Source organism: Panthera tigris, chromosome B3 (assembly GCF_018350195.1).
Source record: "Panthera tigris isolate Pti1 chromosome B3, P.tigris_Pti1_mat1.1, whole genome shotgun sequence".
In the NCBI taxonomy this organism is placed as follows: domain Eukaryota; kingdom Metazoa; phylum Chordata; class Mammalia; order Carnivora; family Felidae; genus Panthera; species Panthera tigris.
In genome coordinates this window covers 138163175-138307353 of record NC_056665.1, presented here as the reverse complement: position 1 = coordinate 138307353, position 144179 = coordinate 138163175, and the positions used below count along the sequence as shown (strand labels likewise).

The following is a 144179-nucleotide window of genomic DNA, read 5'->3' as shown; positions in this document are numbered from 1 at the left end:
ACAGGAATAGGATTTGCAGGGAGAGCAGGGATATCAGAAAGGTCTGTACTGGATGTTTTCTGAGAACGAAAGCAAAGAACACAACATTGTTCAAAGCACTGTAACTTAAAAACGAGATTTACTTTCCACTGCTTTACTTTCTAAGAAATGGATGGGACCTTACCATAGACGTATTAAAAATTTTAAGAAAAACAAAAATGAGGTGCAAATAAACACGACTATTACTGTGAAATGATTTGCTCCACACTTGTAGAAATTTTCAAATAATAAAGGAGGCATATTTTAGCAACACACAGAAAACTCCTAAGTAATTTAAAACACAGATTTATAAACACGCTGCTCTAAGGATGACCTGTCATATAGTTATTCAATTCACGTTGCACTATATTTACTCGAAACAGCACTAAGAGCTGTAGCATTAACTGGTATTGGAGCACCCCCATGTGGGAGAACACTTAAAATTCACCTTCTACACAGGAGCAGCAGTTACCGGTCAATTTATCATTTTCTGACCGTACAAATTGTAAAAATCGATACAGCTGAGCCAGAATTTAATTCCTCTAAATTTTAGCAAAGTTCCATGTCAAAAAAGGACTAAATCACAAGCCTCTGTTAACATTCAAAAACAGAGATAAATTTTTAAGTGTTTTATTATGGGAAATTCCAGGCATCCACACAAGCAGAGCACGTTGGCTGATGAATCCCCACTTGGCCGTTACCTTCGCCGGCGGCCCAACGACAGCCAACCACCCCTCTCTCACCTTCACCCCCAGCTTACTTGGAAGCAGATCCCAGAGATCCTAACATGTTGTCTGTATTTCAAGTTTATCTCAAAGCAGTAAGGACTCTTTGTTACACACAGCTACGACATTATAATCCTCTCCCCAGAAACACAGACACCGCTGCTATTACCAAATAAAGGGATGTACTTCCTTGTCATCTACATAATCACTCTTTTTATAACTGGGTGTTTTCTCTCTCAATGGCTCTAGGAATGCTTACATTAGAATATAAGTTTTACTCCCTCATAAATATACCCAAAAAGGCAAACACCCACGAGTACTGACCACAATAGGGATGAACTTATTAGTAAGGCAAAAGTATGAGAACCGTTCTCCAGAGTAGTGCGGCAGAGGCCAAAAGCCATGCAATCGCATCCCAGGAATTCACGACTGCTGAACAGCTTTGTCCACGTATCAATACCGGGCACATTTCCTAATGCTGTTTTAGTTACTTCCTCCACCCCGAATTTTTATTAGATAAAAGTTATGGAAATAAAAGACATTCCAGAAAGTGAACACGACGGTTCTCTCTTTAGAGGCTATGAGGGCTGATGGTCAGCAAAAACACATTTTAACATTATCACGTTAAAATAACCCTGAACCTTACAAAGCAGCGAAATACCACTGCCTCAGCTCAGCAGCTTTGCTGTGAGCAACACCGACCTCCCGAGGGTCACCAGCTCAATGTGCACGTAAAGAAAATATTTACTTCGTGTCAGAGTGTGACCTAGACGTTGAAGTAGAATCAATCTGAACAATTGTTTCACAAACAAATGAAGGTTCCCAAATCACTATTTAAAAAAAGATTCCAGGTGCCTACTGTATGCAAGGGACTGCCACAGAGAGAATTTCTAGGACAAATGAAAAAATAATTTTAAAGAATTATGGGTTACATTAAATTAATAATTGAAAATCAGAAGTAAAATGTGAGACAGAAACACATTTTAAAAATAAAAAAAAATTAAAAAAAAAAACTTATCAACCTCACAAAAAGATCCACAAAGAATGGTTTTTGGTTCTACCATAATTTAAAATTCACTCTGACCTATAAAGAAAACCTCTGTAAGAATACTGCATCTTGTGACTACTGAGGATTTAAATGATTTGCGGTATCAAATAATATACTCAGGGAGGAGTCGGCATCTGGACAGTGCAAAGAACGGTCCCCTTAAATCCAATGTTCTAGCTTTATACTACGATACAAGTAGTTACTGTCACAAAGATAATTTTAAGGGTCTTTGGCATATGCTCATTTTAGTTCATTATACCCCACTAATCTTAACAACATTTATAAAACTCTCCTTGCTTTTTGCACTTAGTACCTGAGAGGCCAACAGAGAAGCCGCTGTCTGAATAGTTTCTGATTGAGTTGTACTTGTCTCTGTATCAAGTTGTTCCTGTGAGACAAAGAGGACGGGGGAGGAAAGAGACTTAAAAAAGAATAAAAGAACATAACTGGGTTTGGTGGCTAATAAAGAAGACAAATTGGAAGACAAGAGGGTCAAGAGAAAGATGGGACTACATCACAAACTCATCTAGCAAGCCTCACCGTAGGCTCTTTCATCATCTCAGATACACATAAACTTCTACTTGCCTACTTAAATTCTATAGGCATGGTCAAAATCTCTCATGACTTTCCAACTACCTCCAACTTGGACATCTGAAGAAAATAATCACTAAAGATGCACACAGGCACATTAAGAAATGTTGCCCAGACAGTAATTAACACGATACAAACCCAAGCTCTTAGCTATGTGAAAAAAACCCAGTTACTATTATTAAATAAAATTACCCAAAAGGACAAAAACTGCTCCCACACCTTTAATTAAAAGTAAAAAAAAGTCCCTGAAACATTTCTCTCTCTCTCTCTTTTTTTTTTTTGGTTTCTCCTCCCCTCAATAATCAATGCACTGATCTACTCTGTTATCAGAAAAGACAGGGCGAACCATGTCATTCCTCTGAACTTTTTTAAAGGTGTGCACAAAGCAAAATAATACATACACACAAAGATGAAAATAAACATAAACATTTGAATTTCTACAAAACAACATATACAAAAAAACAATGAAATGGCAATTTTCTCTTACGAAACAGAAAGGGGTAAACAGGGTGTAGGTAACAGAAATGGAAGAGGTGCAGGCTTTCTGAAGGACAAACTGGCAAAATGTTATCAAGTCTTAAAAGTAAGTGTATGATCTGCCTCAGCAATTCCTTTCGTTAATTTATTCTAATAAACATAAACGGATGCCAGGTATTTGGCTACAGTCAATAGGACAATAGAAAAGAGCAACTTTTTTTTTAAAACAGAAACAATCGCTAAAAATAGGGAACTGGGGGCGCCTGGGTGGCTCAGTCGGTGAAGCGTCCGACTTCGGCTCAGGTCATGATCTCACGGTTCGTGGGTTCGAGCCCCGCGTCAGGCTCTGTGCTGACAGCTCAGAGCCTGGAGCCTGTTTCAGATTCTGTGTCTCCTTCTCTCTGTGACCCTCCCCCGTTCATGCTCTGTCTCTCTCTGTCTCAAAAATAAATAAACATTAAAAAAAAAAAAAAAAATTTAAAAATAGGGAACTGGTTGAATAAAATATAGTAATGGCCTTGAGACAGCATTCTAAATCGCCGTTAATATTTTGTGAATTATGTAATCACAGGAACAGTTTCTCCTGGTTTACAGAGTAAAGGTTGGAAGGTAGAAGGCACTGGCACGTATGCCCAAATAAATTCTATAAAGACATCAAAAGAACACACGCTAAAATATCAATTATGGGAATAATTTGGGGAAAGTATTTCCAAATTTTCTACAATGCAAGGAAAAAGTTAAAAGCCTTCAGTACATTCCAATTTCAAAAAAAAAAAGACGTTCGAAGTCTAACGTGGCTTGGCTAAACCACTCTCTCTCACCTCATCTACCTCGCCTCAAGCCCCACGCACCCCAGAAGGCTCAGGCCAAAACGTTCTGCCAAAGACATTCTCTAAACGCACACACCCCAATCGTGAAATGACCTTCTCACTTCTCGTCATGCCCCCAATCCTATATACCCTTCAAGAACCGCCTCAAACACTTCATACATGGTCCTTCTACGAAGCCTCTTGCCCAGCGTTCCTGCCCTCCTGCCCTCACCACGCCTGCAGCCTCCATTACTTTGATCTCCTCTGGTAATGTGATTAGTTGCATCTACCTCCTATCTTCTCTGCTTGATTACAAGTTCTTTTAAAGGTACCGAACATGTCTCACTCGTCCCGCCGTTCCACTCAGGGTCCACCCAGATTACTGGGCCTTCAGTAAGGAGCTCACACATTTGAGAAATTCAATTTCAGCACTATAAATTAACATTCAAAAGGGACAAACACTTCTCTAAAAACAATACTGCAAACAACCTAAAGCCTACAGAACAAAAGACAGTACAATATTCTAGAGACATTTTTAGCACATCTTCTGTACTCTTAATCGTGTATGTATTCCAAGGCTAAATTAATATACCTTTGTTTCTGTTTTATCATGTCCACTCAAAGCAAGACAGTTAGCATCTTCGCTTGTTTCATCCTGTTTTTGAAAAAAAAAGCTTTATTCTCTAAAATGAAAAATTTAGATTACTTGCCAATCAATGCTTTAATTGATAAAAAAAAATTAATTTTTTAAAATTCAAGTAAATTATAAATTATAAAATAAATTATAAAATAATTTAACCTGTAAGATCAATTATGGCCTTAAAATAGATTACTCGCTCACTTGAAAAAAAATTTTAATGTAACATATTTAATTTGGCTTCAGTATCTTCCAAACTTAAAAAGAATATGAAGAAAACTGTTACTGTTGATCAATACCACCTAAGTACATTCCCCAAAACCACGAGTTTCAGAAAATATTTTTTGTAAGGAAGAGAAAAAAAAGAGTTCTTTGATCAAATAATTTACAAACTTGAACACTATCACACCACCTCCGCCCCCTTTTTAGGAGATTCACGCATATATTGGCACATAAAAGATTCTGAGAAGTTCAAGAAGGAATACCTCTTTAGCTTTCCCAAACTTAATTAACCACACAATCCCCCTGGCTTAGTAAAACTTATTAACATCCTGAAGAAGAGTGCTCTCTTCTGATCTTAATTTTTTAATTTATTATAATTCTATTCAAAACCAACTCGTTTTTGGTAAAGGAGGGAAAGGAGGAGTCAAAAGTTACTGTACTTTCCCGTTCCTGCAGTCACTTGCAATTAATGTCACTTTCTTAAGAAAAACTATCTTTTAACACTAACTTCTCTGCTATGTATTTACTGGCCGAACTTTTAATTTTAAATGTGGCTTTAAAACAAGACATAGAAACCACGGAGTTTCTATGAGTGGGAGAGATTTAACAACAATATAAACCAATTCCAATAAGGACCTTATCTGCATCCTGCAAACATTACAAACTTAAAGAACAGTAATGTGTCACAACTGGGCAAATTTCAACACTGACTGGATATGTTAACACTTCAGAATTATTGCTAATATTGGCAACTATACTGGTGTGTGTGTGTGTGTGTGTGTGTGTGTGTGTGTGTGCGCGCGCGCGCACATACAAATACACGCACACGTGTGGTAATAATATACTGTAGTTGTGTTTTTAGAAGTCTTGACCTTTACTATACACAGAAATATTTCTGGCTGAAATGATATGCCTGGGATTTGCTTCATAACAATGGGAAAGGAATCAGATGTGTGGATGAAGAGGGCTGGCCATGAGGTGCTCAACTGCTGAAGCTAAGTGATATAAACAGGAGTGTTCACTGTAATTTTGTTCATGTTTGAAATTTTCCGTAAGTTTAAAAATACATATATAGCATCACTGAACCATATAATCTGGGTCAAACATTTTTCTATTTTTATCTTACCTTCCATTCTTACCATTTATATGTATTTGTAAAGCCTTTGCATATGATGTAAATTAAGCAGACGTAAACTCCCTGACAATTCCTGAAACCCTCCCGTCTCAATGCATGTTAGTATATTATTAAGACCTGTGGTTTCTTTCTGGTTTGCTAAAATTTCTAATATCAAGTACTCACTAACAGAGCATAAAACACCCGGTTTAGGAGAGCTTCAAAATTAGTATATTCATAACAGTCCTCTGCTTTAGCACCATGAGACTTAGCCCTGGGTTCTAATCCCAACTCTGACTTTAATTAGCTTTATAAACGGAAAAGCCACTGAAACTCAAGTTCCTCTTCCAGGAAATGAGATCAGTCTAGGAGATAACCTAAGATCTCTTTTATATTGTAAAATTGTTTTTGTTAGTCAACTCCATGGAGTTTCCATAAGCAAAACCTAGACTGTGAGAAAACCTAAGAAAACAAAACAAAAACAAAAACAAAAAACTGCAAGGAAAAAAGGGAGGGAAATCTGTATTTTAAAGAATACTTAAGGGACATCATTCAATAGCTACACAGAGATCTTACTTAGCTCCAGACTGGAACAAATAAAGACTTTTAAAGAAAAAAAAAAAAAATCAATGATGATGCAATCAGGGGCATGTGAGCACTGACTAGATATACGGTATTAATGAATTTCATTTTTCTAAGCGGGTTAGGTTTATTTTGTTTAAGCTGTTTTTTGTAATCCTTACCTTTTAGAGGACTTTAAAAATACTACTGAAATGACATGATGTCTGGGTTTTGAATCTAAATAACCCAAGTACAAAGGGAAATGGAAAAGGATGAAGAATTAAGGGTATAGGAACTGGCAGAGTCCCTTATACCTGAAGCCACATAATGGGTACACGAAATGATTCTCTTGTGTGTGTATTTAGAATTTTCCATACTAAGTGTGATAATTCTATATTCCTACTGCCTCTCTAACTAGACAGGAAACATGAGTGTTTTCTACCAAGGTGAGTGCAAACCGAGGTACAAACACTGTGCCAAGACACAGGGAGTCAGAGCTCTCAGGGAGCCATTAAAAGAATTAAGCCATTAACAGTAAGGGCACAGAATGAGCAGGCATCTAGAGTTACGCTTAATATACTTTACTAAGATAAAAAGAAATATGAATTCTGAAATGCTCTGCCAACTGCAAACAAGCACCACCAGACAGAATGTGGAGCGACCAGAACTGGCACGTTTTCAGGTTGCTGCACGACAGTCCTGGAGCACTCGGGCTTTCCTGAAAAGATTCCAGGGCCTAACCCCCGGAATCTCTGATTCGGGGTATCTGGAGGCCTCCATAAAATCTCTACCAGGAGGGGGGGGGAAACGCTGAAAAATTCTGATGTACAACCAACACTGAAAATCACTGCCTTAAGAAGTAACTACGCAGATGGGTTTTCAGAATGCGTGTTGTAAGACAGGATATAATATGTTCACTCTTCATTTAGCATCGTTAGGGTGACAAAAGTCATCACATTATTCATATTTACTTAATAACGACTATTTCAAAAAGAAAAAAAAAACAAAAACCTAAAACAAAAGGTTTCAGAGTAAGCTGGGGAATAGAACACTTACAAATTAGAGACAATCATTTTTCACTAGTACAGATTAAAACATTCCCTTGAGAAAATCCAGATTCCCCCCTCCCCCCCCACTCCTCCTTCTAAAGAAACTTCGGTGAAATGAGTAAACTCCTAAGTAACAACTTATCAGCCAAAAGTCACAATGAAATTGGGAGTTTCTGGGGTGTCACCTCTGGGGCACTGAGGACTGTCTCGCTAATAGCAAAACAACACGAGAGTGACTCCAGGGAGCAACAAAATTGTGTAACAAGGCTACTTACTTCTATTTCATATTTTCAGACCCACACCAAAACAATGTGCACTTCGATGGTTTTCCTAAACGGAGACCCTGACAAGGTAAAGTGGCCACTTATAAAAAAATGAGAGCACTGCTAGAAAATTTCCTGAAGGTTGGAGGAAGCAGTCATCCAAGGTCTCAAAGTTAATCGGACTTGGCAACTTTTGGTTACTCATTCACTAAGAATTCCCTGAAAACCTCTCAAATTTAGTAACCCTATAATCCCGAGTACAGTGTAAGAATCTCCGAAACCCATTTCAATCACAGAACTGTGTCCAAAGGCGCTATCGAAGGATCAGCGCACATAAAAGATAGAGTTACAAGAGAATAATAAATTAGGATGACTGACGTGGAAGCCCATGCTACACTGTATTATGGACGAGACAAGCTACTTGTAAATGAGAGGCACGGCTTTATGGAAGAGGCTGTCACTGGGAGGAGTAGGAAGGGTGAAGAGAGACTATGGCCCTAAAGTGCTACGTAAAGATTTTCTAAAGCATTCTTCCTTGCTGCTTCTCAATTTGGGCTCACAAAGATTTTCTTCCACTGGATTTTAAAATACGCAGGCTGGTATTCCCATGGCTAACTAATATATAGATACCTCTTCTGTTTTGGTTTTCTTGGGGCTCTCTTCTTTATGAGGTGAGGATGTCCTCTTGACTCCTACTATAGGATTAGGTATTTTTGTTGCTGCATTTCCTGAAGGTCTAGGTGGTGGGTTTACCAGACGTGTTGAGGAAACAACTCTGGAGACCGTAGGCTTTGGTGGTGGTGAAATGGCTGGCTGTGTGGCAGTTTGAGGAATGCTTTCACTCGATGTACCTAAGAAGGTCAAGTACATGAACACACAAAAATTACAATAAATCATATTAACAGCAAGTTACAAGTAAAGCTTTATTTAGGTCTCTGAATTTTACTTCACTGATTATTATACGACAGTGTCAAACAACTGAATTCAGGCAACTTAATCAACAAATAAAGCCATCTTGCAAAACGAAGGATAAAACCAAATACAGTGTAAATATTCTCAAGCCTGTCAACCCCATCACCTTACCCCCTGAGCTTTCACTGGAATTTACTTGTGGCACAGAAACTTCAGTAGCCTGTATGTTGGTCACAGATGCTGCTGTTACAGCTGGAGCAGGACTGTTTCTGCTAAAAGAAAGAAAGAAAAGAAAGAAAAGAAAGGAAAGAAAGAAAGAAAGAAAAGAAACAAAACAGTGAAATATAAAATTCCATAACAAAATTTAATATGCGAAGTTGTTTTCTAAAGGAAATGATTCTTTAGTTTTACTTCTACATATACATCAGTAACTGATTTTGATAAAATGTAGCCAACAACCAAAAGCACACAGACGTTCTAGAGCAGTGCTGTCCCACAGAACTCTTAGAGCTGTGCTGTCCATTATGGTAGTCACTGTTCACATGTAGCTACTCTGCACTTGAAATATGGCTGGCAAAACAAGGAATAATTTTATATGATTTTAATAAATTTAAATCTCTACTTGTGGCTAGTGACTAGCATATTAGATAGGACAGTTCTTTTTTTAATGTTTATTTTTGAGAGAGACAGAGAGAGAGAGCGCGAGAGCGAGAGTGGGGGAGGGGCAGAGAGAGGAGACACAGAATCTGAAGCAGGCTCCGGGCCCCAAGCTGCCAGCACAAAACCTGACACGGGCTCACACTTAGCAAACTTCGGGATCATGACCTGAGCCGAAGTCGGACCCTTAATCAACTAAGCCACCCAGGTGCCCCTAGACAGGGTAGTTTTAAACAACAACAACAACAACAACAACAACAACAACAACAACAAAAACAACCTGATTGTATCTGATTTGGGGAAACAGACTTAACTGATGTGGGGTATAAGAAAACTCTGTCAAACGCTATAAATAAGAAATAAGAAATTTCTTATTTACCTTTCTACAAAGGTAGAAACTCTGTAGTTTCTGCCTACAAAATCTAAGGGTTCATAACACCCTAAAAGACCACCCAGTGACCCAGATACACAACAAAGGCTTTCAAAGCCATCCCTCCTCTTCTAGGTTCTGGATCCCACTGCCTCCTGTCATCTCAGCAAACTCAAACCCTTCATCCTTTACTTTCCTATCTCTTCAACTTTTCTGTCTCAAATCAATCCTATCGTAGTTAAATAATCTCATTTTAATTACTTCCCCCCTCCCCACCCCCCCCGAAGAAAAACCAAAGCACAAAGTCCTCTGTAAAGACTGTCACTCTCTCTGCCAACTGTGGAACAATGACGCCAGGACAAGGCGGCAACACAAAAGGACTTTGTGTTTCAGTGCCTACATGACATTCAGGTGCAACCAGAGCAGTCAGCTCACTAAAGCTCTGGAGAGTTCACCGGTACAGGGAAGCCCAGACATCAACAAGCACAGGGGTTCCCCGTCCCCCCTCCCCCCACCGAGGAAGACGACAAGGACACAGGACTGTGGAGTGGGCACACACATCTAGTGTCTTAAACAGAAAGGGACAGCTGGCCAGAGAAGCACCACAGATGCAGGAGAAACCCAGAAATAGCTAGCAAAATGGCTAGTGTATAATAAATACTCCAAGTTTGCTAAGCAAATATACAATTATAAACTTAAAATCCAGAAGTTACTTACAGAAGATTACTATTATGTAAGAAACTAATACTAAAACTTCTGAAGTTACTTAGTATGTATGCCTATTTACATACATGTGCACAAACTCAAAGTACAAAAGCTTCTATACAAACCCCAAACCTCTTATTAAAATGTCTGCTTCTTTGTGGCAGAGGGAGGGGGGGGGGCGGGGAAGAACACTCAAACTTAAGAAAAAAAAAATCCCTGGAAATTAAGACTCTACAAATGGGGAAGTGCTTTTAAAACGACAAGATTTAGAATCCATGTTCGTGCCTGAAGTCTTCAGACTGTGCACAATTAGCCTAAAAACACAGCACGCATTCAAAGGCCAAGAGAAGAAAAGTGACCCTATCTGACTGCACGCCTACATCTCCCCTACTGCATATTTGTCCAAAGAATCATCCTAACCTCCACCTCTGCCATTGGTTCTATTTTAACTAGCAATCCGATATTTAAAACTGCTTCTTAAAATACGAAATATGAAATATAACACGCATTCACAAAACTGCTCAAGTTTTAAGTATCAACTCATTAATTAACAAAATGATCGGCACAACTAAAAATATTAGCAGCACCTGAGAAGTCTACCATAAACAGCTCACTTCGAAGATACCCTAGTTATTAAAACAAACAAAAAAAGACTCTGCAAGCATATACCGTAAGAATTTACAGAAGTAAAAATAAATATGGCTTTTTGTGTTCTAATTTTTGCCACCATAGCCATGTCTTTCTTTCGTAAGAAAAGTATTTAGGGGTGCATGGGTGGCTCAGTTGGTTGAGCACCAGACTCTTGATTTCAGCTCAGGTCATGATCTCACAGTTAGTGGGATCAAGTCCTGTGCTGGGCTCTGTGCTCACAGAGCACAGCCTGCTTGAGATTCTCTCTCTCTCTCTCTCTCTCTCTCTCTCTCTCTCTCTCTCTCTGCCCCTCTCCCACTTCTATATAAAAAAAAAGTTTCCTGTAACTAAAACCAGCCCACAGAGATCTTCACCTCCTTCAGGAGACCCCTAATATTTTCATAGATATGTTCTCCTGCTGCACATATAGAAGCAGCTCCAGGACAGAAAGGTGGTTTTCTCTCTCTTGTCCATTCTCCTTAGCACACCACACAGTTCACTGAAGGTTAGCAGATATCTCAATACAGCTCTTTCTGGATTAAGTTGGGATTACATCCCACTAAAGCCATCATAAATTGAAAATATCTTAAGTCGAAAATCTATTTAATACACATAACCAACTACCAAACGTCATAGCTTAGCCTAGCCTACCTTAAACATGCTCGGGACACTTACGTTAGCCTGTAATTGGACAAAACCACCTAACACAAAGCCTACTTTATAATAAAGTGCTGAATATCTCTTGTAATTTACTGAATACTGTACCAAAGGGAAAACGGAATGGTTGCATGGGTGCAGAATGGCTGTCTGGGTACCGGCCGTTGACCCTGTGACTCAGGGCTCTCTGCTGGTGACAGGCATCGGGGACTATCGTACACAGTATGTTGCTAGTCCCAGAAAGGGTCAAAATTCAAAACGCGACGCATGGTGTTTCCTGACTTTGTCCTGATTTTGCACCATTATAAAGTCAAAAAATGTCGAACCACGAAAGTCAGGAACTATCTGTGTCGGAAACTTGAGGGATAACGACGCTAACATTCATTCATATCTGAATGAAGACATACCTGTTCCAAAAACGGAATACAAGTACGACACAACAGGACAAAAATAATTACTTCCTCCCCAAAATAAGTTTAATTGCTGTTTTTAAAAAAGTCAGAAGATGGAGAAAAATAAACAGATGACTTTAACGAGAGAATCCATCAAATGTGTTTAGTCAACAGCCACTCCACTTCATCCCCTCGTCTGCCTTACCCCTGAGAGCTGCCAGAACTGTTCAATGGACTGGTCTTCATAGCACTAGTAGGTGAAGGCACAGACATGCTGTTGTCACTGTCCATAGACAAGTCGAGGCTGCTGTCATTGAGAGGTGTCAATCTGACACCTTCCGTCGAATGCTGCAATTAATAAAATTAAATATTTTTAATTTTACTTTAAATTAAATATTAGATAAATTAAATATTTGAAATATATTTCAAATGTATCTTTATTTTAGCCAGATCTCTGAAACACCAACATCTTTTACTCTGATAAATGATTTCTATTAGAAAGTACAAAGGAATGAGGTCCGGAAAAACCAGAAGTGTCATGCTGACTTATAAGGCAAACATTTGGGAGACGTACACTTGCTGGCTTCCAAGAGGCCTCGGACCACAAGACAGTTCCTCCACGGGAGAAAACAGGAGAAACGGTGCAAAACTAAACGTACACGCTGTCCTTAAGACACGCTGCGCACTAAAAAGCACTCTCGTGTGGAAACAGATGGACCTTAAATCAGAGGACTATGAATATACACAGACACACAGACATGTGTATTAGGAAAACAGTCTTAATGATAAACACAATACTAGCAACGAGGATCTCTGGTTATTGGGTTTATGAGCAATTTTTAAATCAATTTTTAATTATTCTGAAATGAATATAAAATCGTGTAATTTCAAAAAAGTTATCAACTAAGTACAGTGTAGCGCCACTTCTAAACATTTGTAAATAAATGAGCTTCTCTCAAAGCAAGAAGTTCTGGTGCTCTGACCGCCAACTTAGAATTTTAACATGACACATCCACTAGTATAAATTTTCCTGTGAAAATAAATTTTGTGAAAGTGAAACCTAATATCCACATGTAAATCCTAATGCTAGTCTTGCTTCTCAAAAATCAAAGCACTCAAAAAGGTTATTTAATATAGGAAAGCCCAAATAAAACTTAAACTATGAATGGTTCTATGGGATGAAAGTTGATTTCTAAACAACGTAGGTTTCTCTTTCTACAATCAATAGTATTGCAATATCAAATTGAGTTTCTTCAGCTTCTTTTTTTTTCCAGAATACTTTTTAACCTTGGTGCTCATTTACCTACAGGAACATTTTATTAAATTGTTTTTCCTTTCCTTCTTTTTTAAAAAGGTATTATTTATTTATTTTGAGAGAACACGGGCAAGCAGGACAGGGACAGAGCGAGAGACAGACAGAAAAATCTATGAGCTATTAGCACAGAGCCTGATGCAGGGCTTGAGCTCACAAACCATGAGACCATGACCTGAGCCAAACTCAACAGTCGGATGCTTAACAGACTGTGCCACCCAAGGCGCCCTCTACAGAAACATTTTAATGGAAAGGATTGCACTGTTGACAAAAACCCATACCCCATTTACGTGTATGTGCATATGTGCGTGTGCTCTCTAGTTACTGATCAAACGGGGAAGATGAGATTTGGCAGAAGGGAGAGGAAGAGAAAGTAATGCCACTTGTTCACGTAGTCAGTTGCGTTGTGAAACAAATCTTCTAGTGAACATCTTTCCTACACAAAAATGCTACCAATTTCACTCTCCACCAAAGATTTGTACAGGAAGAAAATTACACTCAATTCTACAGTTACTTGCCTGACCAGGTGATCAAAATACCTATGAGACAACAGGCCACTGCTGAGGATGATCTGTGAACGTGGAGGTTTTAACTGGTTGGTCTGAACACAAAACGGCTGCTCTGCTGCTCTGCTTTGCCTCTGTGTCTATACCAAATTTGGCAAGAGACTTCAATGCCAAGAAATCATAAAGATTCTATAGAAACTTTCCAATAAAAGATAAAGACAGAACATACTAAAGAGAGAAACCTAGGTTCAAGTCATGTTGCTAACTCTACAACCTTGGGCAAGTTTTTTAGCCACTCTGTTTCTCCTATAAAAGACATACTTGTAGACTGTTGTAGTATTCAATACAGAAAAACACTTGTACAGTGCTTTGCAAATAGCAGTTTATAAAAGGATGGTATTAATAAGAGTCTAAAAGAAACGCTTCATGGATCTAGATTTCTAGATACTTCTAAAAACAAGAAAATACTATTTTACCAGTGGCTAGAAATAATCCAAATGATGTCAAATCAAGGACAGATATAAGCATACCATAGCTATACAAAGAAATACTAAGCAGCCACATAGTATTTGTAATGTAATGTAATCTGGATACATAATAAGCACCCAAAGAGGAGGTCACAAAAGGCAAGTATCACCAAAAACCTTTTAAAAATACATATGTATAGGTTACATATGTGCACTGAAAGGTCTATATAGAAATAAAACTGAAATGCTGAAGAGTAGCTGTTACTGGGTGATAAGATTATAGTTAAGCTTTATTTGATAAATACAATGTCTGGACTAAATAATAAATTTCTGATCATTCATAAGTCTTTTCAAATTCCACATGATTATGTGTAAGTAGATAAAACTTGAAGAAGTAGAAAAAAATTTACTTAAACTATACTTTAGTTGCTCCAAATATCAATGTAGGAGGGTTTTTTGTTTTTTGTTTTTTGTTTTTAAAGTAGGCTTCATGCCCAGCCCGGAGCCCAACATGGGCCTGAACCTATTACGATACTAACAGCAAGACCTGAGCTGAGATCAAGAGTCCGACACTCAACGAACTGAGCCACCCAGGCACCCCTAGATAGGAATTTTAATTTAAAAGGTAATCTGAACCAAGGGTCCTGGAAAATCTAATTACCTCAGTTATAAATAGCTGTTTTAATGGATGTAAGTGTTAAGGAACAACAATCTATTTATATTCACATTCACTTCTGAAAATGCGTAAAATGTTTACATATTTTTACATGCAGTAAATACATATTTAAGTGCAGTTGTTTTAACTCATTAATAACACCAAGGGACAATTAGAAGACAAATGTCTGACTTGACACTTTAGTTTAAAAATAAAATTATTCACTGGTAAACTTTATGTATGCTTTATAACAATTAAACAAATAAAATGGCTTGAAATAACAGCAGTACATTTTATCACTTTCTAGATATTACTTAGTTAACTCATAAAATAGCATCAGGTTGAGAAGAGAATGACAAGCCGTATAAAGGCTTTACTGTGGTAAGCCATTTTAAAAATGGAAATGCCTTTTACACCTGCATTTTAGACCAAAATAAAAAGGCAAGTAAGTACCTCTGCCCCCAAAGTTATGATGATAACAACAGAAACAAGTATGAGCACTATGTGCCAAGCACAGAGTACCTATAATATCCTTACAAAATACCTAACGAGGTAGATAAAAATATTATCTCCATTTTAGAGAAAAAGCGAATCAAGAACATGATGTTTGTTCCAGAATTGGCCCGAGTCTCACAGCTAGGAGGCCGTGAAACCTGAAATCGAGCCAGCTGACCCACAAAGTCTCGTCCTTGGCTCAGATGCTTGTACCATAATAAACGCTATGCTCTAAGACAAAAACCTTATGATGCTGAAGCCCTTTGTGTGTTAGCTTCGTCCTCTGTCCCAGCCCCAGCCCCAGATGACCAACCATCACCCTGAAAAGTGGTGGCCATCGTTCTCTAACAGACTTTTCTTTCCTATTCTCTCAAAAAATATGTCATTTTACATTTTTAAACTTGCAAACTTTAGATAAAATTATTAAATAGTACATATTCATCTGCATCTTTCTAACTAAACATATTAATATCATACAGCTCTAGTCCAATTATTTTCACGGCAGTGTGTTAAGTATTCTGTTACAGAAATAAGCCGTCTATTTTTGAAATCATATAACGTTAAAAATCTAATTGTCATCTCTGCACTAAAATTCTAATATATTCTCTAGAAGTCCAAACGAGAAAAACACAGCTATAAGTTATTCAACAGGAAGCACGATTCCCAGAACAATAAACTACAAAACATTAATTCTGGTCAGCTCTGCTTGTGATTTTCATACTCCACAACTTAATTTTTAAGCAATATACATATATAATTCTTAACAAAATAAAGCCATTTTTATAACAAGCCACAGAATTTACTTGATCCACAATTTACCTAATTTGTCTACTTTTTAAAGGAAAAGAAATCAGGTACTGATATAGGTGGGATAGTAAATGGACAGTAGAAAATTCTGAAAAGAGAATATACGTTTATATCAAATAAGGGTAAAGAAGCATCTCCATGTCTGTGTGAGGTCTGAATCAAGTACATGCAAGAAACTTGACCGGAAGCAAGGTTTCACATAATGGAGCTGCTCCCTAGAACAGATTTTTCACCTGCTGTGATCTACTTCATGTGTGTGACTTACTGAGTCTAAACGCTGAGTAACTGATAGGCTGAATACAGTAAAAACATTATGTCAGTAACGCTTTTGTTAAGTACTTGCTAAATTTACCTTTTTCTTTTTCTGAAGAACATGATTAGGTAGTAGTTGATGGAGTTGCTTTCTTTTTACATGCATTGCAGCAATTTTCATGTCCACCTCAAACATCTTGCTGTTTATTGCTTGCCTATAAACTACACAATTAGGAAATTGTTACAAGAAATAGCAACATTTTAATAAAGGCAGTTAAACTCACCCAGCAGAAGCTATTCTAAGTAGGGATCTTCTTCTACCAATACTGTACATAAAACTTCAAAACCATCAGGCAAAAAAATGATCTGACAAATTCCATTGCCTGAGCAAACTCTATCACCACAAGGTGTATATAATGAATAAAAGCACAAAGTATACTAATTCTTCCAGTGCAATAACTCTTCAAATAATTTTATTTTTATGTTTATTTTTAAAATTTTTTTAATGTTTATTTATTTTTGAGAGAGCGAGAGAGCGAGCGAGCGCACAACAGAGTGGGAGCAGGGGAGGGGCAGAGAGAGAGGGAGACACAGAATCCAAAACAGGCTCCAGGTTCTGAGCTGTCAGCACAGCGCCCGACACGGGACTCGAACCCACGAACCACAAGATCACGACCTGAGCCAAAGTCAGATGCTTAACCGACTGAGCCACCCAGGCGCCCCTATGTTTGTTTATTTTTGAGAGAGAGTGAGTGCATGAGTGGGGGAGGGGCCGAGAGAGAGGGAGACACGGAATCCGAAGCAGGCTCCAGGCTCTGAGCTGTCAGCACAGAGCCTGATGCGGGGCTGGAACCCACGAGCCACGAGATCGTGACCTGAGCCGAAATCGGACGCTTAACAGACTGAGCCACCCAGGTGCCCCTTAAAATAGTAACTTTAAAGAGTAACTCTAAGAAACAGCAGAACTGGACAAAAGGAGTTTCTAAAACCCATACCCTTTTGTGCTACCAGTATAATTTACAACTCTAGCCCAATTATGTAACAAATGTAGCAAAAGTCAAGCTTATTAACTACACCTAAACACACCGTTTCAAGAATCTGCAGAAAAAAAGACTTTAAGTAGCAACATGTTCTGTTATAGAAATAACTGAATAGAGGTCACAGGAACAAAAACAAGATGCTACAAATAAATTAATCCACCTAAGTTCCAGAGAATCCCAAAATGGAAAAATCAATTCACTCAGTCATACAACGAGTATTTACTGAGCACCTACACTGTATCACACTGTTCTGGACATGGGGGACATAGAAAAGAGTTAAGAGACCAAAAGAACTTTATGGAGTCTACATTCTCATCGTGACAATACAATAAATAGGAAAAAAAGCAAGTAACAAATATTTCGTATCAGATGATGGTAGTGCTACAGAGGGAAACTGAGTAGAGAAGACGAGGAGAGAAGCTGGGCCTGGAAAGTGAGAGGACATGAGCCTGGAAACCTAAGTGAAAGTAAAGAAGTAACGGGCGGAACAGCATTCATTCCAGGAAGAGCTAATGTCAAGGACTCACTTTGGGAATGTCTGAGGAACCACAAAAAGGCCACTGGAGGGAAGGAAAAGTAAAGGAAAAGTGAAAGTCCTTTAACAGCAGTTCTAAAATCCCCAAAGCGCCCAACACAGAAGTTTTTCCTAAAATGGGCATCAGAAGTCACGTGGCAACAACACACCCTGATCTAAACTACCAACGGGTGGCTATTTGGTCTCTACCTTTGCTTACTTAATGCAAATACCGAACAGTTCCCTGCAGAAATGTTCCTGTCTCGGACTACCAAATACCAGGCATCGTCCAGTCCCCACTAGGAATCTTACTTACTAACTTGATTACCTTCCTGGCCCTGAGATATATGGATAAAGGATTCTGAACTTACAACAGGAAACGAGGCCAGAGACATAGTGAGAAGGCCAGATCAGGTAAAAGCTTGCAAACCACAGAAAGGAAGGCCTGAGACTTTTATTCCAAATTAGACGGGTAGCCATTATAGGTTTTAAGCTGGTGAGACATGATCTGGCTTAGTATCATTTTGGACGCTGACTGAAAATAGCTATTATTCTATTAATAGCTGGGCGAGGTCAGGCCGGGGAAACTGTAGTAACGGCAGTAATACAACAGAGCAATGACAAAGGGCCTGGACTGATGTGACGGCAACAGAGATAGCAATTAGTAGCAGGAATCTCAATGAATACTACAAGTAGAGGCAAAAGGATTTTTTAATGCATCAGTATCAAGTATGAGAAAAACAGGAGCCCAGGAGGACTTCAAGATTTCTAGCTTGCACAAATACAGGGATATAGTTGCCAATACCTGAGATTAAAAAGATCTGAAGAGAAGGTGGAAGAGACTGGAAGTTAAGAATTGGAGTACTGAACATATTAAACTTGTTTTCTGAGAAAATCTCACCAAGTATTCCATTAAAATGTTTCAAGACACAGGAAAACTAAACACTTCCTTCCCAAAATAACTACAAGTCCTTCAAAATCTTGATGGTTCATTAGCACAATCTTTGATAAACAGCTAAACTTAGATGAAATGCACAAAACCAATTTTCTAATTCAAGTGTCTCTACATGATTTGTTAGTTTATAAATAGTTTAAGTCGACATCAGAATTTTTACTTTGGAAAAAAACATTCTGCGGTGTTCAGCAAGTGAAGTTATCACCCTCCAAAGCACATGCTAAGAAATGTGTAGGAATGTTTTCGTTGTCACAGCAATTAAGGGTTACCACTGCCAGGGACACTAAATACCCTTCAATGTTCCCCACAATAAAGAAACGTGCCACATCCCACTTACATCCCTAGAAATGAAAAACTTGCTTACCAATTATTTGAACCAAGAAATCAGCTCAATTTTACATAAGAAACAGAGTGTTTTTAATCTGAACTTTTCAAGAAGGCAACTACCAGGTGTCTCATTTAGAGTTCACCTTTCAATTTACTGGAAACTTTAGCCGCTGTGTCACCAATGGCAATCCTGCCGCTGGCGGTCTCTTGGGTCACAACAGAGAGCACCTGCAGGAACTCACAGATGTCACGCTGCTGGCGACTCTACACATACGTGTAATCACCTGACTACTTGCGTCTGCCTCTAGTCACCGCACCTGAGCATTTACACACCGAAAGACACACTCTTTTCCTTTCATTTCTTCACACTTAGTGTACGATACTGACTTTTTAACAAACTGGACCGATTTCTGTCTCTCCTCTAAGGAGGTACAAAATGTTTAATGTTACAGCTGAAGGTTCTTAGGGGAAAAACTCCTTATTGGGGACAGGTGAAAATGACATACACTAAATTTTTTTTTTTTTTTTTTTTAACAGGGAGAAAAGGAGATGTGTAAGAGGAAAAAAAGAGTTAGTCCCTATTCATCACTCTCTCCATGTGTATTCACCATCCTCTTGGAAAGTTGTGCACCTATACACACACACACACACACACACACACACACACACACAGAGAACAGCCTTAGGTTCTGTGAACTACACCCACCATGTGCACTTTAGTTAAACTGGACTACCTTCTATCTCGGGGTATAGGTTAATGTGAAATGTAGCTCTAATCACCCTATTCTCTACCCATGAATCAACACTGGAGTCGATTATTTGACACAGAGAATAAAATTTCCTCAAGTTACCAGATGTCTAGCTTTGAAAATGTCTAAAGTTCAACATCACTGAGGCAGTCAGACACAGACTCAGTCCTTCACACAATCAATACTCAAGTGGCATCCAATTTTATAAGTAACTGTGAACAAATTTTAAATGGTCCTCCTTAACTTTAAATCTACAATACAAAAAAATCATTTTTATCTTAGACATGACCAAAACTAATAGCTAATCCCAAAACATTAAGATTATTTTGATAACCACTGTTCAATATTCCCAAGTAAATTAATAGTTACTGCAAATATCGCTATGGTATACATGAAGACAAATTCAAATATGCAAGTTATGGGTTTTGATCATCCAAGTAGAGATATACCTGTATCTGTGAAAGACTGAATATCATAGGTGAGATCAACACTGAGATTTTCAGAGTTTTCTGTTTTTTTAAACACTAACCCAATCACCCACATCGTGCGAAATTCTTCCCTGCAAAGTAAGAAAAGCGTTACTAGTTTATTTCATGAAAATGTTATCAATGTGGTTACAATCTGAAGTACGTGAGAAAACAGGATACAAATGTATGAGCAAACTAAGTTCTAAACCCGAACCCGATCACTACTCCAAGCCCCCCCCATGCCTGTCATTCCCACCCCTAACCCTGACCCTATATAAACAGGGTGCTGATGGCCAACGTTAACGACCCGAAAGTACCAAAGTACAAAAAAATGACCCGAAAGTACCAAAGTACAAAAACTATGTTCAAACTGAAGAGGGAAAAGGAATAATGCATTTTAGAAAAATCTGAAACAAAAAAGGTGATTCTAGATATAAAAATTTAACTAGAACTTAACATACATTCCTTAAAATGTTACAACTCAATCAAAAATGTGGCACGGACAATAATGTGACTACAGCATAACAACAGGAACAATGGGTGATTCAGCTACTTTTGAATCTCTATCAGTAGACTTAATAATCTACTGAAAATATCAGTCTTTTAGTAATTTAGATTACAGCCACAAAAAATTATAAAAAGCTCAAATATACAACTCATTTACAGGATTGCAACAGGAAATAACCTGTATAAACAAATCAGAATAACAGCTAAACCACTGCAGCATAATCTCAAATGATCAATTACTTCTATTTTTCAATCTTTCTTTAATGCTACTTTATTTTTTTAAAGCTCGCTACTCAAACTCCCTTCACGTTCCAAATGCAACAAAGTATAAAGCAAAGTAGATTTTGTATGAGTAATAATACAGCAACCACTGAACCAGAAACTGACCTATAAAAGACTCTTAAAAGAAAAACATGAGCCTTTTATTAACAGATCTTCTCAATGTTCCAGAATCCATCACAAATCGGATTTTTGCGAGGTCAAATGAAAGCATGTTCTTTTTTAAAAAATTAAGATAAACAGCAAGACATATTTAGTATAGCAGCTATTCTAACAAGCACCGCACAGTAAGGTGGGGGTGGGGGTGGGGGGGAGAAATGTAAAGAAATGCTAAAAGGCAGATCTGCATAATTTGAACTCTAATTAGTTAATAGGTACCTCATCATTAGACTATTATCAGAGAAAATTTATTTGAGCATTGATTTTTCTCAAGAAATAGTTTTTCTCTTCAAGGTTTCTGATGCGGAAAACCTAAACTATAAATCTCAAATTGGTTTTGTGCCTTATCTGATCAACGGAATAAGGACACTAGTTATTAAAAATCGACTATAAAAAGCTTCTGTGAGTAAAAGCTGAAAGGGAGAGGAGGAAACTAGATGAAGTTAGAAGACTGCTTACTTGTCAGGATTTTCTTTGGGTGCTGGAAATGACTGGGGATTCACATGAGCCAGTGTAATAAATTCATTCTTCTCCAAACTTCCAACCAGGATTCGGATTTTTGATTCCACCAAGCCCACCCTGAACAAATGTCACTTAGTATTAATGAAAATTCTGGTTAATTTAAAAAATAAAATAAAATGCACAAAGTCAAGTATGTTTATGCAAGGCAGTAATAGGAAGTTCACACTTAAACACATGTGAGAGCAGTTCAACCATCTGAACGTCCACAGATAAAACCAGTCTCATGCTCTAACCAAAAATGCTGATGCAAAAACTGAGGAAGGAGAACCAAGCCACATTTCAAACTAAGAAGGCTACAAAAGACATCCCCGCAAATATTTAAAGGATAAAAATCAGGACACTAAAACAAAGCACCTTAAATATACAGTTAATGATACGTGGATCTCCATAAGGGAAATAAAAACGGAAATGGTGTATGGATCCCCAAATTCCTCTACTTCCATTTCAAGTAGTAAAGCTCGGCTTATGAATCAAACCAAACTGGATGGGAGGACAACCTTCTCCCATCTCCTACTGTGCTCTGTAGCTATCTGATTTTTGCTTATTTTTTCTGTAAAGTCTAATCTTATACTCACCATTCTAGGCGCTGTTTTTCTGTTGGCGCACTTGCTAGAAGTACAATATAATGCCTTTGGAGATAAAGACAACATGCTATTTATTTTATTTAACTGCTTTGTGCTGGATATTAATACCATAATGTAATAGCTTTGCGACAGTTACAGATCAGCATCAATTTAGCAAGGGGGGATCGCAATCTCAGTATGTCCATAAAATCATAAAAGCTAATTTTCACAAGTTTCTAACTATTGGTGAGTTTAATTCTTCTAAAAAAAAAAAAAAAAAAGAGTGATTTTATAAATAATTACCCCAAAGCAGCTTAATTCAAGGACAATGAATAAACATGAACTGATGGGTTTGGTCCAAAGACTCCGATGGAGTACTTTCTGTCTATAAGCTGCTCACTAAAATATATTAAGACAAAATTGTTTTAATTGAAGTAACGCACCATGGCTTTGGACACAAAAACAGGATCACTAAATACACATATTCTACCAGTAAGTTCAAAACAGTTCAAACACATCATGCTTTTTAACTCAAATTAAAAGGTAGCAAAAATTAAACTGAATACTGAAGGTAGGCCTCAGGATTTTTTTCAAGGAAGAGTGTAAAACTTCTATTAAAAAAAAAAAGCAGACTTCACAAACGTGAGATCAACACAGAAATCTGATTTTTATGCGGAGTCCAATTCCATCAGAGAAAAGGCAAGTTTGCATTTCACAAAATACCATCGGAACTAAATACCTATTTTTAATCTTTTTAAATCAAACTATTTACAACTAGAGTATAATCCATATAATTTTATAATACCAAAAAACTTTCATCCAATATACTCTTCTACAGAACCCATCTCAGAGGTGCTAGAAGCCAAACTTCTCACCAGAAACTACCTCACAAAAAGCAAACTCACACCATTACCAAGGATAGTTACTAGTTTGGAAAGCTGGGGTATGATGAAAATTTTTAAATTAGTTTACTCTTTTAAAAGGCTGAACCCCTTATCGTTCACATCTGACGAATGAGGTTTTCGGGCCTGACCTAGGCCAGGAAAAAAAAACTACTAACCCCACTTCAAATTAGTCATCTGGAAAAAAAAAAAAAAAGAGAGAGCGAGAGAGAAAAAACATTTAGGCAGGGGATAGAGAAAATTTGGCAAGTTAAAAAACATTTTTTAACCATTCTTCCTTAAAATATTCCATTTGTTTGCTTATTATTTACGCTCATTAAGTATTTAAAAAGTAGTCACGATTCTTCATGGCTATGTAACCCAGGTGCGAGACTTGTGTGCGTCCTCTGAAAAATAACACCTCTTACTGGCAGGGGAACTGTGAGGTCCAAATGAATTGGCTTCAAGTACTTATAAACTTAAGGGAACACAGGCAGCATATTAAATGTGGAAACACGGAGACAGGTACGTGAATATGCAGCTCAAACCATACAGACCAGTACTTCCTTCACCACCAGTTTACTTTGTTCTGCATTATTTGGATCAAACCAAACAGGACAAACACAGACGGCCTAAGTAAATAAGTTAATAAAAGTCACATAAAAGCACTAAAAGCTCATGCATCTTACGAACACAGAAACCCACTCAGAGCCCTTAAATGCTCTTAAGTGCACTAAAATCCTAACAAGCTCAGTCACCTTATTTCCAGTCCCTGGGAGATTGGAAATGGGCAACAGTTGTTTTTTTTGGGGGGTGGGGGGGGTGGGGGTGGGGAGAGAAGATGGAGAAAGAGCTCACAGAAGTCTAACAACTTACAACAGGAGACAACAAACTATAAAAGCAGGCATGTACACAAAAACAAAAAAAGCAAAGATGTCTGCATTCACCTAGTACAGGGGACAAAACTCTCAGTCTCTAAACTACTCTTACAACACTATTAAAATGGATGTTCTTAATCACCGCCTTAGTCTTCAGTACAACAAATGTTCTCTATTTACAGAGGCAAAACATACAATCCATTGGAACATAATTTTGTTGGCAATTTAAAGTTTAAAATTTCAAAGTTTAAAGAGTTCAAACTGGTTCTTATTGCAATGCGGGGGGGGGGGGGGGCGTGGTAATCTACTCTTGTTACATCCTTCACTCAGCCACATTTAAGCAAATTTAAAGTAGAAGATATTAAATACAGTAATTACATTCAACAGAAATAACCTGCCATTAGGAATCCATTTATAAAACAAAGACTCATCCAACTAAGAAACAGAAACCAAATCCCAACCGAGTTTGTTAACAAAGTTTTAAAAACCAAAACTGGTATTCAATTCCTAAGATCTGTACCAGAGAATAGAAAAACCAAGAAGTATTTCAAAATTTAGACTACATATATCTTCTTATTGCTGTCCTAAAGAATGTGATGCCCTATTTCCAACTGCTACTATAATTTGCTTAAGATGTTCAAGTGCTTTCAGGAGACACTTTTGAAGCCTTAATGCAATGGTCATTAACTTGACCCAAACTTAAAGTATGTTTCCCCCCCTCCAAAATTTTTTTTTCACTATCAAAATGTATCCCAAATGAACTGAAACCTATTTAAAAATTCCTAAGAACAATTTAGTTGCTTTTATTACCTAATAACTATTTCCAACCAAAATATAGTATGTAAGTAGGTTTCCTGGCCTTTTCATCAGAATATTGTACTTAGTTGTAAACTACAGCTCAGATATGTGCACTGAAAAATATAATCATCTTAGAGAAAACTCCTCACAATTCCATCTTTAATTCAGAAACAGAAGTTTACAGTTTAGTATTTTAAGTTTTTAAAACATTTTAAGGCTAATTATTCTATTCACACATACAGCTTGAAATTATAATCCTACGCCCTAGAGAACATGTCGGCCCCTCCCTGTTACCCCTCCTCCTTTTTCCAATTGAAATGGAACACCTGAATGAAGTATTCACATTTCCTATGTCAACGATGATTACCTTTATTGCTATGTGTCAACCTGAATTCTCTTAAAGGAAAAACATGAGAATTATCTTCTTGTAGCTATTTAAAATTGAACAGAGCGAGGTTATCCCTTTTTCTCAAAGAACACTGAGATCATCTGGAAGATGGACTCGTCTGCTTTATAAGACAAATGAAATTTCCCCCATGGTTCCCACCCTTCCAAGAACGACAGGCAGGGGTATTACAACCTAAGATCCAATACATAACCAACGGCCCTGGTTTCAGGACACACTAAGCCAACTCTGACTCAAGAGACAACTAAGGATTTCGATTCAGTTGTACAGCCCACTTGGGGGGTATTACACGTGATCCGTTAAAAGGAAAACTTCAAACCTGTGACTACCTGCACGTTCTAATGATAGTAAGCACTAGACTATTCTAAAGAAGAACATTTGGGAGAAGATAAAAATACAAATAGGATTTGGAAGATGAAACCAGCCCATTATTGTCATGCTTTCAAATCTGTTTTCCCAGGACTCACAGCTAAAATTTAAATTTTTCTGATAGAATGCCCTCTATTTGTTGCTACTTCCTCATATCTCATCATGCTTGAAGTCATTTTTGATCACCTAAAATGATCTGTTTCAAGAGAATTCAGTAAATAATCTGTAACCTTTTAATCAGTCCATTGAAGACCTTATAGGGACCATTTGGTGTCAGTTAAAGGACAGCTCAAAACTTTTAAAAGAAAAAAGATTAAGCAAGGTTTAAAAAAAAAAAAACCTTCAAAGCTCTCGTAATGCAAATTTATTCAAATAGATGACACTATCAAGGTTTCAATTTCAACAATTAATCTTTCTTCAAGTGAAGGAAGCCATTTCAGAAATCTCATTCTACCCACCTCGAGTTCTACCAGGAAGTGATAGGAAGAATGAATCTAATTTCGTCTTTGATTCTCAGGGATTAAGAGATGCTGATACTTTTCTACAAAACCAGTTTCTTCCTTATTCTCCATACAAGTAATTAAGTACTTTGATGTTGTAGTTTTTAAAGTATCAGAATATATGTTTATTAGTTTAAATGTTCAAAAGGTACTTCCTCAACATTGGTTAAAATAAAAACAAAAACAAAGAAAAACAAAAAAAAAAATCTGCCAAATGGAAAAGCACAAACTTACGGGGAATAATAAACATGAGCATTCAATGTTATGCTATTTAAGTTTTTTACTGACAACGCAGTGCTCCCAGAACACAACAATTAAGCTGGCTCCATATTGCTTTTTCATGCAAAAGATACAGAAACAAAACACAGAGACATCATGAAGGTCATCATTCTTGTTTTTAATTGGGGAAATAGCATAAAGCAACCTTGCTTAGATTATTACAAAACACAATCCAACACAAGATCAAATGGTCAGGAAAGTTTCAAGCATTAAAGAAAAAAAAATTTTTAAGTGGGACTTTGGCAAGTTTTCAGCTCAGGGCAAATAAAAGTGCAAGTCCGTTTTTTTTGTTTTAAAAAGTAAGATTTATTATAACTTACAATTTTCATCAAAACCAACACAATCAGGCTTTTAACCTGTACTATGGTATTATCATTATATTAAAACCATTAGTAAAAAATATTACACCCACTTAGATCCCAAGAAAATTATTTGTAGCAATGTCGGAAGGGGCTTTATTAACACTAGGGGGAAACGGTAGGCCAATCGTGTGCTTTACCTACTGGAAACCCTTTCCTGACTCTATGTTGACATTTTACCAGCTCTGCCTATGTTTATATAGGATCTCAATGGTAAGTTTCCAGAGCTGGCTGGAAATAGTTTCCTAAGAGAGAACAGTAACTACAGATTTCAACTGCTCACTCCTTTGCCAAAGCATACAGATTGAGAGTTCAGGTGACGACTGAGACGCCTACAGAATGGATGTTGCTACATCCGTGGGAGTTGGGTTACACCAGGTAGCAAACGGTAGGGGCTACACTTCACCTCAACAAAGAAAAACTAAGGGGTTTACTAAAATCAGTACAACCTTTGTGACAGGAAGGAAAATTTAAACTACATTAGCCTAGCAAGAAGAGAGGTCACATATGCTACCATTAAACCATTACTTAAGAGAGTAACATGTCTGACATGCCTTAAAATACATACTTGTACTTTTGAAAGAAGTTTGGAGCTTCAAAAAGTTTGGACCACTCTGCCTTACTCAGCAAAATTTCATCTGTGATAGCAAGACCTAAATTAAAAACATATTAAAATGTTGGCATGCTTCGGTCTAACAATCTAAAATTTTAAAGATCTTAAACATACCACATGCATTCACTATAATCCTAAAATCATAACTTTAACAAATAGCAATTTTGGTCTATCGACTTTACAGCACAGAGATTCTTACATACATACACACTTCTCAAAAAGCTGGAGGATTTTTTGAGAGCCAGGTTTCTGGTAAATTACCATTACTCTAAATGCCATGCTCATAGGATGACTCTCTCCAAAAACTGAAGCACTGTCGTTAACCAAGAAAGAAAGATTTCCCCAAAGCTCTGATTCTTGCCTTTCTAAAAACAAGCTTCCTGATGTTCCTAAGCGACATCCTCCCATGAAGAGCCTCTTCAGACTACAGAAAAGAATCTTACACTTCTGAGTTTGAAGCAGGTAGTGGTACAGCTAGTTCTGTTTCCTTGACTATTATCAAGCAAATCAAACAATCCTGTTTGAGCTACTTCCCTCAAAGACCTTTTCAGGCAATGAAATTAACAGTACTGCTGCGAATGGAAGTTTAGAGGTTTTTGCAAAATAATAGGCACTTTGGCCCAATCCCGCTCAAAGCTCTTTCCAAGTATATACAGTGCCTGCTAAAAAGCATCTCTCACGTCACCCAGTGGAGACAAACCGGTAGCATTTAAAATTGTACATGGCAATGGTATGGCACTAAAGCAGCCCGTAAAGGCACAGCCAAGGAGACAGCTTTAAACTGGTTAACTTTCCAGTATATAATCAAACATAATTTGCCTCAAAGGAATTGAATGGAGCTTTTCAAGTCACTTCTCAAATATATACCGTAATCAATCAATAAACACCAAAACCCACTGCAGTGAATGCTTTCTTCAATTTCAACTGTATAACTGGGTCTACAATGGTATGCAAATCCTTCGTGTATAAAGGAGAGCATAAGGATAAACACTTACCTTGTTTAAACTCCTCAACCATGACCATCCGTGTTGAAACGGACACATTGTACGTGGAGTTCTGTTGTGGGTATGCTGGTGTAATTATAGGCATAAGATGGTACCTATCACTGGGGTTTACCTACATACAACAACAGCCAATCAGTTTCTTCAAGTACATATGCAACAGATACTTGGACTTTTTACCCCTTGTTAAACTGAACCAATGATTAAATTTTATTTCACTCATAGCTGGAGTTGAGAAAGAAAAACCATGTAAGGAGACATTGTTTTTACAGAATTTCTTTCTAGAATCAGAGATTTGGTCTAAACTAAAGGTTTGCTTCAATCATTTGGGCATGACTATTCTGGCAACCTTAAACAGTGTACCTGTCGAGCAAAAAAAGTTCTAGTTGGGCATCTACTGATGTTTAGTTTTTCTTTTTTCAACAACAGAAATGGGGATGCACACATAATTATACTTTTCGGAAACGTCCTAACAGTGTTCTGTGCAAAACAAATTTTAAACAAGATGGAAACGTAGTTTTTAATGTACCGTTAACTTAAAGGAAGTATAAACTTATTAACACATGCGGAGACTAGGTTACCCATGGTGGTACCATTTTAAGAAAAAAATGAAATGACTTAATAACTTAATCTGTATACTAATGATACGTGACATATTTCCACAAAGGAAATGGTAAACTCACATCCTTCCAGAATTAAATGCTTGGGGTTTGGAAAACTTGAAAATACATAGCTTGATGTAATTAACAGAATTTAAAACTGACATTATTTTCAATACTGCAATAAGACAGCAAATTAATGTAGAAAATCGAATCTATAGACCTTAAAGTCTTATTGAAACCTATGTTTCTTTTATCAATTAAAAAATTGCTTGTTAACATTTAAACTGAGTAAGCGATAAAGGTCGTAATTTCCCATAAAGCAGAAAGAAGCTCTTCTTTTAGCCCAACCAGGTTTTTGTAATCTGAAATATCCCAACCAATTTTTAAAATTACATCATAATAATCAGAGCGATACTGCTTAGAAGTTATCTGCCACACGTAAACATTAGACAGTTCTCCTACCACAACCCAATTTTAACATTTAGATCAAATAAAAAAATACAGGGATTTTGAGTATCTTTTATTTTTTTTTTTTTAAGCACAAATGCCCACACAACTTTGACTTACAAGGTAGTTCTATATAGAATAAATTAAAATGTTAGTGAACTTGATATTATCAACTATGTACAATTAAATGGAATTTACAGGGTACATAATTATGCTTCTCACATCAGAGGACAATTATAGTTGATGTTATCTAAAAAAAAAAAAAAAGTGTAATACGGACATGTCCACTCATACGTAAAAGGATGGGAAGTCTCCCTGAAGATTATGCAGATGATTTTTACTTGTTATTGCACAGTGCGAATTTGTAGGGGAAAAAATAATACACTAACCCTTGGGTCCCATACAGGCAAATTAAGATTGCATTCTTCAGGCTGTTTCAATAGCACTGGATTTGGCCATTCCCTGTTTAAAAAGATTGTAGCACTTGATAAGACTATTGGATATTACCATCTAAACGTATTTTGTTAAACATACAGCATTTGTGAATGTGATCCTTCTTCATTCATTTTGCCCTCTTGATATATATAATCTCTTACTCCTTTCTGTTGATGTTAACACCACTCAAAATACTTTTCCTCTATGAAATTAACTTAAACCATTTGGTAGCTTTCTTAGGCTGAAGTCAAAACATCTTCTCTGACTCTCCAAGAACTGATAAAGCGCTATTCTCTTTTTTTTAGTACTATCCCAGGACATTTGATGTGTTCACCTCAACCTTCAACAGGATCAATCCCTCTTGAAAGATAAAAATCCTCTCTTTATACTAGCTATGTCCAAAGACAAGTGAGGATGAAAAAGTTCACTCATTTAGGCAAAGGAATATGAATAATTACAGAAATTGATTTGGAAAATTTTTCTCTATCTCACGACTTAAAAGTTGTTAACATGAGTATGTGTAATGAAACCTTGTGACGCAAATACGTTGTTTTCAAGACGCATTCTATGAGTTAGCTACCTCAGTCCTTTATGGAAGTGTTTAAAAACTGGAAAACATTTGCCACCCTTAGTATCAAGCTTAGCTTTTTAGAAATATTGTTTGCTATGCATGTGTAACATTACAGAAATCCTGACATCCTGTAGTCAATCTCCTCAAAATTGATTATATGTGATTAAGTGCTATCAAATCTGTAAATAACAGAATGTGTACTGAAAAGTGTGGCATAGTTCTAAATTATATTCCCAATAACTCAAATTTTTATAAAAGTAACTAAAAAGAACTGTTTTTGCAGAGGGAGTAGGTACAGGGGTTCGTAGGTATAGAGTGGGAAGACAAATCTCTGATACCAATTTGATTAAAAATCAAGAAACTGAATCTTTTAGGCCAAAGCAACTAATATGAATTGGCAATAATTTTTTATCTTACTTTTCTAAAAGAAATAATGGTTGACAAATGTGAACATAATGAAATGAGGAAGCTTTAAGGGAAAAAAAAAAACTCTCCCGGGTCAATGACTAATCTCCGAGGGATGACAAATTGCCATTTTTTACACATTTATAGATATTCTTAAAAGCTTTTTATATACAATTACATTTTTAATGCTTTGCCAAAGATAAGTGGGCAACTGAAACAAAAAACAATTCCCAAAACTAATGACCTATAGGTTTAGAAGAATCCAAAGAGTAAAAGAAGTGGTATATATAAATTTTATCCAAAGTTCCTGAAACGGATACCATTCATTGGATTTTAGCAGACCTGACAGCTAAAATTCAGGGTTTATTTGCAAGATAAGGAAGCACAAAAAGCACCTGCCTTACTATCCTGGGAAAGCCAGGGAAAAGGAATGGAATTTAGGCTTGCCATTTTCTACACAATATGATCTCCCCAAGACTACCTAAACGGCTACATCATGAACTAAAATTTCAATCTGAAACCAGCTGCAGAAATGTCATAGAAATAAGACTAAACTTCAGTGTCTACAATCAATTTTATTTTAATATAATCTAAACACATACCATTTAGAAAATACCAAGAAAAATTTATGTACAAGAGTTGACGCTATTGCATTTGGATAAAGCTGGCAAGTTCTTGCTACTAGCATAGCCCAGGAAACACCACCGAGGAAACCTAATATATTGGAATAGATGTTGTGGCCTGTTGATAAGGGAAAAGCAAAAAGAAAAGTTAGTGTTGAACAAAAGTTTAAACATTTTTAATAAGCTAGCCAACAAATTCTGAACTCACGTTTGGCCCACAGTTTGATAGCTCTCAGAGTTAACCTGAAGTTGTCAATGTTTGGTACTAGATGTAAAATTTCATCGGTTACCCTGCAACCTGATTAACAGGGAGTGAAAAAACAGAACATTAAATCATCAAAAGTTTAATGACCATATTTCTTTTCAATTTTCTAAGACTGATGTCAAACTTAAATAAAAACATTTCACAGAAGCAGTCACATTAACTGATTTAAAAAGCAAATAAAAAACCAAAAACTTGTATCTCCTATCACAAGTATTACCATAAACCAAAGAGTCTGAACTATAATCTACCTAATCTCAAACTTTCATCAGATAAATTAGAACGTCTTCCAGTCCAGATATGCTGAGAAGGGTTTCATCCCCTTAAGTTTCCAAGAATTACTCTTTGAGAGCAAGGCAACAAGCAACGTAAATACAACAGTGTTCAAAATTAACCCCTTTAAACACAACATCTGAAAAGGTTACAAAGGATCATCATCATCACAACTAATTCGGTTATACAGTGAAACCTACACCACTAGCAACAGAGTACAGATGTCAGTCTTTAAATGTCCCAGAAAGAAAACACGTTGACAGTTCAAGATACCAGTGAATAAAATAAATTCCCTCTGGCAGTCTAGCTATTAAGTAACGTGTATTTTATCTGACTCGCTATGGGTAAATAGCATGGCTATAAAAAGCTCCATTATAAAATGTGAGTTAAAAACGATTTCATATTTGACAAGAACAGCTACTACACAAATGGAAGTGGGTTTTAACATACCGTTAAGACTTCTTATGCATCTTATGTCTAAATTCTTAAGCAGACTGTCGTCTCGTAAGTCCAAGTCTTCCGGAATAGTCTGCAGTGCTAATCTTGCAAACAAAATATCAATCTAGAACAAAAACAAAACTCAACGTTCCATATACATCAAACTATTTTTAAGGCATTTCTTTAAAAAAACAAAACACTTAATACTCTTTAAACCCAGGATCTTCTCATCAACTATAAACATGACAATGCCTCCAAAAGGCCAAACAACATGAATCTGTACCACAGGTTTTTGTTTTTTTTTTTAATTTTTTTTTTAACATTTACTTATTTTTGAGACAGAGAGAGACAGAGCATGAACAGGGAGAAGGTAAGAGAGAGAGGGAGACACAGAATCTGAAACAGGCTCCAGGCTCTGAGCCATCAGCACAGAGCCTGACGCGGGGCTTGAACTCACGAACTGCGAGATCATGACCTGAGCCGAAATCAGACGCTTAACCGACTGAGCCACCCAGGCGCCCCTGTACCACAGGGATTTTAATCAGATGTTAAAACATAGCACTATGAAAGAGAACTTGAATAAATACCTATTTGTCATTTTAGTCATGCTTACTAAGTTTTATTTACTAAAGTTCATTAACGCAAAAATTAACTGTTTAGTTCTCCCTCTATATGAACTGTGAATTGATCATATATGAACCAATACAGTGCCCAAATACAAGGCCAGTATCCCTACATTTAGCCCAAATACAGCTGCCAGTAAAAAGGGGGCTCCGTATGTTTAAGAACTTACATATCTGTAACATTACACTATGTTTCCCCAACTTAGTTTTGACTAAATAGAAACAACCCAAAAAAAAACCACTAGCTAATTCTGAAGGCTTAGAGAATGAAACGGACAACACTTTTTCCCTTTTCCTCAAGAAGAGGTGAGAGCACGAAGAAACAGCATGGATTTGGTTGTTATTCCTGAGGGCATGATTTCATGGTTCTAAAACTTCGGATGCTGTCAATGTCTAAAATAAGCCTCTTAGAGTATCAATTTAAAAAGCAGTATTTTAAGAGCTTATTGTGAAAAATCACTCAAACATGCACCTATAGACCAGAAAAACAGCTGTACACTTTTATAAATAATTCCTCGTGGCACAGGATAAAAGTTCCAATGAGGGGTGCCTGGGTGGCTGAGTCGGTTAGGCGTACAACCTTCAGCTCAAGTTATGATCTCACGGCTTGTGAGTTCAAGCCCCGCTTCGGGCTCTAGGCTGACAGCTCAGAGCCTGGAACCTGCTTCAGATTCTGTGTCTCCCTCTCTCTCTCTTTCTCTGCCCCTCCCCTGCTCATGCTCTGTCTCTCTCTCAAGAATAAAAAAACATTAAAAGCAATTAAAAAAAAAGTTCCATTGAAACAAATTCCAACATCCAAATAGCTCTTCCAATATAGACAGAAATAATGATCATGTGCTTACAAAAACAGATACCTCAAAAAGCAACTCAAGGAGACTGCCAATTAAAGTTAGGATAAAATGGGGGTGGCCGGCTGGCTCAGTCCATTAAGATGATCTCCCGATCATGGGATTAAGCCCCGTGTTGGGCTCTGCGCTGAGCGTGGACCCTACTTGGGACTGTCTCTCTCACCTCTCTGCCCCTCCGCGACTGGTGCATGGCACACACGCGCTCTCACTCTCTCTAATAAAAATAAACTTAAAAAAAAAAAGTTAGGATAAAATGATTTTTAAAATGTTGCAATGTAAACACATTCCCTAAAACGTTTTTTTTTATATAACGTATGGACAGAAAACGAATACATTAAATATTTCGAGTAACTATTTGATTTTCATCTCCATCTTGAAAAGTTTACACAATTGAGTTGGGTCTTCCACCAAAACACAACCTCCTATCTTTTGATAACGTTCCTTTGGGGAAAACAGGGCACTGCTATACGTTACAGACGGTTTTATATTTATTTAAACATTGACAACAAATCTATCTAAACCTGACAGACCTTTACTCAATTTAACATTTTATGTCAACTTATCAAGGACCTTTCCTAAATTTAACATTGAACGTGTACTCATTTTATATCTACTTTTCAAGGACGATGGAGCTGGGCATCTTATGTAGCAATTACAGAAGTCGCTTTTTTGGTAAACAATAAAGTATTACCCTTCCAGTTTTCAGAATTTTACAATCTGCACTATGACTACCAGTGGCTTCCCAGCACCATTACATACGGCAGGAGTGACACAGGTAACTGAAGGCGCTTCACTGTCTTATCAGCTTTGTTCCAACTGCCTTCTCTACAAATGTGGAAAGTAGCAGACAGAAATGAGTGTCATCTCAAGAATTTGAACTCCTAAATCCTCCCCTCCCAGAAAATATCTCTGCATACACAATATCAGGTCACAGTTTTCTCTAAACTTCTTAAATATTTCATTTAAATGAGGTGAAGGCAAAGTTCTATCTGCAAAAATAGATTCTGTTATTGCCTTAATGAGACTAAAAGTCTATAAAATTTGCATGTGGAGAACCTACCAAGTAAATGGTTCCACAGAAGCATTTCAAAGTCAATGTTGCATTATTGCTGCCTATATTTTAGCTCTCAATTTCATGAGGCTCTTTTTAAAAGACTAAAACTGATATTGTACAAAGAACAGGGAGTCAATTCCGTTAAAAAATTTTTAATTTTTATGTTTTCATTTATTTTTGAAGGAGAGAGAGTGACAGAGCATGGGCGGGGGAGGAACAGAGAGAGAGGGAGTCACAGAATTCGAGGCAGGCTCCAGGCTCTAAGCTGTCAGCACAGAGCCCAATGCGGGGCCCAAACTCACTAACTGTGAGATCATGACCTGAGCTGAAGTCGGACGCTTAACCGACTGAGCCACCTAGGCACCACCCCCCCCAAAAAATTTTAGTATCACACCAACTCAGCAATTAAAATAAACTTTCAGCCTACCCCAATCAAAATTACACACAGCAAGAACTGCCTTACCTCTATCCCATCAAAACACAGTTTGATAACTGGTACAAATGCCTCTTCAACAGCCTGTAAGAAAATTAAATAAACTCAGTGTCTCTGCAAGTACAGATTAGACCTATGCTAGTTTTAGCACTTGTAAGTGAATGGGATTATTTGAAACTGCTTATACATAATTTAGCAAAATGCCTGACATAGACTAGGTTCTCAGCAACTAGCTTTAAGACACTAGGCTCTTGAATCAGACAAACCTAGGTTCAAATCCTTGATTTCTGCCACTCAGATACGTCATTGTGGCTACATCGCTTAATGTTTGTTTTGTTTGCCTTATTTCCTACTCTGTACATGGGATTAAATTTATGATTTCAGACTTGTTGTAAAGAGTAAAATGCAAGCATACATGTTAAGCACTTGAAAGGGTCTGGCAAACTGCAAGAGCTCAATAAATGATGGCTACACCATAAAATTCACTCAATTCACTGATGTTTACAACTCCTCCCCTTTCACCCCAAACATTTACGCACTCTTAAATCTTTTACTTCTTCCTGTAATTTCAACTTATCATAGAATGAGGTGAAAAAGTCACTTCGATCAACATGTCTTGGTGCAACACACAACGCATCAATATCGGCACCTAAAAAAAATTAAGCCCATCAACCACTAATTACTATTACAAGAAAATTATTTTACATCTTATCATGGCAGTACTTGATGTTGCGAATCTGTTAACATTATACCGGTGAGCCTCTAAAAATGTGCCCTTCCCCTTAAAGAAAGTACTGGTCAAAATAGGGAAAACGTCATCTTAATTGATGGGATATCTTTTTTCCTACAGCATCCTATTTATAGCGGCCCAGGTGGCCTGGGAGTCAAACAAAGGGGACTCAGATAGGACTTTGATGGTGAAGAGGGGGAACTATTCAAGAATACAACCAACATCCTGATGTTGCTAGTCATAGCCATGTTCATTAGCAAACCACACACACACACACACACACACACACACACACACACACACGATTTTCTTCTACACATTCTGTGACTGGTACTTACAGGCCTCTGTCTGGACCCTAAATGGGACCTATAGAATAAACTTCAAAAAGGATCACTGGCAAGAATCAAAGAGGCAGACCAATGTTAAGATATCTGTTACAAATTCAGTGCCTGATAGTAGGCCAGCACAGAGTACATAGGGGAAACACAAAAGGGATGACTTAAATCAAGAACTAGGATCCTAAAAGGGAGAGATCAATGTGGAATCAGGTCAACATAGTCATTCTCCTAGAAGACTCAATAGCTAAGGCATTACTCTGAAGGCTGTATATTTAGCACATACATGAAAGAGAGAAAAGCGTACCCGTACAGGACACATCAGAAGCAAATGCACTAACTACCACTGGCACGGAGCATCGGGAGATGGGGAGGAAGGAGGCCAGAACAAAGAGAACACTATACTGGCAGACGCTTTTAACACAGAAGCCTGTGGTTAATGGCTAAAGAATCCTAGTTCCGCCAAGACATGACTGGGAGAAACTGTCCAAGCCTGTTGCCTCTTTAAGTCTCACACTTCTATTTGTTAGCTGAGAATAAGAGTACTGAGGAATAAATAAGATCATGAAGACGAGAGCTTATTATTAAGGAGCCCAATAAATGTTCTCTGCCATGACAACACTTTCACTGGGTATTTATTGGCACAGAGGAAAAAACTACAAGTGCAAATGAGAAAATATTGCCAGTGATTACCAGTGGCTGCAGATACACACTGTTTTGGTTCGCTTTTTTGCTTAACTGTATTTTACAACTGTGGGGGGGAAAAAAAAAAGCATGGGGAAGAGAAAAAAAAAAGCAAGCAGAAAAGAAAATCCACAGGTCTTTTTTAAAAGCTTTAATTCATTTTTGTTCTGATCTCTCAACTTCATTTTCTTCAGGTAGAGGAAATGACATAGAGAACAGCACCGTCCAAAAAAGAACTCTCCAATGAGAGAAGTGTTCTATATCCGCACTCTGCAACACGGGAGGCACTGCATTTTTTTTTTAATTGAAGTACAGTTGACACACAATCTCGTATTAGTTTCAGGTGTACAACATAGTGATTCAACAACATTCTATATACGTTATGCTGTGCTCACCACTCTCAGTTACCATATTGCTATACAAGGTCACTGCAATACCACTGACTATATTCCCTATGCTGTACAGAACTGAATTTTTTCATTTCCTTAATACTGTATTGGACAGTGCAGGTTTAGAAGGCATCTTTATCTTCCTAACCAACTTTAGGCCCCTTGAAGTACTCTATCTCCCACGCAAACCTAAGCTGTAGGATACAGAGGTAACTGACATGAATGAGTCATTATGTTTAAGAACTCAAACAAGTACTCCGTGTCAAGATAATTAAAACAGTACTTACCTTTTGTATGTACTCCTAATCTGTAAGATCCAAATGTAAAAATTTTTCCTCCAACATTTTCAATTACAGATTGTGGAAGATTCTGTTTAAAGAAACAAAAAAAATGGGTATTTTGTCAGGGGAGTACAAAGGAAATTATTGCAAAGAGCACTATATATGAAAAAAGAAAAAAAAAAAAAAAAACAACTCCAAGTAAGAATTCAGTGCACATTTATGGAGGCAAAACAAACTCTATAAGCTCTACAAAATACCAGACCTTCATATATCAACCAATTTTAAAATTCAGGCAATTTCCAACTTTTAATGAGCATTCTTTAGTGACCCAAACCACTTTAGAATTTTGCCACATTTCTGGAAACTGCTATAAAAGAGGACTGAGAGTGTGTAATTCCATAGGAGCGGTGTCAGAAGCAGATTTTTACTCATTTTTATTCATGACTAAGAATGTTGCACCCATCATGAATGTTAGAATATTAAAAAAAACACACATTCTGACTGCTTAAAAGATTACATTCAATGATCATATTGAATACCCCATAGTACATCACAGTATAATTTTACCATATCAAAAGTGACTTTAAGGCCAATACGGCTACATAATAGTTCAGATTCTCAAAAGGTTTCGGTGGGATGACTGAACAGAAAACTTACTGACAGTTTCTTAGAGGAGAAACACCCAGAAAAAGGAAAGGAAAGCATTTAAAAATCATCTTCCTGACTCTGGTACTCATCTTCCTGACCCACAGTACTCACTATGGTGAGTATTTAATGCCACTGGAAGTAAGGATAATACATGCCCAAACAAAAAACAATTTTAACGTGTGCCAGGTCAATGTTTCTCTTCACTTTCTAATTCCTCAGTAAAGTCTGATTCACTACCAAACCCCAAATCATTCCTCACCTCCCCCAAACAACATAAACAGTGTTACTTCATACTCCAAAACCCTAACAATCAATCATAAAGATTCAGGGACTCCCTTGTTTTTTAAGGACACTTTTAATCATCACCTACAGAAAACAGACGATCTGTATGTAAAATATTACATTTTTTGTCTTCCTATATTTCGAAAACTAAAAACCTCACGTGCAAAGGTGGCCTGGTTATTTAAATGAATCCAGTAAGATGCTGCTGAAATAGGTCTACAAAGGGAGTTAGGAAGAAGCTACCTGAGAACACTGACTTCCTAGTAAAACACAAATCTTCTGGACAAGCAAGCTCTAAAGAACTGTCCAATATAGTAGCCATCAGCTTCCCTTCACTATTAAGCACCTGAAAACACAGCTAGCTTGGCTGAGGAACTGAATATTTAATTCTACTTCATTTAAACTGAAATACCCACACGTGGCTAGTGGCTACTGTATTAGTATACATTTAGACATTAACATGTTTATAGCTATTTCAATAATCGTTACCCATGGGGCGCCTGGGTGGCTCAGTCGGGTGAGCATCCGACTTCAGCTCACGTCATGGTCTCACAGCTTGGGAGTTCGAGCCCCACATTGGGCTCTGTGCTGACAGCTCGAAGCCTGCTTCAGATTCTGTGCCTCCCCCTCTCTCTGCCCCAACCCACTCGCATTCTGTCTCTGTCTCTCTCAAAAATAAATAAACATTAAAAATAATAATAATAGTAATTTAAAAAATAATAATTGTTACCCAGAAATGAAGAATGAAGATTCCTTAATTCGGGGCACAGAAAAGTATTTTAAGTTGCAAGTCTTTTTTTTTTTTTTTTTTTTTTTTTTAAGTCTTAGGATATAGACGGCAAACAAGACAACTGAAGTAAAATTAAAATTTTATATAAGTCCCCCCCTCCCAAAAGACTAAAAATGATTTGGAACTATATATTAAATCACTGTTTCTCAACCAGGGATGATTCTGCTCCTCAAGGAACATATGGCAACATCTGGAAATATTTTGGGTCATAATTTGGAGAGATGGGGGGGGGGGAGACAGGGGCGGTTTATCTAGTAAAAATGGGGCCAGGGATAGATAGCAACCTTAAAAAAGAACTATCTGATCCAAAAATACCAACAGTGTCAACATCAAGAAATCCTATATCAAGTCTTAAAACTGAGGAAGAAATTCTCTCTACAAAAGGCGAACACAAAAGATCAAAATTTATGAAGCCTAACCTCAGTCCCATTCTCTAACCAACTTAATACTTGCAGTTAAGCTATACAGAAAAGGACGCCAATAAATGTGAACAGGAATGAGCATTACTTTCATTAATCCAAACAAAAGTTCTACCCTCAGAAAAACCAGCAGGAAGAACTCTATCAAGAATTACTGGTTAAAGAAACTTACGAGGAGGCACTTGAGGAAGTAGGTAAGCAAAACTATCAATGAAGCAATATGCATTTTTCACATCAAATAAATCTAAGTCCTGGCTTTGTCTACTTGGCTGCGGTTTTAAACTTAAACATCTAAGACAATGCCATTAAAACATAGCTGTTTCCCTCAGAAGGTTAAGGAAACACGAAGTTCGATAAAGGAGGAAAAAATACTTAAGTTTGGACATCTTCTGCTCAGCTCAAAAAGAACTTCCTTTTAAAAATCTCCTTCGTGGGGTGTCACCTGGGTGGCTCAGTCGGTTAAGCGTCCGCCTTCGGCTCAGGTCACGAATTCACAGTTTGTGAGTTTGAGCCCCTCATCGGGCTCTGTGCTGACAGCTCGGAGCCTGGAGCCTGCTTCCGATTCTGTGTCTCTCTCCCTCTCTCTGCCCCTCCCCTGCTCACACTCTGTCTGTCTCCCTCTCTCAAAAGTAAATATTCTAAAAAAAGTTTTTTGATTAAAAAAAAAAAAATCTCATTCGTATCAGGAATTCTATCAATGAGAAACATGTACTACACGGAATCTCCAATTTACAATACTCCCAGTGCTGAAGTTTTAATCAGTTACTTGAAATATATACACATGGTTTCAAGAAAACAATATTATAAACTTGACTAAAACCAAGACTTTCTTCTATGTTAACATCTCTCTCAGGTTTTCTTTACCCTTGGTTCTCTTTCCATCAATTTTTCAGTTGTGTTATACATTAAATATGCATTTTGTACTGCCCTGGGAAAATTACCACTATCTATGCAATTTTTTTTAATAATCTTTACCCCCAATGTGGGGCTCAGACTCACAACCCTGAGATCAAGAGTCACACACTTCACTGACTAAGCCAGCCAGGCACCCCTATGCAACTTGTAAAAATGGGTCAAATGAATTCCCCACACAACTCTGAGAATATATTTATTTCCTTTACCAGAAGCCCCATCATGGATACAACCACATATGATTTTTCATAATGAAGTTTTAGGAACTCAGAGAATGTTATAAAAAACTAAACATACTCAGTTTGAGAGTATACTATCCAAAAACCTAAAAACTGTTCGTTGCTGTAAGATTGCTTAAAAGGTAACAAGATTCTCAAATACTTAATATACATTTTTAAAGCACCTCTTCAGGGAAACATCTATTATTTCTGTGAAGCATAAGTAATTACTGAGTTTCAGTTTTATAAATATGGCAACCAGACAGTACTTATAAGTCACTGAATTCAGTTGTTTTCCCAGCTTTCAAAATAACTAGAAACAAAATATCAAACCAATGGTCTAAAACAAACTCTGCAGTGAAGACTAAGTCCATTCTAGGAAGAACGGGGTTACTTAAGACTACCGCTGTGTTCAGCTGGCAAATTATTTCACATACGAATACGTCACCTTACCTTGCTTTCACTGATTTCTCGTATCCACTCTTTTACCAGGTTATTTAATTTTCCCAAAATTAAAATCCTGTTGAAAAGAGCAAATATCAATCAAGTATCAAGCTGTTTCATTACTAACTCAAATGAGAATCGGTGCTCAATAGGCGGCTCCCCAGACTGTAACCAGTTTTTAAGTTCCAGAAAGTAAGCACACGGTAGGGATCGACATGCAGGCAGGCAACGTCACGCTGGCCAAGACGTTCCTTCAGCTGAGGCAGCCACTCCCCTTCTGACAAATCTGTACTGTAATAACCCAAAAGGATCAAAATTCAAAATTAAGGGAATAAAATTCTATGTAGAAAAAAGAGGTTTTGCTAAGTATTGCTGCTGTCTGAAAAAGACCAATTTCAGAGGAGAATTCTGGCTTTCTGAGTAGGTTAAGGCCTCAAAACTAGTTTATTACAGTAATAAAAAAATTATACACGACAAGAAACACATGCGGGCGGGTGAGTTCACCTGCGCTGCAGTTCCTCTTCCTCTTCAAACACCCCAAAGGGCTTCAGAGTCTCGATGAGTTTCTGTGTAAGGAGGCAGTCAGTCTCCTTGGGGGCTGCTAAGCTGATAGGAGAGGTAATGCCATAGTGCTTCTGTGGCGGCTGTGTTTGTTGTGATCCCTGCGTTGTAACTGGACTGCAAACAAAATTGGATACAATTACTGCCAAAGAAGTTCTACAATTTGAAACAAATCCTGGACTAGAACCGCTTTCATAAAACGCATTGCTAAACATAGATGGTTCCCTGCCCACCCGAAAAGCTTCCTCTCAAAGACATCTTACCACAAAAAGTAACCGACCAAAAGCAAGTGAGCAAAAAAGAAAACTTTATTTCTCTTCCCACTCCAAAGAGTTTAACTTTGCCACTACCTAAGTATCTAAATAAGCTGGAAAAATCCAGATCAAACATACTGGTAGAGAAAATACAATCTGGAGTATAGTGAATTTCTGAAAAAAATTTTACTTCGGGGGAAAAAGGAGCCAAAACCTGTTACATAGTTATTTCTAAAGCAACGATTAACAAGCTACAAAAACACCATTTAACCAATGCAAGAGACTCCCCACAAATAGAACTTAGTACCTGACTCACAATGAATAAAATTCAGAAAATACAGGGCAAATAACAAACATAACTTGTAGAGTGGGAGGCACTATATTCACACTAAACCTTACACATCTGTGATAAGAGGTTCACACTTCCACAGTGATGCTAGTCTAAAAGTTTTTTCCAGTTTAAGAGGAATTCCCAATTTTTACAATCAGTAGGATTTTAATATAACTGGCTTAAAAAAAAAGGCATGGCATGCTTGAAATGCTTTCAGAAATTAATTCGACTCCAGTAATTTTTCAATGAAACCAGTGGTTTTTTATTTTTTGTTAAAATAATTCTAAGTCAATGGACAACAGCTCTAAAGGTAAGTAACACAATTATCATTTAAAAACTAACAAGTCCAGGGCACCTGGGTGGCTCAGTCAGTTAAGTGCTGACTTCAGACCGCTCAGTGTCCGACTTCGGCTCAGGTCACGATCTCACAGTTCGTGGGTTTGGGCCCTCCCCCCGACCCCTCCATCAGGCTCTGTGCTGGCAGTAAGGAGCCTGCTTGGGATTCCCTCTCTCCCACTCTCTCTGCTCCTCCCCGGCTTGCATGTAAGAGCTCGCTCACTTTCAAAATAAATAAATAAACCTTAGGGGGGAAAAAATCGAGTAACATACAAAATGAGGAAAGGGCTAAGGAAAGAACATAACATCTGGATCAATTATTTTTCCCAACTCTGTTCACTAAAAAATTAAGTGTTCGTTTTACACACATACACACCTCTCCTTTTCTTTCCAAGTTCTAAATATGTATATTTTAAATTGAAATTCAAAAAAAAAAAACTTGAAGTTCAAAAAAGAAAAATTGAAGTACTATGCTTAAGCAGCAACATGCCAAATGCAAGAGTCCCATGCAGGAAGCTCCATTATGCATTTAATACTTGTCCACTGGGTTCTGGTTTATACTGTGAACGCTGGGCTGTGTTCTATACTTTATCTTCTGATACCAACACAGACCTAAGGATGCCAGGACAGCCATCCTGATTGTTTCTAAGTTAGCCATTGGTCTGTGTATCATCTAGTCAATGTTTCCTGGTCCAGTTATGCACTGTCTCCATTTTAACTCAGGTTTTATAGTAACATTTACTAAATAAGTATGTCAGATATAATACCTGTTAGAGCAATTAATTCATGTCAGATCCTTCTTTCTACTCCTGTAACCTAAACTGCAGACCTATGCAAAAGCCATGTTAATTCACAGAGCTGGGGATTCACGTGAGTACCAAGCACTTATACCTTACATTAATGTTCTATTTTCCAAATTTATGTAGCATCTCATATGATTAAAATATACAAAATTAACCCAATAAATGCATTCATCATGTCCTGGTTAGTGCGTGTTTTTGTCAATAAACAAATTGTTATCATCAGATTCCACAAAACTGACAACAAAAAGGTAACCCTCAAAACTGTGTAACCATTTGAGAATTCTCCTTCACACACTACTCTGATTTCCGGTAAATTACATATTAAATGAAAAAACAGCACACTTAACCACATATCCCGAAGAGATTATATATATTCACTCTCATATTTTTCTTGCTTCCTAGGAGTTTCTCCAAGCAAACTAGCACCCTTCATGACTACCCCAGGATCAAAAATACTTTTATAAATGATTTTAGAAGGGAAGTAAAAATACAAAAACAGGGAGGGGACAAAACATAAGAGACTCTTAAATATAGAAAACAAAACAGGGTTGCTGTAGGGGTTGTAGGTGGGGGGATGGGCTAAACGCACAAGGGGCATTAAGGAAGACACTTGTAGGGATGAGCACTGGGTGTTATACATAGAGGATGAATCACTGGAATCTACTCCTGAAATCATTATTGCACTAGATGCTAACTCACTTGGATGTAAATTAAAAAAATAAAATAAAAATAGAAATTAAAAAAAAAAAAAAGATTTTAACATGAGTAGAGCCAGAAATGAAAATAAGTATAAAGTTCATTTTAGCTAGACTTGATTCAAGTAAGGAGAGATTTCGCGTCAAGTCTGAACTGAATTCATGTTTTCACAACTTCAGGTAATAAGCCTCTATTGTATTGTTTTTTGTTTTGAGCAAGTAATAGGATTCTTGCATTCATTCCTGTCTGAAGGAGTGAAATCCATTACCAGCTGAGTTTGGGATCATCAACAAACTATGAGTACCCATTCTCTGTGAGGTTAAGGCTCACTTATCTTTCCCATGTTTTTCTTTCTCAATATTAAGGTTTTTCATTCTCATACAAAAAAACAATGCTTGGAAAGGCCCTGTCTACAACAACAATATCACCAGAACATTAGGATATAGACTCATATTTCTAAGTTCACATCAAGTTTGCTCACCCTAATTTGAAAAAAAATGTTGATTTCTATATTAGTTTCCACATTAACATTTTGATAGGGAAACATATCAGATGCAAATTATGACTTTCTATTTACTCTATTCAAAATATAGTCGCATCATCTAAAATAAAATCACATTTATTTATCCCATCTAATTCAGGAAAAAACGTACATATCTATACATGTATACATATAGAACATAATACTAATTCAAGAACACATAAATAAAAATAAATCACAACCAAATAAAAGGAAAAGAAGAAATATATGTTATGAAAGTTACAAGACACCTGTGCCTCCAATAAAAATGACTTAATCTTAGCTTAAGTAGCTAGACTAGGGAGTTCCAGGCTGCCATATGCTTTGAATGTCCAAAATGTCCCAAGCAGAAACATTAGCCATGACTGGACTGTAAATGGAGAAAGTCGAGTTTGCCATTCAATTTTAAATTAGAAATCAAGTAGACTGATAAAACAATTTAAAGGATCCTTTATTTGCTGTTCTGTTTCTAACAAAACTAAAATACACACTCTGCTGGAACAATTCACCGGACAGCTACCAATCCCCAGAACACAAAGCTCTTCCTCCCATTCTCGAACACATTAGACATCTGCCCATTATCTATCACTTTCTAGAGACATTTTTGCCGGTACTTAATTTTCTTCAGACATTATTCTATTTTAAAAATAAAATTCTAGGGGCGCAACTCAGTCAGTTAAGCATCCGACTCTTGATTTCGGTTCAGGTCATGATCTCACAGTTCACAGGATGGAGCCCCACATCAGGTCGGCACCAACAGGTGGAGCCTGCCTTTGGGGATCCTCTCTCTCCTCTCTCTGCCCCTCCCCTGCATATGCCTGAGTGCGTGCGTGTGTGCTCTCTCAAAATAAATAAAATTTAAAAAATAAAAATTCTACAATTATGAAAACAAAGAGGAAAAAAACCACATTAGATACAGAGCCACAGTATTTGTGATTCATTAATATTTCTTTCAGGTTTTTACTATCAAGAACACTTATGCTTTTCCTAAAGAGCAGTTTATTTTCATCTCAGGAACGTGATTTATCTTTGCCTTTAGGACACTCTGAATTCTGAGAGTGAAACTGGTGGCCATTCAGCAAGTTCTCTACAATGAGCCAAGTATCACTGTTTGTAAGAAGTTTATCCTAATTTCTTGCTGTTTTAGATCTCTATCCTTACTTTGCCTTTTTACCCAATCTTTTTTTTTTTTTTAATGTTTATTTATTTTTGAGAGACAGAGAGAGACAGCCCAAGCAGGGGAGGGGCAGAGACAGGGAGACACAGAATCTGAAGGAGGCTCCAAGCTCTCAGAGCCGAACATGGAGCTCGAACTCACGAACCATGAGATCATGACCCCAGGCACCCCGCTTTTCACCCAATCTTTAATGCAAACATCTTGCTGGTTTTTCACATGTAACTAAAGCATTCCGTCTTAATCCTTTCTGGATCGGAGCAAGGTATAAAGTCATACTTGTATATGTACTTACAGTACATTTACAAATTTTGACCCCTCTCAAAATCACAAAAGACAACAAAACATTACTTCCCCTACCCCGCTTGTTTTGGTGAACACCAGAGCGGCACACTGAGGGCGTGGGGGAGCACAGCGGTAAGTATGTTCACAATTTTTTTCTCCCTTAGGACACGGGATATTTCCTTTACCATAGTTAAAATCTTTTCATCGAGGCAAAGCTTACACAGGACACACGCCCACCTTTCCTTTTGACTTTGTTTTGTTCTAACATTCTGTGTAACAATTCCACTCCAACTATTCTAGTTCTGACTCTTGGCACCTTGTCCTGCCCCTTTCTCCCTTGCCATGCCAGTCCACCATCCATACGGTTACCAAGCGTATCTTCCTAAAACACAGCTTCCTTAAAAACCTCTAGGACTTCAGACAATAGAATCCCAGACAACAGAATCCAAAACTCTGTCTACAAAGTCTGCTCTCAACTCAGAAGCAATCTGATAAATAGAAAGAAGCAGGGCTGACTTCACAGCTACTAGTTACAGATCACTCTAGTCTCACTTCTGCCACTAGTTATATTACCAGTAAGCTGGACCTCTCTTCTCTACATTGGATGGCAAACTAGAATTTAAAAACTGTAACACACCCACAACACTAAAGAACGGTTTCCAAGCATACGAAGTTTTAAACCAATACTCAAAAGTCCATCCTTTCCCAATGCTAGGCTATCCAAGACAGGGTTCTAAATAGAATATTTAGGTACTTAGAAAGAATATCAACATTTTTGTGAAACTAGCATAGGACTATAGGTTGCTTATTTCAGCTATATATTTATTTCTAAAGTTTAGACATCTGATTTAATCAGTACACACTGAAATATCAAGAACCACTAGGGTACATGATTGTAAAGCTAACTCAAATAGTGTAAGTATATAATATAGTATGATTTGTTAACTTGTTTTGTGCCCATATATCCGAAGTCTGATCAATCTTTGTACAAATCATACGAATAACCATTTCAAGTCAGTGAGAAAAGTATGGAATATTCAAATGGGTTCAGTTACTCATTGTAAAATGTATATTTCAGATGCCATTATTTCAAAATATTGAAAAATTAGAGATATTTCAAAGTTAAAAAAATTAAGAACACTATTTTCAGAGCCATGTTTAAGATACACAAAACTCAAAAATCATACACAAAAAGATTTACCTACGTAAAAATATTCTAGCTTTTATGTAACAAAAATGTATCAAAGTTAAAACAAGTGAGGAAAATACATGCAACCTATGCTGAGTCATAATGCATAAAGAGTTTTTTTTTTTTAATTTTTTTAACGTTTATTTTTGAGACAGAGAGAGACAGAGCATGAACAGGGGAGGAGCAGAGAGAGAGGGAGACACAGAATCTGAAACAGGCTCCAGGCTCTGAGCTGTCAGCACAGAGCCCGACGCGGGGCTCGAACTCACGGACCGTGAGATCATGACCTGAGCCGAAGTCAGACGCTTAACCGACCAAGCCACCCAGGCGCCCCAAGAGTTTTTTTTTTTTAAATCAACTAGAAAGTTTCACTGCAAATCAGGCAAGTAAATCAGGACAAACACTTTTCTGTCAGACTGCAGAAAAACAACGATATACATCTGGTAAAAATGAAAGACTTATTATAAACCTACAATATTGGTAATGTTGTAAGAAAATGAGCACTCCTCGCAATCACAGAAGAAGTGAACATCATCTTAAAAAGCAATATGGCAATGTTCATTAAAATAAAAGATGCATGTATCAACTTTAAAAGTTTGTATCCAGGGGCGCCTGGGTGGCTCAGTCGGTTAAGCATCCGACTTCGGCTCAGGTCATGATGTCACGGTCCGTGAGTTCGAGCCCCACGTCGGGCTCTGTGCTGACAGCCCGGAGCCTGGAGCCCGCTTCAGATTCTGTGATCCCCTCTCTCTCTGGCCCTCCCCCGTTCATGCTCTGTCTCTCTCTGTCTCAAAAATAAATAAACATTAAAAAAATAATAAATTTAAAAAAATAAAAAAATTAAAAAAAGTTTGTATCCAGAAACTTCACCTTTAGCAATACTAGAGATACCAGGACACAAGACTCAAAGAAAAGGCCCTGAAATTGTGAGACATGTTCTCTTTAACTCACCACACAGTTTTAGTATATGAAATAGAACATAAAAATCCAAATTTCCACCCACTTTAGGATAGGGGTATAATGGATTATAAGACAGGCCAAATATGGGTCCAAACTCCTGTACAGCAACAATAAACTTGAAATGAACAGTGTCTATCCCAGGGTTATACCCTATGGGGGGGGGGGGGAATGCTTGGTACCTAAATACCTCCTTGACCCCACAGCTTCCAGAATTTGACCTTCCTCATAGGAATAATACAAAAAGATATCCAAGGCTGTTCGGTGGAGCACTGTATACAATGCACTAACTGGAAACCACCTAAATATCTACTAACGTAATATAGGACTGATTAATTGCACTACATTCTTACAATGTAATACAATGCCATATAAAAAGAAAAAGGTGATTATTACACGTAGTAGCGTGCAAAAATGGTCACACTGTATCAGGTGAAATAAACTGTGGAATATAATTATGACAATAGGATTTATTGAAACCTCAATATATTCCAGGTAGCAGGTCAAGCACTTTGCAATATTCCCAATCGTTCCTAGCAACTCTACTGTATCTGTCTCCATATTACAGAGGAAGAAAGTAGGGGCGCCCAGGTGGCTTAGTTGGTTAAGTGTCAGACTCTTGATTTTGACTCAGATCCTGACCTCAGTGATTCAATTCGTGAGATAGCGCTGACAATGAGCTTGCTTGGGATTCTCTCTCTCCCTCTCTCTGCCCCTTCCCTGCTCACGGTCGGTCTCTCTCTTTCTCTCTCTCTCTCTCTCAAAATACATAAACATAAAGGAAAGGAAAGAAGAAACAAACAAATACACCGGCTTACCTAAATTCACTGGGCCAGAATAAGAACCCAGGCATTTAACTATAATTGTAACCTTTATGCTGAGTTGTCTTTATACATCTTTCACAAAACAGTTTTATATATTGAAAAATGTATTATGTCTATAAACGCATAAAAACACACCAAAAAGAACTAAGATAGAATTTCACTTTGCACTTTCTAAAGGTTTGTTTCAGCACTGTGAAATTATTTTTAAAAACAAACTTAATGATGTCCTAACAAAAGGCAAAATCATCTAATTCTATTCACCATAAAATTAAGTTAGTGATAGTAAGAAGGCCAAAATCATCCCCTAAAATTTTTCCCTGGCAGCAAGGAACACCAAACAAATGTTTAATTGAAAACAATAATTAGCATTTTGATTATTAGATTTTTAAAATCAGTTTATGCTAACCAAAGCACATTCTTTTAAAGTGAAATAAACAAAGTTTCAAAAAACGGATTTTTCATAGGGCAAGTGGGTGCCTCAGTCAGTTAGTCGGACTTTGGTTCCAGTCATGATCTCGGGGTTCAATGGTTCACACCCCTACATGCGGCTCTGTGCTGACAGCTCGGAGCCTGGAGCTTGCTTTGGATTCTGTGTCTCCCTCTCTCTCTGCCCCTCTCCCACTGCGCTTCATCTCTCTCTCAAAAATAAATAACATTTTAAAAACTGGATTTTTCAGTGCAATACTGTGATTAGAAATAGTAAATACAAAGAAAATCACGCTCCATTTTCTTGCTCCAGAAAACTGCTAAAGCGTTCAAGTTTATAAAACTTTGTACCAATCCAGTTTTTCTAAAAGCTTCTTTTTCTCATTTACCTTAATTTTGCCAGAAAGCATAGTATTTATTAGGCTGAATTTACTGAATTCCTAAATATGTTATGAAAGACAACACTAAAATCAGGAATATAAAAATTGTCTCTGCTCTGGGTGACAATCTCAAATTTGGTCTGGGATCCTTAAAAAACAAGTGCAAAGTAAAAGCTTAAAATAAATACTACAGAAACAAAGAATCGAAGCTATGCCAAAGAAAATCGTTAAGGAGGTGTGTGCACTCTGAATGACTTTGATGGGGTGGGGGGAGGCAGTCTGGGCAGATGACAAACACAGAAAAGGAAAGGACAAGTCACCAATGGTGTTTTCCCAAACGGTTAATGTGTAATGACTGCATCCCAATTTTAAACAAAGCTCATACTACTGATGAATCCCTGCTTCCTCATACTGAGCATGTGGAATATGTCGTGGCGTATGGTACCAACAAAGCCAACTGCCTCCAAATCCAAAGCTACTAGCCAATAGAAAACACTTTAGCATTTCTTCCTAGTTTTAGTTATTTGAGCTAAAATCGAAAGCTTAACTTGTTTAATAGTCTTCTTTGGAAGCAATCGGTAAATCACAAAAACTTACTCAACGTAACATTTCACCACAGTCTGATTTGCAGTAAAGAGGCTTTAGCCTTAAACATAACATAATGTGCCCATCCGGATTACACAGGAAGAAAAGGACACCAGACAGAAAAGGAATAAGGGATCTTTCTAAAATGTCTCAATGTGCACTCAATATTAATCCTTAGCAGAAATATTACAATTACTTTCACAAGAAGTCTAACGTGGAACGCTTTTTTAAATTTTATTTTATTTTATTTATTTTATTTTTTTTTTAGAGAGAGAGACAGAGAGAGACAGAGAGACAGAGAGAAAGAGAGAGAGAGCATGGGAGAGGCAGAGAGAGGGATCGACACAAAATCCGAAGCAGGCTCCAGGCTCTGAGCTGTCAGCACAGAGCCCGACGCGGGGCTCCAACTCATGAACCATGAGATCATGATCTGAGTCAAAATCAGATGCTTAACCGACTAAGCCACCCAGGCGCCCCTAACATTGAGTGTTTTGATTTTAGTAGTAGCTTAGTCAAGCATACAGACAAGACAATGTATTTGATCACTAAGAAATTAGACTAAGAATCACTAATTTATCTGCCATGTGTTCTTTGTTAAGCAGTACCAAACATTATCTAGAACTACTTGTTATGTTCTTAAAATATGTATTCCAAGTGAATCAGCCAATATTTAGTAAGCACAGGGTCCAGTAAGTTCATGCTCAAGGGACTAAATTATGATGAATCCCAAAGGCAAACTTTGGAAATGCAAGGCTGATTATGCAGGTACTTGTCACTCAATTATAATAGCCAAGTTATTCTTCCTTCCTAAGGACACCTCCAACTGCCTTCTTGCCCCCTCTCCCAACAGACTAGGAGCAGTGAAAAAAAACAGCCAGACCTGGGGCGCCTGCATGGCTCAGTCGGTTGAGCATCCAACTTTGGCTCAGGTCACGATCTCACAGTTTTTGAGTTTGAGCCCTACATCGGGCTCTGTGCTGACAGCTCAGAGCCTGGAGCCTGCTTCAGACTCTGTGTCTCCCCCCCTCTCTGCCCCTCCCATGCTCACATTCCATCTCCTGTCTCTCTCTCTCAAAAATAAATATTAAAAAAAATGTTTTTTTAAATAGCCAGACCACAGTACTCATGCATCAGTTTTCCAAGTACAACTTGAAAATGAAGACAATGTAAATATAACAGAATTTGAGAAAGCATAAAGATGTATTAGAAAAGAATAGTCAAAAATATACTGTTGGGGTGCCTGTGTGGCTCAGTTGGTTAAGCTTCTGACTCTTGATCTCAGCTCAGGTCATGGTCTCCCGGTTGGAGGGATGGAGCCCTGCACTGTGCTCTATGCCAACAGCACAGGGCCTGCTTGGGATTCTCTCTCTCTCAAAATAAATAAACTTAAACATATATACATATATGTTCATATATATAATCATAGTTTTATAGTACACACTATATAATATATAGTATTATAACAGTATTATAACACACATAGGTACTTATACATAGAAGTGTGTGTGTGTGTGTGTGTGTATAGTCATAGCATAAAACATTAACTGCAGGAAATACAAAATGTTTTTGATGACCAAAATGACAGGAATACTATTCTTAACCCATAAACTGTAAAAGCCATCATAAAATGCCAGAGCTGATTTCTGGACAAAGTATAGATGGAATATAAATTTGAAAGATAATTCTGTGACAGAAGAGAAAGAAAATAAAGTTACCTAGCAAAATCCCTACACTTTTCCCTTTCCCAAATCCTTAAATTTCCACAATTGAGAATGTCATATAATTCTGAAGACCTACAACTCAAGGATTAAAAAGTAACACCTAGAAAGTCAGCTAAGCATCCCAATTCGGGCAAGTTAAGATCTCACAGTTCATGGGTTCGAGCCCTGTGTCAGGCTCTGGGCTGACAGCTCAGAGCCTTGAGCCTTCTTCAGATTCTGTGTCTCCTTCTCTCTCTCTGTCCCTCCCCTGCTCATGCTCTGTGTGTCTCAAAAATAAACAAACATAAAAAAAAATAAGTAACACTTTCCACAGAAGGCAGTCGTCACAAAATAGGAGCCTGTAGACTGGTAAAGCTGTACGTAGCTTTAAATAAATAACACTAAAAATACATACTAAGATCTTAGGTTCTGTAGTATATTATAGTTTATGTATAATACACAAATACAATAAATACATGTCGGCAGTAAAAAAAATTTGAGGTTCAAATATTCTACACGCAAGAAATATGATCTTGAAAATTAACTCTACTTAAGACATCTGAATAGATCCCAACTGAGCTGATCAAACAGCTTCTGAGGAGATGGTATAGTACCAGAATGAGAACAGAACACGGAACCCAAAGTTGAATTAAGCCCCAATTTACAATGTAAGCACCCTTAAGACCTTGGATAAGTAACTACTTCAAGCCTCAATTTATTTATAGGGAATTAATACCTCCTGTAACGTTGCTGTTTTGTGAATCATAAACTGAGAATGTGCAATTATTTAAAAGCTACCGAATAATCAGAACAATGAACATACAGAATAAAAAACATGCCTCCCACCCCATCAAAATGGGAAATAGCTAGGAATCCAAATGGCTTCATTCTGGCCAGAAGACTTTCACCTCTGGAGGTGGGAATGATCAGGGAATAGGAACTGATTTACTCAATTCCCACACCTTATCTCCTAACTTCCCCATCAAAAAGCATGAACTGAAAACAGGCCTAAGGTAAAATACCACATTTCAAAGCCACAGTCAACATTTATTAGGCAGCAAGCAATTCATTAGAAAAATCTCTAAATCCTAAAATCTGAAACCCAAAATCTCTCCAAGTTAGAAGTTATCTTCCCTAGGGGTGCCTGGGTGGCTCAGCCGGTTAAGTGTCCAACTTCAGCTCAGGTCATAATCTCACGGTTCATGGGCTGGAACCCTGCATCGGGCTCTGTGCTGACAGCCTGGATCCTGGAGCCTGCTTCAGATTGTGTGTCTCCCTCTCTGCCCCACCCCCGCTCACACTCTCTCGGTCTCTCAAAAATAAACATTAAAAAAAATTTTTAAGTTATCTTCCCTAAAGGTTATCTATGCATTGTTTCCCAGGACAACAAAAAAGTCTTTAAACCACTGTGTGTCCATCCCTCCAGACTGCCCAAAAGCCACCCAGAGATGCTACAATGGCACCGCCATTGGAAACAGCAGATGGGAAGCTATTAGCTGTTGCTGTACAGCAGCAATTTGTAAGTTCTCAAACTTTTTGGTTACAGACTTCTTTTACAAGTCTTAAGATTTACTGAGGACCCCAAAGAACTTTTGCTTATATGGATTATGTCTGCCAATATTTACTGCACTGGAATTATAACTGGGATATGTTTTTTAATGTTTATGTATTTAAGTAGCAAGAAACCTATTACACATTAACATAATTGTTTAAAACTGTTCTCCAAAACAAAAAATTTAGTGAGACAATCCCACTATTTTATATTTTAGCAAGACTCTTTAATTCTGGCTCAATCAAAGACAGCTGGATTCGCCTATCTGCTTCTTCATTTAATCCCTTTGACAGGTTGTGCTGGTAACACACCTATGAAGAAAACCTGGCATCACACCATCCTCACTGGAGAAGAGTATTTTAACAGCTTTTTTAAATAATTGTGGATATTCTTCTTTGATACTACACCAAAACTCCACAAGTGGTAACTTATGAAAGATTACGGTATGAAAGCTCAAACTATTATCAATAAACCACCTGTACTCTGCTGTATTAAAATCCATGAGTCTAGGGGTGCCTGGCTGGCTCAGTCCGTGCAGTGTGCCACTCTTGATCTCAGGGTTGTGAGTTCGAGCGCTCTGTTGGGTGTAGAGATTACTTAAAAATAAAATCTTAACAAAAAAAAATCCATTGGTCTACCCTGTCCTTTGAATGAACTTTTTACCAATGTATAATTTTATTACAACAAAATTATGCAGATCTTCCAAACGTCGACACATTATTACACAAAATTAAAAAAACTATCGTTAATATCACCACCAATCTAGTCACAAACATTTTTTTTAATTTTGGGGAAACTGTCAAGCTCACGATGACACAAACAAGATTTCCAAAATTCTAGCTTTTGTCACAAAGTTCAAATTTATCATTTGGCCACCAAAGCTGTCAGTTGTTTTCCTTAAAGAGACAGGATCACTTCACGGTCAAGTTAAACGTCAAAACCCATGGTTCATCATCTGTTTTTTCAGATAAAAAAGCTCTGTGAGGAAAAACACTAGTGCAGTTCACAAATCAATCATACGTGTGCAACTTTTTAGTATACATGTGTACTTCCTCTGTTACCACGGCATATATGAGACATAAACTTGAGTCAAGATTAAAATGAACGTGTTTTACTGTTTCATCAAGAAATTTTGAAATGTACGTGTGTGATGAAGAAATATAAGAACTCCCAGTACAATATGGTGCCTCTCTCTGCCTTGATTCTTCCTAAGGCACGAACAACATTCCCCACTAGAGCTTTCGCACCGTCAATGCAAATGTCAATAGAGTAAGAGACATAACATTCCAGCACTATTATGAAAATAATTTGAATCTTATGTACTCCCTAAAAGGATCTCAGAGACACCCCTTCCCCCAGCTCCCACTGTGAGAATCGCTGGTACTACCATCCACCAGGCGGCCCCCGTTCTATCCATTAGAACTTCATGAAACTTTTGGACAGCCCCCAATAGGCGGGAGAAAAGCTATGGTCTCCCCCAAATCTTGTTAAATATCTCCTCCAGTAACTTCAACAACATTCTCTAAATGTTATATGAATGCTAGGCCACTGACAATGGTTACTCTCCTCAAAATCTTTTTATTGTAAGTGTGATAGCCAGAACTGAGCTCATGCAAATAATGATCCGCCCATCACAGGGTAGGGCAGAAATCAAAATATAGTTTCCAGAAGGGCATTATATTCTATTAATGCAATGGAAGAACCTTGCCAGGGTACATCTGCAACATCTAGAGACATTTTCGGTTGTCACTACTGGAGAGATGGGGGGTGGGGCTCCCGAAATCCAGCAGGTTGAAGCCAGGGATGCTGTTAAACACCTTACAACAGGGGCGCCTGGGTGGTTCAGTCAGTTGAGCGTCCCATTTCGGCTCAAGTCAAGATCTCATGGTTCGTCAGTTTGAGCCCCGCGAAGGGTTCTGTGCTGACAGCTCAGAGCCTGGAGCCTGCTTCGGATTCTTCGACTCCTTCTCTCTCTGCCCATCCCCCGCTTGTGGCTCTGTCTCTCAAAAATTTATTGTAAAAAAAAAAAAAAAAAAATTGGGGGGCGCCTGGGTGGTTCAGTCGGTTGAGCGTCCGACTTCAGCTCAGGTCATGATCTCACAGTTCGTGATTTTGAGCCCCGTGTAGGGCTCTGTGCTGACAGCTCAGAGCCTGGGAGATCCTGTGTCTCCGTCTCCCTGCTCCTCCCCCACTCACATTCTCTCTCTCTCTCTCAAAAATGAATAAAAACATTTAAAAATAAATAAATGAATAAGCAAACAAACACCTTACAACACATAAGACAGACCCCTCCAAAGAATTATCTGGCCATAAATGTCAACAATACCTACCAGAGAAACACTGTACTGATGGATCCTAAGATTACCAAAATTTCTGGAAGCTTCATCACCATGGCTTTTTTTTTTTTTAATTTATTTATTTGTTTTGAGAGAGAGAGAGTGAGCGAACAAGTGCACTCAAGCAGGGGAGGGGCAGAGAGAGAAGAATCCCAAGCAAGCTCTGCTCTGTCAGACCAGAGCCCTAACATCCAGGAACCATGAGATCATGACCTGAGCCGAAGTCGGACGCTTAACCGACTCAGCCACCCAGGTGCCCCATCACCATGACTCTTAAATTGGACCAGCCTTTCAAAATTACACATGCTATTACATATGCTTTTTAGACAAAACAGGAACACTTGTTCACAATGCTTTATAACGAACTTCAATACTCTTTGATTTAACCCATTCTGACAACTCACGTAAGGTCTATACACACTCCCACCCACCCAAATTTAACAGGACAGGCATCCCTAAACTGCAAGTGGAAATCAAACAAGATCTAGTCTGAAATCACAATTCATAGCTTCAAAGAAATGAAATGAAAGACAGTGTGACACCAGAACATGAAAAACAAAGAAAGCCAATCAATGTGGAAAAAGGCGTATTTAACTAAGCAGTCTGGTCTTTCTGTTGTTTACTTAAACGTATACTATGCTTATGGTTAAAAATGAAAGGGACAGCTAATGAAAAGCTGGCCATATTGTTAACATTTCAAAAAACACACTGGAAAGCTAATTATCCATGTATGAATCTGCTGCCTTAACTCTGTCTTCCATTTTATACATTTGAACTTACTTCCAAAAAAATTTTTGCTCTGAGGTCTTTACAGAAAACGTACACCTCCCTTCCTCAAAGAATGCTGGGAAAAAGTAGGTGTAAAAGTATTTTTATTTTCTAAAGAGAAAGACACAGCTATGTTATTTCTAATTAAAACCTTTCAAGGCATACATTTCCTATCACTGACCAATTTGTAACACTGCCATGATTATCATAAAGTTGCTTTTCAAGCACAGCAATAAGACGTGAGCTAACACAAAGAAGTCACATGGCATCACTAAAAACATTTAATTGCTGAACTGGAAAATACCACAAAAATCAGTGCTCCTAGTGCCTCTTTCCACCATTTCATTAAAAGGATGAATGAATCAATTAACAGGGATCTTGCAGATTCCAAGATTTTAGGTCTGCATATTTAATTAAAACTAGCAAATATTCTCATTACAGAAATGTTGACAGGTCCTTTAAAAATGACAGGAGCGGGTGAGAAGGAGCATGAAATTCTTTTTAAAAATACTGTATAAAAAGCAATAGACGTCTTAAAGCCTGTGTCAAAGTTAGGGCCTCGGCTGTAAAGACACACACACGCACACAAGTACACAGACCTATAAACTTGTAAAACTGTAATCAGTGATATTTGCGAAAAAGAAATGGTCTTTACTTAAAAAAAGAAAGAAAGAAATAAACCTGTGGTGCTGTATTAGGTGTCTAGAAATCAGAAGACCTTTATTTTGCATTTAAGTAAAACTTCCAGTGTCAATTACATGGTTCATTGGGGGACCACAAAGAAGAAAATTCAGTCTAGTCTCAGAGGAGCACTCTTACACTTGAACCTTCATAAATGGAAGAAATGCAGTCTCACTATTTAGGCCTCGACACTGCTGCATATACGCAGAAAGGAAAAACAAACAAAACAAAACAACTGTAAGCTACTTCCGATCCCAACAATGAGCTCGCAAATTACATCTCATTCTTTGAAAGAGAAAGAAAATAGAAACTTTTTTAAAACGCCCGACAAGGGAAGCAAGGGAGAAGACGCAGCCCTAGAGAGACCAGAGAGGCGGGGATGGACCAGCTTTAAGTCCACAATGAGAAAAATGTAAAGCACCGCTAGAGACGGAGGGAGAAGGCAAGCAGAATGCATCCGACTGCCCTATCAAAACAAAACAGAGCAACACCCAACAAAACGCGCTGCGGAGGACACACACCCTGGCAAGTGCCCCTTCGCTGAGTGGGGGAAAGCCTGGGGGCGGGGGGGGGGGGTCCAAACACGGAGCAAGGCTCGACGCTCGAAACTGCGCTTTGAGCTAGTGCTCGTGCAAGCTGGGACGTGGAAGTGGGTTAACTCTGGCGCACGATTTGGGCATCCTGGAAACGGGAGGAAGAGAGGGACGCGGCGGAGGCAGACCAGGAAGAGAGCATCGAAACGCGCCTGGGAGACGCCGAGAGCGAACCTGAACCCCGTGTGCCGACCCCGCGACCAGCAGGGCCTTCCTTCCCCGCCGCCAGGCATTGGCTTTTTTGTTTTGTTTTGTTTTGTTTTCTCTTTTCCTTTTTTCGGACGGGGCGGAGAAGCGGGCGCAGTAAGGTCCGGGTTCCCCCGGCCGTCCCGGAAGGGGAAGGCCCCCCGGCCCGACGGCCGCGGAGCCAGGAAGGGGTGGGGGGAAGCGGGAACCGAGCGCTAGGGGAAGTGCGGCGGCGAGCGGGTGAGGAAACAGGAAGAGCCCCGTTCCCGCCTGCCTCCCGCCCCCCTCCCCGGGCCGAGGGCCCGGCTCTCGCGCCACCCCCTCCCCCTCCCCCTCCCCCCCGACGCCCCCAAGGCCCCGCCGGCGTGCTAGAGAAAACAGAATACAAATCACTTACAACGGCATCGTCTCCTGCGCCGGCACCGCCCAGTCACTTCCCCCCCGCAACCGCCGCCGCTGCCGCCCTGGGCATGATCCACTGAGGCGGGAGGGAGGGGGGGGCCTGCCTCAGCCCTGGGTCCAACCCCACTCCCGCACCGCTCCCGCCGCTTTAAGCGCTTCTCCTCCTTCCCCTTCGTCCTAACATGGCGCCCGAGCGCTACCACAGCAACGTTCTAGAACTGCTGACGCCGCCACGCACGCCGTGCGCGCGCCTGCGCCGAGGCCGCCCGGCCCCGCGCAGCCTCACGGGAACTGTAGTTCGTGAGGCGGCCGGCGGTCCGGCAATTTCCGCCCCGGGGCCGCCGCGCTTCCGCGGCGAGGGTCGGGGGTCTGGTGGGAGCGGTGCGGGAGGCTCCGGGCCGCGGGCCGTTCCTCGAGCGAGGACGCCGGAGGGCACGACGCGGACGCGGGCCCGACGACTGAGGAAGGGCCCGAGCGCGAGGCGCCGCTTCCAGCGCATTGTGAGGTGCCGCCGTTCTCGCCGCCCGAGGTCGCGCTTGGCGGGGACCGAGGCGCCCACGGGTGTGCCGTGGGCCGCCCGAGCGCGCGGGGCTCGGGACGGGGCCGCTCGGGTCGGTGCCTTGGGTGGCCGCAAGTTGCTCGGCCTCTTCGTACTGTTCGACAGTAAGATCTGCCCCCGAGGCTTGTGGCGATTGCTGCGTGTGTTGGCGCCGGAGGGGTGCTTGGCTCGGGCTGCTTGTTGGGACACTCCCCTCCCCTACTAGACCGGGGTCCCCCTAGGCGAGCTTTTCGGCTCCTCTGGCCACTAGAGTGTGTGCACGCAGGCGCTCTAGAAGTCTTTGTGGAATGAATCCGTTTGCGGGGCGGGACTGTGATGACGGCGAGTTCTGGAGCACGAGCTCATCTTTACAAACAAGTGGTGCCCTGGAACTTACCGATAAAGCTGCTGCACTTACGTGGAAAGATCGCTGGCAGTAACCGTTGGGATTTGAGCAAGGACTGTGTTGTGCGGCCCTGATCTATCCCTGGGGGTGGGACCCGGGAGCGTACCCCACCCTCCTCCCCCGGAGCAACGGTTGAAAGAAAAGTGCCTGAAGCCGATCTGATACTCCTTCCCTCTTCGAATTAGAATGCTATCGAAAGTGTCCCATCGAAGGCTTATGGAGGGTCGGGAAGGAAATAAATACGGGGAAGATGGAGTTCTAAATTATTTAAGTAGATTAGTAATGGACTCGTGGAACCTGGGGAAATTTGGCAAAGGACTTCCCTGTTTTCACAGGACATCTGTCTAGCAGGAGGAACCATCTAGGACTAAAGGCTCAATGGGAGAAGCCCAGGACCTAAACCTGCAATCTCCGACACTATAGTCGTTTGTCACCTGTGACTTTTGAGCCCTGGGAATGAGGCTAGTTCATTTAAGATGTTCTGTACGTGCAAAATACAGATTTCAGGGGTCTTACTGGGAACAAAATAATGAGATACCTGATACTTAAATTCATTACATACTGAAATAGTACTTTGGATATATTAAAAAAAAAATCGTTTAAAATGAATTTCATCTGTTTGTTTTTAAAATGTGGCTACCAGGACATTTTAAATTCTATACGTGGCCCTCATTTCTATTGAACAGGGCTGATTGGGAGACAGACTTGAACTTGATTCTCAATCCTACTTACTCCCTTACCCTCTTGTCATCAAGGTGGTTTGGGTTGAGGGCCCAGTAGCACACCCGTCCTTTAAAGCTTGAAAGTTTGAGATCCATGGGCGCCTGGGTGGCTCAGTCAGTTAACCGTCCGACTTTGGCTCAGGTCATGATCTCACACTTGGTGAGTTCGAGCCCCGCATCGGGCTCTGTTGCTGACAACTCGGAGCCTGGAGCCTGCTTCGGATTCTGTGACTCCCTCTCTCTCTGTCCCTCCCCCCCCCCTCAAAATAAATAAGTAAACTTTTAAGAAAAAAGGTTAGGGGCACCTGGGTGGCTCAGTCAGTTAAGCATCCAACTCTTGGTTTCAGCTCAGGTCATGATCTCCTGGTTCATGAGTTCTAGCCCCGCGTCGGGCTCTGTGCTGACAGTGCAGAGCATGCTTGGGATTCTTTGTGTGTTCCTCTCTCTGCCCCTCCCCTGCTCACTCTATCTCTCTCTCAAGATAAGTTTTTTTAAAAAAAGGTAAAGAAGGGACTGATTTCAGAGAGATTCAGGAGATGTAGTTAATCCTGAATGTGAAAGGTGAGGGAGGGGAAGACACATGATTTCAGAGGTTCTAGGGAAGGTGACAGAACGGAGGGAGAAACAGGAGGATGATTGGGAGACTGCACAAGGTCACGAGAGTACTTTGGTAGGAGTTTTTTGAAACGCCGGTGGGACCTTTAGAAATGTCTACCAGGAGATGGAAAACACGTCTCAGGAGCTGAGGAGAGAAGCCAGGGCTGGAGATAAAGATTTTAAACTCTGAAAGCAAGAATTGGATCTTGGAGTTCTGTTTCAGCTCAGCATGTTAGGAAGCGCCCTACACACACCCAGCAACTACAGTCTAATCCACCCGAAAGTTCACACGTGTGTGATGAGCTAGGTGCTCCCGTATCCCCAATGTTTAGGACCCACTTAAGGACGTAACTTGAGCCAAGCAGAGGGGACAGTCGGATAGAACCAGTCTCCAGTGTGCTGGTGGAGGCAGTAACCCTGCTGTTCGTCTTTGCCTTGTCCTCCGAGCCCTGCCCGGTCCTCCAGCTGCCACCCCGTGGCTGCGGCCCTCGCCCTACCACAGTGCCTGTTTCTACTGGCTACTCAGATGGGGGAAGACGTCTTCTGGTTCTCCTACGTCCACAGTACTTTCCAGTTTAAGAAATGCACAGAAATGGGAGGGGGGAACGCCTAGGTGGCTCATGGGGTTAAGCGGCCGGCTCTTGATTTCACCCCAGATCATGATCTCACGGTTCATGAGTTCGAGCCCCGCATCGGGTGCAGAGCTTGCTTGGGATTCTCTCTCTCGCCCCCTCTCTCTGCCCTCCTGCATTCTCTCTCTCTCGCGCGCGCTCTGTCTCATAATAATAAATAAATAAGGAAACCTAAAAAAAAAATGCACAAAAAATGTTTTTGAGAGCAGAGCCTCTTGACCTGTTGAAACTAGCTAGATTTTTTTTTTCAGTGTCATTTAGGAGGTGGCAATTGGAGATGCTATGTTGATATGGAGGTTTTTTTATCCCATTAACAAACTACAATGATTCATTTGGCTACTAATGGTGCATAAGTTTTAAATTTTTTTAACCAAGATAAACCAGATTTATGAGTCACTAAAGTAAAAGTAGTAACATAAACACTTTCATCTAATGAGTATTGTACACTTGAGCTGTATTTTGTTTAAATTCTTTTTAAAATTTCCTGTAGGTGTTAATTAGTTTATGTATTATTTATTTATTTATTTATTTACATTTATTCATTTTTTTTTTAATTTTTTTTTTCAACGTTTTTTATTTATTTTTGGGACAGAGAGAGACAGAGCATGAACGGGGGAGGGGCAGAGAGAGAGGGAGACACAGAATCGGAAACAGGCTCCAGGCTCCGAGCCATCAGCCCAAAGCCCGACTCGGGGCTCGAACTCACAGACCGCGAGATCGTGACCTGGCTGAAGTCGGACGCTTAACCGACTGCGCCACCCAGGCGCCCCACATTTATTCATTTTTGAGAGACAGAGAGAGAGCACAAGCAGGGGAGGGGCAGAGAGAGGGAGACACGGAATCCAAAGAAGCAGGCTCCAGGCTCCGAGCTGTCAGCACAGAGTCCAATGCAGGGCTCAAACTCACAAACTGCAAGACCACGGCCTGAGCCGAAGTCGGACGCTTAACCGACTGAGCCACCCAGACACCCCCTAGTTTATGTGTTTTCTACATGTCTCTTTAGAGAGAGAGAGAGAGCGCGAGAGCGCGTGCCCTCCCAAGTGAGCGGGGGAGGGGCAGAGAGGGGGGAGACAGAGTCCCAAGTAGGCTCCCCGCTCTCAGCGCAGAGCCCGAAATGGGGCTCGAACCCACAAATCCTGAGATCATGACCTGAGCTGAAAGCAGGAGTGGGTCACCCAGGTGCCCCCATTAGTTTATGTTTTAGAGACCATGTCCCCCACCATTTGCATGAAAGGAAGAACCACAGTAGCATGTTGATTATAACTGGCCCCAGACCTGTGCCTCCTGGAGTCCCTGCCTTTGGTCAGCAGCACGATGGTCTTCCACACTGAAGCAAAATCGCCAACCCGTCATCAACTCCTATCCATCGAATCCATCAGAAATCACCCCCTGCTCCGTCCCCTCCGCCACTGTCTCGTCTGGCTTGGACAATTGTGGCAGCGCTTTCCTTCCGGTCCTTCTCCAGACAGCAGCTGGGCTTTGAAAGCATAACTCAGCTTTTATGACACTCCCACAGGAAACCCAGTTTAATGGCTTCCCATTGCTCTTAGAATAAAACCCAACTTGACTTACAAAGTCAAGGGGCGCCTGGATGGCCCAGGCGGTTAAGCATCTGACTCTTGATTTCAGATCGAGTCATGATGTTCTGGTTCGTGGGCTCCATGCTGACAGTGCTGAGCCTGCTTGAGATTCTCTCTCCTTCTCTTTCGGCCTCTCCCCACCCCCCCCTCCCTCCCTCCCTCCCTCCCCCCCCTCTCAAATAAAATTTAAAAAAACAAAACAAAATGGAAAGTCAAGCCAAAGTGGTTTACAAGGCCTTTCGTGATCTGGCTCTTAATTTTTAATTTTTCCCTCTAACCTCATCTCAGGCCCCACCCCTTTCCTCACTGTGCCTCAACCCTACCGGCCTCTATTCTTTCCTTAAACATGCTCAGCGCCTTGCTGCCTCGGAGCCTCCGTGCTTGACCCTCTGCACTGCCGTCCCGGCCCTTCCCACAGCTGGCTTGTGCTCAGCCTGTCAAAGCCCAGTGTCACTGCCTCCTGGACGGCTTCCCGGACCACCTCGTCTAAACTGCTTCCTTGCATTATCATCCTTCTTGCATAACCGGCACTTCCTTGCTAATTTCTTTATTTTTTTTTTTTAATGTTTATTTATTTTTGAGACAGAGGGAGACAGAGTGCGAGTGGAGGAGGGGCAGAGAGAGAGGGAGACACAGAATCCGAAGCAGGCTCCAGGCTCTGAGCTCTCAGCACAGAGCGCGATGCGGGGCTCGAACCCACGAACCCTGAGATCATGACCTGAGCCTAAGTCGGACGCTTAACCGACTGAGCCACCCAGGCGCCCCATCTAATTTCTTTATTATTATGTATTCTGTCATTCTCACTAAAATCTAAGCTCCATGAAGATAGCAGCCCTGACTGTGTTGTTCAAACTACCCTAAGCCCAAAGCATTAAAACAGTGCCTGGTGAATATTGGTACTTAAGAATCAGATTCTTTCTGGGGGCACCTGGGTGGCTCAGTGGGTTAAGCATCTGTCTTTGGCTCAGGTCATGATCTCACAGTTCGTGAGTTCAAGCCCCACGATCAGGCTCTCTGCTGTCAGCATGGAGCCTGCTTCGGATCCCCTGTCTCCCTCTCTCTGCCTCTCCCCTGCTCGCTCTCTTGATCTCATGGTTCATGGGTTCAAGCCCTGCATCGGGCTCTGTGCTGACAGCTCAGAGCCTGGGGCCTGCTTCAGGTTCTGTGTCTCCTTCTCTCTCTGCCCCTCCCCCACTCACACTCTGCCTCTCTCTCTCTCTCTCAAAAATAAATATTAAAAAAAAATGTTTTTAAATATAAAAGACTAAATTCCTTACTGGGAATTCAAATAGTATTTTTTTTTTCCTGAAGGGGCTGTAAGGAATTCTATGACAATGAACAGGTCTGCATTTTAAGGAGTTGTTTCGTTTTGTTTTTAGCTTTTAAGGACACATGCTATACTTCACTTTAAAAAAAAAATTTTTTTTAACGTTTATTTATTTTTGAGAGACAGCATGAGTGGGTGGGGGAGGAGCAGAGAGAGAGGGGGACACAGAATCTGAAGCAGGCTCCAGGTTCTGAGCTGTCAGCACAGAGCCCAACACGGGGTTTGAACTCACAAACCGTGAGATCATGACATGAGCTGAAGTTAGATGCTTAACTGACTGAGCCACCCAGGCCCCCACTTCAGTATTTTTTCAAGGTAGAGCACCGGTTCCTTTTTAAAAGATTATTAAATTCCGATTATATGGTAATCTGTACCAGTATGAAGCCTTTTATGTTTTCCCTCTCTGTAAGACTCCCTATTGACCCGTATGAATATTTTTTAAGTTTATTTATTTTGAGAGAGAGACAGAGCACCAGTGGGGGAGGGGCAGAGAGAGAGAGAGAGAGAGAGAGAGAATCCCAAGCAGGCTCTGCACTGTCAGCACGGAGCCCGACACAAGGCTCGATCTCGCGAAACGTGAGATCACGAACCCGAGCCGAAATCAAGACTTCGATGCTCAACCGACTGAGCCACCCAGACGCCCCAAGCTGTATGAATTTTTATCCTGTGTACGCTCCCATATAACTATCACTTAAATCAAGATACAGAAAATGTTCCGTGCCCCGGCAGACTCCCTCCCAGCGAATAACCCTCTATCATTACCACCACCGTTGCCAGATAACCACTATTTTAACCTCTATCGCCATGGACCAGTTATATTTATTTTTCAGCTTCCCACATAGGGAATCACAGAGTCTTCCCCCTCGTTTATAACTTCTTTCATGCGACATTATGTCTGTGAGACTTTGTCAGCCTGACAATTCATTCTTTTTCATTGCTGTGTGGTATTCTCTGCTATCACAGTATCTTTCTCCTATTGTAAATATCACCATAGATCTTTCTCCTATTGATGGGCATTTGGGGTTGGTTTGTTTGTTTGTTTGTTTTCCAGTTTGGGGCTTTTATGAGTAACGTGGCTTGAACATTCTGGTACGTGCCTTTTTGTAGACGTAAGTACTCCTCCTTCTTGGGTATATACCCAAGAACGGCATTGCTGGGCCATGTGTGTGCCCGTACTCCGCTTTAGTAAGTGCTCCCAAAGGTTTTCACAGGGACAGCGTCAGTCTGTACTCCCACCAGCGGTATGTGAGTGTTTCAGCGGCTCCACATCCCCCCTCGACCCTTGATGGAAACAGTCCACTTGATTTCAGCCCTCTGGCGGCATTGGGGTGGAATCCCTCTGCGGTTTGCATTTGTCTTTCTCTGATGAGTCATGAGTAATGGCTTTGAGCACTTGTTAATATGCTAATTGTCCATTCACATATCCTCTTGATGAAGTGGTTTCTCAAGTCACCTGCCTATTTTTACTTTATTCTTAATTTGAATTAAAATTAATTTAATTAGAGTGAGAGAGACCGACAGTGAGCAGGGGAGGGGGCAGAGAGAGAGAAGGAGAGAGAGATCCCAAGCAGGCTGCGCACTGCCAGTGTGGAGCCCGAGGCAGGGCTCGAACTCACGAACAGCGAGATCGTGACCTGAGCCGAAACCAAGACTTGGTGGCTTAACCAGCTGAGCCACCCATGCGCCCCTCTTCTTTTTTTTAAACTGGATTGTCAGTAAATAAATACACTGGGCTGTCAGTTTTATTGACTTGGAAGGAATTTTTTTAACATATTCTGAGTACAAGTCCTCTGGCCTATATCTTCAGTGCGTATCGATGTATATCCATTGCAAGTATCTTCCTAATTCTGAAGCATGACTTTTTACTCTTTTTTTTAATTTTTTTTTTTACATTTTTATTTATTTTTGAGAGACAGAGAGAGACAGAGCACAAGTAGGGGAGGGGCAGAAAGAGAATGAGAATCCGAAACAGGCTCCAGGCTCTGAGCTGTCAGCACAGAGCCCGATGTGGGGCTCAAACTCACAAACTGTGAGATCCTGACCTGAGCCGAAGTCGGATGTTTAACCAACTGAGCCACCCAGGCACCCCCTTTTTACTCTTTTAATATTTCCTTGAGAAATCTTCACCCACCCCTGGGTTATGAAGAACTCCTCTCACGTTTTATTCTATTGTAGAAGCTTTATTGCTTTGACTTTCCTGTTTAGGTCCACAAGGCATCCTAAAATAATGTTACATAGAGTGTGAGTTAGAGGTCAAGGGTTTGGGTTTTTTTGGGTTTGGGAGGGGTTTTTTGGTTGATTTTTTAAACGTATGACCCTCTAAAACGACCTGCCCCATTTATAGGAAAGACCATATTTTCTGTTCCATTGATCTTAATTACTGTAGTTTTATAATAAGCCTTGATACCTGGAGAGTGAAGTCCTTCAGGTTCCTTGTCATTCTTTAAGCCTGCTCTGGGGGCACCTGGGTGGCTCAGCAGGTTAAGCAGGTAAGCACCCGACTCTTGATTTTGGCCCCTGTCATGTTGGGGTCCGTGCTGACAGTATGGAGCCTGCTTGGGATTCTCTCTCCCTCTCCCTCTCTCTCTGCCCCTCCCCCACTCACAGGTGTGTGCACTTGTTCTTGCTCGCTCTCTCTCAAAAAAAAAAAAAGGGGGGGTAGTAGCTCAATCGGTTGAGCGTCCGACTTCGGCTCAGGTCAAGATCTTGCAGTCTGTGAGTTTGAGCCCCGCGTTGGGCTCTGTGCTGACAGCTCGAAGCCTGGAGCCTGCTTCGGATTCTGTGTCCCCCTCTCTCTCTGCCCCTCCCCCACTCATGCTCAGCCTCTCTCTGTCTCAGAAATAAATAAACACTAAAAAAAATTAAAAAAAAAGACTGCTCTGATGATTCCAGGTCCCTTGCATTACCAAATACTTTTCAGAATCAGATGATCAATTCCCATGAAACAAACAAACAAAAAAAACCACTGGGAATTTGATTAGGATTGCATTGACTCTCTATATCATTACTGGGGAAAGAATTGAAATATTAACAATATTGAGCTTTATAAGCCATTGACATAGTTTATCCCTCCATTTATTTCATTTTTAAATACTATCAGCAGTGTTTTATAATTTTCAGTGTAGAGGTTTTACACATCTTCTTTAGATTGTACCTGGGCATTTTATTGTAAATGGCACCAGCTCTTTTAAGTAATACGGAAATATGTCTATCCAAACTATAGGTGTATATGTCTATCCAAATTACAGCTATAGAGAGAGGATGCTTAGCAGTGACGAGCTGGCCTGCTCAGATTTTAGGGAAAATTGCCTTCAGAGACTTTAATTATAAAGTGACAGAAAAGTGAAAAGTCACCTTAGAGTGCCTCCCAACCTTAGACCTGAAAGGATGAATATATTAATATCTCTGAAGTGCGAATGTGTCAAGGAGAATCACAGAGGTAAAAATTCACCGCCCATCCAAAAGTCCTGGCAAGTGCACCTTGTCAGGAAGAACCAGAACACGTGACAGGTCTGGCGGGGGTGGACAGACCACACTAGCTGAGGCCAATGCCTCGTCCTGGTTTTGCGTTCACCAAGCAGTTGTGATCGTCTGGCTACTCAGAAAATCTGCTTCCAGGAAGAGAATGCCTTGGCAGAATGGGTGTGAGCACCTTCCCACCCAACAACTATGGTGTCCTGCCGTGGGGCGCCTGGGTGGCTCAGTCAGTTAAGTGTCTGACTTTGGCTCAGGTCGTGATCTCCCAGTTCATGAGTTCGAGCCCCGTGCCGGGCTCTGTGCTGACAGCTCAGAGCCCGGAGCCTGCTTCGGATTCTGTGTCTCCTCCTCTCTCTGCCCTTCCCCTGCTCATGCTCTGTCTCTCAATAATAAAAAAACGTTAAAAAAAAATTTTTTTTAAAGAAAACAACAACTATTGTGTCCCGTTTTAAGTAAGTCGGTACCCTGACCTCTCTTGTCTCCTAGGAGACTTAAGGTAAGTCAGCGTCTCAGGGTCCTACCTATCCTGAGGGCGTGGCTGAGGGCTGGACTCCATGGTGAATTCACCAAAATCGGTGCCATTAGTGAAGCCTCGTAGTGACCCCCAGAGTTACTTGAGTAAACCCATCACAGCCGTATGGAAATGTATATTATGGACTTCCGCAAAGGACTGGAGACTGGAATCGGTTATACATAAAAAAATCACAATAGCTGTAACAAAATTTCAGCTGCAAAGCTTTCATTCACTCATATTTATTACACGTCTACCATGAAGCTATGTACTTCCTTCATCTCTGAAGACCCAGGAAAAAACCGAAACCCCCACCTCTGCGGAGCTTACATTTTAGTGGGGGAGAGACAAGAAACACACAGAACGTCAACATAAGCAGAGAACGAGAACGGAGTGGGGCGCCGTGGACAAGACGGGCCGAGGAGGCCCCTCCAGGGACCTATTGGATCCAAGCCAAGGACAAAGTGACAGTGAGCCACAGGGAGACGTGTGGGCCGAGGATTCCAGGCGACGGCCCCAGAGCAGACCGTACTTGGCAGTGAAGAGTGAAGTGAGGGGGCAGTGAGGGCACGAGGGGTCAGGCTGTGTCAGGCCTCCTAGGCAAGGTCGGGACTTCGCCTCCCCCCCGCCCCCGCCCAATGTGGGATTGCCAGGCCCCGGAGGGCTCGGAGCGGATCGGACTTCTGTTTGAACAGGATCCCCCTGCCGGTACGTGGAGAGCAGTCACAGGAAGTAGCAGCCCGGTCATGGGTGACAGCAGCCAGCCAGGTGGGAGATGGAGGTGTCTGGGGCAGGACATGTGGGTGTCTGGGGCAGGAGGGGTGAGGAGCAGGGGACTTGGAACATGTGGCAGAAGCCGGGCCCATAGGATGCGCTGGTGAACTGACTGTAGATAAGAGTTGCAGGTGACACCAGGCTTTGGAAGGATGGAATTGGGGGTCCCTGAGATGGTGGGCAGGGGGCGGGGAGCAGTGGTGGGGAGGAGGGGGGAGAGCGATAGGAATTGGACTGGCCCTGCTTTAGACACTCGGGTGGAAGGAAGAGGGGGTTTCAGGGAGGAAATGATAAGATGCTCGCAGAGGTCAAGTAAGATGAGGACCCAGATCTGGCCAAGGGATTTAGAAATGTGGAGGTCACTGTAACCTTGACCTAAAGGGGAGCAGGATCTTGGGACCCTGGCTGGAGGGGGACACCAAAGTCTAGGAAGGCTTTTGCATTTTAATCAGCTTCTGTCCTGTGTGGGGTTTTTTAATGCTTATTTATTTATTAGAGAGAGAGCGCGCGTGTATGCACATGAGTGGGGGAGGGGCAGAGAGAGAGAGGGAGAGGGAGAATCCCAAGCGGGCTCCACGCTGTTGGCGCAGAGCCCGACGTGGGGTTCGAACCCACAGACAGTACCCCTGTCCTGTTTTGTTTGGAAGCGTGGGAGCTAGTACGTTAAGTTCAAAGCTAAGAGTGATGATCCAGAAAGGAGGGGAGAGTCAGGCTGTGGGAGAGAAGAGACCACCCTAGGAACAGAATCTGATGACGTGAGCAGGGATGCACCCAGGGAGTCTGGAGTTGGTCTCGGATGGGAGCACGGAAGCAAAACAGCCAGTTTGCAGTAGGGAGAAGAGAACAGCCCTTTTGATTGCTTGGGTTTTCTCAGCGAACTAAGAAGCGAGGTCCTGAAATGTAACCATCGTGGGAAGGCACGAAAAGGTGACTAGGATTAAGGCTCTAGGATTAAGGTAACTGTCACGAGGGCTCATGACTTGCAACTTGAAGTATAAGGGTCAAAAATAGTGCAGTGAAGCAAAAGAAAAATATAGGTAAATTGGATGTCATCAAAATGGCGAGCTTTTTTGGCACGAAAGGGCACCATCAAGGGAGTGAAAACACCAGCCACGGGGGCACCTGGGTGGCTCAGTCGGTTGAGCATCCGACTTCAGCTCAGGTCATGATCTCACAGTCTGAGTTCGAGCCCCGCGTCGGGCTCTGTGCTGACAGCTCGGAGCCTGGAGCCTGCTTCAGATTCTGTGTCTCCCTCTGCCCCTCCCCTGCTCATGCTCTGTCTCTCTCTGTCTCAAAAATAAATAAAAACATTAAAAAAAAATTTTTAAAAAGAAAGAAAGAAAACACCAGCCACAGAATAGGGGAAATATTTGCAAATCCTCTATCTGGTAAGGGTCTTACATCCAGAATATAGAGAGGACTCTTACAATTCAATGGCAAAAAGACAGTCAACCCAAGTACGAAGGGAGCAAGCCCCCCACCAAAACTGACAACGGTTGTTCAGGCAAGAACTTGTACACAAATGTTCACAGCAGCACTATTCACAATTACCTGAAAGGTGGAGACAACCCAAATTGTCCATCAGCGAATGAACGATTAGACCGGTGGCGTGTCCGTACGTGGGAATAGTATTCAGCCACAAAAAGGAACCCGTGCCACGACGTGAGCTTCGAACACATGCCAGTGAGAGAAGACACAAAAGGCCACACGCCGTAGGATTCCGTTTACATAAAATATCCAGAAGAAACCAATCCAGAGAGACAGAAAGCGGATTGGTGGCCGCCAGGAGCTGGGTTGAAGGGCTAGTACAGGGTACAGGAGTTCCATTTGGGGCGATGGAAAGGTTCTGAGGCCGGGTAGTGGTGACGAGTATCCAACATCGGCTGGAACAGACTAACCCCATCTGGGGCAAATGTGCCCTGACGACAGCTCGGTGACCCGAAGCTTTCACGAGCACAGCCCTCCCCTCACTTTCTCTCCTTTTGTTCAACCACACCCTTAAATGCACCCTCGGGGCGTAACCGTTCTTGATCTGTCCCCAAAATCGGACTATTACACACACTTATTTTTAACCATTCTTCCACTGGGTGGACTCCCAGCCCCTAGGGCTATACAGGCGGGCGGCCCAGCGACAGCGAAGCTTCTTGTACTCCCGCTTTTATGTAATTTGGCCTTAATAAAAGTACCTGGGGAATCGTCTGTTGGGAAATTGCCCTCGACAGGCCCCCTGGGGAAAAAACCATCCGGGAGAGAAAGAAGGTTCCGCGAGGAAATCGTGCGGCCCTACATTTAGCCCTTGCCGCCCCCTATAAAGACTCCTCTACCCAGAGGAAGGATGGCCTCATACATTTCCCAGCCAAGGAAGGAACAAATGGATTTGAAAGCCCCACTCCGGTAACTAAGGAGCGTATCTATGGGCACAAGTTACCCCAACCCCTAGGCCCACTTGGCCCCCCGGAGGCATTCCAGATGATGACTGAACCTAGGGCTAAAGTACAGAATGGTTCATTCGTTCCTAGGTGCATTGTCTCTCTGAGAATGTGTAAGGCGTGGGTTCCTAAGGCCCTCTTGGCCCCCTCCTGGCACCTCGGACCGAGGCAAACAGTTGTTCCTCAAACCACAAACGGCTCAGGGAAACAACTAAGAGGTCATGTCCCTGTAACTGTTCCGCCTGAGGGGTTGAGAGATAGATGACCTTTCATGAAAGCAGCAGAGCAAATGCTTCATAGATGATAAACGTAGATACATCATGAAAATAATGTCAGAAATTAATCAATCAGCCACGGGCAGGAGGGAACGTTGTGAAAGAATAACCATGTTATTCCTTAAAGGGTGATTACACGTAGGAACATTTTTAGAATCAGGTAATGCCAGAAAACATAGATGACGCTACAAGGAAATTGCGAACAAACATAATGCCACGTTTGCCACAATAAAGCGGCCAGTTCCACGCACTGCTGTGGTCTGTGTCCGTTTTTATTTTTGTTTTTTGTTTTTTTTTTTCACTTTTTTGCCGACGCCCGTTCATCCTTGGGGAACCCCTGGACCTGCTGGAGCTGGAGTCTGGCAAGTCCCCCTAATAAGCCATTTCTTATCAAGCTCGATTTGTCAGCCTTTTTCTTCCGTCTTACTGGCCCTTTGGGCTTCGGAGGTCGTTTTGCGCACACCTCCCTTTCATGGAACAGACATAGTGAATGTGCTTAGTGCCACTGAACTGTATGCTTTAAAGTTTATTTATTTATCTTTGAGAGGGGTGGGGAGAGGCAGAGGGAGAGAATCCCAACAGGCGCCACACTCTCAGCGCAAAGCCTGAGGCGGGGCTTGATCTCACGACCGAGAGATCCCGACCCGAGCCGAAATCAAGAGTCGGGAGGCTTAACCAACTGAGCCACTCAGGCGCCCCCGAATTGTACACTTTTAAGTGGTCACGATGGTATATTTTATGTTGTGTGTATTTTACCTCAAAAAAAAGTGCAGTTATATTCAGACTACATTATATATGTAGATCTATTTCAGTTTCTTTCTTTTCAGAGAGAGAGAGAGAGAGAGAGAGAGAGGGAGAGAATGAGCGGGGGAGGAGCACAGAGAGAACGGGGGACAGAAGATCTGAAGAGGGCTCTGTGTTGACAGCATGGAACCAAATGCAGGAAGGACTCAAACCACGAACCGTGAGATCATGACCCGAGCCGAAGTCAGATGCTCAACCGACTGAGCCACCCAGGCGCCCCCAGGTTACGTTATTTAAAGAGACGAAATATACTCCATTAAAATAAACCTAGTTGATTAGTTTAATTTTCTCATTCCGTGTCATTCTGGAAATTACAGGGCTTTTCAAGCTGGAAAAGACCATAGGGCTTGATTGCCTATGCCTGCATTGTAAAGTTTGTTGAACATACTCGGCGGCTTTTAATTACCACAAATATTAGGATTATTCATTCTGTTACGGGAATTTTTCTACCAAGAGGCTTATCATTCTCTCTCTGACTCATTGCCTGGGAAACTGACCCCGAACTCAGAAATTAACCCAGTGGAAACCAATCACATCTGACAAAGTGTGAGTCAACAAAGCATACCGTACATCCAAGTGTGCAGAATACCTTGACTATGAATACAATATAAAATCAGTATTTGTCCCATGAGCTATGCAGACTTTATCATTTACCTTTCAAATAAAGTTCTTTAATGATGTCACTCGTTGCCATACAGCTTTTTATAATGCTTCTACGTAATAAAGTATTTGCTTGTGGGGAAGACAAGGAACTTTCCAAAAACGAAACGCATTTTTTTTTAAAGCAAATTTTTCAAATTACAATGTTAAACTCTAACTCCATAAAGGTATATCATACGCGATCTGTAAAGTTTCACTGTATTTCAGGATTGTTCTTGAAGAGATACTCTGCCTATAATTGAAAGAAAGAAAAAAAGACAAGTCAACAATTTGGAAGACATTGCTACTAATGATTACGATTTAAAAATAAAAGTACAAAGGGGCGCCTGGGTGGCTCAGTCGGTTAAGCATCGACTTCGGCTCAGGTCATGATTCACGGTTCGTGAGTTCGAGCCCCGCATCGGGCTCTGTGCTGACAGCTCAGAGCTCAGAGCCTGGAGCCTGCTTCGGATTCTGTGTCTCCCTCTCTCTCTGCCCTTCCCCTGCTCACACTCCGTTTCTCTCTCTCTCTCTCTCTCTCTCTCTCAAAAATAAATAAAACATAAAAATAATAATAAAAATAAAAGTACCTAAATCTTTACTCTCAAATGAGTAATAAAATCTTACTATAGGGGCTCCTGGGTGGCTCAGTCAGTTAAGTGTCTGACTCTTGGTTTTAGCTCAGATCATGATCTCACAGTTTGTGAGATCAAGCTCCATGTCGGGCTCTGTGCTGACAGTGAGAGGTCTGCTTGGGATTCTCTCCCCATCCCCTCTCTGTCCCTCCCTTGCTCTCTCTCGCTTTCTCAAAAATAAATAAAGAAAAGGGCGCCTGGGTGGTTTAGTCAATTAAGTGTCCGACTTTGGCTCAGGTCATGATCTCACAGTTTGTGGGTTCGAGCCCCAAACCGGGCTCCGTGCTGACATTTAAAAAAAAATAAAATAAAATAAACATTTTTAAAAAGCTTATAAAAAAAATCTCTTACCAGAAAATCAACGGGATCATCCGGTCGGACCTTACAACATTCATTCAGACCCTGCATAAGTGTTGGCATCACGTGGGTCATTAAATAGTTTCTCAGGGGAATCGACTGGGCCTCTAATAATTCTCTTTCTTCTCTTTTCACTTCCTCTAGTCGTTTATTCTACAAACAGAACATTGGGGGGTTGGGGTAAACAGAAAGGGGAGAGCATTTCCACCCAACTCGTCCTGGAGTACTTTAGAACACGATAGATGTTGCTGTAAGTGTTCACCACGTTATCATAAAGATGGCATTTGAAACAGCAGAGAAAAGATGTAAATGGTGTTACCACAACTGCTTAGTAGTCCAGAAAATAATAAACCGGATCCTTAAGCCACTTCTTAGATCAAGGTAATTCCTAGATGCCTAGATAAGCGTGGGAGGGTAGGAAGGAAGGGACGAAGGAAAGAATCACAGGAGTGCTAATAAGTCTAGAAGGTACTCGTCTGGTGGACGCCCGTTATTCCTCGCTCACCATACCGTTCCCCCCTCTCTTGGGAATAGTAATTCCAGGTTTCCTTTGAGAAACGTCCCGTCTTAGCCTGGTGGTTTCAGTGGGACTTAAGCCCATCAGTCCAGCCCGCCTCCTGGTTATGAGCCTTAATTAAGGATAAACACATCAGCAATGTGGAAGGCAGAGCAGAGACAAGGACCCCAGGTCCCTGGTGACATCATCTGAGCAGCTCTATCAAGCCTTGCCTGAAGCCAGCCCTACCCCTGGACTTTTCTGTTAGGTAAACCCGTACATTTTTTAATTTCTTTTTTTTCCATAAGTTTTTTTTTGTGTTTTTTTTTTGTTTTTTTTTTAGTTTCTAAGCCATTTTCAGTTTGCTTTTCTGTCACTTGCAAGATAAAGAGTCCTAACTGATATTATTTCTTCAAAAAGAGTCTTTCCCAGCAAGACAGCAAATCCAGAAACCAACACGGGAAAAAGATTGATGGATTTGACTACATGCAAACATAAAACTTCCTTATGTCCAGAAGAAACACCATACAGGCTGTCAAAAGATAAATGATGAGCAAAACTATTTGCAACGTAGCATAAAAAGCTAGGCTATCACAGGGGGAGCCTGGGGGGCTCAGTCAGTTAAGCGTCCAACTCTTGATTTCGGCTCAGGTCACGATCTCACAGTCAGTGGGATCGAGCCTCGAGTCAGGCTCTGTGCTGACAGCGTGGAGCCTGCTTGGGCGTCTCTGTCTCCTCCTCTCTGCCCTTCCCTGGCTCACGCATGCACACTCACATATACACACGCATCTCTCTCAAAACAAATAAACCTAAAAAAAAAAAAAAAAAAAGGTAGGCTATCGTGAGATGCATGGAATTTGCCAGGCATTGGCCGTGTTCTTCTACATAAACGGACTCTTTCGTCACCCCCGCGGCTGTATGAAGCCGGCACTGTCCTCACCCCCGTCTTACAGATGGAGACACTGAGGCACAGAGTGGCTTGTGCAGAGTCACATACGTACCAGGAGAAGGAGCGGAATGTGGGCTCTCGCAGCACACAGCTCGGGACACACACCGTTGTCTCCCGAGGCCGTTCCTGCTCCCATCACACTGCCTTCTCGCCGGCTGTCGTTGCAAAACACTCAGAAAGGGACACACAGCCCCAACGTGGGCAGAGAAGACACGCGACTTACGAGAGACCGATGCCAGCTGCCTCGGAAAAGCTGGTAAAGCTCTGATCACAGAAATGGACGTGAGAGCCGGGAGCCGGGGGCTTTGTTTATCAGATTGATACTTTGGGAGCAAAATTGAGAAAGCAGAGCTGGAAGAGGTGTAGGAAAGCAGGCTGGTAGCCAACGTGTGCCCTGCTTTACCCTTGCTGGAAGGTAGTTTAGAAGTATCAACAATTGGACCAGGTATAGTCTCGCCTACCAAAATTCGGGCGTTCAAGCTGAGGAGATAATCAGGCACCCAAGCACGTGTCCATAAGGACATCCTTCCTCCCACTGCCCCTTCCTTCCACAAATATTTGTTGAGTGTCTGCTATGGAAATAGAGTAGCGAACAACATAGACCAAAATCCTCGTCCTCACGTAATTTAAATTCTGCGCAGGGAGAAGACCATAAACAAGATAAATGTGTAAAATATATAGTCCATTAGAATACGTGCAAAGAAGGAAGTTAAAAGGTATAAAAGGGAAGGGGTGGGGGGGGAGCGCCTGGCTGGTTCAGTCCGTGGAGCGTGAGACTCTTGATCTCGGGGTTGTGAGTTCGAGCCCCACATTGGGTGTAGAGGTTACTGAAAAAGAAAGTCTTTAAAAGCAAAAGTGTAAGAGGGGATATGACATGTTGTGGAGAGTGGCAGGGTTGAAATTTTATTTTATTTTGTTTTTTTTAATGTGTATTTATTTTTGAAAGAGAGAGGGAGAGAGCACAAGTGGGGGACGGGCAGAGGGAGAGGGAGACACAGAATCCCAAGCAGGTTCCGGGCTCCGAGCCGTCGGCACAGAGCCCGACCACGCGGGGCTCGAGCTCACGGACCATGAGATCGCGAGCCGAGCGGAAGTCGGACGCTTAACCGACTGAGCCGCCCAGGCGCCCCAGGGGGTTGACACTTCAGCTATGGTGCCCAGGAAAGTCCTCAGGGGAAAGATGACTTTTAGGAAAGACTCCAAGCAAGTGAGGAGGTTATTGACTCGGATGATGCGTTGTTTGTTGTTTTAATATTTATTTATTTGGGGGAGAGCGCAAGTATACTCGCTAACACTCACACACACACACACACTCGCTAACACTCACACACCCGCTTACACACATACTTGCTCACACACACACACAGTCGCTCACATACCCTCACACACACACCCTCACACCACTCACTCACACTCCCTCACCCACATTCACACACTCACGCACACACACACATACTTGCTCACACACCCACACTCACACACATACTCGCTCACACACTCACACACACTTTCACACACACTCGCTCACACTCACACACTCACGTATACTCGCTCACACGCTCACACACACATACTCGCTAACACTCACACCCTGTTACACACATACTTGCTCACACACACACAGTCGCTCACAGACCCACACACACACCCTCACACCACCACTCACTCACACTCACTCTCACACTCCCTCACCCACATTCACACACTCACGTACACACACATGCTTGCTCACACACCCACACTCACACACATACTCGCTCACACACACATACTCGCTCACACTCACACACTTTCACACACACTCGCTCACACTCACACACACTCACACGTATACTTGCTCACACGCTCACACACACACTCGCTAACACTCACACCCTGTTACACACATACTTGCTCACACACACACACAGTCGCTCACATACCCTCATACACACACCCTCACACCACCACTCACACTCTCACACTCCCTCACCCACATTCACACACTCACGTACACACACATACTTGCTCACACACCCACACTCACACACATACTCGCTCACACACTCACACACACTCTCACACTCGCTCACACTCACACACACTCACATGTATACTCGCTCACACGCTCACACATACTCGCTAACACTCACACCCTGTTACACACATACTTGCTCACACACACACACAGTCGCTCACAGACCCTCACACACACACCCTCACACCACCACTCACTCACACTCACTCTCACACTCCCTCACCCATTCACACACTCACGTACACACACATGCTTGCTCACACACCCACACTCACACACATACTCGCTCACACACACACACTTTCACACACACTCGCTCACACACACACTCGCTCACACTCACACACTCACACGTATACACGCTCACACACATACTCGCTAACACTCACACACCCGGTTACACACATACTTGCTCACACACACACACACAGTTGCTCACATACCCTCACACACACACCCTCACACCACCACTCACACTCACACTCCCTCACCCACATTCACACTCACGTACACACACATACTTGCTCACACACCCACACTCACACAATACACACTCGCTCACACTCACAGACACACACTCGTTCACATACCCTCACACACCCTCACACACACTCGCCCTCACACACACCCTCACAGCCCTACTCACTCTCACACTCCCTCACGCACACCCTCACACACATTCACACGCACACACTTGCCCTTACACACTCACGCGCGCGCACTCACCCACACACACGCACTCACACTCACACATTCACACGCACGCGCACTCGCCCTCGCGCACCCGCTCGCACGCTCACGCACTCAGCCACACTCAGCCACACTCACCCACTCCTCCCAGCGTGCCATCTTCTCTGCCGTCTCCGCCGCCTCCCTGCGCTCACGCTCCGCTTGCTCCCGAGCCTCCCGGGCCAGCCGCTCCTCCGCGGCCTTCCGCTCCGCTGCCGCCTTTTCTTCGTCCGTCAGGCCGTAGTTTCGAGGCCCCCCGATCTCTTTGACCAGCTGCTTGATGGCAAGTCTGTTCTGCGGGTCCTCGAGTTTTCCCACATCTGGAGACACCGGGAGAGAGGAAGGTCGGCGCCCACTTCCGTTCCGGGGCCCGCCCGCACCGCGTTCCCGAGACGCTGTTCGGGAAAATTCCTCGTTGCCCCAAGCGTGCGATGGCGGCCGGCCTGAAGGGCCGCGCCGGGCTTTTCCTCCCGGGGCCGGCACCGGCCGGAACCGGAATGTCCAGTCTCGCTGGTAAGTAGCGGCGTGGGGTCCGGGAGCCCCGGGGGGGGGGGGGGGGGGGGGGGGGGGGGGGAAGGGGGGAGGGGCCCGCTCTGAGTTCCGACCGCCCGGAGTTGGGGGCGGGAGAGGCAGGACCGGACTTCTCCAGAAAGGGTTCCCCGGAAGCTTCCGGGCAGAGACCGGGACGCCGCGGGGTCCCCCCCGGAAGGCAGCCCCGCGCTTGCTGGCAGCCGGGCAGGCTTCTCCGCGTTCCCTCTGTGTTCTGCTTCGGAGAACCAAGGGTTCTGGGATACAGTTTTCAATTCATAAGAAAAACGAACCATTTCAGTGAGCCCACCCGAATAGGGAGAAGCGCAAAGTCCAGAACGTCTGACTACTGTTAATCTCAAGACCGGAAAGAAAAAAAAGAAAAAAAAAAAAAAAAAAGCAGCCGCAGCAGCTTTTGGTAAAAGAGGAGTTCCTCCACAAAGTCCCCGAATAGTAACAAGTTCTATACCCGTCTCTTGGGTTTGCCTGGAAGGTACCTGCGTAGGGGGGTGTGCGGCGGACGATTTGGGGCCTGAGCGCCCGCAGGCCTTCCCAGGGCTGAGGACCTTCCTCTCACCCTGGCCCCAGGCACGACCACTGCTGCGCCCCCCTCTCTCGGTTCAGGCAGTATGACCTTGACGCAGACTAGAGGCGCTGCCCTGTGCGGCACGGGAGCCGAAGAACGGGGCCCAATGTATCAGTTGGCGGAAGCAAGCCCCGCCCCCCAACACACAACAATCAAAACCAAAATAAAACCAAACTCCTGTATTCCACGTGTGGCCTGAGCGCTGACATTTAAAAGTGTTTGTCCCCGGGGTGCCCGGGAGGCTCAGTCGGTTAAGTGTCCGCTTGCGGCTCGGGTTCTGATCTCAGGGTTCGTGAGTTCGAGCCCTGCGGCCCTGAAGCCCTGCTTCGGTCCTTTGGCCCCCTCTCTTTGCCCCTCCCCCCCTCAAAAATAAGTAAACATTTTTAAAAAGAGTATTTCTCCCAGATTTCTCGAACAGAGTAATTGCAACTTGACGCACTTGAAAGTGCTCTGAAACACTTAAAAAAAAAAAAAATGCTTATTTATTTATTTTGGGGCGGAGGGGGGGCAGAGAGAGAGGGAGAGAGAGAGAAAATCCCAAGCAGGCTCCACACTATCAGCACAAGCCTGATGTGGGGCTCGAACTCACAAACTGTGAGATCATGACCTGAGCCCAAATCCAGTCGGATGCTTAACCCACGGAGCCACCCAGGCGCCCCTGAAACACTTTTGAAGAGGCTGACTTTTGGAGACCAGTGCTGCGAAAGCAGTACTTCTGCCCTGACCCTGGACCAGGGGAACTTGGGGGGGGGGGGGGGCACCTGCCCAAACCGGGACCTTGGATTTGCCCTTCTAGGGCTGTGGAGCTAGCCTGGAAAGTCTAGCTCCCAGTGTAATGCGGAAACTCCCAGGCTGCGGGGCAGCCGCAGCTCACCCCCGGGGGGCGAGGGAGGAGACATTCTGGTCCAAAGAGCCAGAGAGAAAGAGACTCCAAGGGAGAAGAGGAGTCCAGAGGTGCAGAGAGAGAACGCAGGTGTCGGCCCCCTTCTGGATCCTTCTGAGGCCGGTCTGCATTCCTGACCCGGACACCCTCCCCCACACCCATCCCTAAGATCCATTCCTCCCTTTGCTTTGACGTCATCTCCTGCGGGTCAGGGTGGGGACCAGGCCAAATGTGTGGGCACAGAATGAGACAGCAACGCAGTGACCCGCTCGTCCATTCCTCCCACTCGTTTGTTTCTCAACATTTCTCCCCCCCCCCCCCACCCCACCCCAGGCTCTCCAGAGTTTTCTGTAAATAACTTTTCGAGCTTTACTGAAAAGATGACAATCACTGTTTAGGTTTTTGAAACGTGCCCACTGCTCCTTCCTGGTTCTCCAACCAAACAGGGTAAACTCTTTTCCACATCAGTAGGTTCAAACCCTGGGCTTTTACATGTAAAACATGTCTCCAGTATATACAGACACATCCAGGTGAGAACAAAACCCCATCACTTCCGCGGGTGCAGAACAGATTTTGCAGCTTTATAAACTGTGCTCTCTTTTCATGGCTTCACAGCACATTATTTTTTGCCTTCGTATTGGTGGTAATAACAAAATTAGTGGCCGCTTGGTGAACTTTCGGGCACACCGGGCACTTCCTGTCTCTTATCTGTCTGTGTGTAACAACTCTATGAGCCACGGATCAGCTCTCTGTTTCACAGGTGAGTAAACGGAAGCAGAGCCAGACCTGATAATCAGCTCTCCTGTCTCATGCTGACATCGTTCCTTAGCTCTATACCGCCCCGTACAGCAGGGTCCACGTGCTGTCCCATTGGGCTCCTGGGGGTGAAGAGAGGCCCTGAGAGACTGACCCCCGCGGTCAGCCTGGCCACCAAGCTGCCACCAGGCTAGGGGTTTCTCACCAAACCCAGGGGCAGAAGAAATGTCAACATCCAGGCAACCAGACAGGAAGGTCAGGGGTTCAGCAAGCCAAGGGCAGTAGAAACACCTATGACAGCAGGGATTTGGAGCCAGAAACGAAGATGATGATGGTGATGATGATGAGGTGGATGGCAGGTCCTAGTTAACGGCATGCCTGCGGTGCTATGGGGACAAAACGCTGCCCCAAGGAAGAAGATGGCCCAGAGCAGCCGGCAGCAAATACACATACCTTTGAAGTGTCCTTTAAGTGTTTGTTTATTTATTTTGAGAGAGAGACAGAGTGTGTGCCGTGTGAAGGAGGGGAGTGGGCAGAGAGAGAGAGGGAAAGAGAGAATCCCAAGGAGGCTCCCCACTGTGAGCACAGAGCCCGACACGGGGCTCCAACTCTTGGACTGTGAGATCATGACCTGAGCCGAAAGCAAGAGTCAGATGCTTAAGTAACCGAGGCACCTGCGGTGAGAGCACAGAGCCTGCTTGGGATTCTCTCCCTCCCTCTCTGCTCCTTCCCTGCTCACGCATGCGCAAGCTCGCTCGCGCTCTCTCTCGCTCTCTCTCTCTCAAAGTAAATAAATAAATAAAAACATTACAAAAATGTTTTTTAGTTTTAAAAAGTGCCGATTCGGTATTCGATTTCATAATATATCCACGTGTTTTCATATAACACCTCCCTCTCCTGACCAAATCCACGAGCGTAAGACTCCCCAGGAGGATGGTCCTGTTTATCCTGTGACTTCCCGGCCCAGGGACATAGCGATGCTCCCCTGTCCTCCCACGGCCCCATGAGAGACAGGCACCGGGGTTGCCAGGGGTCCTGACCCTTGGTGGTGGTTCTCCGTGTTCCCATTCGTCTGGAGCCCACGTCATACCGATGTGGATCGGGTGGATCTCAATTTCATCAAAGTAGTTGAAGACGGTCTCGTCTTCCGTATTGATGTTGCGGTAGCTGCCCAGAGACCGGAGGAAGCGGTCCTGGCTGTAGTGGGTCCCCGCCACGACGCTCTCGGGAAGGTTCATCACCCGCTCTTTCAGGAACTCATCTGACGCGCCCAGCGCACAAACGAATTCTGGGGAGACAAGGAGCCTCCTGAGTCAACCCAAGGACGAAAGGGCTGAGTGGAGGGCACTGGAGGCTGAGCCAACGCCTCACCGTGGTGTCCGGTGACCAGCCTGGACCGCTTGACAAGACTGGCCTTCTCGCCGCCTCTCTCGAGGACAAATAGTTACAAATCACTGGCATTTCCAGAGACCACCCTACGAGGCCCAACCAGCTGGTCTTTTGTGAGAGCTGTTATTTTCCTATTTCCCCCCCTTCTCCCTTCTTCTTTCTTTCCTTCCTTCTCCTTTTAATAAAAGCAGCCGAAATTGGAAACAGAAAATCTCTAATAATAAATAATAGCAAATCTGATAGCAAAGAGCAGCAAATCTAATCATGGGCTAAAAACAAAACCGATGACTAAAAGCAGCAGAATTGGAATGAGCGCATCTCTGATGACCCTGAGACATCGTTAGGCTCCCAGCCGCCCCCCTGCCCCCTGCCTCTTTCCCAGCAAGGGCATCACGGGCTCCCAAAGAGGCTAAGCAGCTGACTGAAATGATGGCCAATTTAGCAAATTAATAAAAATGTGGACACCCCTTGGGATTTTATTTTTTATTTTTTAAAGTGTATTTATTTATTTTGAGAGAGAGTGAGTGAGAGCAGGGGAGGGACAGAGAGAGATTGACAGAGAGAATCTCAGGCTGACTCTACACTGTCGGTGTGGAGCTGGACCCCGGGCTCGAACTCCAGAACAGCGAGGTCGTGACCTGAGCCAAAATTAAGAGTCTCAGATGCTCAACAGTCTGAGCCACCAAGGCGCCCTGCTTTGGGACTTTAATTTCCCAAGGATGCAGTTCTTTTCTCAATGCGATCGGCTGGGAAACAATTGGGTCCACTACAACACGGTGCTCATCTCATGTTTGAGTTATATTAATGATGGGGATCATTTCGCCCCCCTGGGATTTTCTTTTAAACTATGAAAACAGCTGTTCCTCCAGCTCCTAGTATAAGTTCAGTAGATATTTGTTGAGTGAATGAATGATTAAAATGCATATCAGTGAAATGGACTTTCTAGGTGAGTTACTGTTCTCAGATGTTCTCAACGCGGTCAGAGCCCACAGGTGCCCAGATCATTAGCCAGGTGCATTGCCAACAACTCGCTCCCTGTAAGAGCCTGGCAAAGCCTGGAAATGGTTAAATTTGCATTCTAAACTTGTATTGCCGCCCTGTGGGCCAAATCCGGCCCATCACCTGATTTTGTAGTGAAAGTTTTATTGGAACTTTTAAAAATTAATTAACTAAGTGACTCATTGTATTGGTTTGCCGCGTAACCATGCCACTGGCACCTAACTGCATTCTGATCAGGCTTCCCGAGCGAGAGCAAGGTAAGTGTGCTCAGCAGCGGGGCAGCGGAACCCCTTTGAACATCGTCCGCTTCGTGCGTTAACAGTGAAAAGAAAGGCTGAGGTCTGAGACTGCCTCGATTCTGACCGGTTCTAATTTAGCTCAGGTGCTCATCTTTGATCATTTGATTTACATTAGTGGCTATATGTTAAAAGAGGTGGCACCTGGGTGGCTCAGTCGGTTAAGCGTCCGATTCTTGGTTTCGGCTTATGTCATGATCTCACACAGTTCGTGAGATCGAACCCCACACCGGGGTCTGTGCTGACAGTGCGGAGTCTGCTTGGGATTCTCTCTCTCCCTCTCTAAATAAACAAACAAACAAACAAACAAACTTAAAAATATATTGAAAGAAAGGAGAGGAGACAGTTGGACCTCCAAATGCTGGTATAGTACTTAAATCAAAAGTACGTCAATGAATTCACTGGAGATTGAATCTTGTTAAGCTCCATACGTTAGGCATCTAGATGAAAGGTTAATAATTCTGTTAGTAATGTAACAATCTTTAAATATGATGCTGTATCTTTTTTCCCAGTGACCGGGAAAAGGAAGATTCCAGTTAATCAAATACCATGAACAGTGAGTGATACACTTGACTACAAACTTTCAAAGAATTTTAGTGTGATGAAATATATTTCCCACAAGATGATTTTTTTTTTTTTTTTTAGTGAACTCTACACCCAAACTAGGGCTTGAACTCACAACCCTGAGTCACATACATGCTCTACTGACTTCACCAGGCAGGCGCCCCCAGATGATATTTTTTAAAGTCCTTTCTCTTGTGATGAGTCAGATAGAACTTCAGGATTTTGCAGTGTCTTGAGATAACTATTCAGAACTTCTGCTGTCCTTGTACTGGCTTCACTGTGGATAGCAAGTAATCGATTTCTGCTTGCTTAAGATTGTACTAACAATGGGAATGCAAGCTGTTGCAGCCACTCTGGAAAACAGTTTGGAGGTTCCTCAAAAAACTAAAAATAGAACTACCCTACGACCCAGCAATGGCACTACTAGGCATTTATCCAAGGGACACAGGTGTGCTGTTTCAAAGGGACACATGCACCCCCATGTTTTTAGCAGCACTATCAACAATAGCCAAAGTATGGAAAGAGCCCAAATGTCCATCGATGGATGAATGGATAAAGATGTGGTGTATACACACACACACACACACACACACACACACACACAATGGAGTATTACTCGGCCATCAAAAAGAATGAAATCTTGCCATTTGCAACTACATGGATGGAACTGGAGGGTATTATACTAAGTGAAATTAGTCAGAGAAAGACAAATATCATATGACTTCACTCATATGAGGACTTTAAGAGACAAAACCGATGAACATGAGGGAAGGGAAACAAAAATAATATAAAAACAGGGAGGGGGACAAAACAAGAGACTCATAAATATGGAGAACAAATTGGGGGTTACGGGAGGGGTGGTGGGAGGGGGGATGGGCTAAATGGGTAAGGGGCACTAAGGAATCTACTCCTGAAATCGTTGCACTAGATGCTAACTAATTTGGATGTAAATTTTAAAAAAATAAAATGAAACAAGTTAAAATTTTTAAAAAGAAAAAAAAAGATTGTACTAACAAGGAGGTTACTGTGTTTGGTTATCTTGAGTCATATGAAAACCTGTATTTAAAAAAAAAATTTCCAGGGGCACCTGGGTGGCTCAGCTGGTCAAGCTCTGACTCGATCTCAGCTCAGGTCATAATCTTGTGGTTTATGAGTTCAAGCCCCAGGTCGGGCTCCCCACTGTCAACCTGCTTGGGAATCTCTCTCTGCCCCTCCCCAACTCATGCTCTTGCTCCCAAAATAAACATACATTTTAAAAAAAGATAAAAAACAAAAACATGTTTCTATATTTCTCAAGCAGATGCAACTTTAAACGTGTCTCCTTCAATGAGGAGATCTGAAAAGATCTGCCCGCAGCAGCTGTAAAGTGCAATGATTTACCAAGGAGAGAGAATACCACATTTGACTGGATCACGACAGGTTCAAATGTTTTATCGCCCAAATCAGGCACGGAGACTTGTATTTATCATGTTTGTTGTTTTCTGCATCTAATGATGTTTTGACATCTCAGGGAGGCCTTACCGACCTGGAGAGAGACAGCCTCTTTCAGGGATGGCTAATTCCTAAAGACAGTCAACCGCTTGCTTGGGAGCATGCCGCCATATACATATACGTGACCACAGCCTTTTTATAACTTTCGCACACCGAGCCAATATTCCCCTTGCCTTAATTCATCCCACAGCCAGGTACCAGGCCACTAGGGAGCAAAACCCATTGGAATTGGCTCAAACTAGCCAATCCTCTAAAAGCAGCTGTTTGCCTGACCCTGCCTCGCCCTTTCCCATGTAAACCCCAATTGAGGCTGTGGCCTAGACATCCCCCTCGCTCCTTCCTGCCTCCTGACCAAGCCTGGTGCTTCCCCATGCGACCCAGCGTGGTGAGGCACACCCCCTGCTCTGGGTACTCTTCTTTCGATGGCATTAACCTCTCGTGTCCTCACTCAACCACCTCCCTGCATTAAAATCCCCTAGATACAAATGACACAATTTCCAGAAAGATGGTTTACTAAGAACAGACTAAACATTCCAAATAGATTACATGTTTGACGCATTTGGACTACGTCCAGCAGAGAGAGGGCAGCCCAGTGGTGCATGGTTAAGACTCTTTCACCGGGGGCGCCTGGGTGGCTCAGTCGGTTAAGTGTCCGACTTCAGCTCAGGTCATGATCTCACGGTTCATGAGTTCGAGCCCCGTGTCGGGCTCGGTGCTGACAGCTCAGAGCTTGGAGCCTGCTTCCGATTCTGTGTCTCCCTCTCTCTCTGCCCCTCCCTTGCTCACACTCTGTCTCTCTCTCTTTCTCTCAAAAATAAATAAAACATTGGGGTACCTGGGTGGCTCAGTGGGTTAAGCATCCGACTTCAGCTTAGCTCAAGTTCTCGCGGTTTATGGGTTTGAGCCCTGCATTGGGGCTCTGTGCTGACAGCTCAGAGCCTGGAGCCTGCTTCGGATTCCGTGTCTCCCTCTCTCCCTGCCCCTCCCCTGCTCATGCTCTCTCTCTCTCAAAAATAAATAAACGTTAATAAAAATTTTAAATAAATAAATAAAACATTTAAAAAAAGAGTAGCTTTAAAAAAAAATGAATCTTTCACTGTTTCATGTCTATGATTGCATTTCCTGGAGGGGTTTCATTAAATCTGTCTTTTGAAGGCAGTGGGTGAGAAAACAGAGTTTGAATTTAAGCCATTCCGTTGACCAGTGAAGTGCTCTTGGGTGAGTCTCTGGGTTTTAGCTTCTGGTTCAGGTGAACACGGGAGGAATTCCAGCCTGGCAGGATTGTGCAAAGGTTCAACGGGCTCCCATCTTGTACGGGGCCCAAGCACATGACGAATGGCTCGTTGCACTGCCCAAGAGAGAACGTGAGGATTTACAATGGGGTGTGCAATGAATAAATATTGCCCAGAAGTGGGGCTCCTGGGTGGCTTAGTCGGTTTAGCCTCAGACTTCGGCTCAGCTTATGATATCGCAGTCTGTAAATTCGAGCCCCGCATCGGGCTCTGTGCTGACAGCTCAGAGCCTGGAGCCTGTTTCCGATTCTGTGTCTCCCTCTCCCCCTGCCCCTCCCCTGCTCGTGCTCTATTTCTCTCTGTCTCTCAAAAATAAGTAAAACATTAAAAAATAATAATAATAATAAAAAATATTGCCCAGAAGTGATAAACTCCCATAAACTAGACAGATGTGGTTATTTAATCGATTTTACTTTTTAACTTTTCTGATCGGGAGACCCACATTCATGGAAAATCCCAGACCACCCACCCCTTTGGCCTTGCGGATTCCTGCCCCAGGTTTCAGGGCCCTTGGGGAAATGGTGAACACCCAGCCCTGAGGACAACTGCATTCTGGTGGCCCTAGTGGTTCCAGAAGCTTCATCGCATGCAAACTGTGCCTGGACCTAGAGGAGAGGGTTACAGCCACAAACTGACTCCCGTGGGGGCTTTGACACAAGTGAGCAGGGCTCCTTGAGTTCCAGCCTCGGGCCCAGTTGCTGAAAATAGCTGTTCTTGTGGTTACCACATGACCTAAAATTATTTCCTATGATGACACTGCATGCAAATTGATTAAAAATAACAAGTTTAAAAGTTCAGGGCAAGGTCCCGAGAAAGGCCTGCTGGGTACTCAACAAATCTTTTTTTTTTTTTTCGTGGAATAAGTTGTTTACGCTTTACTTCCAAGAGTACATCGTGAAACTTCTGTGCCAATGTGTGAACAGTGAACTGAAAAGCTCTGTGCCTTCCCCAGGCTCAGTTCTGGATTTGGAAAAGACAGGAAAGATGACGGCACGGCTGGCACCTAGGAGGGTAGGAAGGGTCCAGTCCCTGGGGGTCTTGCCAGCTGACTCAGAAGTCAAGGCATCAGTGGACTGGCCACCTTGGGCTTTGTTCCCAGAGGGAGCAGCAGACAAACATTCTCAAAGGGACTTCTGTCCATTTCAGAACTCGATAGTCCCTTTTTTTTTCATTTGAGAGAGAGAAAAAGAGCACAAGTGGGAGAGAGGGGCAGAGGGACAGAGAGAGAGAGAAAGAGAGAGAGGGGGAGAATCCCAAGCCGGTTCCACATTCGGCACAGAGCCCAACAAGGGGCTTGATCCCAGAACCTTGGGATCATGACCTGAACCTAAATCAAGAGTCAGACGCTCAACCGACCGAGCCCCCCAGGTGCACCATCAGAACTTGATTTTCCTGATGTCTGCCTCCCATACAGTCTCTAGTTTGAGAGTTTAAGTGTATCATTTTACCTTTTATCCTGAAAAGAAAGAAAGAAAGAAAGAAAGAAAGAAAGAAACAAACAAACAAACAAACAAACAAGAGAGAGACATAGAGAGATCTGCTTTATTAACATCAAAAAGATGGTTTGGGTACAAAAGAGATCTTGAATGGCATTCCTTTAAATATGACCTTGGAGAATTGTTTTAAACTTACCAGGGGGTGCCTGGGTGGCTCATTCGGTTGAGCATCTGACTTCTGCTCAGGTCATAATCTTGTGGTTCATGAATTTGACCCCTGTGTCGAGCTCTGTGCTGACAGCTCAGAGCCTGGAGCCTGTTTCGGATTCTGTTGTCTCCCTCTTTCTCTGCCCCTCCCCCACTTGCACTCCGTGTGTGTCTCTCTCTCTCAAAAATAAATAAACATTTAAAAAATTTTTAATAATTAATAAATAAATAAATAAACTTACCAGGTATGATTAATTTATCAAAGGGCAACATTTTGCCTCTGACTTCTTCTTCTTCCTCCTCATCTTCTTCTAATAAAACAAAATATACATTGTTGTGTTTATTACATATTACTACTATGGACAGCTTGGCAAGAAAATTAAAAATATTTTAACTAGAAGTCACTAATGAAAACTAACCATAAATAGAAAAGTGTGTATTTTAGACATAGTCTGTCTGAATTTTAAATTTTAACGAAGCGACTATTATTATGATATGTTGCAACTTACCTGAATATAAACACTCAAAATAAATGAAGGAGGGGCACCTGGCTGGCTCAGTCTGCAGTGCACGTGGCTCTTGATCTCAGGGTCGTGAGTTCGAGCCCCACATTAGGGGTAGAGTTTATATAAAGTAAGAAAGAAAAGCTTTGAAAAAAAGATACAGGGAATATTCAAACTTACGATTGAATAGGTCTTTAGCTTGATCATAGGTCTCCGGGAACCCATCCAAAATATAACCTTGATTCCTGCAAGGCATAGATTTCAACTTTTCTTTGACAAATCGAATTACATATTGATCTTCTAGTCGGCCTGGTAAAAAGAAAAAAAATATTACTAGGGGAGTCACATTCTACATGGGGGTTACATTCCAAAGTCATCTCACAAACTGTTGTATAGGGGACGCCTGGGTGGCTCGGTCAGTTAAGCAATGGACTCTTGATTTCGGCTCAGGTCATGATCTCATGTTCATGAGTTCGAGCCCCATGTCAGGCTCCGAGCCTGCTTGGGATTCTCTCTCTCTCTCCCTGCCTCTCCCCTGCTCGTATTCTCTGTCTCTCTCAAGATAAATAAACTTAAAAAAAATTGTTGTGTAGTCAAAGTTCCCTTACAGGTAAAAATAGGTGGTTTTGTATTTTCAACATGATGTGCATTTTAACGCACAATAAAATAGGAGAACCCAATGAGCTTGGCTGCAATAAAGAACAGAAGCAAAGGCTACGTCTGCATTTCCCAAATGTTCTTCCGCAGCGACGGCGTGTGGGTGAAGCTGAAGGAGAAGTGGAGACATCCAGAGTGCTCCCACTTGCCAGCAGGGTTCCCTCAATTCTGTTTTGATATTATTCCTTAATACATAGCCTTATAGCCTTGATACATAGTAATAAAGGTTTCTGTTGTGAGATTTAAGTGAGATAGTATCCACGTGTGCTGTTGACACATGACTTATTAATAACAGGTGATCGGTAAATATCTGCTGCACTGGAATAAACATCAAGCTTGGGCTCCTGGCTGGCTCAGTTGGTAGAGAGTGCGACTCTTGATCTTGGGGTTGTGAGTTCGAGCCCCACGTTGGGCGTAGAGATTACTTTAAAAATAAATAAATAAAAATCAAAATCAAGTTTGATCTGACTCTTAAAGGCATTATTCTCTTTAAATCTGCAGGATTTAGGAAAGGAAAGAACGCCCTCCCCACCCATCTCTCCAATTGGCATTCCTGACCTTGGCCCCGCTGAACAATTCCCTCTCAAGCCTTGGATGCTGGGTTCCTACGATTGTGATTGCGTGGCGTAGCTGTCCAATAGTTAAAGGACAATTTGATGCAGCTTTACTGCAATATTCGTTTATTATTCTGTTGTTAATTATAGAACAGCTACCATTTCTGAGACATGGCCCTGCCCTTACATTGCTTAATGTATGCATTTCAGTACCGTGAGTTTGGCAAGTTTGAGTCCTTGATCTCCAAAGCTCTTTCTCCCATACTCTTAGTTTATCAGTGGGTCTACAATACAAAATAGTTTTTGGTCTCTGTTAATCACTGTATTAATGACAGTGAAATGATGTAATTAAGACACCCCTTCTTTCTTCTGCCTTTCATCGCCGCACGACTCATTAGGCAGTAACTGATTCAAAACTAATTGGGTCTCCCAGAAATTTCAGTGTTAGGGCTGACACCAAAAAAAAAAAAAAAAAAAAAAAAAAATGAAAGGCGTTATTTTGCGTAATGAAATTCCTCGAAATGATTTGACATTATTTCCCAGTAAGGTTCACACTGGTGCAAAGAAATAAAGCCAAATAAAAAAATGTCGAGGGACTCAGCAAAATTCCAAGACGAGCTTTATCTGAGCGGTCTATTCCTGGTTTTCAAAGGCTTTGTTGCTCAGGCAGGGGCACATACATACCTCAGAAACCTGGCTACGGTCCCCTCCGTGCATGCCTGGGTTTACTTCAGGCAGTGAGCCTTGCCATTCATTTCTGTTTGTTTCAGAACCAGGAGTGTTCAGTATGCAAGAAGGGACCTCTCGCAGCAGTTTCTGATAATTGTGGAATGTGAGGACACAAAGGGCCAAGCCCCAGTGCCTCTCTCTAGAGAACTGTTACCTCCTAGAGATACACCCACGACCTTGGCAGTGTGGAGCTCCTTGTCAGAGGATTATCACTTCTGCTTTGAAAGGAATGAACACAGCCTACTGGACAGCCTTTAAAACACCACCTGCTTTTTTTTTTTTTTAATTGTAAGTATCTTTCACATTCACGTAATATTTAAAATGTTCGTATTAATCCATATTCATAACTACTAAAACACGGTTCAAAAATAGATAGCTGCATCCAGGGTTTTAAAGAATCCATGCAGGGGCCCATGGGTGGCTCAGTCGGTTAAGCATCTGACTTTGGCTCAGGTCATGACGGTTTGTGGGTTCGAGTCCCACATTGGGCTCTTTGCTGTCAGCACAGAGACCACTTTGGATCCTCTGTCTCTCTCTCTGCCCCCCCCGCCCCCAACTTGTGCTCACTCTCTCTCTCTTTCTCAAAAATAAATGTTAAAAAAAAAATAATCCAGGGGCGCCTGGGTGGCTCAGTCGGTTAAGCGTCCGACTTCAGCTCAGGTCATGATCTCGCGGTCTGTGATTTCGAGCCCCGCGTCGGGCTCTGTGCTGACTGCTCGGAGCCTGGAGCCTGCTTCAGATTCTGTGTCTCCCTCTCTCTCTGACCCTCCCCCGTTCATGCTCTGTCTCTCTCTGTCTCAAAAATAAATAAACGTTAAAAAAAAAAAAATCCATGCACGGGATAGACACTAGGAAGTTGACACATTTACATACATCCTTTCCACCCCACCCCGCCCCCAATATTTATTTTCAAACTCACAGAAAAGTTGAAAGACTAGTCCAGTGATCACCCGGAATCCCACCAACTAGATTCAATAGTCCCACAATGCTTTTGAAATACCCAAAGCAAGCACTAAGAATCTGTAGCCAGTGCATTCTGGTTTAACTAAGCCCCTATTCTGGCTGCACCATCAGGGGCCAACTGGAGTGGAATTAGCAGGACACAGAGGTGACCACTGCAGGACTGTGAAATTTGCCTCACGGGAATCGTTAGAATCACATAATAACGAATTAGGTCATGTAAGGGAAGAGTCAGCTAACCTCTGTGCCCTTGCTCGTGCTGGGAAATTTCTATGTAGGTCTGTGCAATGAGCTCAAAGGTCTTGTTTTGTCCAAACATAATCAAGGTCCATGTCCTAGTTTCAGCTAAATATGAATAGGAAGGATTCGGGGACACACTTCAGGAAGGGAAAAAAACGAACAAACAAACAAACACCAAAAACACCTTCCTAAGGTCAAAGAGGATTGAATGAACTATTCCAGTCTTGTAGGAAGTGAGTAGGTGGCTGGCTAAAGACCACGTCCTCTGCTCCCTTCCAGTGCCCCTCTACACAGAGGCCACTGACCCAGTTTGGCCTCTCTTGACATCTGGGGAAAGAACTGAGTCCCCGCCAAGGACAGGCCCTTGAGCAATGCACTGACTGTTCTCAGCTCCTCCCTGACATTCTTGCTGGGCGGGGTCTCCCCCCCGGGCATGAAGAGAACCCAGTCAGTACCTCCCCCCGTCCTGTTACACATTTTGGCTACGATTTTTGGGTTCTTGCAAAGACCAATTCGTAAGTCTCTGTCCGATACGTATTGTCTAGGGTCTGTCGCCTCCCGTCAGCCCGGATCCTCCCTCCCCTCCTGGGGTGGCGCTGTTCACTGCTCCCAGCGCCCTGCTCCGGCCTTACACCCCAGGCATACAGTGCATGTGCATGTGGTCACGTACCCCTGTAGATCCTTTAAAATCCCAGCCCTGCGCCCTCTAATGTGCCTTGCCAGATTTCCTTCCGCGGGTATCCTCACAACGGAACGTCTTAGTTCGGGTTGTTTCCTCTCTCCCAAGTGGTGGGCACCAGGATGTCGGTAAGTCTCTCTAACACCAGCATGTTGACTCCCAAGCGTCTCACCGGTGAGGAAGGGGCAGTGTTTTCTCTCAAAGTATCAAACTGGGCTCTCCGTGTACCTTCCTTCTCCTCCGGGACAGCCCTGGGATTCTAAATTCCATTTCCTCCCGGCCTGGCTGACACCAAAGCAGAAACCAACACACAGATAATCAGCTACCTGCGCTAAGCGGGCATCCAGTGTGTGTACATAAGACCACGTCCTCCACGCCTTAAAAAAAACAGACTTGAGTGGCCTGGGGGAAGGGGAGGAGGGAGAGGGGTACTCTGACTTCAGAGGAAGGTGTGGACGGACTAGAATCCTTGAAGATGAGTGTCTGGGGAGAGGACCCCCCTGCAGGGGCAAAAGGGGGTGCCGGAAGACCAGAGGTGGGGAGGCCAGTCAAGAGAGGTGCCCCAAGGGATGCAGTGGGCGGTCCTCAGTGGGAGGGTCTGGGAAGGGCAACCCTAGGAAGGAGCTGTCTGTCACCAGGGGCTGACGCCTCCGTCCTTCTTCCCTGCTTCCCAGCTGCCCGGCCCAACCCTGGGAGGATCAGACCAGCAAGATGAGAGCAGGAGGTAAGAGGAAAGAAGCCAAATGTGCTTGAGAGGTGGTGAGGGGAGAGACTCTGTTGGGTAAGCGCCCAATGGCCACACATTGGACTGGTCTATAAATGATGCCAGTAAAACCAGTCTGATGGAAGATCGTGACCATCAATGTACGAAAATGAAATGGTTCTGGTTTCCAGATAACTTCTACAGGTTGCTTTTCTGCCAAATAGCTGAGTCCCTTGGAGATGTCTACGCTCAAAACCCAGCTTACACTTATTTGATCAGGATGGGCTTCTTAAAGCATGAAAACACAGAAACTCTACCTATTTATTATCGAGGAGTTGCAATGGAACCAGCCTGAAACTCTGTCCAGGGGTGATGAAAGAATGAATCCAGAATTTGAGTTCAAAGTGACGGTTTACCATGATTGGCTTGTTCAGCAAATTGCTTAAGGTTACCAAGTGGGTAAGGATAGTTTTCCATGTATTTGTATTTCTTCCTGCATGAATTATGGCTCCACATTATTCATCCATTTTGTTCTATTAAAGAGTTAATGATTTTCTTATTGGCTTGCCTGAGCATTTTATATATTAAGGATATTAAGCCTTTATCATGTTAGTGGCAAATATACTTTCCTTGTTTGTCCTTTGCTTTTTTTTTTAAATGTTTATTTTTGAGAGAGTGAGTGCACAAGCAGGAGAGAGGCAGAAAGAGGAGACGGAGAATCCGAAGCAGGCTCCGCGCTGTTGGTGCAAAGCCCTATTTAGGGCTCGAACCCACGAACCCGAGATCATAACGTGAGCTGAAGTCGGATGCTCAACGGACTGAGCCACCCAGGTGCCCCTGTCCTTTGCCTTTTAATCATTTTTTTAAAGTTGTATTTATTTAATTAATCTCTACACCCAACGTGGGGCTCAAACTCACAACCCCGAGATCAAGAGTCACACACTTTTCCGAATCAGTTGGTCAGGTGCCCCTGTCCTTTGCCTTTTAATTAATGACTTTTGATGTTTATAAAATATTTATGACTATCCATTTGATCTCATCATCATCATCATCATCATCATCATCTTAGGTAGTTCTTTCCCATCCTGTGATCACAGAGTCACCAAAATGTTAATGGTGATTTTTGGGGCACCTGGGTGGCTTAGTTGGTTGGGCGTCCGACTTCGGCTCAGGTCACGGTCTCACCGCTCATGAGTTCAAGCCCTGCATCGGGCTCTGTGCTGATGGCTCAGAGCCCGGAGCCTGCTTGGGATTCTGTGTGTGTCTCTCTCTCTGCCCCTCCTCTGCTCATACTCTCTTTCTCTCAAAAATAAACAAACGTTAAAAAAAATATTTTAATGTTAATGGTTATTTTTCCCTCGGGGGGGGGGGTGGGTAATATTATGAATGAGATTTCTTTGTTGTCATGTTTTCCATACTCTGCTTTTAATAGCAAGCAGGCAGTCTTTTCTCACAAGGAAGCAAAACCTGTCACCACGAGCAGTGCCGTGCGGTGCGCGATACCTGCATTCTGCTCCATGCTTTCCTTGATGCCGTCCAAGAGCTCCTGAGCTTCATCCACGTTCTCTTCCTCCTCCTCCTCCTCTTCGCCTTCTTCCTCTTCCTCCTCTTCATCCTTAGTCGTGACGATCGTCTCCTATAGACCACAGGGATATTCGGGTCGGAGGACGCCCTCCACGGACCCGCTGCTCACAAACCATCTGGCAGGTGGTCCTGGAAAAGACTGGTGCCCAAGTAGGGACCACGCCCACCCACAGCCGTCGTGCAAGAAGTTGGGTGCGTGTGTCTACAGAGGGGGGTGAGAGCCTTGAGGTTTCTCTCACTCTGTTTTAGGAGAAGAATCTACTTCTGTGTTAACGCCAGAACCGCTTAAGAGTCAACACTTCCCTCCGTGTCAGGTTGTATCTTACTTTCAGGAAACACATTTCGTAGAAATCAAGACTTTTAGTAATCGTCTAAGGAGATATGTCATAGCATCAACCATTTCCAATAAAACGATGAAAAGCAGTTAGTTGGCAGTGGGGGAGGTGGGATAAACAGGCAGAGCACAGAGGATTTTTAGGGCACCAGTAAACACATGTCATTATATGTTTGTTCAGACTCACAGGGTGTGCAACACCGAGGGCAAACCCTAAAGTCAACAGTGGACATTGGGTAGTAATGAGGTGTTAACACAAGTTCATCAGCTGTGACTAATGGAATCACTCTGGTGGGGATGTTGGTAATGGGGAGGGGGAGGCTATACGTGTAAGAGGGAGGGGATATATGGAAAATCTAAGGGGCGCCTGATGGCTTAGTTGGTTGAGCATCCGACTCTTGATTTCGGCTCAGGTCATGATCCCAGGGTCGTGGGACTGAGCCCCGTGTCAGGCTCTGTGCTGAGTGTAGAGCCTGCTTAGGATTCTCTCTCTCTCTCTCTCTCTCTCTCTCCCCCTCCTTCCCTCTTTCTCCCCCTCCCCTAGTTATGCTCTCTCTCATAAAATAAATAAATAAACATGAAAAAAACTGCTCTAAGAAAATAGTCCTTTTTTTAAGAGCAGTTAATAAATAAATAGTCTGGTAATACTCTGGGAAACATACATCAAGAATAAGAAAACCTAAAGATGTTCTAGTCAACAGAGAAAATACAAGATATATTTTTAAGCAACAGCTGGCGACAGACTGAATTTCAAGGGCAACCCCATGAAAGAAGCTTCTATCTCACAGAGGGAAGTCCCGCGGGATTCTGTGCTTTCGTAACTGGGGCCAACAACAAAATCCAATTGAAATAACAAATCTCACCGTAGGATGCCACGTAAAATTAGTGGCTTCCTTATTACGAGATGAAGGGAAGCATTTGTAAGATAGGAAAATTCCCAGTGAAGTAGTTAGAAACGTTACCAGTCTTGCTATGGCTTCAGAAATGACATCCTTCAATTTAATGTGATGCAGTTTGTAGTGTTTAGACAAGGCTTCGGCGATACTAGATTTTCCCACAGCGGGGGGACCGAGAATGCAAATCTTGATCGGCTGAAAAAGGAGAATCAGGATCACACGGTGAGCTTTGGACGATCCGTGGCTAGACGGGAGTGGTTTTTTGGTTTTTAATTTGGGGGGGGGTGCCTTTTTTTGAACGTCTCTGGATCCTGCAGGCTAACTCTTCTCTGCCGAGACTCAAGAGTCACTTCCTCCGCTGCTGGCCTTATGGTCAGCGCCACATCATCCTGACAGCGCTGCTCTCCGATGGGAGTGGCCGTTCATGCTAATTCATTCAGCGGGTGTTTAGTGAGCAACTATTATGTGACCAACATGGGGGACACAGCGCTCCACAAAGATGTACTCAGGAACACCTCAAAATTATTAAAGAACAAAGTACTTGAGCGTCACAGGCTACCATATTACTCATTAAAGAGAACAAAGACTGGGGCGCCTGGGGGGAGGGGTTCAGTGGGTTAAATGTCTGCCTCTTGATTTCAGCTCAGGTCACGGTCTCATGGTTTGTGACTTCGAGCCCCACCTCGGGCTCTGTGCTGACAATGCGGAGCCTGCTTGGCCTTCTCTCTCTCTCCCTCTCCCAAAATAAATAAACTTTAATTTTTTTTTTAAAAAAGACAACAAAGAAAGAGAATTTCTGGTCTAATGTGCGGGTGCTTAGTTTATTGCCTCATGAGTCCTGTCTCTGGACTGGCTTGGTCTGTAAGTATCCTTTACTTTTTAACACAGTTAACTTATTCTAGTTTTTAAAAAATATGCTCATTTGGGGGAAAAAAAAAGCCTCACAATTTCTGCTGCTGAAACTTGCTCGAATATGCTACAGAAGCCGTGTGACATTCGTAACCAGTGAGTAAATGTTTATTTGCAACAGAAGTCAAAATATCAGCGGCAGTCGTTTCTTCCAAAATGGTCCAAACAACATTCGTGCAACCAAGGCTTCATATTTTGTGAGGCGATTAGTAACTAAAGTCAGGCTGATGGGGAGGATTTTCGGTGGCAGAGCGTCCGTGTGCTTAAAGGTTTTGTAATTGCAGCCACAAAATTGGCCACGGTTATTATACCATCATATTATGCGACGAGAAGGCAAGAAGGCCACGTCTGTTAGGACAGAGGTGGCAACCAAGATGGTGGGCCGCGGAGGGGCAGGGGTCCCAGGGAGCGACTCGAGCTGAGTCTTGCTGGGCAGGGCTGCTCCCCTGGGTGGGTCTGAGGTCTAGCTGTCAACTGAGCGTGTTGACGTGTCGCCCACCCGCCAGCGGCAGAGCTCCTGGGGAAGGCGCACCTCCTCCGGGTGAAAAACCGGAACGGCAGCTTATTCGTTTAATAATGAGACGTATGGCTGCCCCTGAACTCGGAACTCCAAGTACACATGTCTGGGGCATCTGCTCCCTCAAAGCAGACAGGCACGGAGGGCTGTTGATGAGCAGCGTTTGAAGCATGAAGAGTTAGGTGAATGAGCTATTTACTGGCGTCTGGTCCCGGGGGCTTGAGGCACCTGTCCGCAGCAGGGACAACTTTGCCTTGCGAAAGGGACTGGAATCGCGGGAGCCTTTGGCTTAAGACTCCACCTTTTGGGATGCCCCTGGCCTGCCACGGTCTACGCTGCCCTCGGTAGTTTCTTGCGCCACCCGGACCGACGCCCCCAGGGCCGGCTAGACGGTTCAAGTGTCAGATACGCTTGGTCCCTCTATCCCGTTGCGTCCAGTCTTGCCGATCGGGAACCATGTGATCTCTTCAAGGCGTCTTGTCCTACCTCTACTCTGACTGCATTGTTTTACCTTTGACCCAGAGAATGACACTAGTTTAACGATTTGAGCTGGGTTCTTGGGTGCCTCAGGATAGGCTCCCAGTACAGCCGCCGTGCGTGTCTCACATGCTTAACGGGATTGTCGTTTCTTTCGCTAAGACGCGCATCGTCTACTTACTCTTAACTGGGCATGCTTGTCAGGAGAAGGTGGTTCTGCGGACACAATGGGGATACCACTCTTGCTTTTATGGAGTGTTCCCACCCTCAGTGGTAACTATGGTTATGATGGCACCTGCTCCTCCTGGGCTACCCTACGGTTTTCAAAACACGTTCTCATGTATTACCCACTATCGTCATTGGGATGCTTCCCTGGCATAAATCCAAGGATCCGGGCAAGGGCTACATATACGCCCGATTTCGGGGAGGGTGGTGTGGAGATGCCACCGTTAGGCCATTCTAGCTAAGTCTGCATCCTAGCTAGTTTGAATCTCTGACTAGCTGTGTGACGTTGAAGAAATGCTTAAACTCTCTGAGCCTCAGTTTCCTCATCTCTAATGTGGAGATAAGAATATCTACCTTGAAGCTCTACCTGTGGTGATTAAAATGACCAGTGAACCCCCTGGCCAAAAGGAAGAGATCAAAGTAACAACTGGACTTCTTCCATTTTCCATTTCTCCTACAGTCTCCCGTAGGTAACCCAGGGCTGAAACAGACAAGCCAGGAAGCCCCTGCCATTTTTCTGTTTATAGGCAGTGCTGTGGCCATCAGTCTTGAGCTTGCTATCGTGTTCAATTTGTGTCAAGCGTAACAGTCATTAATCTAACTTTAAACTGTTTAATACTTAATTGACAAGAATTAATAGACACCTAGATTGTCAGACGTGGACAAGTCGGTCAAATTTGAAAAAGAGCTTGAATTTAGAAATTGGGACATCTGAGAAAGGAAATACTTTCACTGGTGTAATCATACCAAACATTTCATTTACTTCGCTCAAATTAGAAGTTGGAACAGGAAGGAGCTCCTGGATGGCTCAGTCGGTTAAGCGTTCAACTTCAGTTCAGGTCATGATCTAACAGTTCGTGGGTTTGAGCCCCGTGTCAGACTCTGTACTGACAGCTCAGAGCCTGGAACCTGCTTCAGATTCTGTGTCTCCCTCTCTCTCCGCCCCCTTCCCTGCTCATGCGCACTCTCTCTCTCTCTCAAAATCAAATAAACATTAAAAAAAAAAAAAAAGAGGTTGGAACAGGAAATTGTTATAGTTACCAATAATCCTCTACTTTGCTTGTACTCTTTGAGGATATTGCTGATATTTTCCACAAATCCCGTTTGGGCAAGCCATCGAATGTTAAAATTCTCCTTCACAAAAAGTGCTTCCATTCTCAGGTTGACCAGTAAATGATCAAGACACTCTTGCTACAGGATAAAGGAATATTAGAGATTAGTCCTTTTCTTTGCCTTTCATTTTGACAGTCATAACAGACCCAAATCACTGTTATCACAGGAAAAATATATACACATTCACAAAACCTGGATGTCCATCAATGGCGGCCCTCAGTGTGGACAGAGTGCCCTCTGTGGCCCTCTGTGGCACTTCTAAACTCTTCCCGTGTCTGCCCTCAGGGACAGGCAGCATCCCGGCAGCTCAAAGAAGTAGAGAGATACTGGAAGCCCCAGGAAAAGGTTTCTGTTTTTTTCCCCCCACCAATTGTAATTGGATCCATTCTTTGAACAGTGCAATCCCATGGCTCGAGATCCGAAAGAACAAATGTAGAGGAAAGCACTCCCTTTGACCCCCATCCCCACCCACCCAGCTCTGCTCCCCAGAGGCCACCAGAGATACCAGCCCCTTTGGAAACATTCTCGAATGTAGTGTTTTGATGCAATTTATTCCTAAAATGAATTATATCCTAGAGCAAGCTCCAAGGGCACACCGCTGACTAAGGATGTGTAGGTTTTTGTGGTGACGGGATCAGAAATCCCAGGTTCCTGTGTGAATTGCACAAAGAGACCAGAGCAAAAGGACAGTCGGCGTCTGTAAAGCATTTATGGATCAGATTTCTCAAATACATTTTCTGACCAGGACCTCTGGGGGTTTTTCGGAAAAGAAGAGAAAGGGAAGTTGCTTTGGGGTGCACTGTTTGGCTGTGCAGGAGGGGCGAAGGGGAACCGGAAGTCAGGCGTTCTGACTCCAAATCCCCCAAGAACCGATGCATTTTGGAAAAGACTCTCTTCAGTACTTACTGTTAAGTCCTTGGTTAGGAAAGCATTTTCTTTGGGGAGTCTCTGGATTTTCCCAGGGCCAGTATTTTTACTGATGCACTGTTAGAGAAAAACAGGGATATTATTTGGCTTGCCTATAAGATTTTGATATACAATTTCTTAAATGAATGTAAACATAAGTGAATATATATGTATATGTGTGTGTGTGTGTATATATATTTGTTTTTTTTTTTTTTTTTTTTGCAAAGCAGAGGGGAGTGCACTGAGGGTATTCATTGATTCATTTGTTAACAAGTATTCAAGTATTCAACGTTCACCACTACAGGCCAGGGACTGGAGACAGAGGTGAGTAAGGCCGGATCCCTGCTCTCAAGGGGCTCTCAGTCTGTGGGCGGCAGGGGGCGGGGGGGTGGCAAACATGTACACAGAAGATTATGCGGAAAGTCTGCAGTTGGAGGAGGGGATGCTGGGAAAAGAGGTGCCTGGCCAGTTGGGGGAGGTGGGAAGGAGGCAGGGAGGGTGCAGAGGAGGAGATCTGAGCTGAATGTTAAAGGCGAGCAGGGGATGGTTGGAGGAAGGCCACACTCACTGTGCTAGCTGGGCTCCAGGTTGACAAGCGGCCTGGCTTGGAGAGGGGAACCCCTCCCGGCCCCAGACCTAGGGCCTCTGGAAGCTGCCAGTAGGTTTGAGGAACCCGACCATGTCAGTACTTTGGGGCAAGTGTCCCCAGAAACATTTTAGGGACCCCGTGTGTGATTCGTGTGTGTCTTGTCCCCACAGTGGCCTCTCCTACTTTCTTCCGTGCAGACTGGAGAGAGGCCATCTTGATGGTAAATTTCCCAGCACACACACGGCAAACGCAGATAGTGACTCTGGTTTTAAGGCTCTTCCGTTTGGGGGGCCCCCAGTCTTGCCGGCGTACCCGATTCCATGGCTATACTTCAGGGGGTGAGACAATTTAAGAAATGCCGTCAAATATGGGATGACACAGCTGTACCTTGACCAAGTCTTCCAGGGTGTGAATGGACTCGTCCACAGCAACCAGGTAGTGAATCTTTGGCACGTGGTCTATTATGTTTTGAATCACTCTGCCGCCCACCAGGAGAAGCCATCGCCAGAGGGGAGAAAGCAAAAGAGATGTGGTCAAGTAGGGTTCACCGACCACTGCCGCCATGGGCCAGCCAGCAGCTCCCTCCATGGCTAACGTGGTCGGCTGGGGGCGGGGGGAGGGAGGGATGGCAGTCTCTACGGACGGGGAAGCGGGTAAAGTCCAGTGACACTTCCGGGGCTGAAGAGCCGCTGGGAAAGTAGAAAGGCCAGGAGTTGAGGGGCCATCCATCTGCCTCCAGATTCTCCCAGTGCGCAACAAAGGGCACCTGACGACCAGCAGGACTTCAGTTTGTGAAGTGTGCTCACCCAGGGGCTCCTGGGAGTCTCTCAAGTGCTCCGGAGAGGGGGTTTCACAAAGTCAGACACAGATTCAGAGAAGCCGTGGCTGTCTTTGGGGAACTGCGTGGCGCTAAGAGGCAGGGCAGGGGCTAAGATTTCCTGCCCTGGGTCAGTCACGATTGCCAACATCCGAGGGCCCGCCTCTGGGCGAAGACTGTGCCGTGGGCTTTCTGGGTGTTCCCTCCCTGACTTCTCACAAGTCTACCAGGCGGGTACCATTGCTATCCCCATCTTATTATTTTTTAACGTCTATTTGTTTTTGAGAGAGACAGAGTGCAAGCAAGGGAGGGGCAGAGAGAGAGGGAGACACAGAATCTGAAGCAGGGTCCACGCTTAGCGCAGAACCTGACTCAGGGCTCAATCTCACGACCCTGGGATCATAACCTGAGCCGAAATCAAGAGTCGGACACTCAACTGACTGGGCCACCCAGGCGCTCCGGTATTTTGTGTTCATAATGTAAAAGATTCTCTCACATCTTTAAAACCTAATAATGTAATAATGTAAAGTCTCTGCTGGAAAGAAGGGTACGTTTCAGCGTTTCCATGTCCAGTGTTACATGTTGGCTAGAATAGATCTAGGTTTTGCATGCAGTCTGGAGTTTATATAATTTGGAGGACGCTTCTTTAAGAAAAATAATAAAACTTAAATTTAGGACCTTGGAAGAGACCCACGTAGCGGTGGGGGTCTTGAAATCTAAGCTTCATGGTTTCCCAGTAAATTTGTAAACCCACCCGGGATTATGACTAATTGCCTAAATGACCACTGGAATCTAGAAGCCAGAGTCTCAGGGAAGGGCTGAAACTGCTCACTCCTGGCGGGGGGGTGGGGGGGGGTGGGTTGAGGGGGGTGCAACAGGGCAGTAGAATAAAGCCCCCGGAACCTAAAATGTAGAAGTGATAAACCATAAATACAGTGAACCCTCTCTCTGACCCCAGTGTCCAAGTCAGGGTCTGTAAGGAGGAAGGCTCTCCAGACATGTCTGGAGCCTAGCGCTGGGATACAGTGTGAGTGTGAAACACGTGTGCTCCAGTGGCCTACAATTGCCAAAAACACCTGCTTCAGGTTTAGAATTTGCGATCTGATTTCTGGAACTTAATTAAGTTGGCAGGCTGGACACAACACTCTCACCTGAGACAGAGGAACAAGACAGTAGGTCCCCAGAATGCACATAACACAGTCTTATCTTTTCCCGAATTGGAAGGCATGCTGTTCTGTGGGAGAACAGTCTAAAAGTTGACCTTGAACTTGTCATCCAAAGTGCAGCACTTTAAAATTTTTTTTTTTACATTTATTTATTTTTGAGACGGAGAGAGACAGAGCTCTGTTCTTAATCCCCTCTGTTCTCCCCCCATGATGGGGGAGGGTCAGAGAGAGACAGGGAGACACAGAATCCAAAACAGGCTCCAGGCTCTGAGCTGTCAGCACAGAGCCCGACGCGGGGCTCGAACTCACGGACCGCGAGATCATGTCCTGAGCCGAAGTCGGACGCTTAACCGACTGAGCCACCCAGGTGCCCCCAAAGTAGAGCACTTTTAGATGGTGGACCCTATTCCACCAGATGCAAACTGGAGATAATAACCACACCTTCTGCATAGGGTCGTTGCCAAGAATAAATACAATAACACATGTGAGGGTCGTGGCGTGTGTAAGTGCTCACTCCAGGCTCACTCCAACACCAGCACGTTAGTCAATTACTTCTAGGGAAGTCGTATCTCTAGGACGATACTTACCCTGCTAGATCAAGAACATGGATTGTTGGGATTACATTTGTTCCATCTCCAAACACTGGCAACGCAGGGACCTCACCCAACCAAGCCATCTAAAAGAAAAGCAAAAGCATATTTTCCCTGGTTATACATAACTATTATGGCTCACACACATAGCCATAGTCAGGGGCATCCGAAAGACCCAGTTATCGGATGAAGTCATCGCCTAAGGGGATGTTTTGAAAATCGGTTCTTTCTTTTTTTTATTAAAAAAAATTGTTTTAATGTTTATTTATTTTTGAGAGAGAGAGAGAGAGAAAGAGAGAGAGAGAGAGTGAGAGAGCAGGGGAAGGGCAGAGAGACAGGGAGACACAGAATTCGAAGCAGCAGGCTCCAGGCTCCGAGCTGTCAGCATAGAGCCTGATGGGGGCTCGAAGTCACAAGCTGTGTGATCATAACCTGAGCCGAAGCTGGACGCTCAACAGACTGAGTCACCCAGGCGCCCCTGAAAACCAGTTCTGATGGGATTTAGTTGCTGATCGAGTCCTATTAAGAGAAATAGTGTAACCTCAGGGCTGAAATACTTTACAAGAAATCTATCTTTCCTGGCTCTCTTCAGGAGTCATCTGCATGGCGTCTATACAGAAAGGAAATGTTTTCATATGTGTGACACCTTCCACTCTTTCCAAAAAATGTGAATTCAAGTCTAAAATTCCTCCCACAGGGCCAGGGATAATTAGTATCAGTTCATAGATGAAATGCTTAGTTGATAAAGTATTCTGCAGGAGGCTACATTTCTGATGAGTTGGGGAGCCTAGATTTGAACCCTGATCTTCAGAGTCCAAGTCCTTGTCTTTTCCCTGCATTAGGTATTTCAGTAAATAGACAGTCTGGGTATTGTTCAGCTGTCAGGTACTAGATTATTTTAAATTGCTTTTATTTTTTTAAAGTCTATTTATTTTGAAAGAGAGAGAGAGAGCACATGAGCAAAAGAGCAGGGGAAGGACAGAGAGAGGGAGAGACAGAATCCAAAGCAGGCTCCAAGCTGTCATTGCAGAGCCCAATGCGGGCCTCAATCTCACGACCCCGAGATCATGGCCTGAGCTGAAATCGAGAGTCAGGCACTTAACCGACTGAGCCACCCAGGAGCCCCTTAAGTGACTTTTAAACAAAGAGGTAGGCGTGGGGGCCACAGCAAACCACTGGATCTTGTAAGATATTTTGGACTCTGCAAAACCATTGAAGAACTTCAAGCAGTAGACCGTTGAATTTGAAGCAGTAAACCACTGAAGAATTCACAACAGATTTTCTTTTGTTGCCACTAGAAAGAATGATGGGGATTAAGAGTTGAAACGGGAAGGCGGAGGTCAGGACAGTTGTGCAGACAAGAGATGTCTGCCCTCCCCAGCCCGTGGGTGGAGGACTGGGGGAGCGCGGTTGGAGAGAAGGGAGATACTGGGGAGGTTGGCTCTACAGTACTGGGGGATGGATGAGAAGGAGGGAGGGGTTGGGTTGTGGTTGGTGCAGCTGGGTGGAAGAAGGTCCCATTTTCGGAGATGAGGTCCTAGAGGAACGGCAGGTTTGGGGGTGACCGTAGGTGGAGTTTGGGTTTGCGAACCATCCAAAGTGAGGTGTCGAATAAATAGGCAGCCGGATGTACAGAGCTAGGACTAAGGAGAGAGCCCTGCTGGAGAAACTTATGTTTGAGAGTCATTGGCCCCAGTCATGGGAATGGACAGACCCTCCCAGGGAAAGAGTGTAGACAGAGAAGACCAGAGGGCCTGGGGCAGGAACCTGAGAAAGCCAACATTCAGTGGTCAGGTGGGTGAGGGGTAGCTGAGAACCGATAAGGAGAGACTACAAATGGACATCGTCACCTACCATTGTCCCACACTTCGGCCCCACGCAGCTTTTTGCTGTCCCTTAACACAGCCCACACATTGCGGCCTCCGGTCTGTGTGCTTACAGTTCCCGCTGCCTTTCCCCCAGAAAGCAAAGGAGCCACCTCCCTTTTCACTTCCTGCTCACGTGTCCCCTCATGAGAAAGGCTTTCCCCGACCATCATATCCAAGATACAACCTCCTAGCCCTACCGCCAGCTCTCTTTCCACCTTTCTCTGCTTTTTTGCTTTCCATTTTGTTTTTCAACAGCTGAAATACTCAACGTGTACTGGCTAATTTGGCCCTTGTCTCCTACTCTCCTCCTCTTCCCCACTGGAACCCAAGCCCCACAAACGCAGGGGTTTTATTACAGCATCGGATTCCCCGAATCTACAATGGTTTCCGGCCCATGAGAGGCATCGATGTTTGTCTCATGAATTAAAGGAGATCCATCTTGTTTCCTTATTATGTCGAGAGTGTGGTAAATACAAATTGTTAGTAACAGGAAAGGAAAATAGAAAAAAACATCTTCAAATTGTATAACCTTACTGTAAAATGCTTTAAAAAAAAAAAAACTCAGTCACTGCAAACTCATACCTTGAAAAAATAATGTAAGATGCCTCCTTCCACTCCATACTGAAGTCCAGCAGCAACCACGTAAGTCGCGAATTTTTTGACCTATTAGATAAAGTACAGGAGAAAAGCTAAATGTAATATTATTAATCATACCAAACCAGATTATTTTCGTGGTTAGAATGAGTACTATATGAATGCTTCTGGCCACTATTAAAATTGATTTGGTACATTTTTTTAAGTTGATTTATTTATTTTGAGAAAGAGAGAGATTGAGCGTGAGCAGGGGAGGAGCAAAGAGAGAGAGAGAGACAGAGACAGAGACAGAGATAGAGACAGAGATAGAGAATCCCAAGCAGGCTCCACACTGTCAGCACAGAGCCTCACGAACTAGGAGATCATGACCTGAGCCAAAACAAGAATCAGATGCTTAACCGACTGAGCCACCCAGGCGCTCTGGGACTTTTAATTAACTAAAAGCCAGAGACGATTATGTGTGAGAACTTAACAGCTCCATGCACTATACTGGCACCTACAGAAGAAGGGAGATATAAAAATGGGTCCTTCCATGATGATCTTTACTTACCCAGTAGGGGAGGCGGACACACATATGGAGTTTCTAGGAACGGGCCACGCTACGACACGTGACATTGTGATTCATAACAAGATACATATATTCGGTTTTCACCTCCATATCTGGCACTGAGTTCCTAAAACTACAGGAATGTCCTAAGCAACAGAGTGATCAAGGTGTCTTTTGTTATGTCAATCAGGTGACTTTTGGACCCAATCTGGAGATGTGGGTTGATTGCCTGAAGCGCCAAGCTTGTGACCAGAAGGTCAGAACTTCCAACTCCTGTACCACCTCCAGGGAGGGGTGAGGGGTGGAGAGGAGTTCAGTCACCGATGGCCACCGATTTACTCAAACACGATGAAGTCTCCATAAAAGCCCAAAAGGAGGCTTGGATAGCTTCTAGATTGGTGAAACGTGTGCAGACTTGGGAAGAGTAGGGAAACCCCATGACTTTCCCTATCCCTTGCCCTGCGGATCTCTTCCATCTGGCTCTTCCGGAGTTATATTCTTAAAAGTGTATTTATTTATTTTTGAGAAAGAAAGAGAGAGCAAGTGAGAGAGGGCAAGAGAGTGAACAGGGGAGGGGCAGAGAGAGAGGGAGAGAGAGGATCTCAAGCAAGCTCCGCATTGTCAGCACAGAGTCCAACATGGGGCTCGAATTCGTGAACCACAGGATGGTGACCTGAGCCTAAATCCAGAGTTGGGCATTTAACCAACTGAGCCACCCAGGTGCCCCTGAGTTATATTCTTTTATTATAGCAAACTGGTAATCTAGTATGTAAAATGTTTCTCTGGATTCTGTGAGCCACTCTAGCAAACTATTCAAACCTAAGGTGGGGGAGGTAAGTGGGGTCATTGGAACCTCCAACCCATATGGGTTGGTCAGAAGCACAGGTGACAACTTGGGCTTGCAACTGAAGAGGGTAGAAGCAGAAAAATGTTCACTTTAGCTCAGAAGGCTGACCTATAGCCTGCATAGTTTTGATAAGGATCAAATACACACGGGTTGCTACATTCTTCTAGGGTCTCATGACTGCCCGTGTATTTCACTGACAGTTAATATTGAACTGAATGATACACACCAGAGAAATCTCGTGAAAGCAGTTTCACCAGTAGAAATTCGAAGAAGCATTTCTGATCTCATACTTCCTGCACGTCCCTACCCCCTTGAGCACTCAGCATATAACCACCAGCTTCGTACAGAAAAAGTGCAGCCCTTTCTGCCCACGGGTCCTGTCCCCATGCTGCTTAAATAAACTTACTAAGTCGTTACATACAGCGTCTCAGGAATTCTTTCTTGACCGTTGTGCTCGACGACCCCACAACACAACTGGTGTCTGAAGAGGCAGGGGGCAGGCTTGCAGGGCTGAGCCCTAGCGGGATCTGACGTCACCTCCAGGAAGACAGTGTCAGAATTGAGTTGAAATGTAGGACACCCAGCTGGTGCCGAGACTGTCTTTGCCTCGTGGAAAACCCCTCCCAGAGTGTGCGCACACACACGTTGGAACTGGGTCCAGAAACTCTGTCGGGAAAATGAATCTCTTCTGCCCAGGTGGTGGATTAAAAAATCTAAAGCCTCCTAGCACAAATACCAAAAAATGCCCAGTAAGATGTCACTCGTATCCTGCCAGCAAGGCAGAATTCTCAAGGAAATAAGAGCTACCCGCTAGGAGCCAAAAACAGAAGTGACTCAGTGGGTTGAGTGTCCGACTCTTGATGTCAGCTCAGGTCGTGGTCTCACAGTTTGTGGGTTCAAGCCCCTCACTGGGCTCTGAGCTGACCGTGCGGAGCCTGCTTGGGATTCTCTCTCTCCCTCTCTGCCTCCCCTGCTCATGTGTGCACGCGCTCTCTCTCTGTCTCTCTCAAAATAAATAAATAAAAACTTAAAAAAAAAAACAACCAGAAGTGAAAACAAGAGTGGGGAGAGCAGAGAGTTGGGCCACAGTATGAAGGGTGCGTTCACAACAAAAGGGTGACCTTAGAAGGAAGTCCTCCCTGCGACAGAAGACGGCGAGAAAGAATCATGTCCAACCTAGCCAAGGCTTTGGAAGGAAAAAACGCTCCCTGGAGAATTTTAACCTTGGCCTTGTACTTTTCGAAGGTTTGTCTTTCACATTGAAATTCCCTGCCTAATCCAGATATTCCAGAGCCAAAAAGTAACATAAAAAGCATTTTAGGCAGTGAGACTCTTTAGAGCACTTCAGAGAGGCAGATACAAAGCCCCTGCTACCCCCACCCAGGGACCTCCCTTGTCCCTTAAAGCCCCAGTAAAGGGACAACGCTGGGGCAAGAGTGGTGACTTATGGTAGCAGAGGTGTGCTGGTTTGAGGGCACAGCATTGACCATGAAGCCAATAACAAACTGTAAAGCATGTTCACATGGTGAATTCCCATTTCCCACGGACCATGATGAATCCTGAAGGCACCCGACTCATGAACATCCTTGAGACTTTTATAGCAGCACTTTTGGTGAACACAGACTTCGCATTAGCCCCCTTTCCCCTGAGAACTCATCTACATGAGGTTTTTAGGGGCGATGAGCTATTAAGAAACCAATGTTGACAGTTTAAAGCGATACTATTTAAAAAAAAATCCATGTCAAATTACAGGATTATTTTTATAATTGGAGTTCCATAAATTGCCAGAAAATATGTTTATTAATAGTGACTTTGTAGAAAAAGACCTTACTAAAGATGAGCTCACAAACCAAAATTATAAAACTTATGAGGGAACAAACAATCCACCACAAATGAAATCAGACTTGCACTGCCTTCAGAAAATAAATTAGCAGAGGGGCGCCTGGGTGGCTCAGTCGGTTACACGTCCGACTTCAGCTCAGGTCGCGATCTCACAGTTCCTGAGTTTGAGCCCCGCGTCGGGCTCCGTGCCGACAGCTCGGAGCCTGGAGCCTGCTTTGGATTCTGTGTCTTCCTTTCTCTGCTCCTCTCCTGCTCATGCTCTGTGTCTCTCTCTCACTCTCAAAAAGAAATAAGCATTAAAAAAAAGAAAGAGTAGAAATGAGCAGAGATTGTGGAATAAATATGTTTGTACTGATGAAAAAATAAAGGCATGGGAAACAAAGGAAACGAACACGATGATGAGGATGGTGACAACAGAGATGATGATAAAGAACAGGCAGGTGTAGAGTAAGGAACAGAGAGGAGTCAAGGTTGCTGATTTAAGGTGGAGGAAGAGAGTTGACCACATCCTAGCCTCCCTCCCCGCTGCATTCATCACAGCCTGAGTCAGGCTGAGCTAGCAGGAGAGAAGTTTAAAATTAAATGGTAGACTGATGGCTTTAGTATTAAACTTGTCTGAGCCTTTGTAAGAACTAGAAAAGACTCCATTAATGCCTGAGAATGGTCTGGAAAGCTGTGGACTTGGCTGGGGATATCGTCCTGCTCTCAATTATTAAGAAAAAATAAACAGATTTTATAGTTTCGTTCTGGCAATGTTGCACACTGTGAAGGGGTTACAAGACTGTGCCTTGAAATGAGCAAGCCAAAAATCTAACATGATATCAAGGAGATATGGATAAATGTACTCCATAGTATATCCCTGTCAGTAATTGATCAACTCAGGAGACCCCAAACTAGGAAGATATGCAAAACCCCATTAAGAAACTTGACCTAAGTAGACATATATAGAAACTCCACACAGTTTGAAATACACAGGTTTTTCAAGTCCATGTGGAATTTAAAATAAAAACAACACAGGCCATGTACTATGTAGCGAAGAATCTCATGACCAAATTCTCTGACCACATTCTCTGACCACCCCAGACCACATTCTCTGACCAAAAAGCAATTAAGTTAGAAATGAACAACAAAAAGATAACACCTTCTCTAGATATCTGGAAATTTAAGAAACCATTTCTCAATAATTCACAGCACTGCTTCCCAAGTTCTAATAGACTATAGAAAATTTGTAGAAATTAATAATAATACAAATACCACTTATGGCACTTCAAAACTTGAAAGCTGTTAAAATTATACTTGGTAGCAAATTTGTGGCATTAAGTGGTTATATTAGAAAAACAAAGATTGAATATTAATAAACTTAGCTTCTAAAACAAAACAGCATAAACCCAAATTAGAAAGAAGAATAATAAAGACAGAGAAATTGATTTCTTAAAAAACAAAGAAATAGCAGAACACAGCAAAAACTACCTCTTTGATAAGAATAATAAAATTGAAAAATTGAGGGGCGCCTGGGTGGCTCAGTCGGTTGAGTGGCCGACTTCGGCTCAGGTCATGATCTCGCGGTCCGTGAGTTCAAGCCCCGTGTCGGGCTCTGTGCTGACAGCTCAGAGCCTGGAGCCTATTTCAGATTCTGTGTCTCCCTCTCTCTGATCCTCCCCCGTTCATGCTCTGTCTCTCTCTGTCTCAAAAATAAATAAACATTTAAAAAAAAAATTGAAAAATTGATTCAGGGGTGCCTGGGTGGCTCAGTTGGTTAAGTGTCTGACTTCCACTCAGGTCATGATCTTGCAGCTTGTGAGTTCGAGCCCTGCATCAGGCTCTGTGCTGACAGCTTGGAGCCTGGAGCCTGCTTCCAATTCTGTGTCTCCCTCTCTCTCTGCCCCTCCCCTGCTCATGCTCTGTCTCTCTCTCTCTCAAAAATAAATAAACATTAAAATATAAAAAAATTTGATTCAGATTGATGAAGAAAAGAAGGGTAAGACACAAATAAACAGCAACGTTGGAGTTTGAGTTGCTGAAACAGACACTTTTTTCCTTTTGGAGTTCTGAAGATTTAAAAAAGATTTAGGGCACATGGATGGCTCAGTTGGTTAGGTGTCCAACTCTTGATTTCAGCTCAGGTCATGAACTCCCCATTCATGGAATCGAGCCCCCTGTTGGGCTCTACACTGATAGCTCAGAGCCTGCTTGGGATTCTCTCCCTCTCTCTCTCTACCCCTCCCTGATTTGCACTCTCTCTCTCTCTCTCTCTCTCAAAATAAATAAATAAAAATAAACATTTAAAAATATTTGGGGTGCCTGGGTGGCTCAGTTGGTTAAGCGTCAGAGTCTGCTCAGGTCATGATCTCGTGGTTCGTGGGTTTGTGAGTTCGAGCCCTGTATCAGGCTCTCTGCTGTCAGCACCAAGCCCACTTTGAATGCTCTGCCCCACCTGTCTCTCTGCACCTCCCCTGCTTGCTCGCTCTCTCTCTCAAAAATAAAAATTAAACACAATTTTTTTTTAAGATTAAAGAGATTAAAACTTTGTAAAAAGGCAGATGGATCTCCAAGTCACAACTTTATTACTGGTGTGGTTTAGGCTAGAGGACCTTACTTAGCTGAGCAGGGATGAGGGGCTTCCTAATCCTGAACTCCAGAATAAGACAAATTTTCCCAACCAGGCACAGGCAGCACCAGAAAACTATGGGTTGGTTCTCCCCTGGGGGGCTGCCCCTGCAACACTTAGGGCATGAAGACGCTGAACGCTGAATGCAGGCACAGCAACATTGAATTCTGCAACGCTGAATGCAGCTACGTTACAGCTGTAGCCCAGAGCAACGAGAGGGAGGTGGGTCATGGTCAACATGACGTGACCACGCCCCTGACACAGCCACCAATCACGTAACCCGATTGAGCTTCAAGCCGCGGGGTAACAGGTGCCGGCAAGAAGACAGCCTTTGGGGAGGAAACCCAGGCTCTTCCTCATGGGCACCAAAAGAGTGGGAAAGCAGTGATGCCCCCTCACAATATTCGTCCTGAAAAGGGAGACTAAACTACAAATAGAAATTTAAAAAACATCTTAGGAGAGACTTATGGGCAACTTTTGCCAGTTAATTTGAAAACTTAGCCTATAGGGCTAGTTTCTTGCCCCCAAAACCCACGACTGCCTTCACCCAGTCCAAGATCGTTTTATAGGCAAATTCTACCAAATATTCAAGAGATATGCCCAATTTCATATAAATTACAAGAGAACAGTAAATTTTGTTTTCAATTTGTATGGGAATAGTAAAACCAGGAAACTAAAACAGGAAAGAGACAGTATGACAAAGGCAGACTATAAGCCATTTTCACTTATCATCTTGAATCTAAGTGCAAAAATCTCCAATATGGCATTATCAAAGCAAATCCAGAAACTTTTTTTTTTTTTTTAAGTGAGCTCTACATCCAATGTAGGGCTTGATCTCACAACCCTGAGGTCAAGAGTTATTCATGCTCTACTGACTGAGCCAGACAAACAGCCCTGGAAATATTTTTTATTAAAAAATTATCATGAGCAACTTGGGTTCGCCAGAGAATACAAGCATCAAAAGTCAGTGTGGTAAACAAATTATTACAATAAATTTCATAAATTGCCATCGAGATCTGACAGGTGACCATTTTTTCAGGAACTATGTACACAATACCCCACAATTAAGTGGTATTCAGGGACGACTTAATGATTGAAGTAATTTGCAAGATAGACAGGCAATTCTGGTTAATTTAAAATACTAATTAAAGTCAATATACTTGTATTTTTAACAATATTTTAAAATATTTTTAAAAATTTTTTAATGTGTATTTATTTTTGAGAGAGAAACAGGCATGAGCAGGGAGGGGCAGAGAGAGAGAGCGAGAGAGAGGGAGACACAGAATCCGAAGCAGGCTCCAGGCTCTGAGCTGTCAGCACAGAGCCGGATGCGGGGCTCAAATTCACAAACCATGAGATCGTGACCTGAGCCGAAGTCTGACGCTGAACCGACTGAACCACCCAGGTGCCCCTAAAATATTCTAAATAATCAGTGTGACTCCTTTGAAGATAGAGGCACCCAGTTCAAGCCATGTTTAGTGTTAGGCAAATCACAACTATTTAAGCAACTTGTGTAATTATCAGGGCTCCCCCTTTGTCTCAGAAAACTAAAGGAGTCCGCCTTCGGGGGGACTACATATATTACTACATATATTTAGGTGGTACATAAAAATGAATGTGATGGCTGCAGGTGTGGTCAGCAGAAGAGCATTGGACAACCAGCCTGAGGAGTGCCAAGACCTCAACTGCTTGTTCACGGCCGGGAGGCCAGCTCTTAGCCACGGTGCCTGGTACACAGTAGGATCTAAAAGGACATGTGTTAAATGAATGGGTTAAAGTTTACTTCTAAGGTTCAATCGACCCAATGAAAAGCACTAGGTTTAAAATTGGGTCATTGAGAGGCGCCTGGGTGGCTCAGTCAGTTGAGCGTCTGACTCACGATTTTGGCTCAGGTCATGATCCCGGGGTCATGGGACAGGGCCTCACATCGGACTCCGAGATGAACAGGGAGCCTACTTAAGATTCTCTCTCTCTCTCTCTCTCTCTCTCTCTCTCTCTTTTCCCCCTCCCCTGCTCATGCACTCTTTCTCTCTCTAAAATTAAAAAAAAAATTTTTTTTTAAATAGTGTCATTGAGATGACCAAGTTGGCCAGATCAACCTGATTTTATTAATTGTTCAGTAAAGACTAATTAAGAAAGCTGCGAATACTATATATATATTATATATATACATATATATTATGTATTTTATATAAAATATAAATATATTTAAATATAAATCTATTAAAATATATTTTTATATACAAATATATTTTATATAAAAATAAAAAATTATTTTTAGAGAGCAAGAGAGAGCAAGCTGGTGGGGGAGGGGCAGAGGGAGAGAATGAATCCCAAGCAGTTGCCACCTAGCACGGAGCCTGACTCGGGGCTTGATTCTGCAAACCGTGAGATCACGACCTGAGGTGAAATCAAGAGCTGGGTGCTCAGCTGAGCCACCCGGGCGCCCCTAGAATAAATCTTTTCAATAAAGTTTTGATTGTTTTATTTAGAGCATGAAATAAATTTAATGTTTCTATAAGAAAACAGATATTAAAATGATAGTATTTCTCCATTTTACACTTTTAGTCGCATCAATTATGTTTATGTGTGTTTTCTTCTACATAATTTGGCATAAATAATCAAGAAATAATGGATTCTTGGGGCACCTGGGAGGCTCAGTCGGTTAAGCGTCAGACTTCGGCTCAGGTCACGTGCTGACAGCTCAGAGCCTGGAGCCTGTTTTGGATTCTGTGTTTCCCTCTCTCTCTGTTCCTCCCCCACTCACTCTCTGTCTGTCTGTCTCTCTCTCTCAAAAATAAATAAACATTAAAAAAATTTTGATATAAAAAAAAGAAATCATGGATTCTCTACCTGGGGCAAAGCTCAAAGCTCAATAAAATAATATACTCACAAGATTTGGAAGTGGAAGAAATTTAGACCTGTCTAGTCCAGTGCCTTTATTCATTTATTTTAACTCCAAAGTGTTAATGACTTAGCTAAGGTCATAAATTAATGGCAGAAAAGGGGCTAGAACTTTGAATCCTATATTATCTTCTTCAAATATTTTATACTTGTGGTGTTTGCATTGCCAGAATAAAAAAAAATTATTTTATTATTTTTTTTTGGTTTTAATAGGACAGAAGGTGGGGACAAAGTTCCCATTGTAATATCCTCTGAGCCCACTAGGTGTCACCTTGGAACCATTGTTACATATCCCTACTGTGGGTGTTCTGCTCCTGGGCAAAACATAGTGGATGGAACCTTTAGAAGTTTGGGGGTTCTATATAAATTCTACCTAAGTTAAAGGAGGATGAAGGTACCAGCACCTGGTTCACAGAATGTTGAGGATTATATAGGATGTACCAGAAGTAAACCCATGAGGATTACCAGAAGTAAAACATTTAGCACAGTGCCTGGCACATAGTAAGCAAACCCTTGATAATTCTTAGGTGTAGTAAACGTATTCATCACCAAGGCACTCCTACCATCTATTTTGACAAAAGATAGGGAATATAATAGTTTTATGATATATATATATTTATATATATATTGATATATATATATCAATATATATATATATCTATGATATATATATATCATAGATATATATATATATATATTGATATATATATATATAATAGATATATATATATATCTCCAAATGATAAATTTTGCTGCAACAGAAGGCTAAGAAGTGTTATTATTTACAAGAGTTTCTCAGCTATGGGTCGATCTTAATAACTGGTGGCCAGGCCTGTGTCAAGATCAACTCTACTGAAAGACTGAGCTTTGAAATCAAGAAAAAATAAATAAACCCCACAGTCTGATGGATCTAGTTCTGAACCACGCCTCTTTCCTGAAGTGCCCGCATCCGGGAAATAGGGATAATTATGTACAGATTCAAGACCGTTGTTGTAAGGAGTGGATCAGACAAGGCCAAGAATTGTGCGCGCAGAACGGTGCTCAGCAAATCCCAGTTGTATGAACTTGGGCCACTTATTTAACTGCCGGATGTCCTCTCCGCCTTATTTTTAAGGGAAGGTTAATAGGCACTTTTCGGTTATAAGAAACAAATGAGATAGATTCTGGAACAAGGGGAAATGTGGCTCCCCTCTTCCCCACTCCAGCTCTGAGTTATTTGCCTCTTCTGGGCTCAGGGACTCTTTGGACCCACACCTTAGTGGATAAGGGCTTGAGCTCTGCTGGGGCCTAACACAAGGCTCTCAACTTAGTGGACTGGACCAAAGCCAGAACCAGAAGCAAGGCTCATCTTGGGATGAGCCTGAAGCTCAGAGACCTGTGGGTGAGAGGGCAAGGAAAGAGGCATTTAACGAGCTGAGATGATGTCCGTAAGGCACGGAGAACAGTCCTGGCCACGTGCGTTGAGCGCTGCCTCAGAAAGGACTTCTCTTACCCTAAATGCCTTACTACTCCAGACCTACATTTTTTCCAAATTTGAGAACCATTTTTTCGGCATTGATGTGGTCCAGAAAATTAGGATGTTGCTTTCTTCTTCGATAATCCTCCTCAGTAAACGGGATCTCAGAATCATCCTGTGAAAGAAAAAAATCCAGATTGGATGGGTGAAACTTAAGAGCTACATAAAACATCTAAGCCCCAGATGCTGGCTCGGCTATGTTCCAAAGAGCTCAAATAAAGCATCTGAAAAGTTACTGCTTATTTTTACAGTGATTTGACTTCCTTGAAAATGCTTTAGCTGGCCAAATTTTATCATTTATACTTAATTGAAACAAAAAAATTCAAATGTCTTTCTTTTATTTTGTAGAGACAGCGTCAGGTTGTCTCTGGGATTCCATCAAGACCTTCAGTAACCCATTTCTTTGATTTTTTAAAATTATTTTTTAATGTTTATTTATTTTTGAGAGAGAGAGAGAAAGAGAGTGCAAGCAGGGAAGGGGCAGAGAGAGAGAGACACAGAACCGGAAGTAGGTTCCAGGCTCCGAGCTGTCTGCACAGAGCCCGACACGGGGCTTGAACTTACGAACCACAAGATCATGACCTGAGCCGAAGTCAGATGCTTAACCAACTGAGCCACCCAGGCGCCCCTCGATAACCCATTTCTTAATAGTTCTTGCAAGTTACATAGTTTCATGTTTTAATCTAAATCATGGGTCTTTCTTTCTCTTCCACATTGCCCTTTCCCCTCGAATCAACCTCATAAGAACATTCCATGTGCAAATTTCTATGTCAGGCTTCATCAGATAAGGTGAAATATCAATTTGCATTGCGAATCAGGGATGAAAAATATTTCTTGGCAGTCCGCTGGGCTGTACATTGTGTCCAGTCCTCCCACAGCTCACCCTCATGCCCAGTCGCATGGAAGGATTCTTCCAGAACCACAAAACGGAAACTTACAGAGACTCAAAGGAGGAGACTGAGACCCATGGTACAGAGTGGCTTCTCTAAATCCATCCAGATTTAGAGGTCCTAGTAGTTGGATGAGGATTTTATTTTTTTATTTTTTCAAATGCTTATTTTATCTACTTTTGAGATAGGGAGAGTGGAGGAGGGGCAGAGAGAAGGAGAGAGAGAGAATCCCAAGCAGGCTCCACACTGTTAGCATAGAGCCCGACACGGGGCTCAAACTCACGAACCGTGAGATCGTGACCTGAGCCGAAGTCGGAAGCTTACTGGACTCACCCTCCCAGGCACTCCTGAAGGGGGATTTTTAAACCACATTGTTCAATAGGAGACTTTCAACCACTTCACGGTGGCCCAAGTTACATAATCAACCCAAAACATTTGAGCCCTGAGTTTACAAGGAATGAATCAGAGAAACGGAAGAAACACAGGGTTGAGGACCCCGATTGTTGGCAGGTTGGAGAAATGGGAGGAAGGGCCCAAATGATGGGGGACCAAGCTGGGAACTGGTGGAGGGTGAGGCAGTCTACCAGGGCTTGTGGGCCATGTGGAGGAGTTTAGATTTATACTAAGAGCATAAGGAAGCATTGAAGGGTTTTGAGCATTTTAAGCAGCACTAAGCCATGATCTGAATTATATTTTAAGGTCACTTAGGCTGTCCCTTGAAGGTTGCATTGGAAGGAGGTGACGGAGGCACCAGTTCCCGGGATGCTTTCACAATGGAAGGTGGTAACGGCTGAGGCTTGGTCTAGGACATTGCCATGGATACAAAGAAAGCAAGATGGATTATGACACATTTTGGGTGATGAGTTAACAGGATGTACGATGGGTTGTTGGGTGGGGGGAAGGGAGTGAGGCTAGGGCAGGTGGATTGGGGGTTTTGGCATGGGGAGTAAAACGGGGAGAGAGTTAGTGTTCAAGGGGAACAATTCTGGGTCCATGGTAGGCACTCAATGAGTACATGTTACGGGATAAGCTGACCTCTAAAGCATGTCCAGTGGCTTACATAAAGGGTCGCTAGAAGAACTACAGGGCACCCAGCTAAATTTGAATTTCAGATAAACCACCAAAGAGTTTTTAGTGTAAATATGTCTTAAATATCTCACGGGATAGACGTAGGCTAAACATTACTCACCATTTACACGAAATTAGAATTTAACCGGGCATCCTGTACTTGTATTTGTTAAATCTGGCCATCCTACTCACTATCAGCTTTCCCTCCGGGATGAATGGAGTCCCGGCATCCCTACGGCCCCAGACTGTCATGATAGGGTGGCCAGCCTGCCTCATGGACTCTCCTGCTCCCTGTGACTGGGTGCCCAGCACCCCTCTTCTAGTAGAATTTGTCTTTCCTTCAGTCCTCACGGCTACCGCAGAGACGGTCACATCCCTGGTGCTCAGGTTTTGTGGTTTTTTTTGTTTTTTTTTTTTTAACGTTTATTTATTTTTGAGACAGAGAGAGACAGAGCATGAACGGAGGAGGGTCAGAGAGAGAGGGAGACACAGAATCGGAAGCAGGCTCCAGGCTCTGAGCCATCAGCCCAGAGCTCGACGCGGGGCTCGAACCCACGACCGCGAGATCGTGACCTGAGCTGAAGTCGGACGCTTAACCGACTGAGCCACCCAGGCGCCCCGGTGCTCAGGTTTTGATGGCCAGTCAAACTCGTCTTTAACATTCTGAGACTGGGACTGATGGACAAGCAAGATCACCCCCTCCCTGGCCAGCTGCACGGTAGCCCGTGAATGTCAACCAACCTGGGCTTCAGCTTCTGAGTTGTCCTCCCGATTCCTGGTTGGGACAGAGACCTGGCTTTCACATTATGAACCTTTGCTACTATCATCTGACTGTGTTCCTTCTAGTCCTTAAATGTCACGTGTTACAAATACACCAGTAAAATATATTTTAATATCTATATATATTTTATATATAGATAGATAACCTGTATCTTTCATATAGGTTTTAGATCCTTGCAACTATTTGCATCTCTGCTTTTCCAATCGATGACGAGTCGACTTTGGGTTGGCATTATATCCATTATCCTATAATTGATACATATCGATGTCTGGTAGCATTTCTGGAAACGTAGCCTGTCTCCTGGGCATCTCACTGCAATCAATAAGCTTGTTTAGAGGCTTCGTCCTTCCAGGAGGTGAAAAGCTGACTCTGCAGAGTGATTTCCCCCTTTTTGTATAGGATATTGGGTGAAATCTGTTGTCTTGGAATATGGCGTTGGACCCACTCTTTAGTTGGTCATTGTGTTTCATTGCTTGTGTGGACTACCCACCTGCTGGACTCCTTTTCCCAGCTGGTTATTCCGTGTGACTATCAGAATGCACCAGTTTCTTCCTCTGGATTATTTGGTTGAGTAAAGTTCACCCCTCTTAACTCACACATAAAAAAAAGCAAAAACATAGCTATACTTTTAAAACAGATACTGGGGCACCTGGGTGGCTCAGCTGGTTGACCATTGGACTCTTGATTTGGGCTCAGGTTTGTGAGATCGAGCCCCGCATCGGGCTCCATGCTGACAGCACAAAGCCTGCTTGGGGTTTCTGTCTTTCCCTCCCTCTGCTCCTCTCCCACTCTCTTGCTCTCTCAAAATAAATAACTAAACTTAAAATAAAATAAAATAAAATAAAATAAAATAAAATAAAATAGATACTAAAGAAGAAAGCCCCATAAACATTAAGATTTTCCCACTTGTCAAAATAAATACAAATGAAAATATTCTACTATATTTACAATTCTTTTGTATTAAAAACGTTCTTTATAGACTTTAGCCTCTACTACAAAGCTGTAATCATCAAGACAGCATGGTATTGGCACAAAAACAGACACATAGACCAATGGAATAGAATAGAAACCCCAGAACTAGACCCACAAACGTATGGCCAACTCATCTTTGACAAAGCAGGAAAGAACATCCAATGGAAAAAAGACAGTCTCTTTAACAAATGGTGCTGGGAGAACGGGACAGCAACATGCAGAAGGCTGAAACTAGACCACTTTCTCACACCATTCACAAAAAAAACTCAAAATGGATAAAGGACCTGAATGTGAGACAGGAAACCATCAAAACCTTAGAGGAGAAAGCAGGAAAAGACCTCTCTGACCTCAGCCGTAGCAATCTCTTACTCGACACATCCCCAAAGGCAAGGGAATTAAAAGCAAAAGTGAATTATTGGGACCTTATGAAGATAAAAAGCTTCTGCACAGCAAAGGAAACAACCAACAAAACTAAAAGGCAACCAACGGAATGGGAAAAGATATTTGCAAATGACATATCGGACAAAGGGCTAGTATCCAAAATCTATAAAGAGCTCACCAAACTCCACACCCGAAAAACAAATAACCCAGTGAAGAAATGGGCAGAAAACATGAATAGACACTTCTCTAAAGAAGACATCCGGATGGCCAACAGGCACATGAAAAGATGTTCAACGTCGCTCCTTATCAGGGAAATACAAATCAAAACCACACTCAGATATCACCTCACGCCAGTCAGAGTGGCCAAAATGAACAAATCAGGAGACTATAGATGCTGGAGAGGATGTGGAGAAACGGGAACCCTCTTGCACTGTTGGTGGGAATGCAAATTGGTGCAGCCGCTCTGGAAAACAGTGTGGAGGTTCCTCAGAAAATTAAAAATAGACCTACCCTATGACCCAGCAATAGCACTGCTAGGAATTTACCCAAGGGATACAGGAGTACTGATGCATAGGGGCACTTGTACCCCAATGTTTATAGCAGCACTTTCAACAATAGCCAAATTATGGAAAGAGCCTAAATGTCCATCAACTGATGAATGGATAAAGAAATTGTGGTTTATATACACAATGGAATACTACATGGCAATGAGAAAGAATGAAATATGGCCTTTTGTAGCAACGTGGATGGAACTGGAGAGTGTGATGCTAAGTGAAATAAGCCATACAGAGAAAGACAGATACCATATGGTTTCACTCTTATGTGGATCCTGAGAAACTTAACAGAAACCCATGGGGGAGGGGAAGGAAAAAAAAAAAAAAAGAGGTTAGAGTGGGAGAGAGCCAAAGCATAAGAGACTGTTAAAAACTGAGAACAAACTGAGGGTTGATGGGGGGTGGGAGGGAGGGGAGGGTGGGTGATGGGTATGGAGGAGGGCACCTTTTGGGATGAGCACTGGGTGTTGTATGGAAACCAATTTGACAATAAATTTCATATATTAAAAAAATAAAATAAAATAAATAAAATAAATAAAAACGCTCTTTATACAGTTTTATGTCCGTTTGGTTGCTTTTGGCTACAAGTAACAGAAAGTCAAATTCAAAATGGCCCCAACACTGATGGGATTCATGACCTCCGATAAATAACATTCAAAAACCCGGTGGCTCCAGGTGCCCCGTGATGGGCCTCTCTGCTCCTCTGATGCCCTCTGAGCTCTACCTTACTCACTGTGTGGCCCTCCTCTTCAGGCTTATAAGCAACACTGGCAACAGCAATCCCAAGTGTCATATCCACAGTCAATAATATTCCCAGAGGGAAGAAGGTAACATCTTCCTTGAAGGCTCTCTTTATCAGAGATGAGCCCTTCCCAGAGGTCTCCTGGCAGACTTCTCTCTGTGCCAAAGACCGGACCACCCTGATTTTCCTGGGCACAAAGTGAGATTACACCTCCCAGGCTCTCTTGCGGTTGGGTGTGGCCATGTGACTGGGTTTTAGCCTAAGGGATTTAGAGAAGGGACGCACATGTCTTCAGGCCTGGCTTGCAAAGGTTCCCCCAAGCATGATCTTTTGTGACTTCTCCCCAGGGGGGGCTCCCTGGCTTGATATAGATTTGCATCATGACTCTAGAGGCCGTTCTGGGAGATGGTCAAGCCATCCAATGGAAGGAGTCTGGGTCTCAAATCAGAGTTGGGAGGACACGTACTCATTCATCTGGGACACTTGTCATATGTTCTATATGAATAAGAGAGAAACTTTCCCTGGGGCACCTGGGTGGCTCAGTGGGTTAAGCACATCTGACTCTTAACTTTGCCTCAGGTCATGGGATCGAGCTGAGTCGGGCTCCACACTGACAACACTGAGCCTGCTTGGGATTCTCTGCCTCCCTCTCTCTCTGCCCCTCCCCAACTCATGCTGTCTCTGTCTCTCTCAAAATAGATAAATTTTAAAAAATTGTAACGTAAACGTCAGCGGAGAGAGGACCCCTGTCTTCCAGTTTTGGTGGGCAGGTAGGAGCCTCACTTTGCTGGAAGCCTTGCTCTAAGCTCCGAAACTACCTCCTGTCATAAAGCTACGAAAGGTTTGTTTTTCCTCTGGATAAAGCCAATTAGCTAACACAGATGGCCACCCAAATTACTAGGTGACTCTGAGACAAACTATTTGTGACAGATGGTGATGTCAAGGCCTCTCACTCAAGAGCTAATTGTTGTTGACCAGGAAACATGTATGCAATGGATTGTATCTGCTTGACTCTAGAAAAAGGTGAGATTTCCTTCTACGTTTGCAACCTCTTAGTGGATCGCCTATGCCAAGCATGACCTTCCATTTTAATGCTTGTTCCGTAATAAAGCTATTTCTTTTCTCTCCTGCCTTGTGGAGGGATTTTCTGGGCTGGGTGAAGATTTTGCTTTTAATTATTAAAATTATTTTTTTTTTTCTGAACCATTTGAGAGCAGATTGCATACACCGCACCCCTTTTCTCTTTACTTTTCAGTGTGTATCTCCTAAGAACATTCTCCTATGAAACCGGAGTGCAGTGACAAAATTCAGGAAATTTCATACTGATAGGATAATTTTATCTAATCTACAGTCCATGCCCCAACTTTGTCAACCGTCCCAGTAATGTTCTTTATAGCACTTTTCCTCTGGTACAGACTCCAATCCAGGATCACGTTTGGCCCTGAGCCGCCATGTCTCAATCGTCTTTATTTGGAACAGTGTTTCAATTTTCCCTCTCCTTTCCATCTTTAAAGAATATAGGCCAGTTATTGAATAGAACACCCTTCGATTGGGGTCTGTGTGATGATTCAGATTCCTACATAGTGAAACTGGTTTCCTCTCCACCCCCATCTACCTCTTCATCCACTGGATGATTTCGAAGGAAATCTCACACATAGCATCATTTCATCCATAAATGCCTCATTCACTTCATTGCAATTGAATTTATTCATTTTATTTTCATATTTAGCATTACTAGGTCCTGTTTAAGAGACTCCCTGTGTAGATTCTATTAATATTTCTCAAAAAATGAGATCCATCTGGAACTGAGCTTTTGTATGGTGCAAGGTAGACAATTTTGGGGGGTGATGGAGATGTCCTCTATCTTGGTTGCTGTGGTGGTTACACAACCATATGCATTTGTCAAAACTCACAGAACTGTGCGAGGAAGAGGGTGATGGGTACTCTATGTACCTTATACCTTAATAAGCCTCACGTCAGTCCATCATGAGCTGTTTACGGACATATAAGTTAGAGCCATAATGGGAAGATGGGGACGTGCCACAGGGCATAGGAACTAACGCAGCAGCCATTTCCCCCTATTTTCTTTGGAGGACCCATCTCTTCTCCACTCTCCGCCCCTGTAGTTTGGGGGCCAGTCACCCCCACCTCTAGAAGTGAGTATAGAACCCCAGGCCTGCCCACCCCGAGTTCTGTGTTCCCCTGGCCACTGTGACCGGCTCAGGTTTAGGCTCAAGACCTGGGATGAGACAAAACGGAAGTGGAAAAGAGAATTGAAGCTCCAGGGGACGTAAGCCTGGGAGCTGCTGGGGCCCAACGGGAGGGGAGCTTACGTGAGAGCAAAGCCTACTCAGGACCAAAGAAGCCACGGAAGAGAGAAAGAGCATAGCGAGGTCTGAAGACATTGTGTTTAAGCCTCCAGTTCCAGCTGTGCCTGAAGTCCACCATTGGACTTACCAGCTATGAGTCAATACATTCCCGTTTTGCTTAAGTCAGTACGAGCGGTTTCTCACTCATTGAGCACGGTCAACCAGGCCTGCAGCCAGTCGACTGACCAATAATTGTGTTGTAGCAGACCCTTCGCTGGACATGCTGAGGGAAAGAACCACGACAGGGTCCAACGACTGGCTTGGCCCTTGAGGTGGGGGCCACCAAATGCAGTGGGTGAGCGAACTTTACTTTTCAGAAAAGGACTGAAACCCTCAGGGCCCTACGACAAGCATGTCCTGCTTCACCAAGGGAGAGACAGTTAAACAAACAAATGGCCTTTGAGGCGAGGTGTGATAAATCCCTAAATATCTCCTTGTTATAGGTAATGTATCCCACTGATTCTAACGTGTGCATTTCCCCCTGACATCCTGACATCTCTGACGTTAGGGTGCGCCTCGGGATCAACGGCTGATTACAGCCGTTCTCAGCCAGGAACATTGACTCTGTCCTTGCTGGTGCCTGAGGGTGACCTTGAGCACAGCTGTTCATATTATCATCCTTCCAGATGGAATTAGGTACCGCATGTGATCATTTAATTGCCTTCCTAAATGTCTCTTTAAAAGATCACGGCGTGATTCGGCGCTGAAACTAAAAGGCAGTTCATGCCACAAAGGCACTGGGGCAGAGCCGCGAATGTAAACCTGGTATCTGTAAAGAAAACAAGCAGCCCCTGGGAGAGTGGCTGTGGCTTCACATTTTCTTGCGAAGTAAGAACTACGGGCTTCACAGAAAAGGAAATAAATGCTGCGAGGCAGGGTTCACACTGAGTTACCGTGCGGACAAAGAAGGGAGGCGTGAGTCAGACGTCTGGACTCCGAATATGAACAAGTTGGGGGTTGTTATCACAACAGCATGTTGCTTATATTCCCCTTTCCGTCGCAAGAAGGTATGGGGCAGAAACACAGGTCTAAGTCTGAAAGAGCTTCTTCAAACAAGAAGTGTAAGTGATACGTAAGCATGGTTATGGTTGAGTGTCATTTGTAGAGTTTCCTTTTCCTTTCTCGGGGCACATAGCACAACGAGGCCCCTTAGAATTCAGCGTGCCTGGGGTCCGTGATTTCTGTTGAACGCTTATTCCGGGATGGGCTTCAGGAGTGTGTAAGAAGACACAGTGCCCTAGAGAAAGTTCTCTCCACACACACATCAGGGCGTCTCAAGGGTGGGATGTCGCAGAAAGGAAAAGCTAGTGCTCTACTTACGGGGTCCAGGAGTTTGGAGCGTGCCCAGGTCATCACTGTGGATACCAAAATAAATAGCTTTCGCTTCTCGAAGTGGCTGACTTCTTCATTCAGTGCTGCGGGGCCAAAGGGCAGGACAGTTATTCAGATCCACAAAGACCTGGTTTTCCAAATCATGTGTGGGACTTGAGATTACTCCTTTTTTCAGGGAGCACGTTAAGACAAGTGCCACCTCTCTGCTCCACTGGCCTGTCCCCCCCTCCACCCCCACATGTCCCTAGCATGTTCTTGGCATTCTCCCTCCAGCCACCTGACCTCTTCTGAGCCCAGCTTACAACCTGAACCCCCGTTCCTGTCTCCTGGCCTCTAGCAACGTGCTTTCACTTTCATGGAGTGCCAGTGGTAGTAAGGATCATAGCTGGTTCGATTGCAACAGTTCACGAGCTTTACCGAATCCTTACCATTACGAGATAGGTATTACTATCAACTCTATCTTACAGATGGGGGAACAGAGGTGCGGTTTGCCCAGAGTCATGGAAGAGGGCTGGGCGGGGTCCGATCCAAGCAGCCTGCTTGCAAGGCCTGTGCTCTCCCCACTATGTCCCAGAGCCAGCCAGCTGCGTGGAGAACGGAGCAGGAAGCCCCATCAAGGTTAGGTCTGAGGGTTGCGAGGGCCCCCAGTCAAAAGGCAAGGCCCCCTTCTGATCACACACAAAGCATTCCTGTGTAGCTTGCGCCCTTGTGGAAGGAAGCAATTTGGGGTGTGCCCACCCTTCCCACTCTACCTGGCCGGGGGAGGGCGGCCCATGCAGCAGGTGCTGTGGGCCATGGCTGGAGGGCCTTTGGTTCAGCAGGACTAGCTGAGTGGGAACGCTCTGTAGGAATCCGAATTTAGAACAGTGGTGGGTGGAAAGGTAAACATTTGATTTCTGAAGGCTTTGTCCCTCCCCAGGGGGGCTCTCTGCACATTTAAGCATTGAACCTCTTAAATACTTTGAGCATGGGATGCTGCTAAAATATTTTTCGTGAAGTAGAATCTTCCAGAAGGAAAGAAATCTGCTAAAGGGAGGTCTCGTTACACTGTCAGAGGATCTAAGTGACACGGTTGTCATGGTACATTTTTAGTCTCATGAGCTGATTCCCTAAAGAAGCAAAACAATAAAGTGCTGATATCCTGAATCTAATAAACGTGCGGATTCTGAGCCCGAGGTGAGACAACGTTACAGAATTAAGTAGGAGAACACTGTGTCCACATATTAATCCCTGACTCAAGTGTTCACTTTAGTTTCCATTTTTATTCTATTAACAAAAATTGCCGCTTCAATTTAATTTTGCCCTTTTACCATTTCTGTCCTCCTGTGCTTTCGGCTGGCCTATTTTGTGACTCCCTGGCACACTTAGACATCCTCGAAGTGGGTTAGCCTTTCATTTATGATTATTTTAATGGATCTAAAATAATCTGCTTTTTCACTGGTGAACAAGCACATTTTATTCCGCCCCCCCCCGCCCCCGCTTTTTTTTAAGTAGGCTGCACTCCCAGTGTGGGGCTTGAACTCATGACTCTGAGATCAAGAGTTCGATGCTCTGGGTGACTGAACCACCCAGGCGCCCCCACTTTACCCTTATATGCAAATGTTTTCTCTCATTTCTAATACTTTATTCCCTTTTCCTGTGTCATTTTGCCTTCCTCTGAAAGGCAAGGTAGGAGAATCTTTTTATATTGAGATATTTTAAAATTACTTAATAAAACATTATTAAGAAGTAATATATATTCATTGCAAACACACGCAAAACTAACAAACATACAAAAAAAAAAAAAAAACCCAAGTGGAAAACAGGTCCCAAATCTAAGAATATGCACATCAGGTAAAATGACAAAATTCTCAAAGCCCCACTGACCCCATCCCCCCCAGGTGACGCTGATGGCAGACTGGAGGCCTCTGACTGTCCTTTCTTGCAGACATGAACACTCTATCTCAGAAGCCTGGCAGCACAGCTAAAACCTTTCCAGAAAACAGAGAAGTAACATTTTCTTAATTATTTAAATCTCTTGGGGCACCTGGTGGCTCGGTCGGTTAAGCATCCAACTTCGGCTCAGGTCATGATCTCACAGTTGGTGAGTTCGAGCCCGTGTCAGGCTCTGTGCTGACAGCTCAGAGCCTGGAGCCTGCTTCCGATTTTGTGTCTCCCTCTCTCTCTGCCCCTCCCCCACTCATGCTCTGTCTCTGTCTCAGAAATAAATAAACATTGTTAAAATGTCAATACTACCCAAAGCAATCTACACATTCAGTGCAATACCAGTCAAAATTGCACCAGCATTCTTCTCAAAGCTAGAACAAACAATCTTAAAATTTGTATGGAACTACAAAAGACCCCCGAATAGCCAAAGTAATACTAAAGAAGAAAAAGCGGGAGGCATCACAATCCTGGACTTTAGCCTCTACTGCAAACCTGTAATCATCAAGACAGTATGGTATTGGTACAAAAACAGACACAGACCAATGGAATAGAGTAGAGACTCCAGAATTGGACCCCCAAATTTGGCCAACTAATCTTTGACAAAGCAGGAAAGAATATCCAATGGAAAAAAGACAGTCTCTTTTTTTTTTTAATTTTTTTTTTTAACGTTTATTTATTTTAGAGACAGAGACAGAGCATGAATGGGGGAGGGGCAGAGAGAGGGAGACACAGAATCTGAAACAGGCTCCAGGCTCTGAGCTTTCAGCACAGAGCCCGACGCGGGGCTCGAACTCACGGGCTGTGAGATCATGGCCAAAGCCGGCCGCTTAACCGACTGAGCCACCCAGGCGCCCCAAAGACAGTCTCTTTAACAAATGGTGCTGGGAGAACTGGACAGCAATATGCAGAAGAATGAAACTAGACCACTTTCTTACACCATTCACAAAAATAAACTCAAATGGATAAAGGACTTGAATGTTAGACAGGAAGCCATCAAAACCCTCAAGGAGAAAGCAGGAAAAAAAACCTCTCTGACCTCAGCCGCAGCAATTTCTTACTTGACACATCTCCAAAGGCAAAGGAATTAAAAGCAAAAATGAACTATTGGGACCTCATGAAGATAAAAAGCTTCTGCACCACAAAGGACACAATCAACAAAACTAAAAGGCAACCAACGGAATGGGAAAAGATATTTGCAAGTGACATAGCGGATAAAGGACTAGTATCTAAAATCTATATAAAGAACTCACCAAACTCCACACCCAAAAAACAAATAATCCAGTGAAGAAATGGGCAGAAGACACGAATAGACACTTTTCCAAAGAAGACATCCAGATGGCCAACAGACATGAAAAGATGCTCAACATTATTCATCATCGGGGAAATAGAAATCAAAACTACACTGAGATACCACCTCACACCAGTCAGAGTGGCTAAAATGAACAACTCAGGAGACTATGGATGCTGGTGAGGATGTGGAGAAACAGGAACCCTCTTGCACTGTTGGTGGGAATGCAAACTGGTGCAGCCGGTCTGGAAAATAGTGTGGAGGTTCCACAAAAAATTAAAAATAGATCTACCCTATGACCCAGCAATAGCACTGCTAGGAATTTACCGGAGGGATACAGGCAGGAGTGCTGATGCATAGGGGCACTTGGACCCCAATGTTTATAGCAGCACTTTCAACAATAGCCAAATTATGGAAAGAGCCCAAATGTCCATCAACTGATGAATGGATAAAGAAGATGTGGTTTATATATACCATGGAATACTACTTGGCAATGAGCAAGCATGAAATCTTGCCATTTGCAACAACTTGGATGGAACTGGAGGGTACTATGCTAAGTGAAATAAGTCAAGAAAGACAGATACCATATGTTTTCACTCATATGTGGAACTTGAGAAACTTAACAGAAGACCATGGGGGAGGGGAAAGAAAAAAAAAGAGGGAGAGAGCCAAACCATAAGAGACTCTTAAAAACTGAGAATAAACTGAGGGTTGATGGGGGGTGGGAGGGAGGGGAAAGTGGGTGATGGGCAATGAGGAGGGCACCTGTTGGGATGAGCACTGGGTGTTGTATGGAAACCAGTTTGACAATAAATTATATTTTAAATAAACAAACGAACGTACATTAAATCTCTTTATGAGAATGAAGGAGGAAGCAATAACACACATTCTACATTTTAAAGCTCATGGAAGGAGATACAGCATCCACGTTTGAGAAATGATTATGGTCTCTTGAGGAACAGGGTGTGGGGGGTCCTATGAGGAGCTAAAACCCATCTGTCACAGCTGGAGGGCAGTGGTTAACGTCTAAAATTCATAATCAGAGGACATCAATGCTGGTATTTTTATGTATGAAAAAAAGCATCAGTGGGTTAAACGAGGTTTCTCTTGGGGTATAGGGATAGAGTTGAAAGGGTATTCAGGGCATCATAACTTTTTATTCTAAGCCCTACTGTGCTTCTTAATTTTCCAAACATGTTCAGGTTTGTTTTAGTTTTTTAATGTCTGTTTATTTTTGGGAGATTGAGAGAGAGAGAGAGAGAGAGAGAGAGAGCAGGCGAGAGGCAGAGGGAAACAGAGACACAGAATCCAAAGCGGGCTCCAGGCTCTGAGCTGTCAGCACGGAACCTGACACGGGCTTGAACTCACGAACGGTGAGATCATGACCTGAGCCGAAGTCAGACGCTTAACCAACTGAGCCACCCAAACGCCCCCAAACATGTCCAGGTTTCATTTCAGAAAAAAAAAAAATTAATTACAAGAATACATTATATAGAAAAATCAATTCTCAAAGCCTGACCCAAAATAAGGATTCATTACATGTTAGCTCTAATTATGATTTTTAAGTGGTGCAATTGTTTCAGAAGGCACGGTTATACATCATCTGTAAATGTTTGCAAAGGGACAAAATGCAGAAAGTAGGCTTTCAAAGAATCTGTTTCAAAAGATGACACAGTGTTCCTGGTTTTCATTTGTTCCCTACTGGATGAAACGTAGGTACAGTGAACACAGAGAAACCAAACGCTCTAAGCTCCTGAGGAATCTCACACATCCGCAGACGGTACTTCTCCATCATTTCCCTGAGTATGATGCGGTCATTCGCGAGGCTCCGTCCCATTTCTTTTCATTTAAGCCAAAATGTCACTTTGCTGTTCATCTTATTCGAGGTTTGGCAACGTAGCGCCTGTGTTTATAAATGAAGTTTTTTTTCTTTTTAATTTTTTTTAACGTTTATTTATTTTTGAGACAGAGAGAGACAGAGCATGAACAGGGGAGGGGCAGAGAGAGAGGGAGACACAGAATCTGAAACAGGCTCCAGGCTCTGAGCTGTCAGCACAGAGCCCGACGCGGGGCTCGAACTCACGGACCGCGAGATCGTGACCTGAGCCGAAGTCGGCCGCCTAACCGACTGAGCCACCCAGGCGCCCCTAAATGAAGTTTTATTGGAACCTAAGAAATAACTCCTCTCCTCTTAAAGTCACATCCCCCTTGTGATACCTGTCTGATAAGTATGCCATTCTCTGTCCTGCATTAGAGTTCCTCACGTGTGCCTTAGCTCTCCTGTGGGGCTACAGGGGCCTTGAGGGTATAATCTTTTTCTTATTTGTCTTTGTATCTCCCCAGTACCTTCGACCGCACCTCCTTAAGCAGTGCCTGTAGAATGAATACACGTTGAATTTTGAAAGTTATTTCCTTTAATGATTAAAAATGTTCTATCCTTGGAGTGCCTGGGTGGCCCGGTTGGTGAAGCGTCTGACTTCGGCTCAGGTCACAATCTCATGGCTCCTGGGTTCGAGCCCCGCATCGGGCTCTGTACGGACAGCATGGAGCCTGCTTGGGATTCCCTCTCTCTCTGTGTCTCTCTCTCTGTCCTGCCCCTGATTGTGCTCTCTCTCTCTCTCTCAAAAAATAAACATTTTAAAAAAATGTTCTGTCCTTCAGAAGCACCCATTGCTTATTTTATATATTTACTTATTTTTTTTTATAAAAGCTGCTTTTTAAGTTTGTTTATTTACTTTAAGGTGAGGGGACAGAGAGAGGAGAGAGAGAATCCCAAGCAGGCTCCACACTGTCAGCGCACAGCCCAACGTGGGGGCTCGAACTCACGAACTGTGTGATCATGACCTGAGCCGAAGTCAAGAGTGGGATGCCTAACCAAATGAGCCCCTCAGGCGCCCCACCCATTGTTTAATCAAACAAGGGGGCCATGAGGTCTCAGCTGACTCTAAGGCCATAGTAGTCCACATGAACAAATCAAAACCTAAGTCTGTTACGGGCTGCAAGTTTCGGAAGCCAACACCCAAGGACAACCAGTCACAGTCAACTAGCCTCTTCCAGGTAAGCCAGCTGAGTACACTATAGCCAATCAGATAACTTCCTCACTTTGCTCTGCCTTTGCTCTGTAAGTCTTTCCCCTGGCCCCTGTTGGTGAAGCTCTCCAAGCCACTTCCGGTATGGTGTGCTCTCGTGAATCAAGTTTTGTTCAAATAAATTCTTAAAGATTCTCATATGCCTCGGTTTATCTTTTAACACTATCCAAAGGCTGATGAATATTCATCAGCTTTTTTTTTATCAGAGAAAGAGAGAGAGAGAGAGAAAGAGAGAGAGAGAGAGAGAGAGAGAGAGAACGCACACACAAACGGGGGAGAGGGGCAGAGGGAGAGAGAGAGAATCTTAAGTAGGCTGCACGCTCAGAGCCCAACACGGGGCTCGATCCCACGACTCTGGGATCATGACCTGAGCCTAAATCAAAAGTTGAACGCTCAGCCAACTGAGCCACCCAGGCGCCCCTCATTAGCCTAATTTCATTTCATGTTTTAGGTAAGTCTCAGGTCAGTTTTCCCACGGTCCTAATTCGCCTCGTGTTCATTAGATGACTCTTGGGTTAAGTAAGTTGCACAAAAGCAGCATCCCTGGAGACGAAAGAAAGAAGTTCACTGACCAGAGACTGCCCAGATGGCCTCCTCTGCTTGCTGTGGGTTCTCGGTGATGTTATAAATGATGATGTCACACTCCAGGAGGCGCATGAGAAGGTCCTCCCGAGAGATGTTCTGAAAAAGAGATGTGACAGTCATTTGTTGCAAGGCGCTAACCTTAATATTTAGCTGGAATGACAATTTCCAAATTAGATATACGGCAGATGAAGTGTCCTACAGGAAACATTTGCAGGGTTTCTATTTAAAACGAAATTTTGGCTCTCTTCTGTGTGTAGTTTCCAAGTAACAAATAAGTTTATGAAAATAGCTGGGAACAGATGATTAAAAAATTGCATAATGATTTTAGGTACTATTTCTGCAGGCTGTTTAAACCCCAATTCAGAAGGGAAGAATTAGAACATACTGGAAGAAAAATGTGTGAGGCATTTGAAACTAATGCAAACTCTATGCAAGATTACTTGAGCCATTATATATCCTGAATCGCTCAGAAGTGCTGATGAGTGATGAATGTGGATGGTTTCAGAACCCTCACGATGGCATTCAACCATTCTCTTCGTACATGCAAGGTGCCTTATTACAGTCGACAGTTGGGAATATTTCGAAAACACAGGAACTTTTAATGGGTGGAAATATAAAAGTGCTTACATTAGACAAAAGTAACTTCGGTGATCACCGTGTTTTAGGTAGCTGTTCCTTCCTGGCCACAAACTGAGTGGCTTAAACCACAGAAATTCATGTCCCACGGTCTGCAGGCCACAAGTCCAAGATCGAGGTGTCGGCAGGGCCGGTCCCTTCGGAAGGCTGTGACGGAGATTTAGCTCCGTGGCTCTCTCCTAGCTTCTGGTGCCTCTCAGGAAATCTCTGGGATTCCTTGGCTGGTTAATGCATCAACCACATCTCCGCCTTCCTCTTCCCAGGTGTTCTCCCTGTATACGTGTCTGGGTCCAAGTTTTCCCTTTTGGTAAGGATGTTGGTCGTATTGGATGAGGGGTCCACCCCAATGACCTCCTTTTAACTCAATTTCCTCTGTGAAGACCTATCTCCAAATAGGTCACGTTGTGAGCTTTCTGGGGTTAGGGCTTCAACAGATCTTTTTTCGGGGAGACACAGTTCAATCCATAACACACTCCATTCTGTTTCTTTTCTGGGCTGAATGGGCAGAAGGGAAGACACTCTGAAAATGCCGATCCAAACATCAGTTTTTAATTTTTCAATAGTGAGACGACACAGGACGACCCTGCTCTCCCAACGCACCTGAGACCGATCTAGATTCAGAAATGACGTGGGCAAGGAAGGAAGGAAGTCACTGGACAAATGGAAGGCGTGTGCTCCAGATGCTGCCCGAGAGAAAGAAGAGAAAGCATCTATGATTCCAGCCCGTGACAGCATGTGAGAGTGGCGTCCAAGGAAACACGCACACGCATGTGAAATCATAGCTGGATTTCGGGTGAAACAGGCACGTTTCCAAGAGGACGGCCATCCTGATCAGACGTTGCGTGACCACATTTTGGCATTCATTTGTTTACCCATCCAACATTTGGGGGCCTTTTGTTTGACCCCGAGGACAGAGGCAAAATGAATAATGTCTGGTTGTTTACACTAAGGAGCATTGTGTGTGTGTGTGTGTGTGTGTGTGTGTTTTGTTGGGAAAACTTATAGCAAATTAGCAAATTTTGTTTGTTTTGTTGGGAAAACTTATAGCAAATTATAGTCTAATGCAGACAAGGACATATCTAAGGATATAAGAAGCCTTTGAACAAATTAGAAAAAGGCAATCTGCTCTTTGTGGGGAAATTATAAGGCGGCACCTACTCTGGGGCACTCTGAACCCAGCAGAACACAGCTCCTACTCATGTCCTTAGGCAGGCGCCCTTGCACAGTGTGCAACCTGCTCAGCCTTACATGGCAGCCCCCAATATAGAAAGGGCTATCATAGAGGTACATCTGAGGTTTGATAGACCAGGAGGAATATGTGATTAAGGCTCCTGGGAGTTGACATTCAAGTTGGATTGAAGAGTGAATATGAGCTCATTCAGCAGAGCCTGGAATAGTGGATGGTTTGCTGAGCCAGGCAGAGGCACCTTCCACAAACTAGACCAGCCTAATGTTTTCCATCCTCTGCTCTCTCTCACCTTTCATGCCACCCTTGCCTCTTCTCCTTGGTTCCCTGCAACCCATGCTCTAGCTATGCTGATGTTTTTCCTATTCTAAAGCATACCACGCACTTCCCCATGTGTTCCCGCCTTGTGTGACATTTCCTTGCCCCCTTATCTGCCTGGCAGTCTCTACTCAGCCCTAGAGGCCGGGCCTCAGTCCCAGCTTCTCCCAGTAGCGGACCATCCTTCATCCCGGATGGAGGCTCCGGGATCTCCAGACCAGAGGAGCTGAGGGGGCCGGGGGGGGGGGGGAGGGGGGTGCTGATCTGTGTGGTAGGCAGGGTGTGCAGCTACATCTGCCTGGCTCCGTACCTAAGACCGAGCGCTCATCAACTGCCCTTTTCAGATGCTGCTGTGTCCACACCTCTGCGGTCGTGCCCACTGCACTGCCGTGGGGCTGCGTGTTTGTGTGCGAGTCCCTGCGAGGTGTGAGCTCCACGCGCCTCTGTGGATCCTTAGGACGCTCGAGACACGTTCACGGATCCGAACTCCAGTGTAAATGGTGGGCGCTGGTAAAGATCTGAACTAACGCAAATGGCCACGCTAAGGGGAAGGGGGCACCTCGTGGAGAGGCTGTAAGGCGCCCAGGTGAGGACCTCGTGACCAAGAGGGGGCGCCACGAGCCCACAGCTGCGGTAGCGGGGAGTGCGTGATGGACGGTCCGGAGGACACAAACGTCCATTTCCTCTTCCCCTTTCCCGACAGAACCCCAATTTTGTTCAGGTGCTCCCCTCTCAGCCTGGGGATCTGAACTCCACTCCCTAGCTTCAGGGCTGGGCTTTATTGATCTCAGGGTACAGTGATCCGTTCAGGAACGGGCATGTGACTCACTTCCACACCGTGAGATTCAAGGAGACGCCTGCAGGGGACCGCGGGATTGTTCATCCTCCTTTCTCTGAGCACTTCCGGAAGTTCTCTTCACCGCGGTGTTGCTGTGTGTGAACGTGAGGCCCTGGACCGTTGCCGCCTTGCTCCCAGCCCAAGAGTGACGTCACCCTTAAAGGAAGGGAGAGGCCAGGAAGGGGCAGAAAAAGGAGCTGCAGCCCCTGGATCACGCCAGCCCTGAAGCTGCATCTTCCCTGAGACGACCAGCCACATAAACTGAAGAATTTCCTTCTTTACTAAGCCAGTTTGCCTTGCCTTTTCCCCCTATGACTTGCAGCCCCAAACAGCCCAAACAGATCTAGGTCCTTAATCAAAATTAGGAGGCTGAAAGGCAGAGTGGTTTTGTAGAGGAGGAAAATAAATTTCATTTGGGGGCCCATTGAACTAGAAGTGCCAGCAGGGCATCTGGGGGAGTGCACCAGGGGGCAGTTGGATTTGCTGGTCAACAGGGCTGGAGACAGATTTGAAAGGCATTGGCCCGTATGGGGGAGCTGGAGCCATAGGACCAGAGAAGCTTGAGGAGGGACATCCGTTACGAGAAAGGAGGGAGTTCTGGGGAAAAGCGCGTTTAAAGGGCAGAACGAGGAAAAGGAGCCAGCGAAACAAGGAGTGCTCAGATGCACGAGGGAAGTCAGGGGGTAAAGACCGCAGAAGAGGGAAGGAGACTTTCTCCTGGGAAGCCAGGTAAGATAGGACTTTGGGAATTAGGCCAGCCGGGAATTAGACCAGTGACACGGGTCAGGGTATTTCCTGTGGCTGGACCCTCGCTGAGGGGGCAGGGGACAGGGGCGGAGAAAGAGGCTGGTAGCCACCAGGAAGGCCGAATGAAGTTCAAAAGATGTGCGCACCGAACACATGTATAGGCAGAAAGAAAGAAGCCAGTGGTGACTGAAGACCCAGGAGAGGGTGAAAGGGGGTAAGTGGTGGAGAAAGTTCCCTAAGATGGCAGGTTGGGGGGAGAGGACTCTCATTCATTTCACAAGTGTTTATCGAGGGCTGCTTTCAGCCAGTTAATGTGCTACGTGCCAAAGATGCACGGATAAACAGGGCAACAAGTGAGGCTCGGTCTATTCTTAAGGCTAACCATCTGGGGCAGTGTGACCCACAACAGACAGATAGTAACAATGGAGTGGGAAAAGTGGGATGATGTAGGCAGGTAAAGATGCTGTGGGAGTCCAAGAAAAGAGCTCAGATTCCAAACTGGGAGTGGGGAAGAAGTGGGAATCACTGAGGGCTTCCTGGAGGAGATGGCATCCCAAGTTAAGTCTTGCGGAACGAACAGGGCTGGGTGGGGTTGGCAGAGGAAAGTCTGTTCCAGGGTACGGCATGTGCAGAGCTGTATGGCAGGGTCTGAAGAGCGGCAGGCAGGCCGATGAGAGGCAGACACCCCTACTGGAGGCATTCAAATGTCTCAGGTTGTGTGCGTAGAATTTGTCATGCGGGGGCAGTGAAACTGCTAGAGAAACGTGAAGACGGTGGGAAATTAAGTTGGACACACTGGTGGTTCAGCAAGGCTTGACTCGAAAGGGAACAGATGCTTCTCCTCTTTGTTCTTGAAGCCCCCCTCTCCTCTTCACTTGTTTCTCTGTAGAATCCTTTGCTCCAGGAACACGGTATGGATTCTGACATCCCGCTGACCTCAATGTACACTTAGTAACCAGACTTGGATGGCAGGTGCCAGCCCTGAGACCACCTTGAAGGGTGGGTCTGCAGTTTGCTGCTGTTGTTGTTTTCAAGTTTTTGTTTAAATGCCAGTTACGTAATGTACAGTGTAATATTAGTTTCAGACGTAGAATTTAGTGGTTCGTCACTTACATACAACATCTGTTGATCAACACGGCAAGTGTCCTCCTTAATGCCCATCACCCAGTTAGCCCACGCACCCCCACTGCACCCCTCCGGTAACTGTTTGTTCTCGATAGTTAAGAGTCTGTTTCCTGGTTTACTTCTCTCTCTCTCTCTCTCTCTCTCTCTCTCTTTCCCCCCTATATTCATCTGTTTTATTTAAAAAAAATTATTTATTTTTGGGAGAGTGCAAGCGGGGGGAGGAGCAGAGAGAGGGGGACAGAGAATCTGAAGCAGGCTCTGTGCTGACAGGCTGACAGGAGCTAGTCTGACGTGGGGCTCGAACTCCTGAACTGCGAGATTATGACCTGAGCCAAAGTCGGACGCTCAACCGACTGAGCCCCCCAGGTGCCCCTCATCTGTTTTCATATGACTGACATCATACGGTATTTGTCTTTCTCTGACTTATTTCACTTAGCATAAAAATCTCTAGCTCCATCCACGTCGTTGCAAATGGCAAGATTTCATTCTTTCTAATGGCCGAGTAATATTCCATTATATATATATATATATATATATATATATATATATATATATATATACACACACACACACACATACACACACCACATCTTCTTATCTGTTCATCAGTCAGTGGACTTTGGGCTCTATCCATAATTTGGCTATTGTTGATGAAGCTGCTATAAACATCAGGGTCCTTTGAATCAGTAGTTTTGTATCCTGTGGGTAAAAGCCTAGTAGTGCAATTGCTGGCTTGTAGGGTGGTTCTATTTTTAACTTTTTTTTTAAGGTTATTTGTTTATTTTTGAGAGAGAGAGAGAGAGAGGAGGGAGGGGCAGAGAGAGAGGGAGAGAGAGAATCCGAGCAGCCTCCGTGCTACCAGCATTCCCACCAGCAGTGTAAGAGGGCTCCCCTTTCTCCACATCCTCGCCAACCCCTGTTGTTTCCCGTGTTGTTGATTTGATTTGATTTTTTTTCCTGTGTTGTTGATTTTAGCCATTCTGGCAGGTGTGAGGTGGTATCTCAATGTGATTTTGATTCGTCTTTCCCTGATGATGAGTGATGTTGAGCATCTTTCCACGTGTCAGCCATCTGGATGTCTTGTTAGAAAAATGTCTGTTCGTGTCTCCTGCCCATTTTTTAACCGGAAGGCTCTGCGTTTTTGAAGGCATTAGCCCGCTGTAGCCTCCTTTGCCTGGCAAAGTAATAAAACTATCGTTCCTCTTTATCCCCACACTCCGTCTCCGTGTTATATTTTAGCTCCCGAGCACAGAGTTGGGTTCAACAACGGCCGCACAGTTTCTCAGTAAGACAGCAACATAATGATATGTTCTTTCCTAGTGGCTTATTACCAAAGGAGGTTTCTCCCTCCCAGAAAGCGCCCACCATAGTTGGGTAGTGAGGGGCAGCATGCATTTTGAACACAGTTTAGAAGATTCTGAGTCTGCAAGTCCAGATTAGATCCATCCCTTCCAGGAGTATCTAATTCAAATTCTTTGCTCCAGGCACACATTCAAAGTGGAGACAATGGTTGTTCTCCGTCAGGGGAGAAAGACCTGCCTCCACCTGTCCCACACCTTCTTGCACCCCCATGTGTGCAGAAGAGAGAAGGAGAAGCAGAGAATAACAGCATATTCTGTTATGGTGACTCTGCCCTTGGTCAACTCTTAGCAAAAGCCACCTGGACTTACGCTGTATGTCTCCACGGCAAAGTTGGGCGGAACGCCTTCGAGCTTGGAAAGCGTACCCACGATCTGGAACGTGCCGTCCTTCAGTTTGGATGAGGCTTCCATGGCTGACTTACTTTCTTCTTCTTCCTCTTCTTCTGTGATTTCTTCAAGTGAAGCCCCGACTACACAGTTAGACAGGAACTGCAAGAAAACACAAACTTGCTAAGAAAATACTAAGGACAACTTAGAGAAAGGGTAGACAGTTGGAATGATTCTAAACACCGACCATCCTTGAGGGCTTGCTAGAGGTACCCCACGTGCATAGCCGATGCGTTTTACCCTGGTGGTTTGCTGAAACTAACAATGACCCCAGTAACACGGCCAAGTGGGTACTATTATGGCACTCTAATTTTAAAGTGTTTTTAAAATTTATTATTTATTTTTGAGAAAGAGAGAGTGCATGCAAGGGAGGGGCAGAAAGAGAGGGAGAATCTCAAGCAGGCTCCACACTGTCAGTGCAGAGCCTGATGCAGGGCTTGACCTCCCCATCCTGGAGATCATGACCTGAGCCGAAATCAAGAGTCAGATGCTCAACCGACTGAGCCACCCGGGTGCCCCAATGGCACTCTCTTTTATAGATGAGGAAGCCAGGCCCAGAGAACTTAAAGAAGGTGTTAAGAATATTGCCCTGCTCTGGCAACGGGCAGAGCAGGGCTGCGGTCACCACGATGATCTTGTCTAATAGAAATGTAGCAGTGTAATGTGATCAACTCAGGTAAGTTAAATTGGCTAGTTGCCACATTAACAGCAGTAAAAAGAAACCAGTGTAACTAATTTAAATAGTGTTTTCTTTACCCAACAGATTCAAAATATTATCAGTTTAACATGTAATCAGTGGAAAAAAAATTATTAATGAGATCTTTTATGTTCCTTTTTGTTCACACTAAGTCTTTGAAATTCGATGTGCATTTTACACTGACGGTAGGCTAATCTCCATTTGGATTCGCCACATTGAAACGTTCAATAGCCACATGTGGCCAGTGGCTACCTTTACAAGTAATGAAATAGAATGAAGTTGGCGAAGTTTCGCTTTTTATTTTACAGAAGTTATCCTTGGGAGTGGCTTAAGAAATGTTAAAGAGTTTCATATATACACGTGTTTGTGTGTGTGTGTGTGTGTGTGTGTACACAAACGTATATGTATGTATATATAATATGTATGTATACTTTATAAGAATGGTTTTAATTTCCATATTAAACACGTATGTAATCATGATATTATTACACCGTGGGAGGAAAAGCAAACCAAAACGAAACAAACAGGAAGTCCCACCTCATTTATTTTGATAAACGTCACTTTGAGTTACTAATGCAAGATTAGCAGGTTCAACCTCTTACTGGAAGATAATTCTTCCAAGTATGTCATGTATATTTTCATTTCTCTCTCAAACATACATATTCCATTTTATTATCTCATTTCACAGATGAGGAAAGAGATGCCCAGCTGGAAGTAACTTGCCCAAAATTACACGGGCAGGGAGGGGTACAGCTGGACCCTGGGATCTCAAGGCTGCACACATACCACGCCCACCACACCGCTCCGTCCCCGGGACAGAGAGGGGGGAGCAGGGGCTGTGGGGAGCGGGTGGCGTTGCCCAGCTGGGCCAGGAACCTGAAGACCAGAGACCTGGCCTCCATTTCTTTTGTAGACTTCTTATTCCCACTCACATGGTGCTTGGTACAGAGAACAGCAATTACCTAAAAGGCCAGAACTAGAGGTCCAGGTGAATTAAGGAATAACTGAAAATTCTGTTACTGATAAGCTTTTGCAAAAGATCTCTACAAATGGAAAGAAAAGAAAATTTGCTCTAAAAATATTATACTGTAAAAAAAATAATCAGAGCTCAAAAGGGGGGTAAAGTAAAAAGCTAAATTCTCTTCCCTCCCACTCTCCTAATCTCAGTCAGGTTCACCTCTCTTTGTACAATAATCCAGTAGCTTTCATTGGATTTGGAATATAAACCAAGAGCCTGATCTCCACCCCCTCCCTGCCCCCAGATGTGGGCCTTTGTGTTGGACTCTGCTTTAATTTATGCAACAAATATCAGTGGAGTGCTCAGCACGCCTGAGGCACCATTTAACTGCTGAACAGGCCCACCTTCTGACTTTCATGGGCCTTTTCCTCCCCCCCAAAAATGAAAAATTACATTTCACGACTGTATTGCCATAGAGACCCACAATCTTTGACTCTAACGTTTCATTTGGTTCCTTCTGATTTTAAAAGAAACATTTCTGGGGGTACCTGGATGGCTCAGTCGGTTAAGGGTCCGACTTCAGCTCAGGTTATGATCTCACAGGTTGTGAGTTTGAGCCCCGTGTCAGGCTCTGTGCTGACAGCTCGAAGCCTGGAGCCTGCTTCAGATTCTCTGTCTCCCTCTGTCTCTCACCCTCCCCTGCTCACACTCTCTCTGGCTTTCTCAAAAATAAATACAACATTTTCAAAAAGAAAGAAAGAAAGAAACATTTTTGTCAGTGGCCAAGTCTCTCGGGCCCTGGGCTCCCTGCCTGCTGCCCTGAGGCCTGGTTCCCTGCACCCTCACCTCTCTGCCCTCGGACTCCCTCCTGCAAACACCGGGGCTTCCAGCTGGAGCTCTGCGTGCAGACTGGTGCCCAGGACCAGGAACCCTCTCTTAAGGGGAGCCTCTGACAGCGCCCCGTGGCACAGACCCTCGCTGGGTTCGGGGGTTCGGGAGCCCGGGGCGGGGGACCGGGAGCTGGGGTCTGGGACTCCACTCTGACCCTCCACTGCTCACCTTCCCGATGTTCCCGCTGCTGTATGAATCCAGCAGGTTTATAAACACCCTCTGGATCCGGATAACTTTCTCCATGGGTGCAGTAACTTCCTCTTCCTCACCCTTGGTGGCAGCCGCACGGGTAGCTAAGGAGAAAGCGTCCCTCTGGTTGCCAAGGAGTTGGGGCCAGAGCGAACTCTTCAGGGGCGTGGCCTAGGGCGCGGGGCGGAGCGTTCCTGGGGTGGGGGCGGGGCCGCCGGTTTCCCGCGCGGGGCGGGCTCTGCCGGGCCGTGGGGCCAGGGTGATGTGCCCGCTCTGCTTGCGTCCGCGCCCTGTTCTCTCGTGCAGGGCGAATTCTCTTTCAAGGCCTCCTGAGGCCTTGACACAGGGGCCAAACGATCCCTGCTCCCTTTCCTCTCTTTGATCCCGAAACTGGAAACACCCCCCCAGGGGTCACCTGACGCGGACCGCTGGAAATACTGCTGAATCCGCTGATCCAGGAAAGCTCACACACACGTTGCCCTGTGGGATGGTCTGACCAGGACGTGACAATCCTGCAGCGCAAAGAGCAGCTGTGGCCATGGAGTTTCGTGTCCAGGGCGCTGGAACGACAGCGCGTGTGGTCCTCACTGTCCAGTTGCTGCTTGATTCATGGGGCTCAGCTGGCTTTAGGGGCTGTTTGGTAGCAGTTCTGGGAGACCTGGGGGCTGGCAGGGGTGTCATCCACATTCCCAGCGAAAGGCTTTGACCTTTCCAAACGAGATTATACATGCAGGTGCCCAGCTAAACCTACAAATTAAAAGACATTCAGTTTGTCTTATCACAGGACCACAAATGACCTTGTGGACTATATATCCTGCCCTTGTCTTGGAGCAGTCTGATTCTATTGAAATGCTTTGTGTTCTACACAATAACTTGTTAAATGTAGATATTTAACCCATGCAGCATTTTTTTTTTTTATACACACTGTATTTATTTAGAGAGAGAGCATGGGGGAGGGGCAGACAGGGGAGGGGCAGAGGGCGGGGGAGACGGAATCGAGGCAGGCTCTGCACTGTCAACATGGAGCCAGTCTCCGGGGCTTGAACTCACCAATGGTGCGATCGTGACCCCAACAGAAATCAAGAGATGGAGATGGCAGCTTAGCTGACTGAGCCACCCAGGCGTCGTGTGTGTGTGTGTGTGTGTGTGTGTGTGTATTTAATTGCCTCAAAAATGGATGTGACCCAGGAGCTTCATACAACTTGGAGGTTCTGGGCACTCAGCAGATTTGGCCTTGAATCCCAGCTCTGCAGCCATTTGTGGCAGATTGGGATAATGTTTTAACCTTACCTCAGCTGTTAAATTGGCTGTAAAACAGGAGTGAAATGACCAGCCTAACAGGGCTGTTAGGATTCAGTAAGATATAGACGACAGCATTTTCTGAAATGGTGTCCAAAGGTGAAATCGCCTTTTATTTTTCTGCAGGGCTAAGGTACAGGTCTGCAAATGGGAGCCTTTCATTTTTTTTTCTTTCTCTTTTTCTTTCTTTCTT

At 43.2% G+C, this 144179-nt stretch overlaps 2 protein-coding genes across 8 annotated transcripts in view; both read right to left on the bottom strand.

Moving 5' to 3' along the window:
- PAPOLA (poly(A) polymerase alpha) overlaps positions 1–59344 on the bottom strand; it is a 61920-nt gene extending 2576 nt beyond the window's left edge. The window contains exons 1-22 of one of the 7 annotated variants that reach the window (XM_042990490.1): positions 59178–59344; positions 42148–42321; positions 41653–41719; positions 37937–38018; positions 36051–36160; positions 35542–35595; positions 32566–32677; positions 31789–31878; positions 31560–31698; positions 29936–30008; positions 28492–28612; positions 27452–27536; positions 22426–22479; positions 21788–21907; positions 20366–20475; positions 16432–16553; positions 12043–12185; positions 8598–8698; positions 8145–8365; positions 4261–4323; positions 2105–2179; positions 1–59 (exon numbers count right to left, since the gene is read on the bottom strand). The exon at positions 1–59 is cut by the window's left edge and continues 2576 nt beyond it. In XM_042990490.1, the coding sequence (XP_042846424.1) occupies positions 1–59; positions 2105–2179; positions 4261–4323; positions 8145–8365; positions 8598–8698; positions 12043–12185; positions 16432–16553; positions 20366–20475; positions 21788–21907; positions 22426–22479; positions 27452–27536; positions 28492–28612; positions 29936–30008; positions 31560–31698; positions 31789–31878; positions 32566–32677; positions 35542–35595; positions 36051–36160; positions 37937–38018; positions 41653–41719; positions 42148–42321; positions 59178–59185 (2183 nt within the window). In that variant the 5' untranslated portion in view covers positions 59186–59344. Of the gene's footprint in view, positions 60–2104; positions 2180–4260; positions 4324–8144; positions 8366–8597; positions 8699–12042; positions 12186–16431; positions 16554–20365; positions 20476–21787; positions 21908–22425; positions 22480–27451; positions 27537–28491; positions 28613–29935; positions 30009–31559; positions 31699–31788; positions 31879–32565; positions 32678–35541; positions 35596–36050; positions 36161–37936; positions 38019–41652; positions 41720–42147; positions 42322–58768; positions 59015–59177 lie in introns of those variants that run through there. The other 6 variants (XM_042990489.1, XM_042990488.1, XM_042990493.1 and 3 more) reach the window with 6 other exon arrangements.
- Positions 59345–73510: 14166 nt separating this feature from the next.
- AK7 (adenylate kinase 7) lies at positions 73511–142858 on the bottom strand (the record flags this gene model as incomplete). The annotated part of the gene is made up of 18 exons (XM_042989278.1): positions 73511–74146; positions 74880–75038; positions 79176–79396; positions 82920–83117; positions 89746–89814; positions 90187–90315; positions 96032–96164; positions 97409–97537; positions 100512–100661; positions 101490–101567; positions 102466–102556; positions 104649–104737; positions 107102–107182; positions 117382–117492; positions 126455–126549; positions 133342–133450; positions 139875–140054; positions 142667–142858. Coding segments are annotated over 18 exons (2253 nt in total), but the record flags the coding sequence as incomplete, so codon positions are not given.
- Between the last annotated feature and the right edge of the window lie 1321 nt (positions 142859–144179).